Below are 144,179 nucleotides of genomic sequence, written 5' to 3' on the forward strand. Positions count from 1 at the left end.
CATGGTGGAAGAGTGTGGCAGAAGGAAGCAGTTCACATCATTATCAGGAAGCAGAGAGAGAGAGGTCTCCACTTGCCAGATACAAATATATGCCTAAAGCCAAGTCCCAATTCCTGCCTCTGCCAGCCAGCTACACCCTACTACTTCAGTTCCCACTGAGTTGATCCCTACCAGGGGATTAAATCACTGATTGGTTTAAGTCTCTTACATCCCAATCATTTCTCCTCTGAACCTTCTTGCATTGTCTCACACATGAGGTTTTGAAGGACACCTCACATCCAAACCATAACAAAGAATAAAGAAAAAAAACTCTATCAAAGAAACAAACATCCTTCATGAAAATTTAAAATCAAATATGGTGAGTTCTTTGGCAGAGTAGGTACCTATTAGGTGGCAATTTAGGTGAGATAGTCTTTTTTCAGCTACTACTGTCACATAGGATTTAAAATGCAATTAAGTAAAAGTTACTATAGGTTGATTGATGGCTGAAATCTTGCTTGCTTGCAAAATGGGAAAAACTTGAACTCTATATTTATTACACATTCAAAGGGTGAAAATGCTTTTCTGTTTCCTTAATGATTTTTAACTTTAAGGTAGACTCAGTTATTCACAAGGGAGGAAAAAAATCCATAATTTTCAGAACTGACAGAAAATTGTGTAGGGCTTTGTAACATGTGTGCCAAGTACTATGGTGTGGTAATACATCTAAGCAAGCACAATATACTGAGTAATCCTCCTTAGACTAGCATATGTTAATTTTGGTTGAATGAAACTTGATTGGAGGTGGAAAAGAGTAAATGTAGTTCATGAACACAAAAATTGGGGATGCCATAAAAGAACATTTAGGATTGGCAATTTAATGAGCTCCTGATGAAGGTCTAATATTCATACTTTTGTTTTACAAAAGAGATTCAAAGGCTCCTTAAAGTAGCTAGTAATCCTGAAGGAGACTCACAGTCCCTATCCAAAATTCCCTCTCCATTGACCTCCAAAACAAGAGAATCAATAGACTTCTTGATCTTTATATTCAAAGAGTTAAGTCAGGCCAGCTTTCAACATCTAAAGGGTTTATTGCCTCACAATGTTAACAAAGGGTGCAACAGGGGTTTCCTAACAGCTGGGCTGAGCAGGAACATGATGCAGGTGGCATAGGTTGGAAGATGGAGGGTTCATGCTCTGCTATCATTCCACACAAAGCAAAGAGCCCAGCAAAATCACCAAGAAAGAACAGCCTGGTGCATATTTAATCAATACTTGTAAGAAGATTGGGTTGTCTACTGGAAAATATTGGGACATGAGTAGAAAAGTAAGCAAGGCAATACGTCAAAACAAGCAGAACTCAAGTTGACACTATGGAAACTCTGCTGTTTGCTCTCTACTACTCAAGAGGCCAAAATGTCTTCTTACAGTCTTATTCAGGAAAAGAAGTTCCTAAATTCAGTGGTTACTACTCTGTTGGCTGTGGGCTTTTAGGGAGCCAGGAATTTTGCAAGGACCTTTATATAGAGAGAGACTCAAATCTTATATAAGAAGGTATAGGAACACAATTACCTATAGAGAGTATTAGTATTGCTGCTGAGGTATATTTAAAGATATACTACTATTTTTCTACAGTTTTTATTGGTGCATTATAGTTGTATGTACTGATGGGATTTATTGTTACATACTTGTACATTCACACAATATACAATATAACAATATAGTTTGGTCAACCTCTCACCCCAGCACTTCCTGGTACCCTCCCCACCTCCCACCCCACCTCTTTGATGCCTTTTCTGTATTGATTTCCCTGAGATTAGACCCCATCATTCTTTCCCTTTCTTCCTGTCTACCTTCTGCGTATGACAGAAAACACAACCCTTGACTTTCTGGATTTGGTTTATTTTGCTTAACATAATAATCTCCAGTTCTATCTATTTTCCTGAAAATGACATAATTTCATTTTTTTAATGGCTAAATAAATCTCCATAGGCTGGATCCATAGTTTAACTATTGTAAATTGTGCTGCTATAAATATGGTTTTGCATTATAACTATAGTATGATGACTTAATTCTTCAGGATGAATATCAAGGAGTTGTATAACTGGATCATATGGTGGTCCCATACCTCGTCTTTCCAGGAACTTCCATAATGATTTCCATAGTGACTGTACTAATTTGCAGGCCTACTTACAGGGTAAAGTGTTCCTTTTTCTCCATATCCACTCCAACATTTATTATTTGTATTCTTGATGACTGCCATACTACCTGATGTGAGATAAAACCTCAGTGTAGTTTTTTGGTTTTTTTTTTTTGGGGGGGGGAGGGGGTATTTTGTGTGTTTGTGTGTTTTATTTTGTTTGTTTGTTTTGTTTCATTTATTTATTTTGGGGCACTGGGGATTGAACCCAGGAGTCCTTAAGCACTGAGCCACTTCCCCAATCCTTTTCTTTTCTTATTTTGAGATAGGATCTCACTAAGTCACTTAGGGCCTTGCTAAATTACTGAGGTTGTCTTTGAATGTGAAATCTTCCTGCCTTAACCTCCTGAGTTCCTGGGATTACAGGTGTGCACCACCAGGCCTGGTAAATATTAATGCAGTTTTTTCTTTTTTCTTTCTTTCTTTCTTTTTTTCTTTTTTCTTTTTTTTTACACATATAGGATAAAATTTTTCATATCTCTGGTTGTATACAAAGTATATTCACACCATTTGTGTCTTCATACATGTTCTTAGGGTAATAATGTTCATCTCATTCCACCAACTTTTTACCCACTTGCTTCTTCCCTCCCCTTTGCCCTATCTAGAGTTCCTCTAATTTTCCCAGGCTCCCCCTCCCAAACCCACTATGAATTACCCTCCTTATATCAGAGAAAACATTTGGCATTTTGGGGGGGGGGGGATTGGCTAACTTCACTTAGCATTATATTCTCCAACTCCGTCCATTTATCTGCAAATGCCATGATTTTATTCTCTTTTATTGCTGAGTAATATTCCATTATGTATATGTGCCACATTTTTTAATCCATTCATCTTTTGAAGGGCATCTAAGTTGGTTACGCAGTTTAGCTATTGTGAATTGTGCTGCTATAAAAATTGATGTGGCTGTGTCCCTGTAGTATGCTGTTTTTAAGTCCTTTGGGTATAAACTGAGGAGAGGGATAGCTGGGTCAAATGATGGTTTCATCCCCAATTTTCCAAGGAATCTCCATACTGCTTTCTATATTGGCTGCACCACTTTGCAGTCCTAGCAGCAATGTATGAGTGTGCCTTTTCCCCCACATCCTCCCAACACTTACTATTGTTTGTGTTCTTAATAGCTACAATTCTGACTGCAGTGAAATGAAATCTTAGTTTTGATTTGCATTTCTCTAATTGCTAGAGATGTTGAACATTTTTTTCATATATTTGTTGATTAATTGTACATCATCTTCTGTCCTTGGCCCATTTATTGATAAGTTTATTTGTGGTTTTAGTATTTAGCTTTTTTAGTTCTTTATATACCCTAGAGTTCTTTATATCCCCTTGATGTGCAAGTGGTAAAAATTGGCTCCCAAGCTGTAGGCTCACTATTGACTTCAATGATTGTTTCTTTAACTGAGAAGAAGCTTTTTAGTTTGAATCCATCCCATTTATTAATTCTTGATTTTAATTCTTCTGCTATAGGAGAATAAGAAAGTAGGAGCCTGATCTGATATGATGGAAATTTGGCCTACATTTTCTTCTATTAGATGTAGTGTCTCTGGTTTAATTCCCAGATCCTTTATGCACTTTGAGTTGAATTTTGTGCCTGGTAAGTTTTGTGTCTAGGGGTTTAATTTCATTTTGTTGCATATGGATTTCCAGTTTTCCTAGCACCATTTGTTGAAAAGACTATCTTTTCTCCACCATATGTTTTTGTGCCTTTGTCTAATATAACTGTAATTATGTGGATTAGTCTCTGTGTCCTCTATTCTGTATCATTGGTCTATCAGTCTATTTGAGTGCCAATACCATGCTGTTTTTGTTACTATTGCTCTGTAGTGTAGTTTAAGGTCTGGTATAGTTATGTCACCTGCTTTACTCTTCCTGCTAAGGGTTGCTTTAGCTATTCTGGTTCTCTTATTTTTCCAGATGAATTTCATGACTGCTTTTTCTATTTCTATGAGGAATGTCTTTGGGATTTTGATTGGAATTGCATTAAATTCTTATAATGCTTTTGGTAGTATGGTCATTTTGACAATATTGATTCTGCCTCCCCAAGAACAAGGGACATCGTTCTGTCTTCTAAGTTCTTCTTTAATTTCTTTCTTTAGCATTCTGTAGTTTTCATTGTAGAGGTATTTCACCTCTTTTGTTAGGTTGATTCCCAAGTTATTGTTTTTTTTTTTTTTTTGAGGTTATTGTAAATAGGGTGGTTTTCCTCGTTTTCCTTTCAGAGGATTTGTCACAGATACACAGAAATGCCTATGATTTATGAGTGTTGATTTTATATCCTGCTACTTTGCTGAATTCATTTACTAGTACTAGAAGTTTTCTGGTGGAGTTTTTTGGGTCTTCTAGGTATAGAACCATATTATCAGCAAATAGTTTTAATTTGAGTTCTTCTTTTCCTATCTGTATCACTTTAATTTCTTTCATCTGTAAAATTGCTCTGGCCAGTGTTTCAAGAACTATGTTAGATAGAAGTGGTGAAAGAGGGCATCCCACTTAGAATGATGTTGTCCTGGGGCTTAGCATAGATAGCTTTTACAATGTTGAGATATGTTCCAGTTATCCCTAATTTTTCTAGTGTTTCAAACATGAAGGGGTGCTGTATTTTTTGGTGAATGCTTTTCCTGCATCTATTGAGATGGTCATATGGTTCTTATCTTTAAGTCTATTGATGTGATGAATTACATTTATTGATTTCCATATGTTGAACCAACCTTGCATCCCTGGAATGAACCTCACTTGATTGTGGAGTACTATCCTTTTGATATATTTTTGTACAAGATTTGCCAGAATTTTATTGACAATTTTTGCATCTATGTTCATTAGAGATATTGGTCTGAAGTTTTCTTTGATGTGTTTTGGAATCAGAGGGATATTGACCTCATAGAATGAGTTTGGAAGTTTAGAAGCCTCTTTTTCTAATTCCTAAAATAAATTGAGGAGTATTGGTATTAGTTCCTCTTTAAAGGTCTTGCAGAACTCAGCTATATATCCATCTGGTCCTGGGCTTTCCTTGGTTGGTAGGCTTCTGATGGCATCTTCTATTTCATTGCTTGAAATTGGTCCATTTAAATTGTGTATATTATCCTGATCCAATTTGGACAAATCATATGACTCTAGAAATTTGTCAATGGCTTTGATATTTTCTATTTTATTGGAGTACAAGTTTTCAAAAAAATTTATAATTATCTTCTATATTTCTGTAGAGTCTGTTGGGATATTTTTGTTTTTCCATCACATATGTTAGTAATTTGAGTTTTCTCTCTCCTTCTCTTTATTAGCATGGTTAAGGGTATGTCAATTTTATTTGTTTTTTCAAAGAACCACCTTTTTATTTTGTCAATTTTTTTCAAAAATTGTTTCTTTTGTTTCAATTTCATTGATTTCAGTCCTGATTTTAATTATTTCCTGTCTTCTGCTTTTGGTGTTGATTTGTTCTTGTTTTTTTCTAGGGCTTTGAGATGTAAGTATTAATTCATTTATTTGTTGACTTTTTCATACAATGAACTTCCTCTTAGTGTCCCAGAAATTTCGATATGTTCTATCAGTGTTCTCATTCACCTCTAAGAATTTTTTAATCTCCTCCTTGATGTCTTTTGCCACCCATTGTTCATTCAGTAGCATATTATTTAGTCTCCAGATGTTGGAGTAGCTTTCTTTTTTTTTTTAAACCATTGATTTCTAATTTCATTCCATTATGACCTGATAGAAATATAGGGTAGTATCTCTACTTTTTAAAAAAAAATATTTGCTAAGAGTTTCTTTGTGGCATAATATATGGTCTATTTTAGAGAAGGATCCATGTGCTGCTGAGAAGAAAGTGTATTCATTCATTGAAGGATGAAATATTCTAGATATGTCAGTTAAGTCTAAGTTATTGATTGTATTATTGAGTTCTATAGTGTAAGGGTCTGTAAACAAGTCTGGATGGCGCCTGGAAAATGTTAGAGTCTGTAAACAAGTCTGCATGGTGCCTGGCAAAATGCCAGAGGGAGTGGTTTGTGAAGTAACAAAAGTGAGCCATTAAGTGTGGAGATTCCTTATTGGTTGACTGCTGTATCTATTTTATGCTAATTAGATAAGCTGTGTAAAATGTTTAAATACCACTCCTATCCTACAATAAACGGCTTCCATTCCTGCTGTATCAATGTACACAAGTTATTCGTCACCCCCCGGTTATTTTGCCCAGCCAGCCGGGCTGCGGCACTATAGTTTCTTTGTTCAGCTTTTATTTGGAAGATCTATCTAGTGATGAAAGAGGTGTGTTAAAGTCACCCAGAATTATTGTGTTGTGATCTATTTGACTCTTGAACTTGAGAAGAGTTTGTTTGATGAACATAGCTGCTCCACTTTGGGGGGCAAATATATTTATAATTGTTAAGTCTTGTTGGTGAATGGTTCCCTTGAGCAGTATGTAGTGTCCTTCTTTATCCTTTTTGATTGACTTTAGTTTATCTACTTTATTTGATATGAGAATGGAAGCCCCTGCTTGCTTCTGCAGACCATGTGAGTGGTATGATTTTTCCCAACCCTTCACCTTCAGTCTGTGGATGTGTTTTTCTATGAGATATGTCTCTTGGAAGCAACATATTGTTGGGTCTCTCATTGAAGGTTGGCATATTTTATATATGTCAGTTAAGTCTAAGTTATTGATTGTATTATTGAGTTCTATAGTTTCTTTGTTCAGCTTTTATTTGGAAGATCTATCTAGTGGTGAAAGAGGTATGTTAAAGTCACCCAGAATTATTGTGTTGTGGTCTATTTGACTCTTGAACTTGAGAAGAGTTTGTTTGATGAACGTAGACACTCTATTGTTTGGGGCATATAAATTTAATGTTGTTATGTCATGTTGATGAACGGCTCCCTTAAGCAGTATGAAATATCCTTCTTTATCCAGTTTGATTAACTTTGGCTTGAAGTCTCCTCTATTTGGTATCAGGATGGAAACCCCTGCTTGCTTCCACAGGCCATGTGAGTGGTATGATTTTTCTCAACATTTCACCTTCAGTCTGTGGATGTCTTTTCCTATGAGATGGGTCTCTTAGAGGCAGCACATTGTTGGATCTTTTTTATTAATCCAATCTGCCAGTCTATGTCTTTTGATTGGTGAATTTAGGCCATTAACATTCAGGGTTATTATTGAGTCATGATTTATATTCCCAGCCATTTTTGTTCATTTTTATTATTTAACTTGACTTGGTTTCTCCTTTGGTTAGTTTTTCCCTTAGTGTAGTACCTCCCTTTTCTGGTTTTCATTGTTGTTTTTTAATTCCTCTTCGTGGAATATTTTGCCAAGGATGTTTTGTAGTGCAGGCTTTTAAGTTATAAATTCTTTAAACTTTTATTTATCATGAGTGGTTTTTATTTCATTATAAAATCTAAAGCTTAATTTTGCTGGATATAAGATTCTTGGTTGGCATTCATTTTCTTTCAGCACTTAATATATGTTGTTCCAGGATCTTATAGCTTTCAGGGTCTGGGTTGAAAAATCTGCATATAATCTAATTGGTTTCCCCCTAATATAATCTGATTCCTTTTTCTCATGGCTTTTAATATTCTCTCCTTATTCTTCATATTAGGCATTTTCATTATAATGTGTTTTGATGACTTTATACATTTGGCATCCTGTAAGCCTCTTGAATTTGGTTTTCCAATTCATTCTTCATGTTTGGAAAATTTTCTGATAGTATTTCATTGAGTAGATTGTTCATTCCTTTGGTTTGGAACTCCATTCCTTCCTCTATCCCAATAACTCTTAAATTTGATCTTTTTATGCTGTCCCATATTTCTTGAATGTTCTGCTCATGGTTTCTTACCATTTTCACTATGTTGTCTACATTCTTTTCAGGATTATATATTTTGTCTTCATTGTCTGAGGTCCTGCCTTCCAAGTGGCCTAATCTGTTGGTGATGCTTTCAACTGAACTTTAATTTGGTTTATTCTGTTTTTCATTTCAAGGATTTCTGTTCACTTTTTTTAGAATATCTATCTCCCTACTGAAATAATCTTTTGCTTCCTTTATTTGTTTATGTAGCTATTTGTTAAAATGATCTTTTGCTGCCCATATTTGCTCTCTTATATCATGCTTTTATTTGCAGAACATTTTAATCATGTACATCCTGAACGTCTTCTCTGTAATTTCTTCTACTGAGCTGGCCATGGATTCTTTAATAATGTGGTATTTCGCTATGTTTGGGGCACTTTCGCCCCTTGTCTTTTCATATTGCTTGTGTTTCTTCTCTTCTAGACTGTGGATCTGAGGCATTACTGTTTTTACCCTATAGGCTTATAGTGCCCCTGTAGGGATCCATTACCTCTCCTTTTAGGTTAAGGACAGTGTTATCAGATCATAATATAAACAGTATTCACCCTAAAAACAAATGTTTGCTATTAAGATGTTTACAATTTGGTCATAATGTACAGAAATGGTAAATCCAATTATTATCTATAATATACTCAGTAGGTTTGTAAAAGAGTTTAGTTTCTGGTGGTGGACAAAGAAATGGGGGTGAGGGGTAGGATGATATGCTGAAGAGGTAGGAGGTGAGGATATAGAGTTGTTATAGCTTAGGAAGTATGAAAAAGAAATCTAAAGAGGAAGAATAGTAACAGGAAAAGGGAGAGGAAGTAATTTTGGGTACACAAGTAAGTGGGAAGACAGTAGAACACATAAAACAAACACACATATATATTAAGAAAAATAGAAAATGTTAAAATAGTAGAAATTGGTGGGATAAAAGAAAAGAAAAAGAATATACAACATAGGTGTAATATACTATTCAGATGTCCCAGTTCTCAAAGTCCTAATTTATGCAAAGTACTTGGTTTCACATATGTTGGGGATGTGAGGACGGGAGAATAGAGAGGGAGAGAAAAAAAAAAAATCCTGAAGGAAGAAACAGGATTGTTTTGGTTGGAAGCTGTATCTTTCCTGCTTCCCTTCTCATCCAATAGGTGGGGTTGTCTGTTGTTAGCTGGTATTTCCTCTCTCAGGATTATAAAGGTAACCAGGGTGTCACTGTGCCAGGGTAGCAGCCGCTGGGGAGAGGGAGAGTCAGAAACTGGGTACGTGGTCAGCTGGAATTCCAAATTGGGTGTTGCCCCCTGCTGAAGAGGGTGATGAAGGTGATCCAAAATGGAGGCAGGCGCCTACTTTCAGCGGTGGGATTGATAGACCCAACCTGATCTTTTCTTCAAATTGGGAGCCATCTTGCCACAAAGCCATGAAAAGATAATTTCGGCTTTACTATAAATTACTGCAAATTCTGAATCTGCTTGGAATGCCTGCCCGCGCCTTGAACTCACCCATGCCTGGCTCTCTGACCAGATAGCAGCCCTCTCTGAAACTTTAGTGACACCTCATAAATATTGACCTTCCCTGGCCAGACAACGACCCTCTCTGAGGCTCTAATGGTCCTCATAAATTCTGATGTTGGGGCCAGCAAAAAAATGTAAACTACCATTAGTGTGATGCTTGTCAGAGTTCTGTTATCTGTAACCCCCCTTTGTGTACCTTTCTGGGCTATAAAGCTGGGCTGCAGGAAAGCAGCTGCTGCTGTCTTGTTCCCGCCGTTTGGGGAGGGAGAAGCAGCCCGGCCGGTCGAAATAATAAGCTTGCTTTAATTTGATTTTAATTGGAGTCAGTGGTCTTTTCTTGCGTCCTGGTCAAACAGGATGTGGGGTCATGTCAGGGGAGCCGAGTGATGGCATTGGACGATGAGTTCAGAGATGAGCTCTGTGGCTTGCAGCGTGTAGCTATCGACTGATCTCAGAGCCTATGTGAAGTTTCCAGGTGCAAGCAGACTACTGCATATAGGGGAATATCTCTGCTCCTGCAAAGTCTCAAGATGGCGGTGACCAAGGGAGCCCCACATTGTAGATTGGGGTCCACACGGGGGTGGTGGCTGGAGTTCATGGGAAGCTGCCAGTGTTCTGCATGGGAATAGCATCTGTGATTTCTGCTCAGGGTGGGTGACTGAAAGTTCTTCACAGGTGCTGCTGCCAATGGTCCCCCAGTAGCCCTGCACGGGCATGTAGTTGGGAGACGTACTCTGATGCTGAGGCCTGGAGCCCTGGACAGGCACGGAGAAGTCCCAAGTCACGGAGCGACACAGAGCACTGCCTCCCTCTGGCCCGCCATCTTGGATCCTCCTCTTAGTGCAGTTTTGATTTGCACTTTCCTAGTTGCTAATGATGTTGAACATTTTTTTCACATATTTATTGGCCATTTGTACTTCTTCTTTTGAGACGTGTCCGTTTCATTCTTTCATTAACTGGGTTATTTGATTTTTATTGGTGTGAATTTTTTTTGAGTTCTTTATGTATTCTAGATATTTATCTTGTCAGAAGAGTAGCTAGCAAAGGTTTTCCTCATATTTTATAGGTTCTCTGTTTATATTCCTAATTGTTTCCTTTGCTGTGCAGAAGCTTTTCAATTTGATTTTCCACTTAGGAACTCTTGGCATTATTTCCTGAGATCTTAGGATCCTATTTATTTATTTTTTTTTTAAATATTTAAACAATAGTGCTTTATTTTAACAAAAGGTTAGTTTAAATGCATACAAAATTGATGTGTACATTGATCTCAAAATATTTCTATAGATAGAATCATATCTTAGTGAAAGAGCAGTTATCTAGTAGCAAAAGTGGATGTTTAGGTTTGGATAACAAAATAAAATGGGAATCAGAAGTGTGATCCTGTAGGCCTCCTGGCCCATATCCCACCATTAGGTGGCTCCTGACCCTAAGCAGCACTTTTACTCAAACACACACAGGGCTTACACTGCTTGAAAATGCTTTTTCACCAAAGTTATAACTGTCAAAATAACCCAGATAATTGACTGCATGGATCCTTCCAGTGGTCTGGAATGCTTCTTGGTAGACACTTCACATGAGGAAACTCACACAGCACCACTGACTGCTTTTGATGATGCAAAGGACAGAGCAGGCGGGAACACCAGGTGGCCTCCTTCCTGCAGTACACCTTCGTGATCACCATTTTGACCATCTCTATTTATTTTTTTTCTGAACAAAACAAAACAACCCCTCCTACCTAATCCCTATCTCCTATCAAACATTTTCAGCTCCTCCTGTTGAAAATACTGTACCAGCCTTCCCCTTCCATTACCGTCATCTCCTGCCCCACCTCTCTGTAGAAAGCCTGTTGCTATGTTCTGGAGTGCTGACCTTACATTTTCTTCTAAAAGTTGCATAGTTTCTGGTCTAATTCCTAGGGCTTTGACACATTTTGAGTTGATTAAATATATCTTACTATTTTTCAAATGTGTACCAATTTTGTTGAGATTAATTCATAGTTACTGTCTGACATGTCATATTTTCCCAGCTTATACACAATAAAATATGACAAGTGTTGTATGGGAGATTGTGAAAGTCTTTGACATTGAAGAGGCCCTTCCCTGCATAAAAAAAAAAAAAGCTAGGAATTCTTGCCTTTAATAATACAATTATAAATAATACAATATCAACCTATAATAATAAAGAATTTCTGATAACAGCTGAAAGCAAAATTCTTAGCTTTGGCTACCCATTCTAATTCCCTGAAGAGTTTGTTGTTGTTGTTGTTTTAAACCCTCAATGCCCAGCTCACAATCCCAAATACATTACATCAGAATCTAGGAGAGATCTCAGGATCAGTGTATTTAAAGTATATGTTTTCAATTTCAACTTCTGTGAAAACTGAAAAGATGCATGTGGTAAAAATTTCAACACATAAACAAGGATGTAAAATGGAAAAATAAGTCTCTCTTCTGCCTTTCACCCCAAGACAGTTTATCTTTCACAGAATCTACCATTACTAACAACTTTTGGGAAATGGTGCAGAGATATTCTAAGCAAATATAAGCATAAAAGTTATTATATGAATCATTAATAATAATCCTTATCAAATACCTAATAGTTTATACTATACAGGTGTAGTAAATCTGTGAGCCCATGAATCCACATAGAAACAAGCTGCTAACCTGTGTAGGATCAGTGGTTTATAAGTTTTGAATAAATATCCCTTGGTATATGTTCATTAATTTTACCACCTGTTAGCTCTCAATAGTAATAGACAAGCAGCAGTAGATACCAAAGGTTAAAAAAATACCTTGAGAAATAAACTTCGATTTTAGAAAATTCTATCAATTAACTTCATTTTTTTATGCAAATGCTTGCCACTCTCAGAATTTAACTTTGAATCTAGTTTGAAAGTCATTGCCTTAAAAGATTACAAGCATTTCTCTAGTGCAAAAGACACAAATGGATGACTTATTTTGGCCCCATCCCTTTACATGTCTCACCCTAGAAAAAGACACAAAAGTCACAATGCAGGAGTTGTCTAAGATTAATTAGAATTTTCTAAAAAAATCTGAGTCTCTAGCTTTTCATTCCTCTCGCTGTCTTGGCTTTTTCTCTTTCAGTATCCCACTACACTGTTCATCTTCTCTTCAAGAGGGTCATAGGTACATCCCTAAAGCCTAGCAAGGTCGCCTCACCTAAAGGCAAGGTCCACATGAATAGAACAATCGCAGGCAACCATGAAACTGCTTGGGGAGTCAGACGTGAATTTTTGGGATAGACAAAATAGAACTGCAAACTCGCCAAAGAGAACATTGCCCAAGGAATTTTTCAAGGACAGAGGTAGAAATTGAAAGATCTGGGTTCAAATTCGAATTCTGGTATTGTTTGTGTGGCCTTCAGTTGGACCATCTTTGAGGCCTTGAACTGTGGCTTTTGAAATGTGGGTTTCTTGGTGAGGTAGGGTGGTGGGCACACTGTGAGAAAGAAGGCCTGAGTACCTGTCTTAGCCCTCTCCCCTCCTCTCATACAGAACAGTTTTGTTCTTCTGGTTGGGGTTTCTCTATAACATGCTGTGAGAAACAGTTTTTCTTGCTCTAAATTTGGTTCAAATCCAGCTCAAACATTCTAGGATTCAATAATTTCTCAATTTAGAAGATATGAAATTAAAATATTTCAGACCCTTGAAATTTAAAATTCACTTCTTTTTTATCTGGAACTGAATCATTTTCTAGAAATGTCCAATAAAACAGTAATGCTCTCACACGGGCATTCTTAATCCACATGTACACATGTCCATTCATGGTGTTTCATTATTTCCTAGGCAAATCAATAATTCTGTCTTCTACTCAAATTTTGTATAACAGCAAAGCTGATTTAATAGGTATCTGAGTGAGCCACAAAGATTCACCTCTTCTGGTAAAAATTTCCATTGAAAATCAAAATGTGAAAACTATTTTTGCTCTACCCCTCCCCCATCCACTTCACAACAAGTGGAGGAGGAAGCTCCACTTTTCTGATAGCGTCTACTTCACTTCATTTAAAGATAACAAATGAGAGAGACACTATCCTAATAGGAATCAGGGAGCTGAAGGATTAATTATTTTCCCTGAAGTGGTCTCTCCCCACCCTTTAAGAGTGTGGGCTTTCCCTCCCAGGTTCTCTCCCGCATGCCTGATAATGCTGCCTTATGCTACAAAACAGAAGCAGCCATCACCACTACATTTTCAATACTCAGACCCGAGGACCTAAGAAAACTTAGATTCTTGAGTGTAATGAAACAACGCTGCACTAGGATTCAGAACACTGAGTCCTAGTCTTGGTTTCACTATGTCTTCCCCAAGTCTCAGATTTCTCGTCTTAGAAAAGGGAACAGGAACCTTGTTCTATACATCTTAAAGGATCTTCATGAGATAAGATACACAAAGGTCCTTTATTAAAAGTGAAGCACCATATCAAATTAATAAGTTATATGTTGGCCAGTCTGTAACAATCTGCTCAGCATTTAATACAGCCTTTTTCTAGAATTCTGTATGGTCTGCTTTCGGCTGCTAATAACAGAATACCACATACCAGGTAAGTTACAAAGAAAAGAGATTTACTTGGTTTACAGTTCTAGTCCAGAGTCAAGGGCCACATCTGGTGATAGCCTTCTTCTGTCAGAGTCCTGGGGGTTGGGGGGTTGGGGGGGTTCAGGGTATCAAAAAGCAAAAGACTCAAGGAGTATGAGAGACTGGCTTTTTATAGCAAACCCATGCTTGAGATAACACATTAACCCAGTAATTTATCTATCCATCAATTGCATGAATGGATTAACCCAGTGTTTTAGTTAGCATTTCATCATTGTAACAAATGCCTAAGAAAAACAATTTAGAAGAGCAAAGATTTGGCTCATGGTTTCAGAGGTTTCAGTCCATGGTTGGCTGACTCTTTTGCTCTGAGCCTGAGGTAAGGTACATCATGATGCAAGGGCATGACAAGCTGCCTGTCAGCTCAGGAAACAGAGAGAGGGGAAGGGCCTTGGGATAAAACAGAGTCGCCAAGGGCACCCCTGATCTACCTCCTCCCATCATTCCCCACCTACCCATAGTTTCCACCATCTCCCAGTAGTCCATTCCGCTATCGATGGATTCATTCACAAATGAAGTCTGAGCCCTCATAGTCCTTCCAAATGCCCCACTTCTGAAACTTGCTGCATCAGAGACCAAGTCTTCAACACATGAGACTTTGGGGGACATTACAGATACATACCATAACACCCATTCATGAGAGCAGAACACTAATCAACTCTTATAGGTCCCAGTTGGTCCCATTTCTTAATATCTGACAATGGGAATTAAATTTCAACAGGTGTTTTAGAGATGACAAACCATACTCAAACGATAGCAGCTGCCTTTCTATAATACCGAATTGGATTAAGCAAAGAGCCCTGGGTATTCTGGTGTGGAGTGTGACTTCAGTGGCACCTTCAGACCCTGACAGACAGTTATAGGGGTAACTTCAAACTCAAAAGGCAGTTGGTGGTTGTGGTGAGATAGCGGCTCTCTTGTCAGCCTGGTCTTGTGATGTGCCTTTGGAGTCATTCCTGGAAGCTCAGTCTATAGTTTCTCTTTAGTTCTCTAAATGATTCTGTAAAGTATTTAATATTCTGCTGTGAAGTTTGCTAACTGAAATCCAAATGTATTTCTGTTGTTCTTAAGTGTGGGTATCAAGGAGAGATGATCTAAGACAGAGGTGGAAACAGGTCTCAGACTAGTGCTTAGGAAATGTCAAATTAAAAAAAAAAAAAAGTTCTGAGTTGATAGAATACAGTATCTCAGAACAGGCAGGCAGGAGAATTAGACTGAGGCGATTTGTGGACAAATTATGAAGGACCAAGAAGGATTTTGTATGTCATGCTAAGGGCAGTTCTCCCTTATTTGGAAGCTGATTGGGAACAGCATATTTCTATGTGTGTTTCTGAATGATCAGACAAGAGAACCTAGGATAAAGAAAAAGCCCCAAATCTTTGTGGCTTACAATAGCAAAAATTTGTTTCTCATTTGTTTTGCATGTCTGATAACTGTTATCAGTGGCTCAGCTTGAATTGACTTAACTCCACTAATAGGGGAACCCTTTCCTGAACCTATTGCTAATCTTGTGATAGGAAGAGATAGAAAGAGGTGACCAGGCCCTTACCACTTTCACATGGGTGAAAATTCCATTCCAATGGTGACACTCCATTCCCATGTCATGGACCAAAGCAACTCACACAATCAAGACTTATAACATAGGGAAGAGAATAATTCTAGCTCCCAGAGGGAAAGCAGAAAAGCAGGGTTATTCTTGAAGAATAATAATATAATTTGTCACATTCTGGAAGTCTTGTGCAGAATAAATTGGAGAGGTATCACAGTGACAGTGAAGTCTTATTCATCTATCCTATAGGAGTGAGGACTCCCTATGCACCATGCCTTCTGCACCAGGGTTGGAAGAGTTGATAAGACAGACAGGGTCTTGGGCTTCATAGTGTTTGTTAGGCTAATACTTATTATCTGACACATACAATTATAAATATTTTATGTGCATAATCTCACCTAATCCTCATCCTAATATGCTGTGTAGTTTGTAGACTAATAAACTGAGGCTTACAGAGGTAAAATAATTTGATCAAGACCAGAAAGAATGTGACAGACGAGATCTCAACCCAGGCAGCACTGTGACTCCCAATCTCCATGGACTGAATTTTGTGGTAAATCATCACTCAGCTGAAAAAGTCCTCCAGAGCATAAGGAAGACCTCAGTGGTAGTGTTGGCGAACCTGTCAAGAGATGGCTATCAAGGAAACATGCCTGGGCTTGATTATAGAGTAGGTATGAGTCACGGGAAGGAGGCATCCAAGATGAGTTAAGAAACCTGACAAATGAACAGCTACTTTAAATAACCTTTAATATAAATTATTCAGAAGCTTCCTGTTTATGAAAGAAGGTGGTGAGCATGGCTTTGAACGTTTGGGTTGGAGATATCTTCTAGCACGTTTATAAATTTTTGGAAAACTAGTTTTGAAACCAAGAAAGGAAAGTGAGGACTAGAGATAATAGGGAAAAAAATGGGTGTGTAGGTTTTTCAATCATATGGAGTAGAGATTGAACTCCATCTATATATTATCTTGAAATGGTCAGTTAGCCAGTTCTACAGTGCTGCAGCCCAAGGAAAATGTCCAGTTGTACAAATCAGAAAGTCATTTGGTGGATTGTTTCTTGGGGCGACGGTGACAGACAATGCTCGATTTGGAAATCACCCTCTTCTTCTCAAACACCTTTCAATAAAAGGCAGCTGAATTAAACATTCTGCCAAAGTGTGCATTAGAGGAAAATCAACCTCTTTGTGTTTCATAATTGCACAAATCTTTACTATAAGCCCACAAGAGCAGAAAAAAGGAGGGAGGTATAAAGAATTGACACACACATTGTACACAGTGTCAGAATTTGACATGACTTCTCTACATGTGGAATATTAACCCTACTATAAGGAAGTAAATATTTGAGTGCATCAAAATGTGAAATATCGACCAGGGTTAACACCAAAAATAATCAGAAAATACAGAGCTAGATGAGGGCCTGATAGGACCAAAAAAAAAAAAAAATACTCCCTTGAGACCCTGGGATGAAGGCATCCCAGTGCTTGCATTCAGATGAATATGAATTACTAGTAGAAAAGACTGAGGGTTCAGGTTGTTTAAGGTGGAAATGTGTCATGCTGTAGTTCTGTGTCATTTTTTTTGCATTCTGGACCAGAAAACTTGATTTCGTCATTGTTCTCTCTCTTACCTTTGTTCAGGAAAGGATTCCTTTCAGTCAGGAAAATGTAAGATAAGGTAAGCAAATATTGCTCTTGAGGAAGGCTTGAATGTGACAAATATAAATTCCCAAAACTAAAATGTCATGGAAACAGCAGAGCCACATGTAGGATGTTTAGCACAGTGTACCCCAAAGTGTTAATAAATTCTTTATCTTAGAATAAGATTAGATTGCCCTGTGCTTGAAAACCATGCATGTCATTGAGAGAGACAAGTGAATTTGCAACCTCACGATTATTCATAAAGTTTGACCAGAGTGACTCAGGAGAGGATCAGACACCTGCTCTTTGCCCTTGCTGCTGAGGGAAAGACATTAGAGATGACAGGGCTGTTTGGTACCTTGTTACTGGGACAGGATCATTGATCTCTACAAATGCCATTGCACAGTTGAATAAACAAAACCCAGGAAAGGAAAAGTAAGAGAGTTCACCCTGAGAGTGTGTGCCCCCCACCCCATGAGAAGTAGGTCAGTGCACGAGGAGAAATGTCCTTTGGCATGGTAGTTCTTTGGCATGAGCACCATGAGAAGAGCCCTCCTTCTTTTGCTTGTACTGTGAGTATTTTCATGAAAGAGGATGGGGAGGGCTAAATTCCAGAGAAAGTGGAGCTTGTGGATATTGGGAAGGGGTCACTTTGAGTGATCTCTGCTATGACTACAGCTCAGGACCTAGCTGACAAGGACCCTCTCAACAAACACTGCAATTATATTGAATTTTTATATGCCTACTTCTTCTAGTAGCAACTTTAACTTTCAGGCTGTGTTGTGCATCTGTTCTCCCCAGGTGTATAGTCAAGTCGACTTAGAAGTCATATCACGGTGTTTCTCAGTTGTGCTGGGAGGGGTACCAAGAGTATTCTCCATTTCCCTAAGGTGAGTGGAATTTTAATCATACTCTTTGTCTGAGAAGAGCGGTGACCACGAGAATAGCCACCACGTAAGTAGCAGCAACAGGGCCCATGGGGAGGGTTTTGCCTCTTTCTAATTCGTCCAGCAGTAGTGTGGGCCATGGGCAGCCCTGCCTCCTTTGGTGGGGAGAATGTCTATCTCTAATCTAATCTTGCCTCCTGAAGTTCCCTGGGATTAAAAAAAAAAAAAAAAAAAAAAAAGCAACCAATAAGGCTTCCTTAGGCCTCCAACTTCTCCTTTCTGTCTTAGGATGTGAAAGAACTGAAGCTTCAGCTACTCGTCCTCCAAGCTGGCCCATCCATTCCTAAGGAAAGCACGCACTCCCTCCCTAGCAGAGTGGATGACAACCCAATACTCCCAGAAAGGGATGTGCCTGAAAATGCAGCCATGTGAACATTTAAAATGGCACAGTAAAATTGTGGATTCAGAATTTCTTCCTGAAATAATTCTAGATTTTTAGTCTTTTTTTTTTTCACTCTAAGTCAGCACTTTTTCCCCTTCTCCTCTCTTTTTTTTTTTTTAAATTCTCTTTAGTTATACATGACAGTAGAATATATGTGGACACATCATACACACATGGAGGTTGAACATGACGTGGAATTACATTGCTCATGTATTCATATACAAACATAGGGAAGTTATGTCCGATTCATTCTACTGTCTTTCCTATTCCCCTCCCCTTTGTTCCCCATTCCCCTCCCCCTTTCTTCCCCATTCCCCTCCCCCTTTCTTCCCCATTCCCCTCCCCCTTTCTTCCCCTATTCCCCTCCCCGTTTCTTCCCCCATTCCCCCCATCCAATCCAGTGAATCTCCACTTCTCCCTCCTGCACCATCTATTGTGAGTCAGCACCACATATCAGAGAGAATATTTGGCCTTTGGTTTTTGGGGGGATTGTCTTATTTAGCATAATAGTCTCTAGTTCCATTCATTTATCAGAAAATGCCACAATTTCATTCTTCTTTAGGACTGAGTAATATCCCATTGTGTATATGTACTACATTTTCTTTATCCATTCATCTATTGAAGGGAACTTAGGATGGTTCTATAGCTTATCTATTGTGAATTAAGCTCCTATGAACATTGAGGCAACCACCCCAGTATATAATGCTGATTTTATTTTTAATTTTTTTTATTTGTTCTAATTAGTTATACATGACAGTAGAATGCATTTTGACACATTGTACATAAATGAAGCACAACTTCTTCTTCTGGCTGAACATGGTGCAGAGTCGCACCAGCAGTATAATCATACATGTATATAGGGTAATAATGCCCATCTCATTCTACCATCCTTCCCATTCCCACATCCCCTCCCCTCCCCTCACTTCCCTCTGCATAATCCAAAGTCTCTCCATTCTCTCCCTGCCCATTATGGATTAACATCCACTTATCAAAGAAAACATTTGGTCTTCGTTTTTTTCGGATTGGCTTAATTCGCTTAGCTTAATTCCAACTCCATCCATTTACCTGCAAATGCATGGTAAATTATTTAAGGCTAAGTAATATTATTCTTTAAGGATAAGTAATATTCCATTGTGTATCTATATCACATTTTTTTTATCCATTCATCTGTTGAAGGGCACCTAGTTTGGTTCCAGAGTTTAGCTAATGTGAATTGAGCTGCTATAAACATGGATGTGGCTGCTTCACTGTAATAGGCTGATTTTAAGTCTTTCAGATATAAACCATGGAGTGAGATAACTGGGTCAAATGGTAGTTCCATTCCAAATTTTCTGAGGAATCTCCATACTGCTTTCCATAGCGCTTTCCATTGTGGTTGCAACAATTTGCAGTCCTGCCAGCAATGTATGAGTTTACCCCTTTTCCCACATCCTTGCCAAAACTTATTGCTTCTTGCATTCTTGGTAATGCCATTCTGACTGGAGTGAGATGAAATCTGCTTGTAGTTTCGATTTGCATTTCTCTAATTGCTAGAGATCATTAACATTTTTTCATATGTTGGTCTGGGTTTAGGGTACATAGCTTTTATAATGTTGAGGAATGTTCCTACTAGTTTTTTTTTTTTTTAGTGTTTTGAATATGAATGGGTGCTGTATTTTGTCAAATGTTTTTTCTGCATTTATTGAGATAATCATGTGATTCTTGTCTTTAAGTCTACTTGTGTGATGAATTATGTTTATTGATTTCCATATATTGAACCAACCTTGCATCCATGGATGAACTCCACTTGATCATGATGCACTCTTTTTAATATGTTTTGTAGGCAATTTGCTAGTATTTTATTAAGAATTTTTGCATCTATATTCATCAGGGATATTGGTCTGAAGTTTTCTTTTCTCGTGTGTCTTTTGTTCAGTTTTGGTATCAGGGTGATACTACCTTCATAGAAAGGGTTTGGAAGGGTTCCCTCCTTTTCTATTTCATTGTTTTTCCTTTTTCTTGGTTCTAATACTTCACATATAAAATTTAACACAAAGAACCTGGACTGCTTTGTTATACCCTTAAATTGCGGTGCAAACTCCTAAGTGATATCATTTAGACAAGTCACCTAGAACAGACAGAGCACAATTGGAAAAATTCAGTTATCTTCCAGTCAGCAGTAACATGTCTTAGGTTTGATTAAAACCATTAGGCCAAATGTTTGAGGTTTTCTACTTACTTTAGTCAATGTGCTTATGTTTCCCCACAAGTAGTGATGTGCATCCATCTTCATGCTTTTTTACAGGGTTAGATCTAGAAAAGCAAGCTGGGAAGTATAATAGAAGAAATTTTGGTTGGAATTTTAAAAAGCTGGGATTTTATACCATGCACTAGTGCCTTCTTATTGTTTGGCTTTGAACATATAATTTTTAATTTTTTCTAATGTAAAAGTAGTATGATTATGAAGGTATAGATATAATGATGTGAATGAGCTGTGACATTGTAAAGAGCTTGCTAGTGAAATGTACAGATTCTCTTTATCTTGTCTTTCACTTGTCATTACAACTCCTGAGAACACTTCTGATGGCAGCATTTGGATTTCATTTCAACAAAACTTCCACAAAGTCTTGCAAGTAGTTGACCTTTCTTTATATTATTTAGTGCAAACGTAAACATGTGCACAATAAATATTTTTCTGTCAAGTCCTATTTTTCTTTTGATGTTTATCATTATCTCTGGGAGAAAAATGTTTAGATAGTGTCTTAGGCTGGGTTCCCAGGAGGTCAAGCCTAAGGCAAAATATATGTGCTAATATTTATTAGAGTATACAGACCCAAGTAGGCAGGAATAAGGGGAAGGGGGTGAGGCACAAAGTGAAGGGGGTGAGTCACAAAGCTGAGTACCACTTTCTGTGTATAAGTGCATTCTTCTAAGAGACCTGATGAGGACTCAGGTTTGTCTAGGAAGGAAAGGAGAGAGATGTGTCTTCTCTGTTTCTATTTCTCCCTGGCCAAAAATTTGTCTCTCAGGTTTGTGATAGCTCCCCTATACCTCCAGTTGCTTCTACTGAACAGTCTGAGCCTGTCTCAACTCTTCAACAAAGAAACCTGAGGCTAGATTGAATGCTGTCAGATAGCACTCATGTGAATTCAAACAGACCCACAGCAGCTGCTGGGGCCAAACAAGTGCCCTATGGTGCAGAAGGTGAGGCTGCCACAACCTTAAATCGTGCCTTAAATGTATTGTGGTGTTCATTCCAACATCCTTGGTGTCTTCTTTAGCACTTCTTTTATACACCTCTTCTGCACACACACATTACATGTTGCCTGAAAATTCAGTTGAGGAATGTTCCATAGGAGGTGGTCTCTAGTAAAAGTTTAATGACTTTGAAAGAATTTGTCCTGGGCACTTTAACCAGGAGTTCTTTCTTTTATTTATTAGACTTAGAGTCCATATGTTTAGAATAATGACCATCACAACCAAATTCCAAATTAATTCAATGTTTAGACTCTGTTATTTTTCAGTCCAATATACTTTCCTTAAATACTCAAAGGAAAGAAAGAAAAGAAAAGGAAAACAATACAATCAAATATGGATATCTTCCTCTTTTTATTATACCCATACTTATTAGTCAGAATAGGCCAGCTTATGCTGCAGTAACAATCTCAAATTCTCAGTAGCCTAACATAATACAGGTTTCTTTCTTGCTCACACAAAGTCTGTTGTAAGTCCAAACAATTCTCTTAGAGCAACATTCTCTCGTGTGACTCAGTGATCCAAGCTGTGCATCTCAACATGAGTTCAATTCAGGTGCTGTGGTGATTTGTCTAAGCCTTGGCCTGGAAATGGCCCATTTTATCACCTAATAACTAATCTTGTAAACTTGCCTATCTGTGAGGATGATGTAGGGAAGCAACTGCAATGTTTGGAAAATACCCTGTCTCTCCCAGGTTGGCCACTAAGGGCATCAAAGAAAGAACATAGAAAGAAAGAGAACCGCCATGAGCCCACAAGCCTGATCTTTGCTTGCCGAACTCCGCTTCCAATTCCAAAATAGAAAATCCTGGTCCATTTTCTATTACAATTTGGTCCAGCAGGTGGAATTCATTGGAAAGGACACTGGAAGCTTATTTCATTCTCCTGCAGATTCTGCCACCATCACCCGACATCTGAGGCTTTGGTTACAATAACCCCTCCTTGAAGATATAATTTTCAAAAGACTGCGTAACGAAAATATCAGTGTTCCTACAAAATAGTTCAAAGGACTTTAACCACAAGTTCTGGAAACAGAACCAAAAATACATTTTCAAGTCATTTGTTAAATCATCTTGTAACATGGTTATAATTGTAAGCACTTTGATTTGTGTTGTATTTTACATATTGCTCAAATTCAGAGGAGGAAATGATAGCCAGAATTAAACATTCGCCTCGGAGAACAAGTACTTGGCATCAGTCCATTTTCCCAGATTCTGCTTTAGTAAGAACAGGTTCTGTAAACTATAGAAGACCCTTTCCAGGGCCCCTGGTCCTCCTGTGACTGACTGGAGAGAGACAGCGTGTGTGTGTGTGTGTGTGTTGTGTGGGTGCACGAGCTCGCATATCTGCCTTTGAGATGGTAGACAATTGGTATGATACTTTTTCTTACATTTCTCAATTTCTCCAAAAATTATAGTGTTGGTGAAAAGCTGTAATTGGAAAACTCTGGAAAAAAAAAAAGTGGATTGGGGGTAACAACGAGGTGGAGGGAGAAAGTATGCTCATTCATGAAACGGTGCTAGCGAAATTTTTATTTTATTTTTATTTTTTTATGGTTCTAGAGACTGAACCCATGGACTTTCTACCACTGAACTACACCCCCAGCCCTTTTCGTTCTTATATTTCTATTTTAAGACAGGATCTCTCTGGCTAACTTGCCCAGAATGGCCTTGAATTTTGGATCATTGGCCTCTCAAATTCCTAGAATCACAAGCATGTGTCATTAGGCCAGACTGCCAATATTTTAATAGATAATTCCCCACCACCCCCAGTTGAAAGCATTTTTAGATATCTCTCATTCATTCATTCAACAAATATTAAGGACCAGTGTTAAGCTCTGAGAAGTCAATGGACAGTGAAAATAACATCCCCCTTACTCAAACAGATCAGTCAAGTATGGAAGAAAATGAAATACAAACAATCACATAAACAAGTATATAACTTGCCAATCATGGACCTGGGCTTGTTTATCTGCAAAGCTATTTCTTTCTCTTCCCCTGCTCTGCGTATTTGCTCTGCCTTCTGTCTTTCTGGTAGACTTAGTAGACAGAAGGCACTGGCAGGACATTGGAAGATGGAGAAGGAGAGAAGCCAGGGGATCCCACTACCACCACCACAGCCTGGCTGTGATTCTACTTTCCACTTGGCAACTTCCTCCTCCTGATTTCAGCTGCCGATGGGTATTCCTCATCTCTCGAAGACACTCTTCTTTATCCCTCCAGTGATAGCAGTGACTCCCAACAGTTGTTTCCCACATGTCAGCACCTCTGTAACCAATTCTTTTCATAAAAGTTCCCTATGGCACAGATTTTCTTCCTGGGCAATTGCAAAATAATAAAAACAGTGACCAAAAAAAGAGTATGTTGAGCTAAGAGAGAACAATGAGGGCTCTGTCATGGTCTCTATGATCAGAGGAAGCTTCTCTGAGGAAGGGACAATAGTGCTCAGATAGGAAGGGTGAATCAAAGTTAAAAAGGCAAAGAATGTGGTTAAAAGTGTTCCTAGAATAGAGAACACATGGGCAGAGGCCCCAAGTCAAAGAAGCTCAGGTCTATCAAGGGACTGTTACCAGAATGTGGGAAACAAGGGGAGAGCTTGTCATAGAATGAAGCAGCAGAGTGAGAAACAGATTGGGTTGTGCACGCACCATAGACCACAAATGAGACTTCAGTAGCCATCATGAGGATGCTAGGAAGCAATTGAGGAGCATTAAACAGAATAATGATGATAATGCATATATATTTAAAAATGATGATTCTGTCTTATAGTGCAAAGAATGTACTAGAGGTTGGTGAGGATAGATATAGAAAGACTACTCAGGATGCACTGCAATAACCCAGGCCAAGGGAGATGGCAACTTACACAAAGAATAGTGGCATTAGGAATGAAGAATGAATCGATAGGACTTGGTAACTGATTAGTTAAGGAGGGATGATGAAGAGAGGGGTGTCAAGGACAACTTCTGGGGTTTGCCTTTCACAGGTGGGTGGATGGATGATGGTGCCACTCACCAAGACAGGAAACAACAGAGGAGAAATGGGTTGTAGGTGTATGTATGGCAGGGAGAAGGAGATGGATCATAAACTGGATTTTGCCCACAGTGAATTTAAAGTGACTTGAAGGCATCCAAATACATTTATCTCTAGGGGCACTAGATGCATGAGACTGGAGCTGAATTATTCTTCCCAATTCTCTATTCACTTGTAATAGGAGTTTACACCTGCATCCTTTGCCATGTAACTTTTCAGTGCCTCTTAATGATAGGAGAAGTATATTTTCCCACCCCATTGGTCTTGGACTTGACCATGTAACTGGCTTTGGTCGGGAGAACATTAGTAGGCAAGATGCCTGCAGAGACTTTACACCTGCTTTCCTGTTGGGCTTGTGCTTTTGTGACCTTTCATGAGAAGAGCATGTTTAGAGGGCCAGTGCCTGTCCAGGTTAAGCCTCAGGAGGAAAACATGTGGAGCTCACTTGCACACAACCAGAAGCCTGACCTAGCTGTGAACTGCCTTGCCAGTACCTGTGAGCATTGTGAAGTACTGAGCTGTTGAGATATTTTGTAATGCAGCAGAAACCAAGGACTTTAACTAAAAAATATTGGACAAAAGCTGTACATGTATATGATACTACAACCATGGCATAGATGAGACCTCTCAAAGATAATGTTCATTATTGAATTTTGGACATCTACTTCAGATAAGGCTCTTTGACCATCTCTCTGTCATCTGGACCAATTAGTGCATCTTATTTGAATAGCTTTATCCCCCTCTTTTATGGCACTCTAGCCAGTCTTGACAATCAGCTTCCAAACTTGTGTCACTGCCTTTGCACCCAAACTCCTCATTTTTTACCCCTTCTTTTATTTATTTTTTAAAATTTAGTGGTTTTTTTTTTGTTTGTGTTTGTGTGTGTGTGTGTGTGTGTGTGTGTGTGTGTGTAGTGCTGGGGATTGAACCCAGTGCTCCTCATGCATGCCAGGCAAGCACTCTACCACTGAGCCACAACCCCAGCCCTCCTTCTTTTATTTTTATGTACTTATTATTTATTTTGAGAAACAGAGTCCAGCAATGTTGTCCAGGTGAGCCTCAAACTGAGGATCCTCCTGCCTTCGTTCCCCTGTAAGCATAAATAACCAACATGGTTTCGACACCATTATGAAAACCCAAATAACCAGGATGGAAGCAGACCTCAAATGGATCAGCCAGCTTTCCTTTATTTATTTCCTTTATTTATTCTGCAGTGAAGTCAATCAATCAGGCACTCATGGGGCTCATTTTCTGTGTAGGAAAATGGCCCCCGGTTACAGAAGGGGTTTGAAGGTTTTTTTGTTTTGTTTTGTTTTGTTTAATATTTTTTAAGTTGTCAATTGACCTGTATTTTATTTTTATTTATATGCGGTGCTGAGAATTGAACCCAGTGCCTCACACATGCCAGGCAAGAGCTCTACCACTGAGCCACAATCCCAGCCCAGGGGTTTGAGTTTTATAGTTTATAATGAGGGTGATTTAACATTGGAGACTGAAGCAGGACGTGTTGGTTTGGACAGTCGGGAAAGAAGTTGTAAAAAGTCTGAAACTCTTCAGTGGTTTAGGAAAAGAACTGCAACAATAAATGTGGCACATAGTGGATCCCTAAATCAGTAAAAAAAAAAAAAAAAAAAAAGTCTGAAACTCATTGTCACTGGGAAAAGCTCAGAACTTGATGTTCACTGCTTATCTTCTTGTTCTGGGACTCACTGTTGTCCAGAGCTTCACTATTTGCCATTCTCCTTCCAGGACTCATTCATTGGCAGTGGGAAAGGGTAAAAGTCCAGGACCCAGCAGTACCATATCCGCCTCCTCCCTTCAGGACCCACTGTTGTTGGGAAGGGATGAATGTTTGCTTTTGGTGGAGATGAAACAAAGGAAGGGAATGAACCCAGGAAGGGATGAGAGTTTGCTTTTTTCCACGGGGCCCATTGTTACTGGGAAAGAATTTACTGGAAGAAGATTAATGATTGCCTTCCTGTTCCCCCTTCCTCCAGGTCAGACAATTTGGGGGACTGTCATTCCCTTGTCCTGGGGGTTATCATTTTCCATATCCTTCACTTCCAAGTAACCACTGTGTCTGGCTTGCCCCATCTTTTGACTTAAATATCCATTGTGCATTCTGAATTGGTATGTCTTTGGGTGACAAAGGCTTGTGCCTCTTGGTCAGGTCATTTGATTTTTAATGGAATGTTCCATGCCTTAGACTAGAGTAAGACCAAACACCAGGCTGTCTGTCTTTGCCAAAGGAAGTCTCTATCTGCATCACAAAGGTGACTGCCTGCAATCCCTACTGTAGAACATCATTCACCTTTCTCCTTTTGAAAGCTTTTTTTTTTTTTTTGACAGAAGGAAAAGTTGATGAATACTTAAGTTATGTAAGCTGATTCATGATTTCTTCTGCAGTAGAATCAAAAAGAGATTAAAAATAGGTAGAAGAAAGGAGACAAAAGAAAGGACAAGGAGAAGATAACTTTTATCTAAAAGGCTTGTGCTAATGTTTCTCAGACCTTCATTAGGGAAGCCAGTTCTCTCTCCCAGGACTGTCACTCCCAAATTTCTGGGAAATCTACAAATTTTCACTCAAAATCTTAAAGTTACTGGGAATTTACCTACTTATGATAATTGCCCTGTGCACTGTTAATTAATCCACTAATATAATAACATAGGGCACTTTCCCAGAATCCTGTAATATAGGGTGCTTGCCAACATCATCTACCTAGCAAATAATGGAGACCACATCCGCCTAAGGATCTTAAGAGTTACCAGACCACCACAAACTGTCTTGTGATCACCTGACTGTAATATCCCGAAAAGCCTTCTCATACCCACCCCTCACCAATTTCCTTTAAAAGAAGAGCCCTCAAAGCATCTCACTGAGATACTGCACCTTGTCCCCTGAGTGTGTCTCTGTTTTACCAAATTTTGTTTGTACCTCTAGCTAATACATTCCTAAACTCATTTCTGTAATATTTGTCAATAACCCCATTTGTTCTGAGTCAAGAAATCTCCAATAACTCCTTAGGCCTCCCCTGGTGACATCCAATTAAGGAATTCACATGGTTGCTCCAGCTTAGAGACACCTCAAATCTTCTCCTCTTTCTTTCTCTTCCTCTCTCTTCCTCATTTATTTTTTTTCTATCTATCTTTCTCATTCCTTTTTTTGCCCAGGCTTCATTTTTAAATTGAAGCTCTCTTAACTTAGGTTTGAATAAAGGGAACATCTGGGAATATATAGGTAAATTTCTTTTCCCTGTGCTAATTCATTAGGTTATTCACTAACAGAAGTTTATGTTCACTTTCCTTCACCCCTCTGTTCTTTATATTTGAAGAATTCTCTCTCATACTCATTGCATTCCGGGACCTAACTCTATTTCATAAATGATTCCCTTCATCTTTCAGAGAGCTGTTGCATATAAATGTTTTTCCATCTAGGTTTTAAATAACCTACAGGACCAGGGTACAGTTCAGGTGTAGAATGCTTGCCCATTAAGTACCAGGCTCTGAGTTCAATCCCCAACACCAGGAAAAAAATACACACACACACACACACACACACACACACACACACATACATATATACACACACCTGCAATAATCAATATGCAAAGATGTTTGAGCCTTACATGGTAAAAATGGCAAAGATCAGGGGAAGTCCTACACCATTTACATCCTGCTCATTCATTACCAGTCAGTCTCTCTTTGCTGTTTTAAAGGGCAATCAGGCAAGAGTTGGAAGGCCTGGACTGCTACTCCGGCTATTGTCACTCTGGATAGTGCCCTCTTTATCTTTACAATGGAGATGATCTCATGCCAGTTACTGTATGATTCTTTAAATAATTAAACTGAATAAGAAAATCTTTAAGTATGATAAGTATCAGGAGCTAGAGCAGTTGAGAATGTGTATGGGTAACAGAAATAAGCTAATCAACTCACAGTAATTAGAAACTAGGTTTATTTTTCTCATAGAACAAAACTAGACTAAGTATTTAATGGGATTGATTCAGGGGTCAACAGTCTCTTCTTACCCCTTCATCAAGAGAGCAAAAGGTTTCCTAGAATACCTCTTACAAACTTGCACTTACTCCACATGAAGTGGGTCACATGATTACACTCAGCTCCAGGGAGAACACTGAGTATATGAAGGTCAGAAAGTGACAAGAAGGGAGCTAGGAATATTTTAGAAGAATCATTTAGAATTATCTGCCACAGAAAGCTTTGGATTAAAATCCCATGAATCCATATGCCCAGAGGCTTTCCTCTTCCTTAGGCACAGTGCTTTCAGAGACACCACACATCTACTTGCTTAGAGAAAGCAAAAACCAGAAAGAAAAGCCACCTGCACACTGTGATACACCTTGAGGCTGTATCTCCTCCATCTAGGTTGCTGGTCCAAGGAAATCCAGTGAATCTTTGGATTTTATAAATGCTTCTCTTGGGCACTAAGCTGTTTTATGCAGTGACTAATTAAAAAATGAAAACTCCAGAATCATATGAGTGAAGATAGAATTCTGACTGTTCTTCTGCATTGATCCTGGGCCAGTTAATGTTTAAAACCCTGGCATTATTCCCTTGAAAATAATAATAATATTATTATTCATCTCCTTGTATCACAATGAAGATTAAGAGGACATAACAAGACTCAGTCATTTATGAATAAAAAGGTAGACCCTTACCAGACACTGAATTATCGGCACCTCAATCTTGTACTTCCCAGCCTCTAGAACAGTGAAAGGTAAGCATTTGTTCTTAAAGACAACCAGTACATGTTATTTTTGTTATAGAAGCCCAAAGAGACTACAACAATAACAACAAACAATACAACTTTCTTAAATGTGAAGATTTCTTAATTTGACAGTATCTATCCCAAATGGTAGGGTGATAGTAAAAGTTATACTAAATTACAATCTCCTTATATTTTCATCTAAAAGTGAATCATACCATATTATTGGAATTCATCCTAGAATCTCTATAATGCCACTATTTGAATGACATACTCTCCTGTACATTTATTAACATTCGCAAAGAAAACTGCCATTCCTGAGTTTGATGATGTATCCCCATGATAGATGGATAGTTGCTTGTAGTAGTATCTTGCCAAGTTTAATTTGCAAAAACAACATCTTCCTCACCAATTCTTTTCATCTTGTTGGTCAAATTGCCCACTAAATCAAACATGTACCATGGTAGATTTTGTTCATTTCAAAGCAAATTATAGGAGGTATCTAAACTGTGCACCGAGAGAAAGAGTCCAATGTTTCACCAGCAGGACCACAAAATCAGACATCTGCTTTTTGACAAGCTGAGAGATCCAAAGAATTGGGACTTGATGAATCTCAATGCTGTCTGTCATATAGCACAATGTTCATCTATTACTTTATTGTGAAAGAATGACTAATGATAATTCCTACTTGGGGATCATTTGCATATTCAAGCTTAAGTGTTGTATGGAGAAGGAAATGTCAATTTGTTATGAGGGCAAACTCCTTCAGGTTAAAATTCTTCTTCTCTACAAACTATTATATTAGACTTGCTTTTGGAACTCAGGGAGAAACAAAACATAATTCTGGAACCAAGCCCAAATCTGTATTCCTATTTCCAAGAAAAAGTAAAACAATACCTTCTTTTCATATTTTAGACTAAAATTTTTAAAAACCTGTTGTGCAGCTGCCATTGTTCATAGGGGGGAAACGATCAGAATACAATTGGCCTAATCAAGTCTTAATCTGAGAGCTTAAATGGATGATTACACCTAGTGCTACCCACACACGCAACTGCTGACATGAGTCCTTTTGTAATTGCTACTCCTGACATAGATGCCAGGTAGATGGCCCCATAGATTTCAGACTCTGGAGCTCCCAAAGAAACTGGGCCATTGCATCTGGTGGAAACACACGGATCCAAAATCCTGTTTTCTTCCACAAACAAATGAATGTCAAGATATTTGTCTTTCTGTGACCAAGAGCAGCTGTTGTTGCCAAGGTTGTTGCCTTCCAAAAGGGTGGAGTTGGAAGGAACCAAGAGTCAACCAGTCTGATTAGTTAGACAGTTTGATGCCAGGAACATACCAGGAGGTCTTGCTACTGCAGGAATCCTGCACACAATTCCTTCCAACTGAAAGGGAAAAATGATTTGATGCAAGGCTAGAAGCAGCAGCAACTCCACCTGTCCGGCCACAGTCTACGTTCAACCCACTCCCTCGACAGCATGAAGCCAGACCTGCCCTAGTACTAATGGAGTCTTCCTAGAAGCCATGCATGGTATGTGAAGGATAAACAGGAGACATCCATGTGAATACAGAAGAGAAGGTAGTTCTAATAGAAAGGGTTGGGCTCACAGGAGTAAAACACCATTATCACTAACTCCATTGGTTTCTCAGGGCTGCCATAACAAGACACTAGAAACTAGGTGTCTTCAAACAACAGAAATTTATTTTCTCATGGCTCTGGAGACTCAAAGTCTAAAATCAATGTGTCATCAGGGCCTTACTGCCTCTGAAGCTTGTAAGGAAGACTCCTTCCTTGCCTCTTCCATTTTCTGGTGGTTCCTGGCACTCCTTGGCACGTTGGGGCATAATTCTAATTTTTGCCTCATCTTCACACAGCCTTCTTCCCCTTCTCTCTCTCTCTGCTTCTGATAATGTCTTTTTTTCTTCTTTTGTTACCAGTTATTGAACCCAAAGGCACTTAACCACTGAGCCACATCTAAGCCCTTTTTATTTTTTCTTTCAAGACAGGGCCTTGCTAAATTGCTCATAGCCTCAATAAATTGCTGAGGCTGGCAATCCTCCAACCTCAGCCTTTGGAGCCACGGGGATTAAAGAATTGCACCACTGCATCCAGCTCCTGATAACCTTCTTATGAGGGTGTCAATCATTGGATTTGAGATCTACCCTACTCCAGTATGATCTCATCTTAATTTGGTTACAACTACAATGGCCCTCTTTCCAAACAAGGCCACATTCAAAGGAACAGGGATTTAGAACTTCAGTGTATCTTTTTAGGTGACATAATTCAACCCCACCATTGGCATATCAACAATGAATAGGAGAGGGGCTGGGGTTGTGGCTCAGTGGTAAACGCACTTAGCTGGCTTGTGTAAGGTACTGGGCTTGATTCTCAGCACTGCATATAGATAAATTTTAAAAAAAGAAAGGTCTATCAACAAGTTAAAAAAAAAAAAAAAACCCTTTAAAAAAATAAATAGGAGGCATCTAGGTGAAAATAGAAGAGAGGAGATTTTCCTATTCTGTCATGTGCCTGGCCCAGAGACTTAAAACACCATGATACTTTTGCAGAACAAACAGCTGTGCAGAGGGTGGTCTGAGTTCTCTGCCCTCCTCTTCCTACCACCCACAGGATGCCTTATTTCACCTGTGGCAAGACTTACAACACTTAGGATTATTTGTCAATTGCATATGCAGAGAGGTCACTAATGGAAACATAACATACCAGCCTACCTCTAACATTTGCAGGGCTCAGAATAAGAATACAAAAGGAAACCTGCATAGCATGTGTCTAATAATTTCAAAGTTATATTTCATGTTATAAGTAGTTAAATACATTATATTTTGACAAATTTGCCTTCATTATTACAAAATTTTAAAACAAATTGGAAAGCTATAGTTTTGACTTTATTGAAAGTCAGCAAAACATCAAAGACAATCTGCCTAGGTGTTCTGTTGAAGGGCTGGTGATGTTAGGATGAGCAATAAAATAAAGACATACATAACTCATAAATCATCATATATTTATTCCATAGAATTTATTTTTCTTGCCTTGATTTCAGAAAATGTACTAATTATGTTGTTGTTATCAGCTTTTCATATAATTTATGTTTTACTGACAGTATTACCAAACTAGACCAAATTCCTTGAGTGAATATTGTTTTTAGGGAGTTTTCATGAATTTTAATCTTGAGAAACTTTGCTTTGCTGAGGTAAGAGCAACTGGAATTCTTAACAAAATAGTTAAAGTAACACCTAGATTCAAATATAAACCATTAATGTTTTAGATCATATTCAAATATTATAATTCATTTACATATGAAACTCCATCATTAGCCCAGGAAAACATATTTAATTTTATCATGAAAATTGCTGTCACTTCTGGTTTTCAATGTCCTATGGTCATCAATGTAAAGAAGACACAAATTTCTGGCATTTACATGTGTACATGTGTTTACACATACATGCACATATTCATTTAAGTTATTTTATATTACAAAATGTTCCGGGTTGTCATGTGCACTATAGTGGATACAGTACTAATTCATAGATCCTTTCTGGACCACAATTGGAACAAAAAAGGAAATAAGAAAATGGATGCTGGACACTACCATAAAAAGATATTTCAGAGAGGGGCTTCCTCTGAAGATGCCTTGTCTGACTGAAGGAAGTTTTAAAATATATATATATATATATATATTTTTTTTTTTTTTTGTCTTGAAGTCACTGTAAAATCTCATTAGCCAGGGAAGATTAACTCATAGAAGGGAAGACTACAAGGTCTCCATATGTCTCCACTAAACACTTGCTTTTCTAAACACTCCATTTACAGGCTTTTTCTGTACAAGACAACCTGTGTTCCTAGTGCAGTTTTGCCCCTCACCTTCCCTGAACTTGTGTTCAGCTCTTCTAGAGCTAAGGACTTTCCTCCTGGCTACTGTCTATACTTGGGGTCCATTTTCCCCTAAAAGTCACTTGCTACCTTCTGAAATCACCTGTCACCAGCCACCACCCCCCCCCCGCCCCCGGCCATTGCCCTCTCCTCTATGAAGAGCTTCAACCATCTGGACCTTCTTTGAGTTTTATATTTTGTATGGCCCCTACGCACAAGTGCATGTCAAATAAATCTGGATGTTCTTTCTTCTGTGTGTGTGTGTGTATCTGGGCAACAACCCGTGTATTCATGATATCAGAGAAGGAAGACTGGGTAAGTTAATTACTTTGTCTTTTCTCTTATCTAAATTTCCTGTCACCCAAATCCTTCTCCAACTGCAAATTAGTGTCTGACTCCAAAGTTTGCAGGGATTCAACCCACAAATCTTCACAATCACCTATTTCTTTCAAGGATATAAAATATGAAATTTGGTATCTTGGGAATATGACATGAGGGCCCTCTACCATACAAAGCCCAGGGCAGAATTCCATCTTGCCCAGGACGAAGCATACAAACAGTCAAATATCCCCAGACAACACAGTTAGCCCATAGCTAACAGATTATTATCACAGGAGCTTGATAGACAAAAGTAACCATTATAATCATATCCAAAAATTTGGATCCATAAACAGCATATGTATATACACAAAAGTCTACACAGTGGTATGACTATTTTAAAGTCTCTGTTACCTTAATTTAAATCATTTTATGATAACAATGATGGTGATTAAAATGATAAAAGAATAAGAAGAAAGGTAGATGTTATTATTAAATGGAATTTAGACCATTTATATTTGTTTATTATAAAAATGTTGCATCAGACAACTTGTACATACATCTTGGTGTGTACATTGACTATAAAGAGTGAATGAATAGTTTTTTAATTGCTAGGTTAAAAAATATACTTATTTTTTAACAATTTGATAAAAATTGCCAAATTTCCTCCTAATGTTACTGATTCATACACTAAAATCTCATGACTTTCTGTCATGAGAAATTGCTTTATTCAAAGGGATATATTTGGAATACCATAGTTAAACTGCTTTTAACTATATTCAAATGGTGCCCAAAGTTCATATAAATCTGTTTAAGGTCTTCAGCTATCTGTAGATAAATGAGCAATATGTCATTTTTCCATACACAAAGATGCACCTCTCTCTATGCAAATTTTCACTACAACACACTGTAACTTTTTCTTTCTTAAAGGGAACAAAACCCTGACTCAATTGCAAATTCAATTTGAACTTAAGTTCTTTCAGGTTTAGGGATGGTAATGATAAAACTCGCATTGGTCTAATGCTTTTAATTTTCAAACTACTTTCATTTCCTCAATGAAGTCACAGAATTTAATTTTTAGATATAAAAAGAATCTGATAAAGTTTTATTGGATTTGCTGTGTACATAGTTAGATATTGCGCTTCCCAAGGCTGGAACGTGACCTCATGAGCAGGGACTCTTGTGGTTTGCTCATCATAGTCTGCCCATGGCCCTGCACTGGGCTTGGCATTTAGGAGAGAAAAAGAAAATGGAAATAACAGAACCTAGTTTAAGCATTTACTTGGTGGAACAGGAAAACAAAGTGCTAGACAGTTTGAGTTTCTTACTCAAGGATGTGGGATTTATTAATGGTATAATGAGAAGTCTTAGTAGCTAAAAATATAACACTAAATAGGCCACAGATTGGTGTGTTCTGCTGTTTGCACACAGCTTTTGTCACAAGTGGGTACTTCACTCACAACCGGAACTTGCCTTCTGGGTTGATCATCTGGTTCTGAAACCTGAAGTCTTCTCTGAGTATATATTTCACTTGCCACCTGTGTGCTGAGTAAAAAGTTGCTATTTAGTTCAATTATCCCCTCTAACTTGTAAATTAAAGACATCTTTTAAGACAAAGAAAATACCCAGTCTGCCTGGCCATTCAACTGGTTTTCCCTACAGACCCATGAAGGACACCTCATTTTTTTCCTCTTCTCCTTAATCTCAGTGTTTTAATTTTTCTTCATGCATTTCATACAGATTTGAGATTAGTGGGGAATGACCATTTGCATAGACTTGATTCCTAATTTCGCTTAGCTGAGGAGCCTGAAGTTAAGGGAAGCCAGGCAGCAATGTGGAGCAAAGCAGATGGCACCTGTGTTGGAGAGCTTCTCCCTGAAGCCTTGACTCACAGATGGTGCACAGCTGCTGGTGACACTCTGACCAGGTTGGGCCTCCTCAGCAGAGAGAACCCGAACACTTGCCTCTCCTCTCCCTTTTTAAATTGGGACTTCCATTGCCTGCCTGCAAAAAACTCTCTCTGAATACCAGTCTCTCTGTTTAAATAATGCTAGAGTGAGCACGTTCTGGAGCCAGATGTAGCATTAAATAGGCCACACCCTTCTCCACAGGAGGGAGCCCCAATATCTGGGCAGCCTAGCACTGCCTCCAGCCCTGTCTTCCAGAAATCCTGAAGGCTTTCTCATGACACCTCCCAAGTGCTAAAGCAGAGGGCCAGGTACAGTGACAAAGATAATAAGGCTATGGTTCCATTCCCCAAGAGCAACATTTGGGTAGACAAAGATTATGTCCCCAAACAGTAGTACAAACCAATACGTGATCAACATTTAAGAGAGATCATCTAAGCATTTTGAGAAAGAAGTATTAATCCCCAACGTGGCTCAGGAAAAGCAAAAAGGCTAGAAAAAGTACTTTTCAGCCTCCTACCACATGCTTATGTTCTTTCTTGAACAGCCAATGCCAACTGCTCATGCCACCTTTCTAGTGGGAACAGAGCTTTCTACCCACTGCTGACCGCAGAGGGTGTATTAAGAAAGAACAAGGTCTTCCTTGGACTGTGCTCTGTCATAGAAAGGTTCTAGCTCTCTGAATAGTATTAAGTTTAGGAGTAAAGAAAGAAATGTCAGCAGTTCAAGTCAATTCAAATTACTTCTCATCAGCATTTATTGAGTACAAGGAGTATCTTTTCTAAAAGTACACTGCCCTTGACATTTATTTCTTAATGACTTGTTACACAGTCTGTTTGCTGTGGAAGGATTTGAAACATTACCCTGAATATATCTAGTCATTTTATAATTAGAATATATATATATATATATAATATATATAATATATATAATATATATATATAATATATATAATACATATAATGTATATATATAATATATATATATAATATAATATATATATATAATATAATTAGAATATATATATATATATATATATATATATATATATATATATATAGTGTAGAATACAGAGAATATAAACATATGCATTTTTAAATAGGCTGGAATATATTGGGGAAGCAAAGAGGAAGTTTAATAGTCTAAAATATTCTTCTAGCAAATTATTGTTGGGGCTGATTTTTTACGTCAGTTTTCATATTAGGCAAGTATATATCTGATCCCAAAGAAGTTATAAGGAATTCAAGAATACAAAATGGTGATAATTCAAATCAGCTGTGACAGGTATTAAAACAATGGGGGCTGTATATCAAAATAATTAGATCCCTATCTCTTACTTTGTATAAAAGTAAAACAGAAGGTATACATTTAGTATCTAAGGAACAGACCAGATTGACATGTTTGTCCATTGGACACCACACTCAACAGAAGAGCACCTGACAACTGCAGAATGAGATGGAGCATTTACCAACCTACAATGTGGGCTAGATTATAAAACAAGTCTTGACTAACTTCATCTTAAGCAGCTACATGAAGAAGAGAAAGTCAAACCTTACAAACTAGGTAGAAGACAGGAGTTGGAAAAGATCAAATGAAAATCAGTGAAACAAACAATAAGAAAAATTAACAAAACCAGAAAGTCATTCTTGGAAAAGATCAATTAAATTAAGAATCCTTAACGAAATTTGATCAAGATAAGGAGAAATAAAATATAAATTATCAATTTCAGGAATAAAGAGGAGATATTATTACAGAGCTTATTAGCATTAAAAGAATTAAAAAGAAGATGTTATGAAAATCATAACAACATTCATTGAATAACAGGTAAAATCGAGAAATACCTTTAAAATAAAATCTACACACTTTATACTAAAACAATAAATTTGAATAAGCTTATATTTATTATGAAAGGCACATGTACATAGAAACTTTCCCACAAAGAAAATTCAAAGATATAAATGGTTTTGTTCACTGAGACCATTGTTGAGAAAGGTTAAAGAAGTCATAAATGAATGTATAAATATACCATATCCAGAGCTTCAGATGGTCAATATTGTTAAGCTGTCTTTCCTCCTCACATTTTGAACTTATTTGTAGATTTACTGAAATCTCAATCAAAATGTTAACATGATTTATTTAAGTTGAAAATGACAAGCTGATTACAAGAATTATATAGGAATGCAAAAGACAATCTTGAAACAGAATAAAGTTGGAAAACTTTTACAACATTATTTTGAGACTTGCTGTATAGCAACTACAATTTTAAAATCCTGGCATTGACATATAAATAGATACATTGTTTAATAGGACAAAATCAAGACCTGAATTGATCAGTTCACTGATTTTCAAAAAAGATATATTAAGGGAAGGACAGAGATGGGAAGTGACTGCTTAATAGGTCTGGGATTTCCTTTGGGAGTGATGACAATATTGTAAAATAGATTAGAAATGATAGTTGTAGAACATTGTGAACTTATTGAATGCCACTGAATTGTATACTTTAAAGGTTAATTTTACTTTGTATGAATTTTATGCTAAAAAAAGCAACAAAAATAACAAGATTTTCAAGCAATTCAATGGGGTGAAAGTCTTTTCAACAAACTGGCACCAGAACAGCAATATTCACTGGAAATTTAAACAAAAAAATAACCTTGAACTTCACCTCATGCCAGTCACAAAAATCAACACAAAATGAAACAGATATTCAGATTTATAAGTTAGAACTAGAATATCTGAAAGGAAAACAGAAAACAAAACATATTCATGAAAATGGTATAGGCAAAATTTATTTTAGACAGGACACTAATCATTTTAAAGAACAGAAAAATATTTCAAAACATAAAATTTCTTGCTCTTCAAAATTCATCATTAAGGAAATGAGAAGACTAATCATTTACTGGGGTTAAGGGGAAAAACATATATTTGGCAAAGGGTATCTGGAATATACAAAGAAAAATAAATAAATAAAACCATAAATATGTAATAAAATAAATTTTTTAAAATTTAAGGTGGAGAAGACTCTTGAATAACCACTTCACAAAAGAAGACATGTGAACAACAAATAGCACCTTAAAAATGTTCAGTATCATTAGTTAAAAGAAAAATGATATGGCTTCACATAAAACAGAATAACAAATTGAAAAAAAATCTAATAATAGAAAATATTGGCAGAGATATGCCTATAGTTTGAACACTTTTCTGCAGAGAGTAAATGAAAGTACAAAGTTTAGCTCTTTGGCAAACTATAGAGTAAAACTTACACTTATCCTACAGCCCAACAATTCTACTCCAAGACATTTAACCAAGAAAAATGTAAATACCTCAGACTTATACAACAAAAACTTGAACCACAATCTTCATAGCAGCTTCATTCATGATAGTTCTCAAATGACAACAATTTAAATATGCATCAATAATGATGCATCATTAAGGAATAAATTGTTGTATAATCATATAGTGAAATGTAGATGAGAAACAAAAGAATTAAACTACTAATACATGCAAAATATGAATTTCTACCACATTATGCTGAGGGAAAGAAATAAGACATTGATGAATATATACTGGATTTGCTTATTAATAAGAAGCTCATGATCATGTGAAACTCATCCATGGTGATAGAAATAGGAGGAAGGGGACTTGGTTGAGGTAGGGTTACAAAAATGTACATAATAACTAAAGCCTATTAAACTGTACACTTAAGATCTCTGCATTTTAAGCCATAATTCAGTCTAAAATGTGAAAGGAAAAGAAGAACTAACAGAAACAAACTAAAAGAAACTTGTAAACAAATCAAAACAAACAAAAGACAAAAGACACTCAAAAGTCAATGGGATTTAGTCAGCTTTTCTGCTGCTGTGACTACATGATCTGACCAGCACAACTGCAGAGGAAGGAAAGTTTGAGGGCTCATAGTTTCAGAGATCTTAGTCCATAGAAGGCTGGCTCCATTCTTTGAGGCTCCAGGTGAGGCAGAACATCATGGCAGAAGAGTGTGGCAGAGGGAAGCAGCTCACGTCATAGTAATCAGAAAGCAGAGAAAGACGCTCCACTCTCCAGATACAAAATATATACCCCATTGTCATGACCCCCATGAGCCACTTCCTTCAGCCACATCCCACCTGCCTTCAGTTACCACTCAGTTAATCCCATCAGGGGATCAATTCACTGATTGGGTCAAGGCTCTCACAACCTAATCATTTCCCCTCTGAACCCTCTCACACTGTCTCACAAGTGAGCTTTTGGGGGATATCACATCTAAATCATAACAGATACCTATAGGAAAAGACAGATTAACCCCCTTAAAATGCAAAGACACCATAAAATAATGAAAAGGAAAATGGCAGACTAAAAAATAATCAGAGTTGCAACATGTGAAACAAAGCCGTAATATTTTTAATAAAAAAAATCTTCTCAAATCAGTAAGAAAGTTCAAAAAAGTTTTTGCAAAATACTACTAAAATAAAATATTATTTTATTAATCATACTGACTCTACTAATAGGAGCTGAGTAGAGAAACTCTAGTAACAATAAGCATACCAACTTCCCAGATCTGGGCTTCTAAATACTATTCCCCACTAGAAGGAAATGAAACTAGTTGGAGAAATGGCTAATTATAAGGTTGGGGTGGGAAAAGTTAAGGTAAGTTTGAAACATTGTGACATATCAGGGAACAATGAAGTGCTTAAAGAATGTTATCAACATGACAAAAGGACTGAGAAGTCAGCTTAATGAAGCCCTTACTGGCCATAACAGAGCCAGTGGTAAGAGTCAATGGTAAGAAATTATAACTTACCTAACTGAATCAAAAACTGTGTTCATACAGATCTAAACAGATCAAGTTTGATGATGAGTGGGATACAGTATACTTTAAAGCGTCTCTTTATGAAATGCTTATTAATTACAAAAGAATAAGGAATGACATTACAGTGAAAAGGCCCAGTACACACCACCTTATTGAAGCAAAGTGATTATAGTAAGTGATGGGAGAAGTGGGAGTCATGTGCCACCAGATAAGATGCACTGAGAACACAGACCCACTTGTGGAATATTCCTACCAATGCATTCCTGTGTGTAACTGAAATTTAACCATGAGAGGGAAATAATCAGATTTGTCAATATTGAGAAACATTCTACAAAATAATTGGCCAGTTACATTTAAAGTGTCCAGGCCATGAAAGGTAAGGGAAAATAAAGGCAACTAAAGAGATATTACAACTAAATGCAATATCTGATGCTGAACTGGATCCTTTTGCCATAAAGAACACTGAGACAATTGTTTGAAATGTGAATAGGGTCTCTCATATGAGATGGCATGATGGTCAATTGTAGGTGTCAACTTGACAGGACTACAGAATGCTCATAAGTCTTGTTCAACATTATTTCTGGTTGCTATGGTTTGAATATTGTTTGCCCCCACAAAGTTCTATGTATTGAGAGCTCGGTTCCCAGGGTGTTTGTATTAGATAAAAGAACCTTTAAAAGGGATGGCCTAGTAAGAAATTCTAGAAATTGGAGGCATTGCCTCAAAGGCATTCAGCTATTTCTCCTGGATCCTGATTAGTTCTCAAAAGAGCAATGTTTTAAAAGCCTGAGACCGTGGAAGCAACATAGATACCCTTCAACAGATGAATGGATACAGAAACTATAGTATATATATATACACAATAGAATATTACTCAGCACTAAAAGTGAATAAAATTATGGCATTTGCAGATAAATGAAGTTGGAGAACATCATGCTAAGCAAAATAAGCCAATCCCAAAAAGCCAGGGGCTGAATGTTTTCTCTGATAAGTGGATGATAATCCATAACAGGGAGGGGGACATGGGATGGGTGGAGGAACTTTGGATCAGGCAAAGGGTTGGAAAGATGGTGGAATGAGATGGTCATCACCCTAGGTACATGTATGATTGCATGAATGGTGTGACTCTACTTCATGTACAACCAGAGAAGTGAAATAGTCTGTTCCATTTGTATACAATGAATCGAAGAGCTTTCTACTGTCATGTATGGATGATTAGAACTAATAAAATAAATTAATTAATAAAAGCCTGAGACTGTACCCACCTATTCTCATTTCCTGTCTGACCATGGGATCCCTTACCTACATGTATCTGTCTGTTGAGAGCCACAGTCAATGACGCCTAGCATTTTGCCAGAAGGAGTGGTTGAGAGGTGACACCAGCGAGCCACTGGGATGATGATAATTAAGCTAAGCTGTGTATAATTGCTATGACTGGATGATGCTGGATTGGGACAGGCTGTGTATTCAGTTGTATATGGACCCCTGCTGTCCGGCAATAGGTCAGCTCCTGCTGCCTCGGGTGCCCGCTACTTTGGAGTTCCCATTGACAGGCAGGGTTCCAGTTGAGTTGGTGTGGAGCCTGGTGGAGGGTGAGGGAGTTCCCGGGGAGTGCTCATGGAGTGCTGGTGGAGTTCGGGCAATAAAGGAGTTCCTGTTTGAACCTACAAGTGCCTCGTGGCAGCTCGGTTATTTTGTGCCCAGCCAGGCTGCGGCATCTGGCCATTGCCATCTGCCATGATATGACATACCTAAGAATGCCCTCAGTAGAACAGAGCTAATGTGGGCACCATGTCCTTGATTTCCACAACTGTGAGCTAAATAAACCTTTTTTCTTCACACATGGCCTGTCCAGGTATTTTGGTATGGTAATGAAAAACTGGCTAATACATTAGGTGTGTCTTCGAGGATGTTTTTGGAAGACATTAGCATTGGAATTGGTGAACTGGGTAAAGCAGATGGATCCCCAGTGTTGGTGGGCTTCATCCATCTGTTGAGGGCTTGAATGGAATAAAAGTCAGAGACAAGATGAATTCACTTTACATTTGACTGCTTGCTGTGGGACATTGACTTACCCTTGGCACTCTTGGTTCACAAGCTTTCAGACTCAGATTGAAATTCACACCATCAGCTCTCCAGCTCTCAGGTCTTCAAACTACATCACTAGCTTTCCTGGGTCTCCAGCTTGCTGACAGCAGATCATGGATTTTAACCTCCATAATCATGTTAGCCAGTGTCTTATAATACAGCTCTTTTTCTATGCAGATATTATATTGATTTTTTTTCTCTGACTTGACTAATGCAGATGTATTGATGTTGATTACCTGACTTTGATAGTTCTATTGGATAACATCCTTGACAACAGAAATTCACACTGAAGTATTCAGGGTTATGGCGTGTCAGGTTAGTAACTTCCTCTCAAAAAATTTAGGAAAATAAGTTTTTGTTCTGCGCTTGCAGCTTCTCTGTAGGCTTGTGGTTGTTTCAAAAGATATTTTAAAAGACAACTATGTGAAAGAAGTTATGTAAAATACATTCCAAATTATGAAAATAGAAACTATGCATTGTTTAATATTAATTTCTATTGAAATATTCACAAAGAGTTTTAGATAAATAGTAGTTGCATCTGGGGAAGATGGTTGATTAGAGAAATTAGGAAAGATTCCTGTTTGTGCTTCAAAACATTTCTGTATTATTTAACATTTTTATGTAATTATATTCATATATTGCTTGTATAAAATTGAAAGAAGAAATTACCACTACTTTTAGATGATATAACTTTATTCTTAGAAAATAAAAAAAAATCAACTGGAAATATACTACAAGCACTAAAAGAATTCAATAAAGTAACAGAGTAGAAAATTAACATACAGAAATCAATAAATTTCTTAAGTAGCAGAAACAAGTCAAGAAATGTAATATATTATTGGGGGGGAGGCCATTTCTATTTGTAGCAATAAAGATATAATACCTAGGGGGAAAATAACAAAAACTATGTAACTCTTATGTGAAGCAACATTTTAGGACCTAAGAAGACTTAAATTTATAAAAAGGTATTCTTGAGTGGATGATTCAATGTCATAAAGATGTTCATTCTTAATTTAGAAACTAAATGCTATGGTTTAGATGTGGTTTCCCCCAAAGAGCCATTTGCTAAAGGCTTGATCTTCAGTATGGCAATAATGAGGTGATGAAGACTAATAGGTGGGGCCTAGGGGGAGGTGGTGGTCCTGAGCCTCATGCACTTGGTCTCTCTTCATGCAACATACACAGCCTTTTCCTTTTCTACTTCTCTTTCATTTTATTGGCATCAGATATTCCGTCATAGCAACACAAAACAGAATAATACATTAAAAAGAGTTATTCTACCAGGTGCAGCGGTACACGCCTGTAATCTCATCAGCTTAGGAGGCTGAGGCAGGAGGATTGCAAGTTTAAAGCCAGCCTCAGCAAAAGTGAGGTGCTAAGCAACTCAGTGAGACCCTGTTCTCTATATAAAATACAAAATAGGGCTGGGGATGTGGCTCGGTGGTTCAATGTCCCTGAGTACAATTCCTGGTTAAAAAAACAAAACAAAACAAAACAAAACAACTACACTGAGGTTTCATCTCACACATTAGTATGACAGCCATCAAGATCAAATAATAAATGCTGGAACAAATGTGCAGAAAAAGAAACACTTTTATACTGTTGGTGGGATTGTAAATTATAACCATTATGGAGATCAGTATGGAGGTTTTATGAAAGACTAGGCATGGAACCACTGTATGACCCAGCTGTACCACTCCTCAGTATTTATTTTATGTTGAAGAATTAGTTATACTACAGTGATATATGCATGCCCATGGTTAAGCAGCACAATTCAAAATAGCTGTAAAATCTTGTACTTATTAAAATAACAAAAATAAACAAAATTAAAATACAACTGATTAACTGGGAAACTTTTTTATAATTCATTAGAAACAATGTTACTTATTTTCTTACTATACAAAGAATTTCTAGAAAAATGATAATAAGGTCTGCATCTTAGTAAAAAAAGTGATAAGTAGCCTTTTTACAGAAAGCAAAATGCAAATGATCTGTAAGTGAAAAAGCACAAAGCTTTATTCATATTAATAAAAATACAAATTGCAACATACTGAAATATTACTTTACCCTTGTCATATTAGAAAAAATTCCAACAATTGAACAACACATTTTGTTGGTGAAGCTACAAGGAAATGGCATTTTCTTTCTTTTTTTCGGTTTGTGTCTTGTTATACATACAGAGGATGTATTTTGACAGGTTATACATACATGGAGTGTAACCCTTTCCAATTAGGATCCCATTCTTGTGATTGTACATGATGTGGAGTTATACCGGTCGTGTATTCATATATGAGCATAGGAAATTTATTTCCAATTCATCCTACTGTTTTTCTTATTCCCATTCCTCCCTCCCTTCCCTTCATTCCACTTTGTCTAATCCAATAAACTTCTATACTTCCCCTCCCTATCGTCCCTTGTTATGGGTTAGCAAGAGCGTATCAGAGAGAACATTTGGCCGTTGGGTTTTTGGGATTAGCTTACTTGGCTTAGCATGATATTCCCAGTTCCATCTATTTATCAGTAAATGCCATAATTTCATTGTTCTTTATGGCTCATAATATCCCATTGTATATATGTACCACATTTTCTTTATACATTCATCTGTTGAAGGGCACCTAGATTGGTTCCATATCTTGGCTATTGTGAATTGAGCTGCTACAAACATCAATGTGCCCGAGTCACTGTAGTATACTGATTTTTAAGTTTTTGTGGGTATAAGCTATGGAGTTCGATAACTAGGTCAGATGGTGGTTCTGGAAATGGCATTTTGTTGAAAGTTGTGTATGAATTATGAATTTGTTTGGGCCATCAGAGGGCAGTGGGTTGGTTTTTCTGAGAATTCCTGTTGTGAATCCACCAGTTACAGATTGCTTAGATTAAAGCTGACACCATACCATAGACCTACATTCAAATGCATCCCCTGAGGTAGGAGTAACCCCTCTAGCCCCCCAAAAACACATTTTTTCCCCATCTTTATCCTGTTTTCCTTGAGAAGCCTGCCACACTGAAAACTTTTGGTGTATTTCCCCTTAAACAAAGAATTTGGGCCTTTTTCCTTGTTCAATTCTAGTTCCTATCAGGGCTGGAAGACCCACCAGGCCCCAGCTTTTAAAACTATTTTCTGCCTCTTGTTTTTTGTTCCTGATTATTTTCAGACTTTTAATTTTTTTCAGCCAGTTCACACCTCCAAGCAAGAATTAGCTCTCTGGGTACTGGTGACCCAACAGCATTTTCATTCAATGTTGGTAGGAGCACAAACAGCTCCAGCGAAGCAATGCTCAGTAACCATCCACACTGCAAATACACTCTTTGTTTGATTCATCCATTTTCTGAGAATTAATCTGGATCATATATCTGCATACACGTAAATAATGTCAGTGTTATCCACTATAACACAGTTTACAATACAAAAGAATTTTTATGATGGTATCAATAATTATCATAAAAAAATAACCTCAAACTAGGGGGGAAAAACCAACATCTATCATGCTTGGTAAAATCAATCATGTTACAGGGCTCCTGTAGCCCACTATGGGGCAACTTGACTGCACAGCCCATGCTCTTGTGCTTCCGTGTCTAGCACTGGTCCCCTGCAGAGTGGACCTTGAGGGTGCCAGGCCAGACTCCCTGCGCTGCCCTCAGGAGAAGCAGCCGATTTCGGAACAGGAGACACACATTTTCTCTGCGCTGGAAGAGCCCACGGTGTGTAGGGGTCTGGAGGAAGCACCGGAACAGTGGCACAGGCACTGGACAAACTGGGGCCTTTGGATGGACTTCTTGGCTTCAGCCAGGCTGCCCTTGTGGGCGTCCTGGGTCAGGTGGGTGATCCTTGTTTCCCCTTGCCCTGATTTTTCATCCTTCTTTCTGGTTTCTGTTCCTGGGGCCTTGGCCTCAAGGAACCCATCCTGTGGAGCACCTTAGTCTTATGTTTTTGGAAACACTGGTTGTGTCATACCCTCTGAGGATCTGGCTAGCCTGAAGCCATCCCTCACCCAGTCTGGTGGTCACTTCATTCCAGCAGCTGCATCCAGTGGCAGGACTTCCTTAAATTCTTGTACCAGTTTGCAGTGAAAAATCAAGGAACACCTTTGCCCTTACATTTCCCACCCATCCTTGGGGCAACTTCTGTAATCTATCCCTCCACATGTTTTTGTTTCCCATCCTGGGACCTGCATTGTTGGGCTAAGATGCTCCCCACCACTAGCACTTAAAGAGTTTCCAGACTCCATATGAGGCCTGCCCTGCACTAAAGACAAGGGGAGCAGGACACCTTAAAAGACTCAAGTCTAGAAAGACCTGGATGAGATGATAACCTAGGGAAAGCAGGACAAACTATGACTGCCACACATAAAGTGGTGGTTTGAATTAAAAAATAAATGAAATCAAGTTACATTTTTATAATGGATTTCTAGGTGGAGGAGAGTGACAGAAAGTGATTGATATGTCATTGTTTTTAAAAATAAAGGCACATAAACAGTGAATAAGGCATACTCCTTTTTGTGAGAATATGTATATGATTATTTGTTTATATTGGTATAAAGATACTCTGTAAGGAGACAATAGACCATTAAAAGGATCATTAGGTTTGAATGAAGATAGAGACCGGAGACACTTTTCCTTATATAACTAATCTTTATAACACCATGTGGTATTAATCCACAGTAGATTGGCAATATTTGATTCTTTATGACAAGTAAAAATGAATTTCTAATATCAATGTCACTTTACCAATTTTCAATACACGTGAATATGTTGGCAAACATGAGAGAAGCTGGGGTTATTGGGATGTTGTAATCTTATCAATTTAATAAATCAAAATTCAGAAAAATGTCATTTGAGGTGTTGGTAATTTCCTTTTATGCCATTCTGTGAACTCATTAGCTTTATTTTTTTACTTTGGCTAATTGGAACTCAAACATGTATTGCTGTTTAATAGTCATTATGCTTTCTCTCACTTTTTTCTTTTTAAATTCACAATTTAAGAAAATCCTATAGTATTGTGTTGTTTATAAACAGTTTGGTATAAAAATAATTATATCTGGTATAACTAATGATCTTGGCAATCTAGGGTAATGGAAGACCTAAATAATTTAGTAGTGACATGTACCTTAAAAAATTAAAGCAAAGTTCACAGAGTAACATTAGATGTACAAAAAGTCCAGGTATGGTGAGGAAAGCCTATAATTGCCACCACTCAGGAGGCTAAGCAAGAGGATCTCAAGTTCAAGGCCATCCAGGGCAACTTAATGAATCTGTCTCAAAATTTAAAAAATAAAAATAAAGAGGACAGGGATGTAGCTCAGTGGAGCACTTGCCCAGCATGCGTGAGGCCTTGGCTTTGATGGGCAGTCCTGCAAAAACAAAAGAGGAAAAGAGAGATATAGAAGAACACTGAGTATGTTTGTAATCAAATAGTCAAATTGGTGGGCTTCTGAAGATTCTCCCTAGTGGCTGGGGTTAAGGACATAAGACATAAGAGACAAACTATTAAGAAAAATTTGGAGGACCAAGTGAAGAACATGGATTAGACACAAACACAAATGCAGGGTGGACCTCAGACTTGGAGCTGGAGAGACACATGATCTCATCCAAGATTTTTCAAGTTTTTCTGCACCGTATTTTTTCAAAATGACATCTTAAGCAGAATTGGGGTGATGCCTCTTTCAGAAACAGGGGTAAGTCTGGTTCACTACAGCTCTGAGAAATACTTCCCTCTCTCTAGGCACATGATCACTCACTTCTGTCTTAGCTCACAAAATCTCCTTTCCTCAGTAAGTGTGATGCTCTGACTATACCATTTGTTGCCAACCCTGATCAGATCCTAGTGGTCTCTAGGTAGACACTGTGCCCTTGCCTCATGCCTCCAGTTGTTACCTTGTCCAGGTAGACTAGTTCACTTTGGGGTGCCAGTAGAAGGATAAGAACTAGTGAGTGATTTTTTTTACTCTCCCAGGCTTTCTTGAATTATAATGAAATCAAGAAGGAACCAGGAAAAGAAGGGGGAGCAATTAAAAAAACAACAGTTCTGAAGACTAAGTAGAAGTTCACTTTAACTGAAACATTCTGGGAAGAGATTCTCTGCTTCCTACCCGGGGCTGGGATCATGGCTCAGCAGCATATCACTTGTCTAGCACGTGTGAGGCCCTGGGTTTGATCCTCAGCACCACATAAAAATAAAATAAATACAATAAAGATATTGTTTCCAGTTACAACTAAAAGAATATTTTTTAAAAAGGCTCAAAACCCTATGAAGTACAAACTTTGACCAAGATGATAGAAAATCACTAAATTTAAATGTAGATAAGATACAGGGATAAATTTTATTATAATAGGAAGTACAAAAGGAATAAATGTAACCATCATCACTTGAAGGACCTTTCACATAGCTGAAAACAAACATTTTTGAGAGGAAGAGAAGGAACAAACACTTCCTGAATCCTTGAATGGAACTTGCCAGCCAGAAGATGTCTGATGAAGGCAGAGGGTATACAGAACATGAGAAGAACACTAAACTTACAGATCAGCAAGATTCTGCAGTTCACGTTGGCTGACCTGGCTTGTCATTCCCGTGCCTTCTAGCTCAGGAAGTTTGCTCAACATTATTTTTAACAGTTGAGAAAGAAAGCATAAATTTTCTTATTAAAGGGCCAGATTGTTTCAACTATGATAGAAGAGATTTGAGCTGAATTTAAAATAACTAGATCTTCCTTAAACTGATTTGCTCTGGTTCACCTTTTCTTTGTTATCTATGTGTTGAAGTCATTTTTCTCCCAGGAAAGTACCAAGGTACTTGCCCTGAGAAACAAAGACATAGATACCTGCAAAACTTTGAATAAAGATCATTGAAAACTACTTACTGCAGGATGACAACTGTCCTTTAAATGAGAACAGATCCTATTATAAATTGGTCTATTGGGCTGGCTTACTGTTTATGACTGCATGAGAATAAAAACAGTGAAAACCTACTTGATTGTTTGCTTTTAATTTTCAATGTGTAATTAATGACAAGACCTATAGAAGTTTAGAGACTCTTAAAAGCTAGCAACACAAAATTAGTTGAGGAAAGTCTTAGGCATTTGCAGTAAAATGTTACCTTATAAGAATCCACAATTTTAATATTTCACATATGATCACTGCTGCAGAGTGCACCTGTTTGTACCTCAAAAACCATTCAAGCCCAATTTCTGATTTTTAAAATAACAAATGTAACAATCCCCTAGGTGTACCTTTCATTAAAAAGAAGAGAAAAATTAAGGTTAACTGTGTCCTTGGAACAATAACAGAGAGAACACCATAAACTTTTCTTTTGGTATCTTAAGATCCTATGCCCCATATTGCTTGGAGGAAATAGGAAGGCTTGAGAGTTCTCAGACTCATTTCAAAGAGAAAGTTATTAAGCACAAGGACACCCAAAGGCTTTGGCCAACATCTGCTATAGGATGCAGCTGATCCATTATGGTGAATTAAGATTCCATAGCTGGGTAGGAAAAGCAAAGAAGTCAATTTCTGAAAGCAGTCTTATCTGTGGAATGATTCATTCCAGTTTACTGATTAACTGGAAGTCCTCAGCAGCATCAGGGGTGAACTAATGTCCCTCTCAAGAAAACACTGTTCTATCCTGAATTATCTCACTGTCGGGGGCTGTTACAGGGTTTGTGAGGTTTGAAGTTGATACAATTTGAGTAGAACTCTAAGAAGAAAAGAACAAAATTAGTATTTGTTAGAAAACTGGATTACTTTGAGAAATTACAATAAATTTCAAGCTTTTAAAAGCAGACAAAAACAGACATCACAGAATCATTGGAAACAACATAATGTTTTTATTACTTGTCTGACACATATTACCCTTTCCTTCCTACAGTATTTTTTGGCTGCATAACCTTTGAAAACTTTTTCATCTGGATAATTCTGTAATATATTGTCTCTAAAGAGGTAATAGAAACAAAATCCACTCTAAAATTTGGCTGATCAAATTTGGGTTGTAGTACTGATTGTTTTGTAAAAACATTCATTTTCACAACTTGTTACTGGTAATGAGATGAGCTATGTTAGGATGCATAAAACATGACTTCACAAAAAGTTGGATTTCAGTTGACAGTACTTCTACAGGTTTCATGCTCTCCAGTAAAGCAATTTCGACAAATTTCACACAATTTCTATCAAAAAAGAAAAAGTGATCATGCATCAATAATTACATATGATTCATTATTGCATGTATTCTTACAGAACAAATTCCAGTTTGTCTAGGTATTAATGAGAAATTAATTTACCTCCTGATATTTTACATAACTGAGGGTTGAAAGACTATTCCATAAGCTGTTTGACTTCATACATTTCAAACATTACTTCATCATTAGTTATATACTTCAATGTCAGCTGTTTATGGCAATATAAAATCTAGCCCTACATCTTTTTAACATGATTTCAGGAAGTTGTAATGGTGGACAGGATTATTCCAAGAAGCCATGCTATATAATACCAGAACATATAGGAATAACTCTACATGGACATTTCTATCACTCATGTACATAGATTTCATAGAAATATACATTCCAAACTCAGCATCCCTATTTGGAGCCTCAAAATGCTTGTGGTTACTTCAAACACTAGGGAGTGACACAGAAAAATTTGGAGTGTTAAGTGGGAGCAGTCTTAATCAACTGCAGTCAAAATATCTGATTTTGCATATTTTATGGAAACATGTAAATATATATTTGCATTACTAGAATCTCTCACCAAACATCTATGCAATAATGGACTCTGAAGCTGAAGTTTAATTCATTTCATGGTAAATGCACCATCATCTGCTCAGATCTTACTTCTTTGTTTTTGTGAAAATAGGCCTGAGTAACTGTCCCTTCTTCTATTTAAGGATATCACTTACTGTATTGAATACCATCCAGCTGTGCATATTTAGAAATCTCACATAACCCATCTGCCCATGGCCTGTTTCTTGTGTACCCATGCTTTCGCTCTCACTGGGATAATCTCATTATGTTAACTTTTGTTTCTCTAAAGAGTAAATCTTTGAAATAAAAAGTCAGGCAGTAAAACTAAACTTATTTTGTGAAAGAGTGGCCTCCTACATTACTGTTTCTTTCTGATTCTCAGAGGCAAATCCTACAATCCCTCAAATCTTCCCTTTAGAACTTACCTTTCTTTTTCCAAACTCCAAATTTATGATCTGGCTATTTCTTGATTTTTAATTTAATTTCTTCTTTTTCGTCAGCTTTTTTTTTTTGGGGGGGGGGGGTTAGACATAAATCCAAGAAAAGATTAAATATAAGAGTATGAAACCACAACTTTTGGCTATGGTGATGTTCAGTATTTACAATAATGTTAAGGTAGTACTGTTCCCAGCTGAGCTACATGAATGCTCCCATTGCATTTAATCTCTGTTTAACCCTTTTAGTTTGCTGGAGTTAGCAAATGCTTTTACCTATGTATTTGCTTAGTTTTCTTATTAGCAGTCATTAAGTTTCTACAAACTCTCTGCCAGGCTCTCTTAAATATCTGCAAAAACACTGTTTGGAAACTCAGGTTCATAAGAACAGATAAAGTTTATTGAAATGGTAAGTATGTGGGAAAATAGAAAATATTTTTTCATTAATTTTTAATTTTTAAAAAGATACTACCTTCAAATAATAACTGCAACCTGATGTTTTATGTCTTCTAATTTAAGTAGAAATAGAGTATCTGATGAGAAAAGCACAAAGGATGGAGAAGAGATAAATGAAGTTGAAAGTTGTGTATTTTTTATAGTTTATTTGAAATATAATGCAACATTAATTAAAGTGGACCGTAATTTTTTTCTGTTAAGGACATACTGTAGTATTTAGAAAAGCCATTAAAAATCCAAAAGATATATCACATTAAAAAAAGAGGAAAGAATATGAAAAATATTAAAAAAAAAAAAAAAAAGACACTTAAGACCAGGAAAGGAGCAAGGAAAGAATGAAAAACTGAAGGAAAATAGGAAAAAAAATATAAAATAAAAGATACTAGGTGAGAATTTAAACACATCATTAATATATGTAATATATTTACAGTGTATGCACACCAATTAAAAAGTAGAGCTTGTTAGACTGGATACTGGATAAAGAAGTAAGATCCACATATTGTTGTCTATAAATATGCATTATAGATACAAAAACACCAGTAATTTGAAAGTGAATTGGGGTGAGGAGGATGTATACTATGTGACTATAAGATTTAAAGGCTAACATTAACCCAAAGCTCCAACAAAACCCAGAAATGAATCATTACAAATCATATAGACTCAGCCCCACTGTAAGGTATGACCACGATAGAGCATATACTTTTTTGGAAGGAAATATCATTCACTTGAGTTTCTACTTCTTTTTTAATTCATATGTGGTATAAAATAAAACATTACAAGAAAACTTAAGAAGGAAGAAAATGTGACCCACATTCAAGAACAGAAATAGTCAATAACTGTGCGTGGTGTACTGTAGTCCCAGTGGCTCAGGAGGCTGAGGCAGGTGGATTGGGAGTTGAAAGCCAGCCTCAGCAATGTGGCTAGGCACAAAGCAATTCAGTGAGATCCTGTATCTAAATAAAATACAAAATATGGCTGGGGGATGTGGCTCAGTGGTTGAGTGCTCCTGAGTTCAATCCCTGGCACCTCCCCCCTCAAAAAAACCAAAAAACCAGAAATAGTAAATAGAATCAGATTTAGTAATGGACCAGAAATTATAACTAAAATCCTCAAGAATGTAGTGGGAAGATAAAAAATATGCTTAAAAAGAATAAGAAATTTCAATTGAAAATGAAATATTCAATGGAAAATTGGAAAATGAAAACTACAATATATAAGGTAAAATTAGCAGCAAACTGAACTTTATTTAGGAAACAATCCATAAATTTTTATTTATTTATTTGGGGGGTGCTGGAGATAGAACCTAGGGCCTTGTGTATACAAAACAAGCATTCTACCAAGTTATATCACCAGCTCAAGAATCCATGAACTTTTTGAAACAGGTCAACAGATAATAAAAGAGGATAAAAAGAAAAAACAAGACAGAGCATCTGAGATATGTGACATAATACCAAATTACCTAACACATACATAACTGAAGTCACAGAAGGAAAGAAGAGAGCAAATAGGAAAGGAAAAATATTTAAAGAAATAATGTCTAGGAATTTTTTCAAAATTGATGAAAGACATCAACTTATACATCCAAAAATTTTAAAAATCTCCAAGAAGGATTAATTCAGACAAAAACATACCTAGAGACAAATTGCTGAAATGCAAAAATTAAAAAACAAGCTTTTAAAGCAACCAAAGTGCAGGGCGGTGGGTTAGGACATATATTAAACACAGGGGAATAATACAAATCATAAAAAACAACAGTGGCCAAGACACAATGAACAACATGGTTAAAGTGCTGAAAAAAAACCAAAAACATCAATTTAGTATTTTACTTCAGTGAAACAATCATTTGAAAATAAAGGAGAAACAATGACATTTTCAGAGAAAGAATAGCTGAATTTTTCTCCATCATTATTATATTAGAAAAAATGCTAATACAAGTTCTTTAGGCAAACTGGAAATTAAACTACATGGAAATAGAGATCTGAGGGAGAAAAAAACAAAGAACATTAGAAAGCGCAAATACCTGGGTAAATGCAAATAATTTTTTTTTTGGTAAAAAAAATTCTCTATCCATATAAATATATGTAATATTTTAAATGTATTTAAAATAATATTGCTTGTTTAAAATAAAGAAAAATATAAATACTATGGAGTTAGTAGCATGAATAGAAGTAAATCATTTAAAAAAAAGCACATAACGTGGAATGGAATACTACTATGTATGAACATTAGGATATTAGTTGAAGGTAGATGTGATAAAGACAAATAGTTTGTCCATTCAAAAACAGATAAAATTATAACAAAAATTTCAATATGAAAGATAAAACAGGACATTAAAGTAGGATTCACTCATTATTTAGTCTGGAAAAGAAGAGAAGAAAAAGAATGGATCAGATAAATAAAAAGCAGATATCAAGAGGGAAGAATTGAACCCAAGCTTATCAATAATCACATTAATTAGAAATGTGCTATATACCTCAAGTAAAATGTAGATTTTCACAATGGATAAGAAGCAAGATTCAAGTTATATGCTATTTGTAAGAAACACACTTTAAATATAAAGATAGAGGCAGACAGAAAATAAAAGGATGGGAAAAGATACATTTGAAAACAATACAAATCAGATGTGACTACATAAATCATTTGTGTCTTCAAAATGAGTATCATCATGAAGATTTTATGAAGATAAATGGATCAACTTATCAAAACATAACCCTATGTATGCCCTTAATAAAAAAGAGGATTAAAAGAAATAACAGAATTTCAAAATAAAAATAACAGAATTTAATAACAGGATTTTAAAATAAAAAATAAAGGAACAAGCAGACCAAAACATAAATAAAGTTGAAAATTTTAACATTTTCAGCAATTGCTAGAAAGTAGACAACTATGAATAACCATATAGAAGATTTAAACAGGACTATCAATCAGCTCTACTTGTCATTTATGTCAGGAAACAACTGCAAAAAACATGTTCAGATACATGTAGAATTTTCACCAAGACAGACCAGGTTCTGTGCCATAAAGAAAGTATAACTAAATGTTAACTGATTGGAAAGAGACATATATTATGTATATTCTCTGACCACCATGGATTTAAAGAAGAAACAGATAAAAATGTGATACCTAAAAAATCCTCCCAAATATAGAAAGTAAATCCATAGGTCAAATGAAACTACAAGGAATATCAGAAAATATTTCCAACTGGTGATAATGAACATACAACAGACAAAATATTGTGGAATGTAATTAAGATAGTAGTTTGAGAAGACAATGCCTTCACATGTTTATCAGAAATGGAGAAATTTAAAAATTGATGATCTAAGAAGGTAGGAAATGAAAAATATATAAAAACAAGAATAAGCAAAAACAACGAAAAACAACAGAAACATCAGTGAAATAGAAAATGATTCAACAACAGAGGAAATCCACACTTTTTTTTTTTTTTAATAAGCATCTAGCAAGATTTGGCACTGTCAATTAATGACTATTCCTCTAATCTGTCAGAGCAAGATAAGAGAAAGGAGTAGATGTCTTTGTGTTTGTTTTATTTTGCCAACATTGTATCCCAGCATCTGGTACCAAATAAAGACTCAATTTTGCAACTGTAACTAACAAGAAACATCAGTTTATTCTGCTTAAAACCTTTCAGCCCAAGAGGAATGGATCAGATCAAGAGACTGATGTGCTAACTATGCTATGTGCATTTATGAATGAGAAAATAAACCCCACTATTATGTACAATAAGGCACTAATTTTTTTAAAAGTCTCATGCACTAAATTCTCTCTCACACATGAAAATAGCAGCATTTAGTTATTATTCATTTTATAGAAAATATCTTTTTTAAAATAAGAAGAATCTACATTTTCCTAGCATTGCTTTTCACTTCACTTCCAAATGATTAAGAATCTCATCAGTAATGGTGGTCTGCAGGACAGTAAAGTACAAATTGGCAAATCAACTACAAATCAACCAAATGAACTGTAAGATTACCTTCCCAGGCTGGGTAGTGGTTGGTCTAATGTATTGTTCTTGATTTTAATACCTTGACTACTCTGGATAGCTTAAAAAAAAATAGTTTATTGACTATCCCAGAGAACACATTTTTAAAATATTCAATCTTTTCTTATTAGTAATGTAATACATACTTATTTTCTAAAAAGCTCAGAAAACATAATACACAGGAAAAAATGATTCCCAATATGTAATCTGAAGACAAAATCTATTATCAGTTTTTTCCTTATATTTCCCTCAAGCATATTTTTATTAAATATTGGTACATAATAGTATGGTTTTTCCTTTTACTTTATGTACTATTCATTTTTTTCCCTGCCACTATAATTTTGTAAGGTATTTTCCCTCTTGTAGAATCCATATATCTCAAGACCTTTCCAAGCCTTTCCTATTTTATTTTCTGCCTATGGAATACTAGATTGAGAAGAATGGTTTCTGCTAGTGATGTACCTTGTAAATTGTCTTTAGATTTTCCTGTTACAAACTAATGTCAAATTCTAAGTTCTATTTGTTTCTTCTCAGAATTATACATAATGACCTCCTTTTCCACATGTATATTGTTTATTTATTAAAAGTATGTTTAATAGATTAAAATTTCTACAATAATTTTAGATAACAAACATATTATCAAGTTCCCTGTGTTTTGGTTGTTTTATTTTACTTTGAGGTATTGAGAATTGAACCAGGGCCTCCTGCATGCTAGGCAAGCTGTCACTGGGGTACATCTCTAGCCTTTTATATTTTTTAAAATTTCAAACTGTGTCTCCTTAAGTTGCCCAGGCTGGCCTAGATGCTGTCTCAGCCTCCAGAGTAGCTGGGCTTACAAGTGTGTACCACTATGCCCAATTTTGGCCTTGATTTTAATAGGAATACCTCTAGTAGGCCATCATTGATGTTTTTGAGTACTAGTATTAAAGTGGTATCCTTTATGGTATATGAAGAATTTCTTTTCATTTTTGATTTATAAGAACTTCTTGTGAGAAATGGAAGTAGAATTTTATAGAATTCAATTGATCATAACTTTTAATTTATTTTTAATAGAGTAAAACCAATCTTAATATCAAACCATCCTGAGTCCTAGGTTAACCTTAGGTGATTTGTTTTCCTTAGTATTACTGATTTCTAGTTATTAGCATTGTATGTAGGATTCTAACAGTCATATTTATAAAACAGAAATGTCTGAGTCTTTTTGAATATTCTCTTAGTAAATGGGTAAAGAGACTGGGAACTAGTATTTACTAGATTACTGCTATCTGAAGGACATTGTGTTGAGTTTTATACAACTTCATTTATTTTCTGTATTTTTCTTAGATTATGTAATGTATATTAGCTTGATTTAAAGTACTTAAATACTTGTTTCTAAGTATTTGTTTTCTGAACTTTCAATTCACATATCATGGGAATTATCAGTGTCTTAAGAATGTTTAAAATAATTGTAATATAAAAGCCATCTTTAGAGGGCAAATGCTGGGGAGTGATATTGGTCAAATTATGCTGCTATACTGTGTGCATACACAAAAATGTAACAAATCCTATCAACATGTACAACTATAATGCACAAATAAAAAAATGAAAGTCTAAAAAAAAAAGAAAGAAAGAAAGAAAAGAAAAGCCACCTTTCCAGGCCTTTTGTGGAGGTAATTACCTGATAATTGTTTCAATTTCTTCCTTTAGTCAGTTTGGGCAATTTAGAGCTTAAAGGAGTTTTCCTGACTTAGTCCTTTTACTAATATATTAGTTTTCTCATGTGGATCCCTACTTTCATTTAAAAAGATCTCTCAGCTCCATGTGGTGGTGCATACCTCTAGTCCCAGCTACTAGGATCACTTGAGCCCAGAAGTTTTGAGACCAGACTTGGCAACCTAGCAAGACCCCACCCAGCAGAGAGAAAAAAAGAACACTCATGCCCAGGGATGCATGTGTGTGCACACAAATCAACAAAGAAAGCACTGCCTTTCAGCTCTGCTCAATTTGTTACTGGAATCACCCCATCCTCTCCTTGGAAACAGTAGTTTTTTTTTCTTAGAAATAGTAGTTCTCTTCTATGCCTGGCTAGCAAGTTGATGTGCTATACAACAAACACCCTCTAATTTACCATCCAGCAAGCTTTTTGTTGTTGTTGTTGATCAAATTTCATCAAAATAGGTCATATCTAGCTAGTACAATCTAACAAATGAGATCATTGCTGAGTAAGTTTCTTATGCTGTAGGTGCATTCAACCTCTTGAATTTGTTATTCTGCTAAATCTTTACAATGATACCTTTGCCTTCCTTAAGTGTCCATTTTTATTTGTCCTTGAAACACATAGTGTCACTTTGCTGCACATGCAATAGTATTTGTTCTTTTGAGAATATATACATTTTAAATTCTACAAAGGGATAAAGTTTCCTAATTATTTATAAAAATCCTTAAATGTTTATAATGATCAGTTTAAAACATCATTAATGGCAAAGGAAGAATTGTGTATTTTTATTTCCCTACCCCAGCTACTTCTTTTCTTCTTGCCTACTTTCCTTTTTATTTATAACAGGTGGTCATTTTTCTTTTAATTTATATTTATGAACAAATGTTACAATAAATTAGACTTCCTACCAATAGTTTAATACTCAGTGCCATTTCTTTTAACATTCATCTTCCTAAACTTGGATTAATTTTAGCATCCCCTATGTTTTTGGTACCATGTTAATAAACTTGAAAACTACCTCTATATAGTTTGTATGTTAACTTTAAAAATGAATCATTACATAAATGTTTTTGGGTCAATACTTTTTCAGTTCAAATAAAGTATTATGAGAGAAACAGGACTTTTAAATTTTACTAGGTTCAATGAAACTCTATCATGTACAACCACAAGAATGGGATCCTAATTAGAGTAAATTATACTTCATGTATGTATGTCAGAATACACTGTACTGTCATGTATATCTGAAATAAATAAATAAGTAAATTTATTTCACTAGGTTGCTCGAATAATTTATTTTTCCAATTTTAAAATCACATAGTACGTCTATGTTTAGATTTCTGTGTGCTATGAATATTTCCATTTCTAAAATTCATTTTAAAAAGAGAAACGACTTTCCACATTTTATCATTGCTTCTATTCCAGTTCTTTGGAAACATCAGTTATGCAAACACTGGGTCTCGGCTCATTCCCTGTAATGACCTCCAATCTCATCTGGGTCATGTAGGTGCTTTTCTCCACATCCTTTTTTTTTTTAATTATTTATTTTTTACATGATTATAATAATAATAATTATTATTATTTGCATTATAATTCTTAATACACCTTTATACCACAATTTATTATATTTCTGTATATAAGATATATTGACACCAAATTCACATCTTCATGTATTTTGTATAATGATGAGGGTCTTCTTCCACCATCCATGCAATTCCCCTTCTCCCTCCCTTTCCCTCCCACCCCCTCTTCCCTATCTAGAGGTAATCTTCCTCCCATGCTCTTCCTCCCTATCCCATTTTGAGTTACCCCCCTTATATCAGAGAAGACACTCGGCATTTGTTTTTATTTCAAAGCTCCCATGCTCACCTCAAACCTATCAACTTGGAAAACCATGGTACAAAGGTCAAATCTAGCTTGCTGCCTGCTTTTGTAAATGGTTCCAATGGAACACAGACGTATTCATTTGTTTGTATATTGGCTATAGCTGCTTTTAACCTTCCATGGCACACTTAAGTATGAGGGACCAGCAAACTAAAATATTTACTATCTCATCTTTTACAAAATAGGTTTACAGACCTCTCCTCTAAACCTATTATCACCTATTCCTTTTACTCGGTTACAAAGAATATAAAATAAGAGTATAATATAAGCTTAAAGGGAAAAAAAAGAGGTACAAAAATCAGATTCTGTACCTATGTATTTTTCCCTCCTGTGGGCATTCTCCCCATCTGAGATATGTTCCTCTTCTGACTAGGATCTCAGTAATCTCATCTGTATTATATTCCCTGACTCCTAATTCTCACCTTAATACACTGACATTATTCTATTCCCCTATCCCATCAAAGGAAAACAAACCTATTTAAATAAAGAACTCAATTTAAACCCCATCCTGTAGCTACAGTTTCCTATTTGCCTTCTTCACCTAACATCCTATGTTGTGCACTTAGAGCATCCATTTCCTTACTCCAATTCTACTACTTTCCTCATTCTGAAAAATCCTTTCATTTCCTGCTGGAAAAAAATCTCACTTATACTTCAGCAGCATGTGACACTATTAGTCATTTTTTCTCCTGAAACGTTCTATCTCAGGCTTCTGGGAGGGACTTTTTTCTTATAATTCATCCTCTTTTGTAGGATTCTCTTTCTTGTGTTTGTTTCTGTCCAAGCTGCCTTCTCTTCAGTCTACATACAAATTATCATCTACATATTAATGATTCCTAACTTTTATAAGTGATACCATTTGCACATTTCACGTAGCCAAACAGAATGCCCCATAGGAACCTTAAGCTCAGAAATGACATTGCTTTCCAAAACTGAGCACACCCTTGTGACCACTCCATTAGCAAATGGCAATGTCCTCCACCGGGTATCCAAATGCAAAACCTGAGAGTCATTCTTTCCCTTCTACCAAATGCCATTTATTTCAAATCCTTTCAATATTTCCTTTCAGATTTCCTATTGATCCATTGTGATGTTGTCAAACCTTACATAGAACACAGGCATCTTTAACCCCAAGAGGGTTTCTACACTCTTCTTAGCTTCCTAATCTATGTGAAGATTGATAGATTGTTGATAATGACACACCTCCTTTTCCATTTTAAAGTCCTTCAATGCACACAGGTTAAGTCTAACTCCTTCAATATGGCCTATTGAAAACCAAGACTCTAGCTTACTGGTTAACATTAGTTGCCCCATCTCTTGTCACCCTAGGAAATAGCCATATTCATTTTCACATCCATTAATGTTCCTTATGAAACTTGGTCAATCTCTGGGACTTCACATAGTGGGTTAGATGACGCTCCCATAAAGCTGCCTAATTCTCAGTCTCAATTTAGACATCAATTCTTCAGGAAGACTAACTGGGACTTCCACCCCGCACCCCAGGTTAGGCGTTCCTCTTGTATTCCTATCAATACAAATGCTTTCTTCAAGAAAACAGTTCATGAGGACATAGACCATTTCTACTTTATCACCATAAAGAGAGTTCAGCACAGTGTTCAGTACTCTATTTAATGCCTTGATTGAATCTGAACTACTTATCTTTATTTTTACATACCTATTCTTGTCCTTGTGATATGGGAGCATGTTCTCATACTTTTCAAAAATGTCCCCTTTATCCTTTCTGATTATTTCTCATTTAATGCATCTAATTTTACCATTCTTTCAATTGTGTCATTTTATACCTTTGCCTATAATACTTTCATAATGACCCTCAAAATTTTTTACATTCTAAAAACTTTTTGCTTATGGCAGTAAATCTATTTTAGAACAAAGTGAGTATAAGAGCCTTCAGGGCACTGTGTGTATGTGCATGTGCTATAATTGTTACTTATATATTTTGCAATCTTTCTCATGCCTCATACCTATTAAGGTCTAATTTGAATTTGAGGAAAACTGTAAGATTAGATAATACTGAAATTGTTTGGCTGTTATTCACAGACTGACACAAGACTACATTGGAATTCTTGATAAAAAGAACAAAGGGGTGGGGACCGGAAGGTGAGGAAGAAATGGAAATACAATAGGAATGTCAAATTTTTTTTGCTAATGTACAGAAACCTTCCTTGTATCACAAAAAGGCAGCAGTTGACATTTTGTGAAAGTTCTTACTAATTTGTCTTCTATTTAAAAACAGTGATCCAAGCAAATGCCACTTTGGGCCTTCTCTTGGAAACAAAAGCATTTTGAGGTAGTAGGTGGAGGAAAAACACATCCCAGAGTTATAAAGCAAAAAATTAATGAGGCTAGCTGCTGCAGAGAGGAAGATAATATATAGAGTTCACTAGAAAAGTTTTCAATATGATCTACCATTTTTTCTGTTTATTTATTTTTAGATGTTGATGGATCTTTATTTTATTCATTTATTTGTATGTGGTGCTCAGAATCAAACCCAGTGCCCCGCACATGCTAGCAAGTGCTCTACCACTGAGCCCATAACCCCAGCCCCTTGTCCTATTTATTATACTTGCACAGAAAATGTTGCTACTCGACTGGTTCATAATAGTCTGCCCCAAATCTAACTTTTCATAGAAGCAAATAATGAAGTTGTCTGGGATAACTTAAATTAAAAAGGGACAGAAGTGCCAGAGAAAAGGCAATCTTTAAATTTATATTACCATACATGGTATTAGAGTAAGTCATTCAATATGGATGGCATACACATGTTAAAAATAAATATGTGTAATATCTCACAGTTAAAGGGTCTTTAGTAGGTTCCCTAAAATACTAGCTCTGCCAAGCAGAACAGTCAAATACTACACATAATTTGTTTTTATCAAATGCATGGCTCTTTTGCAAAGTAATACACTAAAGAGAGAAGATGGCATTTTTCAAATAAACACAAAATAAGTCAATTAATTCTGAATAAGTAGTAACAACTTTATTTTAACTCAACGTGCTGAAATGCAAAAAATATTTTCAGCAACAAGATACAAGTAGTATCTTATCATTAACATCAACTGATTAAAAATGAGGCTGAAAGTCCAATAAGATTTTATACATTTGAATCTTGAAAGTCAACTTCCCTCAGAACTAATATTTAAATAATTTCAGCAGAAATATTTTCAAAATGGGACTTTTGTATCTTCATTTTTAAAATCTGAATGCAAAATTAACTGGGTTACAGTATACAATGATAAACTCTAATAACAGAAAAAGATTTATAATATAAGAATTCCTTTTCAAACATAAAGTTCACATACTACAAACAGAAGACACTGTGTGATTTCATTCCCAGTGAGAGGAAGTCTTGCATATGGTAGGCACTCAATATTTGTTCAACTGGACCTAAAATTTACATCATTCCATGAACATTTAAATAAAGTAGAGCTCATAATCTGTATAAAAAAGGTTTGCAAAATACTCTTATGTGTGCTGAAAGTGCTGTCTTTATAATCTGAGAACACTAAGACAAACCCATTTACCCACCCACCTCCTTTTACAAGAGTACAGTGAATATTTATTTTATCCAACAAAGAGCATGCATGTCCACGTCAGACTAGTTCACCTCTTTATACATGGCTGTGAGCAAAGCTTGTTGAGTTGAACTTTCACAAAACTTACTGAAGAAAATACCTGTTGTGTTTTAGCAACAAGGTGATCCTAACTTTTTTGATTTTTGGTGGTGCTAGGGATTGAACCCAGGGCCTCATGCTACCAAGCACCATAGCACTGGGCTACACCCCCAGCCCTTGTCTATAATTTTCTAAAGAATTCTGCTTGAATATTAAATTTATGCATAAAATGTTATATGGGTAAATTAATAATTACACTTTTGACAATTTAAGCTCTCAGATCTGGCTTAAAAGTTAATATTGTTCTTAACTTTTCAGACATCTTTGTTAATATTTTAACACTTACAATTGATGTCCTAAAAAGGCACTGTTTTCACATTTCATCATGCAGTACATTGGACATATTTTTGAGAATTAAAAATTTCCTGTCAAATAAATTATCCTCCAAAATAAAGCACACTAAAATGTAAGATTTCAACTAACCTGAATTTTTGACATTTAACTGAGTCCTATTTTCAGAGGTTCACTTTCTGAACATATCTCCACACAAGCCCGAGTACAGATACACAAGCATAAGCGTGCGCGCGCACACACACGCATTCCACATAAATGACCACGTAATTCATGCAAGGTTCTCTATCACTATTTGAAGACAATGACATGAGTATTCAAGGAGGTAAAATTGGCAAGCCATATTATGGCACCTTCATATTTGTGCTCCAAATACCAATACATGTTAAAATTAAAAAATGAAAAAGGCACAAATATAGTGTCTTTAAATCTTAGTCTAAAGAACAGTTATCCAATGGTTCTTTTTTTAATAAGTAATATTTGAAACCACTCAATACTTTATATGGAAAAGTGTCAAAAGGGAAACAGGAGCAGGCTGATAGTTTAAAAGGCAAGACTGCTCTGGACAAAAAAACTGTGCCTATTATGAATAAAATGTATGCAGTCTAGAAATGGGGCAGTGGGTGGGGAAAGGCTTTTAGAGCACTAACATAAGAATACTTTTTTTAAATCATTGCCTTAAGAACCCATACCAAAAACATACATAATAAATAAAAAAATAAATCAACTACCATATGATTCTGTTAGTATAATGGTAGGCATTATATTATTTGAAAAGTGGACATTTCTACAAACATGGATATTTTTACAGCACAGTGTTTGACATTTTTGGTACAAAATGTGCTAACAAACTAAAAAAAAGAAATCCTTATAATAAAATTCTTAGGATTTGCAACAAACACTAGAATAAGGGCAAGCTGAAATGTTCACTATAAGGTATTAGTCACTATGGTAAGAAGTGCAGATTGAAGCAGTAAATTAATTCACAATGTGCTGGGGTGGTGTACATTTGATATAAAGGGATACACCAGAGATATTTTAATATATGACAACATAATTCTATAACTGGAGGGAATTTTTGTTTTCTTCTAAGATCCTGGTAAAAATCTTAAAATTAAAAGTGTGTGTGTGTGTGTGTGTGTGTGTGTGTGTGTGTATTTTTAAAATTGCACATTATAAATTTAACAGGCTCAATCTTATGGTGGAGTTAGGAAAGTGAATTTCTACTTGCCATAATATTCTTAAATAGGATGAAGTCCATTGCTTGTATTCCAAGGAATTCTTCTAATTTTAAATTTAAGTTACCACAACAAAGACTCAATCAAGATATGCAGAAAGAAACTAAGACATGTGAAAAATATGATCTTTTCAAACTGCGGTTTGTTGTGGATAACAAATGCTTATTTGATGGTGTTTGTTCAATGCAATTAGGAATCACTCTTTATATATTAGGATTGCTTCAATCAAAATCTAACAGAGATAGCAAAAATAAAATCTATTTTAAAACCTCAAGCTTCATTTTTTTCCTTTGTCCTGAATTCAAAAACTAAATAAACAAATTACAGAAATTTAATCTTGAGAATAAAATTATATATGCAAACATATAGGTATATGCAATTTTTTTCCAGTGACACACTTTTTCCCTTGTTGTCAAATAAAAATCTTGCCTAAAAAGCACACTGTCACTGCTACAGTAAGTCAGATGATCTGACACTGATCACTCCTGCTTCTTTCTCTAGGACAATACACCAGAACAGACCTCACAACTATCAAACACTGACATTTCTGTGTGTTTAAAGCTAAGATTCATGTATAATAAAGAACTGGCCCATGAAAAGCAGTTTATAAATAGTTTATCCTGTTCACATTATGCAGAATTTCAATGATCCACAATGTTAGTACAGTAACTGAAATACAAAGAAGAAAATAATAAGGGGGAAAAAGCTCAAAGTGTGGCCTGACATAGTCTAAGGGCTCCCTTCTTTACTATGCATCTCCCACAGACAAATCGCTATAAGACAAATATCTGTTAATTTTGTGGAGAGTAGACTGTCCAGGATTCATTTATTTTTCAGTTGCCTTTTCCGAAGTGTGATAAAACAAGGATAAATTCAATAATGACTATCTGAAATCCAAACCAATTTATCTATAGTGGATATCTTTCTTATCTATTAATATCACAAACATCTCAGTTGCCTCCGTCTTACAAATTTCTTTGAAAAATTGAAACAATTAATTATACCTTAATAATCCCCCCAAAGCAAAAAATATATGTACCATTCAGCATACAAAAGTTACACATTAAAAGTGCATATTTATCTTCCTTAATTGGCCCACTCATTAAATTTACATTTGGTCATCCTTACTTTTAACATGTACAGAATTCTTCATATAGGTAGGTCATTATAAATTAAGAAAAAATTACTTCAGCACAACACATACTTTCTGCTTATTGAAATCTTAACCTCAATCAGTTTTCAATCATTGTAAACTTGGATAAACCCACAGTTTCTTGGACAGCTAACATACAGACAAACAAATTTTACTAAAAATCTGGGCCAACTCATTGCATATTTGCCCCCTGAAATGAAAAATAAATTAGAATTGAAGCAGTGTATTGCCATAACTTACCTTGCAGGTAAGCAGGTTCTCCTATATTTATAGAACTTAAACTGGAGACATTACTGATAACCTCCAATAGAAGTGCTTTTAAGGAGAATCTAGTTTTAAACTTTGAGATAGCATAGGACAAACCTTATAAAATTCATTTTCTTTTCCCCAAAATAATGGAAGATCCTTTTAAAACTTAATATCTTCAGTTATCAATATTACTGCATTATGGAGCTAGTGCAATCCTGCATAGCCTTGGTCAAAATGACAAGGCACAATAAAAAAATTAAAGTTATTATATGAACAAGAGAAGTCATTGAAGATAATTTAAGGCCTTGAAGTGAAGTAATCAGTCTAATTTAAAGCTGAAGTATAAACCATAAATTATCCACCTGAAATGCAAGCAGTATGCTTTTTCAGCTTCTGTTCTGTGGACAAGAAAACAGAAACAACTCTTGCTTATGGTTTGTGTATTAGAATCCTTCTGGACCTGGAGGAGTAAAAGTCAATTCCTTTTTTTTCCTACTGTTCATGGAAGATTTCAGGACTGCTTTAGCCGTTTGCGTGGAATGCCAAACTGTGGACACTGTGCAGATGCTAATGCCCGGAAGGCTTCTGCTACTAAGTGAGGGTGAGACTGAATCATGGACTTCCACCCTGATGTTTCCATTATGTCGGTTGCTTGGCTGAAAAAGAAAATAAAGTGACGTTTACTTTTAAAGAATACTTTTCAAAATGCACTTTTGCATTGTCATTTCTTTTTTCAATTGGTGTTTTTTTGTTTGTTTTTTGATTTTGTGGTGCTGGGATTGAACCCAGGGTCTTGTGCATGTGACGAAAGTACTCTATCAACTGAGCTATATCCCAAGCCCTAATTGGTGAATTTTGAAATGTTCAAACTCTCTCTCTTTATCTACTCAAGTTATTTAAGTTTATTAAAATATCATCTTCATCTTACTAGTATTTTCTGTTGCAGATGTAATTATTCTATTTTCTTGGAAGACTGACACCCTAACCCTAACCCTAAAGTATATGCAACATGGTCTCCATAGTCCTATTGTAAACTATGCTATCATTCTGTACCAGCTCTTTGAAGAGCCCCTTCTCTTTTTAATTTGCCTCTTACAGGCAGGTTTTCTTAAGTTCTGATTTTTGCCATCTGCTTTTGTCTTTTAATGTGCATTACCCCATCCACTCTTCACAATTTTAACAATCATATTCAATGACTGCTGTCAATGACAATTATCAATGATAATCACTGTTTTGCTAAACGCTAGGCCTCTCCACAAGGTTTGTTCTCAATTGCTTGCTTGCTTGCTTGCTTATTTATTTATTGATTGATTGATTGATTGATTGATGTTGGGGATTGAATCAAGGGTCTTGTGCATGCTAGGCAAACACTCTAGCCACAACCTAGCCCTCACCTGCTCTTTTTATTTGCATGTGCCTCATATTGCACAAGTTCAGGACTATCACTTATCACCTCTCGCCTCAAACTCCAAATTCTTCCTCCTTCATTTTTACTCAGCTAAAGCTTCCACCAACACCAGTAATTCAAATTAAAAACCAACAGTCTGTCTTTTCTAATTTAAATCATTAAAGTCCTATGTTAAACCATAAAAATGTCTTGAATCCCTGGTTAAGGCCTTCATCATCTCACATTTGGATTATTATAAAAGTCTCCTTATTTGTCTTCTGTCTCGTATTTTGCTCTTCTTTCAATCCAGCCTCCATACTGCTGCCTTAGTAACATGACTCTTATTAACATAAATATGACTATATCATTCTCTCTCTTATTATTCCCTTTTTCTAAGTTTTAAAAAGAGAAAAATGGCTCCTTATTACTAGTCCCGTACTTCCTCTCTGTACCTTTCCACTCCCAAATTTATGTTCTAGCTTCTTATACTCAGGTACTAAATTGCTTATATAATATGATCTCACTGAGCAATCACAGTAAATAACTGCTCAAGTAACAAATTTAGTAACCCTTCCTTTCCTCCTCTTTTCACTCTCTTCAACCAACCAAAAACTATTATAGATTCTCCCTTCAGGGTATTTCTTTTATACTTTCATTTCTCACAAGTCACACTGTCAACTAATCAAGTCTAATTTTACCCTTCATCTTTTTGCTTGAACTACTCTAATAACTTTCCAAATGGCCCACCTGTATTTAAATGTGTTCCTTTACTACCACTATCATTCCAAATTCCCCCAAATCCATTCTCCAATACGCATGCAGAGATTGTTGGAAGTGCAAACCAGATCATGCCCTACTCTAGGTAATAACCTTTTATGTATGCTCATTACTCTTTGGTCTTGGAATAATGTCTGAAAATCCTAATTTTACATGGCTCTTCTGTGTTGCCTCAGCTTTTTTCTCATTACCTACCCTACCTTACACATACGCACAAAATCTATACTGCGCGCGCGCTCTCTCTCTCTCTCTCTCTCTCTCATCACTAAAACTTTGAACATTTTTATTTCCCTTTTTGGGGCTACACTTTTCCTTGTTCTTTTCTTCACCATTCCTATCAATATTTTGGGTCCTTATTTTTATAATTCCTTAAAGATGTTTTTCTGTCACCTAGATGAGATTAGGACCCTTTGGCATATTCTGCTATGGGGTACATTCTTTATCATCACACTTTATTGCAATTACATGTTTAATTATTTAATCTGCCACTAACTCCTTGAAGTCAGGAAAAACATCTTGTCATGTTCACCACTATATTCTCTGTACTAAGCATAGAGAATTGGATATTTATTGAATAATAAAAGAATCTGTCAAACAATCAACTACTTCATGCTTCTATACTTTAGTCCACGCTATACTTTCTGTCTTTAATTAATGTCTACTACTTCTTTCTTAGTTCTGCTAACTCTAGTTCATTTTTTTTAAAACTCAACTCTGGAAAGCCATCCATAAATTTCAATGTCTGTACACATCCTCTTCTATATTACTTACCATATTATAATGAAATGATATATTTGTGTATCTATCTCCAATGGATAAATTTCTAAAGAACAAAGATTTTTCCCTCAAAGGCCTTTTTATCTGTAGCACATAAGCATGGTGCTTGAGACAAAAAATGCTAGGTAAATGTTAAACTAAAATTAGCAGATATCAAAAAACAAATTTTTACTTGTCAAAAATCAAGTTACTAATGTGTCATTATGTCTAAAACCTAATTGTTTATAACCACAGAAAATTTTTAATATACCTGACCTTTTCATTCATTAATTTCATAAAAATCTATTGGAGGTCTGTACATACATGGAGTATTAAATATGCCAATAATTTTGACATCAAAAAAGTTATAAAATGTATTTTATTAACAGAGTAAAACTAAAGTTTGAAAACGTATAAGTAGAAAGGATCAAAGAATTGTCATTTGCTGCTAATACAGACATTCTAAATCCAAAATTCAAAATTATTTTGCCCCCTAGGGACATATATCATGTTGAAAATGAATTATGAACTGAGCAATATACAGGACAACCAATGATTTAAAAATAGTCAACTACTTCTTACTTCCATGAAACAAAATTCAGAAACTAATAGGATTTCAACTAATCAATTTTATATATATCAAAGTAGATGGAAGTATTGGGAAATAATTAAGTGAACAAATTCATTTAAATGTCTAACTCTGTTCTCTTTTTTGCTTTTATATACCATCTCTTGATAATTTAAAAAAATAGAATTTAAGGGTTCATAGGTAAAACTAATCAAAACAAATGCAGAATCTTCAAACTATCAACTACTTTCCCTTTTTGATTTCAAAAATTGCAAAAATATAGAAAAGTTACCTTAAAAACAAGAAAGTTTTTAAGAAGTAGGGTATAATAAGTTCCAAGAGTTCATATTCAAAGATCTATGCTTAGAAGAACATGATAAGCCTTCATCCCCTTATACATTTACCAGGGAAAAGAAAAATCAAATTGCTACCAGTTTGGGAAAATTAGGAAGCTCAACCTAATAGCATATGATTCAAGATACTTGACTGACTAACCTAAGGAATAGTGAGTTTGCACTAAATGTAAAACCTTTCAAAGCAAATATGAAGGATATACTCTTCATTGGACTAAGTGAATATTTCTCACAATTTTTAGCAATGCTTTCTGAAGGGGCAGAGGCTAGATCTCTAGCAGTCCTTAGTAATACTTGGACTCAGTATACACCATGTGGCATATGTGCTTAAGAAATTAGGGCATCCATTTCAGTGTGCATTAGAAGCTGATCTACAAGGGAGCATAGCCTCAGGAATCCACTAAGTGATTAAATAATTTTTAAAAAATAACTAGCAGATTTGCTTCTTATAACTAACATCTGGATTCATACTTAAGGTAGAAGAACAAAAGGCTATGCAAACACTTAATTTCATTATGCAGATCAGAAACTGATGTCATCTTACTTGCTGTTCCAGTTTTTCCCATCTTTACACCCAAGTTGTCGAAGTACACTGCACCTGCATTGAAGATTTAAACACACTTAAAAAAAAGTCCAGTGATAAAATGTTGAAGGTGTCATGCCCAATGAAATACAAGCATACCTCACCTATTAATAAAGTCTATGGCTTGTGCTTTCAACTGTTCTGCACTGTGCAAATCTGCAAGGACAAGGGTATCAGCAACATTTTCTACTGAGAGGTTACTACACAAAGCTTCTTCACACATGACCTTCAGTCGTTCCAGTGCATACTATTCAAAAGAAAAATAATCATTAAACATTTACTTCAGCTACTAGATTTTCAAATACATGATATCTGTAACTTAGAAAATAAAGCAGATTATTATTTGAATTAAAGTTATTTGAAAAGTCATTAAGTCATTGTTTTCATTAAAATGAAGAAAATATGAACAAATGTGTCCATTTAGGAGAAAGACCAGTTTGCTTTAGGCAATTTCAATCTACCTAAATGCAAAATACAGTGTTTTCAAAGTAGGAGTTATGCTACAAGCTGCCTTATTATTCAATATTCCTAATGAGTATATTTTACTTCTCTACTATTTCATACCTAGAGTGTGCCATTCAGTACATTGCATTGTGCCACTAATTAAGCTTACATAATGAATTCATTAAATGTCAAAGAAATCATGTTCGCTACCACTAAAAATTCTTTAAAAAATTATTAGTGGACATGTAATGTAACATTTTACTGCAGCTTTATACTCAGCCATAAAACCATCAACCATTCCTGACAGAGGATATGCCTATCATCCCCCAACGTTTCCCACTATCTCTTTGTAGTCCTTCCCTCTCACTGTACCCCAGGCAATACCTCTTGATATGCTTTCTATCACTATTTCTATTAGACTGCATATTCTGAAGTTTTCAATAAATGAAATCAGACAGCATGTATTTGTTTCTTTCTGGCTCTTACCACTTGGTGCAACTATTTTCAGATTCATGCATGTCAATGGCTATAAATCAGAAGTTCATTCACTTTTATTGCTAAATAGTAATTCAATAGAATACTTTATTGAATTACTATATTTATAATATTTTACCAGAATTTATATATTCAACTGTTGATGAACATTTGGGTTGTTTCCAGTCTTAGCTATTTCAAACACAGCTGGTATGCACGTGAATATACAAGTCTTACATGGACTTATGTTTTCATTTTTCTAGAGTAAAACCCTAAGAGAGACTTACTGGATTATAGGTAGGTTTATATTTAACTTTTGAAGAAAGTGCCAATTTTCCAAAGTGGTTGTATCATTTGATACTTTGATAAGCAGTATTTGAGAATCCTAATTCTTCCATATCCTTGATAATACTTGGTATTTTTAGCCATTACAACACATATGTCAAGGTACACCATGACTTTATTTATATTTTCCTAATGGCATTGGGCATATATAATATACTTCATTATTTTATTTCAATATGGTCTGTTCAAACATTTTGTCCACTTATAGAAATAATGTTTTCTTTATAATTGAATTTGAAGAGTTCTTTACATAGTATGAATACAAAAGTCAGATATATATTGAATGTGATTTTCAGATTGAGAAGCACTGACTTTAAGATCTTCTGATGTATTTGCAGTTCCCTTACCTTCAAGTAATCATCTTTACAACAGAAAATCATCATATTGTAAACTTTATTTTTCCTCCTATGCTGTCATAATAAAAAACAAATCTACAAATATGGAGAATTAAATTGACAATATTCTCTGTTTTAAAAAGAACAAAGGTCATATGCAAAATATTAAGACTACCTGAAAACTGCAATAAAATCTATAAAGTATTGTGTGTTCTTCTAAAGGGAGTAAATATACACTCAAAAGAGTTGTGTTTAAAGTTTAATCTTCCCTGAAAAACAAAAACAAACAAATTAAAAAAACCTGGTTCTTCTTGAATCAAGGTATTATTATCTTATTAATTTTCCAAACAATCTAATTTCCATATTATCCCACTGTATGCTATTTCATAAAACTCTCAAAAACCACCTTGAGTATAAATTAACTCAATACTTCAAGATGTTTGGAATTTTCATTTGATGATAGCTTTCTATATACATCAAGCTTGAGGATATTTTTCAGCTCCTTAAAGCCTAATTACTTACTTTGTCTGCAGCTGCCAACAAGTTGTCAGCCATTTTATCAAGATTTGGTGCTTTCCCTGTGTAAACGAATCTCATCATTTCTTTAAAAACCTCAGGGTCTAAATCATTTATTTCCACTCGATTCTAATATTGAAAACAACACAAAAAAAAGTTAAAGAATACATAAATATAAATGAATCTCTGACAGTAATTTTAAAACTTCAAATCTGTATAAAAGTACTTTATCACTTAAATATACATATACAGATATTTCTAAAACTAAGTAAATCTTCAGTAAGGTAATCAGCCAAACTAATTAGGCAAGTTTAAGAGAAAAGAACATACTGTGTGAGAAGTGGGTGGGAACCATGACCAGTTGGAAAGCCCATACCCTGATAGACCAAGTCATGCACTGCCATGAGGGTATATAAGCTTATACCAGTTTCTCAATAATTAGAAACAAACAAATAAAATCTTAAGCCAAACAAAATACATCTGTGTACAATTTCTGTCCTTTAGTAACTTTTTCCCTGTTGAATTTCTGGGTCCTAATACAATGCCTAAGATCATATAATCAACATTAAGCAAAAGCAGGGACAGCAGGTTTTTGATATAATAAGAGAGCACACTACCTCATAACTTTCCCTGTTGCAAAAATGACATATAATATTATCTACTGGCATTTCCTTGCTTACTTGAGACACTTACATCCAAAGAGGACTAGTTGCTTTTTCATTTATGAATCTTCATATTTCATTTGTCTCCTGACATCAATAAAGTTAAACATCTAACACTAAACAATACCAAACTTTCCTGACCCTTGCTGCCAACAATACTTGACACCACTGTTATTTCCTCACTTAGAAGTGATCAGAATGTTGATCACAGCATCGCCCTAGGTTAACCATGAGAAGAAAGAAAGCCATTATTTCACTGCTGCTTCCAGTTCTGCATAAAGAACAAAGGTGGGCCACATGAATAAACTTAGAAATTGTCTAGTGGAAGTCCTATGTCCTTTTTGTTAAATCAAATAAATATTCTAGTGGTGAACAGAATGCAGATATTTTTGTTGCTAGAAAACAAATTGCCAAATTAACCTGAAAAGTCTAGAAAGGGGTCATATATCCATCTTAACCAGAGACCTTTCTATTATGGACCAGAAAAAGAATCTTTTATTCCTCCCTCATCCCTTGTTGTGCTGGAAAGCAAACCCTGGGCCTTGTGCATGCTTAGCAAGGGTTCTACCATTGAGCTATGTCCCCAGTTCCTGAAAAGTTCTTCATGATAACGACTACCCACATGGGCATCATGATAGCGATTTCCTGGAATACACTGAACAATTCACATTAAGCTACATCTTTTGTTCTATTACAGCAGATATCTCCTCTCCAATCTATTTGTTTCTAAAAATTTCCCTACTTACCATAGTATAGCAATGAGGACATGCACAGTGCACTGTTAATTTTAAAAATATACATTCCCTTATTTTACATGAGTATAAATTAAATATTAAGCCTTTAAGTCATGTTTACCTTTTTGCTTTCTTCCATTTCATGTTCAAACATTGCATTAAAAACTGGGGATCGAGCTGTAAAAAGATTAAGCATCATTACTCAGTGCACAAATTTATTTAAAAAATATACTAACAAAATTTCCAAAAGTAGAAAGTACCTGCAAGCACAGATTTATGAGCTTTAAATTCTTGTCCTCTCACAAAAAAACTGCAATCTGTAAATCTTGTGTTTTCCCAGAGATTACCTAAATCTTCTGCTAATCGACATTCAGGCACCTTCAAAGTATTTGTATTCGTATGTCCTGATATGTTTACTGAATCTTGGACCACACTAACCTAATTAAAAAAGAGACAGCAAGAAAAACACTTTAAGAAATTAGGGTGAATAATGAGTTACTATGTCTATGCTTAAAATATTTATCTTAAAAGTCATTTGGATAATCCAGTGTACTTCTGATCAAAACACTAATACTGTGGAACTGAATTTAAGAATATAAAGGAGAGAGATAATACCGGAAATATTAGAAACAAACTAGAGCTTTGTCAATAGTGACATTTTATGCAAATGAATAGCTTATCAATTAACTGGAAAGCTTATTATAATTACAAAAACTATTTCTCCACATAATAGCCACAGTATGATGTCCAATTCAAAGGAGATGATATTTTGGGGAGGTGGAAGAAGATATTACTTTTTCACATATTTTATACATACAATGAATGTATTATATGTATAAAATATAATATATAATGTTTTACAGTAAAATATATGTAAGAAATATGACTTTTACAGTAAAAGTTACAAACTTATAGTTTATTATATACAAACTGGGAAGTTTTTAACGTGTGGTTCCTATAAGTTTCAAGTATAGCAGAACTGATTTAAATAACTTCAAAAAAACAATTCCAACTATTCAAGTCCATGGAAGTCTTCTATGGAAAATCAACAGCAAGAGCAATACAAACATAATTTAGTTCAATTTACAGACTGTTAAATATATTTACCTATGAAATAACCAGTAAATAAAAGTTGGTATGATTACAACATTGCTCTTATGTAAATTTGAACATAATATATGCTAAATTACCTCCATTAAAGATGACTACATTTGGATCAAAATCCTAAAGCACTATTAACTCAGACTTCCACATCACATTTTTTCTTTTCTTTCTCTCTTCCTGGGAGTTAGATCCAGGGGTGCTTTACCACTGAGTTACATCCCCAGCTCTTTTTATTTTTTATTTTGAAACAGGGTCTCACTAAGTTGTTGAGATGGCTTTGAGCTTGTGATCCTCCCACCTCAGCCTCCTAAGTCTGGGTATTATACTTGTGGGCCACCACACCGAACTGTTTTACAACACTCTTAAGAAAAGGTATTTTATTATGTTACACTGGAAATTTCAACTTATAATTAATAAAGTAAAGAAAATACTACTTCAACTAATAAAGCAAATGTTTCAAAGTAAATGAACCATTATTTTAAATTAAATAAAAGGTCCTATATTAGTTATCTATTGTTTTAAGATGCTATATTTTAGGGTCATTTGTTATGTAGTGATAGCTGTACTCATTTTTTATAAGTTATAATTAAGGACACATATACATAGTACAACCTATGAAGAAAATATAAATTAGAAATGGATAAATTGGATCAGACTACTAATAACATATTAGCATACAAAGCATAACAAAAGTCCAGTGTAAAAAGTCTGAAGTCATGATCCACTCAGATGTGGAAACACATATCTTGCATGGATTAATGAACAATTCTAAAAAAAAAATTAGAAGACTCTTATTTCCCAGAAAATACTTTTACTAACACTTTTTCTCATGACATATTAATCTTTTAGAACCTTATCTATCATAGGAAATCAGCTAATCCGTTCACCTTGTTTTACAGAGATTTCGAAGTCAGATCAAGACAAACTAATGAAGTAGCCTAAATCACATTGCTAGTTTATTTTAGAAAAAAACTAGACCTAAACCTCCAGATTCCTTTTTTATAGCTCTTATGCTAAACAATACTTCTACATATTATTTAAAATTAGTGGTAATGCTTTATAACATAAGTATGATCAAAAGCAATTATTACAATAATCTTATAGATGTTTTTCTAAATATGGAGGTCAAGATATTGTGTATGGAAATAAATCCACTAATAGAAGTTCTCCTATCTCATAGCTTTTAATCATTAACATTCTCTACAATTTTAGTAATTATAATAAGGAAACAAATACTTCATTAATCCTTATCTGATTGCTCTGTTCCACTACATATTATATGCTAATGATATACAAAACCAGAAATGTTGGTGTCAACATTCAAGGTTTAGTGATCAGTGTTTTAGTATACAGACAGTGTTTATTTGTTCTTATCAAGCATTGTTCTTAAAGTTTATAGGCAGAAAGAACTGGATCTATTCAATTACTTGTATAAAGTATGCAGCAGAATCATAAAATGTGATGATATATTTAACTTAGCCAAGTTTCTTAAATGCTATTAATTGCCTATTAATTAAAAATAATACATTTAGCATAAAAATTTGGCAAAAACAGGTAACAGAAAAAAGGATGAAAAAATATGGATATTATTATAAGGCATACATATTAATATTATATTTATATTCTGTATAAAACAACCTATTTCAGAAAGATTTGTATTACTGACATACCTATCTACTTAACTACTACAACAGCAATCACGTATTTGAACTAAGACACATAATTAACATTTCATACTCCTTAGAGTATTCATGGAACTATTTATAGAGCAGAAATTAATGACCTAATTAAAAATTGATATGTATAGATTTCTGATCACTGTTTTCCTGACATCCATAATTTAAAAAATAATAAAAATTTGTTTTCTCTATTACAGATTCAAAACAGGTTATGAACACTCTTACTAATGGAACCTAGATTAAAAATTCAGGAAGAAGGCTGAGACTCTTTTCTGATTTAATTCATTTGATAGTCATTTTTCAAACATGCATCTGGCTCAACCCTGAAATATAATTTAGACTGAATGTGGACATTTGAGGTATCTAATCTCCTGTGTGATTCTCCTGAAACTCTGATTGTTCTCCAGTATGTATTGAATATCAATATCAGTTTTTGAAAATCTGAATTCTTCAAACTAATCCAAAAATAGGATTTTCCAAAGCTGCACAATACTACAATATTGCACTCTAATCAACTACCTACAGCCCACTCTACACTGGTTCCAAAGCAAGAAACCTTTAACAGTCCAACTTTATATTGTTTTCTAGAACAGTGGGTCTCAAGAGTTTTTAACCATCAGGAAACAGAAATAGTGTAGTCAACTTTTCATTTTACCAATAAAATAAAATAAATACCCAACTCCCACCTACAACCACAAGTCTTTTTAAATAGAAAGGCACCTTATATCCTAGGGAAAAAAATAAGATTAAAAAAAAAAAACCCTGATGTGTTCTTAAAAATAAATTAGTTTGTGCTAGGGATGTGGCTCAGTGGTAGAGTATTTGCCTAGCATGTGCAAAAAAGTATTTACTTAGCATGTACAACGACCTGGGTTTGATCCTCAGTACCACAAAAACAAAAAGTCAGCCAATCAACCAACAACAAACAAAAAAATTAGCTTAACTTTATAAAAAGCTGCTTTCATATCTATTTTATCCATATATTTTTCTGTATATTATGGAATTGCATGGGTCCATAGATTCTAAGAGTAGTTAAAATCTTTTAGGTTTCAAAGATTAATCCAACCAGCTCTCTATTTTCCCTTTTTATTCATCAATTCCTGCATTCTGCATCACTTCTGGAGAGAGGATACAGAAATATCCACCTACCTCTGGCCAGTAGAGCCACTATATGGACCTTGCAAGATTAAGCTATGTCTTCAACGTAAAGGTTAGCCCCACCTGCCTTACCTGTCTACAGCACCACTTGCAGGGGAGGGAGAGGAGGCAGTTCTTTAGGTGGGGCAGTGCAATGCTTCCTCCTCTTCTGCAAGCAGTGCTGGAGATGCTGTAGAAGGAAGGGCATCCATGAGAGGGGTAGAAGAAATGATAGAGGGCATGAAGAATGTTATTTTAAAGCACTTTTTTGCCCACCTATGCCAATTATGATGCCCAGAGTATAAATATCTAAATTAGTTTTTTTTTAAAGTGCATATTTCAGAATGTAAAATGGGATCCAATCAATGCCAACTTAAAAAATGCCTGTAACAGTGAGTTCTACTTTTAGGGGGTTACTAGCATGTATTATTAGAAATCTGGATACCAAACATATTTCAAAAAATATATCAAAAGTCATAAACTTAATTTCAGCCTTAATTCTGAATTTCTTGGTTGTCTAGGTTCCAGTATAATACAATTAGGAAAAATCTGAAAATATTATTTCAATTCTCAAAAAAGGATTATTTTCTAAAAAGAGTCATTCACAGAAGACAGAGTATTTGCTTAGCATGTACCAAACTTTTAGTTTAAATTGGATTAAATAACCTAAGGACCTTTAAATTTTAAGATGACATTTAAAAAAATTAACACATTCAAATTTAAGAAAATGCTACAATTCTGGAAGGTTCTACATAAGGGTGCTAAAATTTTTAAATTCTGTAAACCATATTTATTTAGAGTGCTACTTAGAATACCTGCCTATTGGTAGCAAATGTTTTAGTTTATTTTTCCCCTCAAATAATTTAATGATAAACCTTGCTCAAGAGACTGTGGTATGTGCTATATCAACTACAAGATTCATTTGTAACTAATTATGTAGTTCATTTACCTTATTCAAGTGAAAATAAGTCAAACTATATCATGTCTAAAGCCAGATTTCAACTGTGACACATATTTGATTATGATACAACTTGACACACACTTAATTATAATCTTACCAAGAAATTTTGCACATTCATTATAAAGAGGTAAAAACTAGCATATCAATTAAGGAAGTTATTGTCATTCTAAGACACTCAGCTGTTCACATTAATTTATTAACACATTTAATGATAATCCCAGCATCTTGGGAGGATGAGGCAAGAAGATCGCAAGTTCAAGTCTTTGCAACTTAAAGAGACCCTGTCCAAAATAAAAAGTAAAAAATAAAAAGGGCTGGGGATGTAGCTCAGGGGTAGAGAACCCATGGATTCAATCCCTACTTTACATATATATGTACTTTACATATATAGGTATTTTATGTCAAATAGCTTGATTACATCATTTTCAACTGGCTTTCTTATACAAACTATCAATTGCCTTAAATATTTCAATAAACTATACTAGTAACAATATCACCCATGAATTCACTCTGAAGATGAACTTCAGAAATTCATACAGGCAAAACTACTTAATGATAATAATGAGGGAAGCAAATTCTAACCTCACATTAAGACGAATCATAAGTATAAATTACTGACAGCAAAACACTGAAAACTTTCAAACTATGATAAATATGCATGTCCTTTCTTCAAAACAAAGAAAAATTTAATATACATATACATATACAATTCGCAGCTAGTGATATGAAAGAATTTTTTCAGATTGGGGTACCCAAAGTGATTTCTAAGATAATTTAATTCCCATTTTCTGATCAAGCATTTACCAATGAAACCTTATATCAATTACTTAATTTTTAAGTACCCAATATAAATCTAGTTTACATATTTACCACATCACCAAATATAACCATGGAGTTTCTTGTAATATAAAATATACCCACCTCACAAAATAATGTAAGCTTGTCATCTGGTAAAAGACCATTAGCTTCATCAAGCAAAAAATCCCTTCTAATGAATTTTTTAAATCCCCAGTCCTTCCCTTGCACAAATCGATATGCTCTTTGGCTTTCTGGTGGAAAACAGAAATTTAAATAAAATAAGTATCCAAGAGACATTTTTTTAATGATAGCAAAGGTAAATGAAATATACAAACATAGCACTTGGCTAATACATGCATCATAAAAATTCTAGATATGTGTTCATACATTAAGTATTGAGTCTGAGAAAACAGATCACATTGCTACTCAAATTTTGGTCATGATCAGTGAGCTCAATTTCAGACTCCGAATCTCTTAAGAAGAAAAGCAAATAAAATCTCATGGAGATCTTTTTAACAATCTTGAGCCTAAATTAAAATAGAACCAAATATGTTGGAAAAGCATACTATTCATTATCTAATATCAGAACTTTATTAGAAACGTATTTCTCGTTTCTGCTTTTCCCCTTAAAAAGGTATACTCTACATCACTCAAAATCTTTGAAGCTTTCCTGGCATATCCATCCCATTGATTTAAGCTTTACTAAACTACAGAAAAAAACCATAAACTGGTGAAAAAAGATAAAAGTAATATTTACTAAGTCTTTAGACATAACTATCTCATCCCATAAAAAAACTTTAAGTTCAAAAGATGATTTTAGTATAATTTTACGAATAAATATCCAAAATAAATGTTTCAAGTGCCTACAGTACTGTACAACAAGTATGTACTATGAAAAAACAAGATCCTTTATAGAAAGTATTCATCATCTTGTATGGAGAAAAAAAATCAAGGCAGAAAACCAGTAATCTAATAACCAAAATACACCACTATCTTAAATGCAGACATTTGTGAAAATATATGTTCCTTCAACAATAAAAGATACTATTTAAAAGGTGTACATTTTTTTTAGTGAGTTACTTGATTCTATGATTCACTTCAGAAAATATTTAAAATTTAATGTGTCAATTCATGAGATATTTTCCTATTACACATACTACATTTTCTATAATATTCTATTATTATTTTATTATGAAGCTCTAGGTGACAATATGTGGATCCTGGACTGAATTTCATAGTTCCTGATTCTAAGAACTGATTTTCTTTTGGTCAGTATTGAGTTCACTGCTCAAAAAAATTCTAGTGACAAAATACTGGGGCATTCCATCTCTTCTGCATTGTTCTCCAGATTTTATTACCTGGCAAAAAAGAAATGGGAGAAGTATTTCTTGAACACTTTATTATATCTGCCAGGTACTGAACAAGGCACTTTTTCCTAACAGCCAACTATATTTTCAAATGACAAGTTAATGTAATTTCAAGACATGAAGAAGTAAAAATATTAACTGCTCTTTTAGGTCTTATGAAGTATAAGACCTAGCAAAACAACTACGGCTTTGTGCTAAAACTTAAAAATGAACATTAAATGTTTTGGGCTAGGTAGATTTTAGTCAGGGGAGGGGGCCCTACAGAGACTTCTTCACTCGATTTGCAAATCACTTACCCATTGCTTTTGTTTCTTCCCTTTTAGCGTTCAGAAGAGAAAATTTGAATTTTGCTCGAACTTCACTTTTGGGGCAGCTGACTAAAAGCAAATATAAGGACAAGTAGTCTTTACTTTCATCATCTAATCCCTTTGGGTTTACCCTCAGGCACCTAAAATAAAACAATAGGCTCACTTGGAGGAATATTATACTTGAAGCATGCAAAAGAGAGGCAAAACTGAAGTCATCTGTTAACATTACAAATAACACTCCTGGAAATATTCAGTTATTTACATTTCTCCATACCATTAGGAACTTATTACCAATTTAATATAACATCATACTAACAGCCACCCCCTTAAAAGCAACAATAACAAGAAACCATAATGAGCTGATAATCATATCAAAAACAAAAAACAATCCAAACTAAACAAAATCTTACCATTTCATTTTGTCACTTGGGCCAGATGAAAATGTTGAACTTTTTAACACTTCACCCATTTCCTCTCGACAAAAACTGAAGTTATTAATGGTCCACATGTAGGAAAACTTTACTACTTTAACCTAGAGATTCAGAAAGTCACTTTTTATAATGATTCTATGCTTTTAACTTGTCACATGTTAAATATGATTCACTCTTCCATCCCTTCTAATAACTATGCCAGAGTGTTTTATAATAATGTTCTTAAGATACTGTAACATTTATAAAAGACATAAAAAATTTTTTAAGAGCATATACCTGTGTGTAACACCAGCTTTCTGCTATAGGACCAGTGGACATATCTCCAGGCAGAGGTGGGCTGGGTTCCCGAGACATTATCACCTTATTATAGTCTTTTATGATTTATGCAGTAACCCACACAGCTGAGTACTCTACCTACAAAGAAAATAAATTCTTAAAAGTTTGACAGAATCAAGAAGAAAGATACATAAGTAATAATTCAAAATTAGATTTGGAGGACTAAGGATTTCAAATAATTTTAATAATTTTTAAGAATTGAAATCATAAGGCCTTGTAACATATGACACTTAAAATCTATAAACCTTTTATAGATAAGACTATTTTTTCAAGAAAGTTTTCCAAATATATGTGCATTTATATAAATATATACATGTCCATTTTTAATTATATATATATATATATATATATATATATATATATATAAAATTCACAAAACAAGGCCCACATAGCTTAAGAGTTAAGATCACATCATGAAACTTTAATGATATTGATATCTGATTCACCTTTTCCTTGAGCTATTTATGAAAACCAAAGGAGTTACAAAGTTATCATTATAAATAGTTACTCATCTGTCAGATTCCAGTTTTCATGAAGATTTCTACAAAAGTCTACATCTATCTCTGACAAACAGGCTCACTGATAAGACTGTCTCTATCAGAGTGCTTCTCACTGAGATGTACTATAAAGTTTTCTTATAACCTGGTCAGAATATTACTGAAAAGATGAAGTTTTGCAACTTGAAAAGTCTACTAAAGAGCTACATAAATACCATACTTTATAGAAGTAATAGTGTTTCAAGATTACGTTCCTACCAAAGGATTTAAGACTGAAGAACCTGCTTTTAACTTAAGGATAAGTGAAGAAAATAACATGCCGCCAATGAGGGGAAAATATCAGGAAAAGAAAAAAAGGACATCAACCAAAATGCAGAGAAAGTTTTGCTCTCTCTTTATTCTACTGAAAAATATAAGATGAAAAAACCAAGACTGAAAAAACCTGTCTGAAAGACACTCAGAAATAAAAGAGCTAAAGAAAATATAAAAACATGTAAAACTATGAACAAAGCAGCACATTAAAAATCTGTATGTGAAGAAATTCAACATTGGGGAAAAACATCACATCAGTATAAAACCCAGAGAAAATGATAAAACAATAAAAAATATTGAAGACAGAACAAAATCAGATTTACTCAGCAAGTAATTATTCTATCAAAAGCAAATGGAAAAGCAGTAATAAATCCAATATTAAAGAAACATAATCTCAAGCTGAATAAAGAACTTGGTTGGTATGACTGAACTCTTCAATAATCAAACAAAATCAGAAACCACCACTGAAATACATTTTTATGAAATTCAAATGAGAAAAATTACAAATATGTATTCTTTAAAAAGAAAATCAAGATGGCCTCATATTTCCACTAACTGCTAAAAGCCTTAAGAAAAATAAAATAATCACTATAGAATTCTAAGTGGGGAAAAGGCTATAGCACAAGAGTTTTACAATAAATCATGTTTTTGCTCATGTTTTTAAAGGTAAAATTTCATTTCCAGATGTGTAAAATATGTATGCTTCCCTCATAACTGTTGAGTGGAGGAGATAAGTTCACTCGAGTTACTTTTTAGCCAAAGACACATGAATCAAGAGGAAAAACAAAAACCTCTATATAATGGTTCTGAATTTTATAGCACTTCAGTATGTGCAAAAAAAATTCACGTCTTAAAACTGAATTTGCAGGTCAAAACAACTCTTACAAGAGTGTGACAAAATAAGTCAACTGGATAAAATACTAAGTAAAAGTATGAAACCTGGGCAGACGGGGGGAGGGTACTGGGAATTGAATTTAGGGATATGCAACCACTGAGACACATCCCCAGCCCTATTTTGTATTATTTAGTGACAGAATCTCACTGAGTTGCTTAGCACCCTCACTTTAGCTGAGGCTGGCTTTGAACTTGTGATCCTCTTGCCTCAGCCTCCCAAGCTGATGGGAATACAGGCATTTGCCACTGTGCCTGCCTGGCTGAAATAAGTTATTTTTAAGACACAAAATCAGTGGGCCCAGGACTTAGTTTTGAAATACATAAGTGAGGAAAACATATTCATCTGATTCTTATAAACAAGAAAACAGCTGATTCAAAACCTGATTTAAAATTTTTTCAAAGGAAAAAAAATTTGCTTAAGTCATTATAAAATATTCATCTATAGGTATTTTAAAAGTAGCTTTATAATAGAATCTTACATATATATATATATATATATATATATATATATTACAATATAGTCTTCAAGTTCAAGAAACATTTTGGTAAAAAAAATATAATAACTAAATAAATATTAAGCTAGATAAGAAACTAGTAAATATTAAAAGAGGATGGTGCAATTGCTGTGAAATGGCTAAAAAATTTTCAATTAAATAGCACAGAGGCTACTTCAAATAGGGTAACAAGGTTTCCTTGAAGAACCAAAAATAAGAATAGGTAGAAATGCCAAGAGATGTCTGAAACTGAGAAAAAAGAACAGCAAGTACAAATGCCCTGGGGCAGGAAAGGATTTGAGAATACTTCAAGAAAAAGGATTTCACAGAAAAATTTCATTCAGGGGAAAAACAGTGCAATTTAGTCAGGCATAGCAGTGCACACCTGTCATCCCAGAGACTCAGGAGGCTGAGGTAAAAGGATCAAAAGTTCATGGCCAGTCTCAGCTTCTTACAGAGGCCCTAAGTAATTCAGGGAGACCCTGCCTCAAAAAGGGCTAGGGATGTAGCTCAATGGTTAAGCACCCTTAAGTTCAATCCCTAGTATCAAAAGAAAAACAGGAAAAAAACCTGTAATTTACATAGTATTAATTCAGAACAAAGGATTCATGAAAATAAAGGACAGGGAGGAATAAAAGCAGGATAACTAATTAGGAAGTTAAGAGTAGTATTCTGAGGAGATAATGAATGGTATACCAGAAAAGATAGGGAAAGGTTCCCCTCAACTGAAGCAAATATTTTAGATTAACAGATTTTTTAATGAATAAAATTAAAAGAAGGGGAAATCAAAGATAGATCCTAGTTTGAGACCTAAGGAACTGGGAGGATGACAATGTCATATACTAAAATGGAGAGTGTTAAGTATAAGAATACTAGGGACTGACTGGGGGACTGGTTTCAAGAGAGTGTTAGGTACAACATCAAAGAAAACTTCAAGTGGAACAATTTTTAAATTACTTCTTTATAATTAGATTGTTTGTCCCTTCCCTTTTTAATAATGGCTTCTACACTAATACACTCACCCAAATGCATTTACAACTCAAATACTAAAGAGTTCCTATCATGTGATTTGCTTGTAGCACAATACAATGAACAGGGGGATCATAGGATAATCAGCAAGCAGACAGGCAAAAAAACACAAAACAAAACAAAAACGGACAGGGTGATGACATCGGGGATATTCTTAGAAGCACTCACATGTTTACTGCAGCACTATTCACAAGAGGCAAGACAGAATCAACTACAAAAAGCAAACTGAATAAAAAGGTCGCAAAGATGGGGTATGAAGAATGATGGTGAACAAACTACATTTTGGCCACTGTATTATAAAGTATTAGGAACTTTCTTTATTCTTTGGTAATTTTATGGGATGGTTGGTGATAATCTCAATTATAAGGAAATAGATTTAGACAGTTCCAAAAGCTTATTTTAAGCAGTAAGATAATTAAAATGTGGTTCAACACAATTTCTTTGGCAATGCTTTTTCCACAGAATCATGCTGCTCCTCAGATATTATAGGGCTTAAACAGGCCTTACCTATCTGTCCAAGCCTGAATTTTATAAATGAGGATCAAGAAAACAGAAATGGACTTAACAGAAACTGAACGGTTTAGATAAATAATAGTATAAAGAATAAAGAAATGATCTCCCAATGTTCGTTTCAGTGATCATTTCTGGTATTTTTCTCCTATTAATCAATTTGCACATCAACAAAAAAGGGTTGCTTCAATATTCTATTGTATATATAGATGCTCCTTGACTTACAATAGGATTACATCCTGATAAATCCATCAAATATTGAAAATATTATAGACTTTTTGAAAATGCGTGTGATACCACTGAAAATAATATCTAAGCTACTGAACATGATAGCTTAATTACACAGTATACTCTAGAGTAACAGTTATTTACCTGCATGGCTGAATGGAAACAGTGGCTTGCTGCCACAGCCCAACATCATGAGGGTTATCTTATTGTGTTTCGCTATCCCAGGAAAAGATCAAAATTCAAAATGGTTACTACTAAATGTACACAGCATGATTAGTATTGAATGTATATCACTTTCACAATATTATAAAGTTGAAAAATCATAACTTAAAGCATCCTAAGTCAGGGACTACCTATACATGTTTTAGGAATTTTAGGTGTAATATTGCCTGCTTTTATTAAAGAAAATCAATATACAAGATTTTCTATCTTATATGTTAGAATTAATGTTCTGCAAATATACGTCATACACATACAAGCTACCTAATCTTATTAGAAAAAATTCAAATAATTCGAAAATAGAAACATGTCATACATGCACACACCATCAAATTTCCTCTCCTTCCCAGAAGATTTCACTGATTACTATATCAATAAATGAATTCATATTCTTTCTACATATGGTTGAGTCCCTAACTTTCTAGGTAGAAGTTCACAGAGATGTAATAAATATGTACACAGATGGGATAAAAAATGGTGGAGAATTCCAAAACACTATCCCTCTGCAAAAATCAATGAGTAAGCAGGCAAAAAAAAAAAAAAAAAAAATCTCAGAATCAACTTTTTTTGAAACTCTGAAATCTAATAAAAAACTTACGGCCACTGGTATATTCTTAATGAAGAAAGAAGCTACTGAATTTCAGTGAGAAAGCATAATGGCATTTTAACACACCTGCTTACTATAGCCTCTCCCCAGTTCAGTGTTCAGCCACAAAATCATTTCAAAATTTTGGTAGAAGGTGTTGGTACCAGAGAGAACAATATGGACCCTATTCCAAAAGAATTGTGGTTGTGCTTGTACAGTCTGGAATCTCTCTTGAAGGACTAGTTTGGGCTCTGACATCTATTTTATTTTATATCTATAGTGCTGGGAATTGAACCCAGAGTCTTTTACATGCTCAGCAAACACTGTGCCACTGAGGCCTGACTTTGAGATCTGACATTTATCAAAAGGATTTAGAATTAACTACATTACATACAGCCTGCTAGAGCAATAGGAGCTGCCACAAGCAACAGCCAAACAGAAGAGCCTGGGAAGACACTACCCAATAGGAATAAGAGAAAAAGAAACCAAAAAAGGAACAAAAAATATTTAAAGAAATAATGTCTGACTCTAGACAGGGAATAGGGGTGGGAGGGAAATGGAAGGAGAAGGGGAATAGCATGGATGGTAAAAAGAGACCCTCATCATTATACAAAATACATGTATGAAGATGAGAATTTGGGGTCAACATACCTTAAATACATTCAGAGATATGATAAATTGTGGTATAAAGGTGTATTAAGAATTGTAATGCAAAAAAATAATAATAGAGAGCTCATGTATAATGGCATAATTTGGCGTGAACATACTTTATATACAGAGTTATGAAAAATGGTGTTGTGAGTGGATAATTATGATTGTAATGCATTCCACTAATATCATGTAAGAAATTTTTTAAAAAGTTAAAATTAAAAAAAAAGAAATAGAGTCTGAAAATCCTCCAAATTTATTTTAAAAACAACATACATTTTATACATTTATTAAAAAACAACATATAAGCCCTATCTCTCACCATGTACAAAACTCAGCTCAAAGTGGATAAAGGACCTAGAAATTAAACCAGAGACACTGTGTCTATTTGAAGGAAAAGTAGGCCCAAATCTCCATCATGTCGGATTAGGCCCCAACTTCCCTAATAAGACTCCTATAGCACAAGAATTAACATCAAGAATCAATAAATGGGGTGGATTCAAACTAAAAAGCTTCTTCTCGGCAAAAGAACAATCAGTGAAGTGAACAGAGAGCCTACAATTGGAAACACATGCACATCAGATAGAGCACTAATCTCTAGGATATATAAAGAACTCAAAAATCTTAACACCAAAAAAAACAAATAACCCGATCAATAAATGGGCCAACGAACTAAACAGACACTTCTCAGAAGAAGATATATATATAATCAATCAAAAAGATATATGAAAAAATGTTCAACATCTCTATCAATTAGAGAAATGTCAATCAAAACCACTCTAAGATTTCATCTCACTCCAATCAGAATGGCAACTGTTAAGAATACAAGCAGGGGCTGGGGATGTGGCTCAAGCGGTGGTAGGTCGCTCGCCTGGCATGCGTGCGGCCCGGGTTTGATCCTCAGCACCACATACAAACAAAGATGTTGTGTTCGCCGAGAACTAAAAAATAAATGTTAGGAAAAAAAAAAAAAAAAGAATACAAGCAACAATAAGTGCTGATAAGAATGTGGGGGAAAAGGCACACTCATACATTGCTGGTGGGACTGCAAATTAGTGCAGCCAATATGGAAAGCAGTATGGAGATTCCTTGGAAAACTGGGAATGAAACCACCATTTGACCCACTCCTCAGTCTACACCCAAAGGACTTAAAAACAGCACACTATAGGGACACAGCCACAATTCACAATAGCTAAACTGTGGAACCAACCTGGATGCCCTTCAGTAGATGAATGGATAAAGAAAATGTGGTATACATACACAATGGAATATTTTTCAGCACTGAAAGAGAATAAAATCATGGCATTTCAGGTAAATGGATGGAGTTGAAGAATATAATGCTAAGTGAAGTTAGCCAATCCCCAAAACCAAATGCTAAATGTTTTCTCTGATTTAAGGCTGCTAATTCATAAAGTGGTGGGGGGTTGGGGGCATGGGAGGATTAGATGAACTCTAGATAGGCAAAGGGGAAAAGGGGAGGAAGAGGAAGGGATGGGGTATGGGGGTAAGAAAGACGGTGGAATAAGATGGACATCATTACCCTAAGTACATGTATGAAGACATGAATGGTGTGACTCTACTTTGTGTATAACCAGAGATATGGAAAAATTGTGCTCTAGGGGCTGGGGATGTGGCTCAAGCGGTAGCGCGCTCGCCTGGCATGCGTGCAGCTCGGGTTCGATCCTCAGCACCACATACAAACAAAGATGTTGCGTCCGCCGAAAACTGAAAAATAAATATTGAATCTCTCTCTCTCTTAAAAAAAAAAATTGTGCTCTATATGTGTAATATAAATTGTAATGCATTCTGCTGTCATATAACAAATTAAAATTTGAAAAATGAAGAAAAAAACAAATAACAACAACAACAAAACACATACATTTAGGAGGTTAAATGAACTCCAAACAGTATAAATGCAAAGTGATCCAAAACCAGATAGCTAAAGGTAAGGCTGAACAGCTAGAAACACTTGATCTTGAATTTTCAGCCTTCTAAATGGTGAGCTAAATAAGCCTCTTTTCATTATAAAATACCCAGCCTCAGGAGGCAGGCATGATAGTTGTGTGCCTATAGTCTTAGTTACTTGAGAGGCTGAAGCAGGAAGATCAATTGAGTCCATGAGTTTGAGACCAGCCTAGATGACACAAAAGAATTATGTCTCCAAAAAATAAAAGCAAACACAAAAAACTATCTTCAAGCATTTAGTTATTGCATTAGTTACAGCAACAAAACAGAAAACTAACTAACATAGGGGAGGGAGTACATTTCCTACTCTGAAGATCATAATAAAGCAGTAGAGACAGACCCCACTAAGATACTTTCAATATGATGAGGGAGGGATGAACAGACTGACAATGATTTACTTTCACAGCAGGAAGAATGTCCCGAGAAGAGTCACTGAGCTAGATTCCACAAGTTTATAGGATGATTACAGTGAGCTAGATTCCACAAGTTTATAGGATGATTACAAACAAGATAAATTTTAATAGCAAGAGTTCTATGCTGAGACCAGTGTGAATTATTGCTTTTATCAGGAATTCTGTGATCTTAGAGACTAAACTTTCCTTTTGTCTACTCACTCTTCCATAGTTGGTGACATGAAATTATAGACACAAAGACATACACACACAAACACACACACACACACACACACATACAACACAATGTGAATACAGAGGGTACCGGACATAAAGATAGTCTTCTTTAGGATTTTCAACTTCAGTAAGGTGTGAAAGTGATAAGCATTCAATAGAAACTGTGTTTTGAATTTTGATTTTTTTCTAAGCTAGCGATTATAGTAAAATATTTTTTCATGAGGCTGTGCAGTAGCAGTGATCCACAGCTCCCAGTCAGCCACACAATAGTGAGGGTAAACAACCAATATTCTACAGATATTTTAAATGCATTTTTACTTAAATGCTTATTTATTTTTAAACTTTACAATGGGTTTATCTGGACAGAATCCCATTATAACATGATGGACAGCTGTACTGGAGTAAGCATAGTAAGCAAAATTTCACTGGTGACATCTGAGGATAAATAATTTAGATACAGACAGTTAAGGGTAGTAATTACCAAGACAAATAATTAAAATAGACAAAAAGATTATCATGGAGTGCTCTGTTTCCAAATATGACAGAATAGCTAAGAAGAACTAAGTTCTACTGAGAAGTAAAAAAAAAAAAAAAAAAGAAAAAAGAAAACCTGGATAAAAATAAATGTATATATGTTGAAAGAAAAAGTAATTAGGGTTCCAAGTAAGTGGTTCCAAGATTCCAAAAAGGGAACGCTCTGAAGGTGAGCTAACAGATGACAGATACTTTTTTTCTATCAGAAATCATTTGCTGATTCTAGCCATAATACAAGAGTGAGATTTCATGCTTTGCCCAGACTGAGAGTCACTGCCAGTGCAGGAAATTATCAGCAAAGATTCTGCTGGGTTTATGGGGCTGGAGATAAAAACAGGATGCCTGATAGGCTAAGTTCTGGTGAAAAGTACCTTTGAAGATGTCTGACCCTTCTTGAAGCAGGTCTCTCAAGTACAGCAAAGTTTTCAGAAAACTTATATTGCAAAGAAGATAAAGTTCAGGATCTGACACAGAAAGGGACTCAGGTAAGAACATCATGCTTTTAATAGGAAAGCCTGAGAAGCTAAACTATAGTTGAAGGACAAATCAAACGTACACACAAATTTAAATTAGCCTTGATTCACTTTAGTTCCTAACTGAATAAAAGTCAGTTTCCATGTTACATCTAGGATGAATTCTCTATGAAAAAAAAAGGTATCTTTGGAGCCTTTACAATTTTCCTACTAATTGACATTCAGTCAATAACTACCAAGTTGTCAAAAGACAGCTACATATGAATGAACATTAGGAGAAAAAAAAACAGGCAAGTTTTATCGAGAATTAAATTAAAAAATAGAAATTTTTGAACTAAAAAATAATGAAATTAGAAACAATATAATAATAGCAGCCTTAACAGTAAAAGGCAGGGCTAGAAAACTTTTAGAATTAAGTAAAGGAAAATACAGAAAAAGAACCTAAGACACAGTGAGATTCAAACATATAAATAAGTGGAGTCATAGAAGGAAAAGAGATACAATATTTGAAAAGCTGAAGGACTCAGTATAAAATGTCAACTTATCAATATCAACATAAAGGGTAACAACTGAAATTAAGAGTGTTGCTGGCATTAAAAAGAAAAAATGGAAATGGAACAATGAGGAAAAAATTGAGCCCAGTAACAGTCATACACATATGGTCATATGTTGCTTAACAACTGAGATGTGTTCTTAAAAAAAAGTGTTAAAGTCAGGCAATTTTGTCATTGTGCAAATATCACTAGCCTACTATATACCTTAGCTAAATGGTACAGCCTATTGCTTTAGGCTATAATCCTATAGAGCATGTTATAGTACTGAATACTACAGGCAATTATAAGACAATGGCAAGTCCTTCTCTATCTAAACACACACAAAAAGATATGGTAAAAATTCAGTAAAAAGATAAAACACTGCATACTTTATAGGGCACTTATAATGAACAGAGCTTCTAGAACTGGAGGTTAATCTGAGTGAATCACTGAGTGAAAGTGAAGGCCTGGGATATTATTACACACTACTATAGACTATAAATTCTATAAATTGGGCTACAATAGATTTATAAACAAATATAATTCTTTGTTCAATAATAAATTCTAGTTTACTATAATCCTAGTTTCACTTAAGATACTTAACATTTTTTGACTTTGGTAATAACACTCAGCTTAAAACAAAAGTGTACTATTAAAGCTGTTCAAAAGTATTTGCTTTTTTTAATAGTCTTATTCTAAAAGCTTTTTCCATTTAAAATTTTTACCTCATTTTTTACTTTTAAAACTTATTTTGTTTAAAACTAGGATACAGATACACATATTAGCCTAGACCTACATAGAGTAAGAATCATTTGATGTCTGTGCCTTCCACAACTTGTTCCACTACATTTTCAGGGGCGGTAATGCATGGAACTGTCGTCTTCTATTGAAAATGCTTTCTTCTGAATAACTCCTGAAGGACCTGCCTGAGCTTCTTACTGAGGTGGTATCACTATTTTCAGAAATATGTCCATGGAAATATGTCACAGACAAAATACTGAACTAAAAAAGTCAGACTTTGTAAAAGACATATGCACAAAGTTTTAAAACAGGTAAAATTAATTTATGCTATAAAAAGTTAGATATCACAGATATCATATGGCAGAAGTGACAAGACTTTGAAGGATTAAAGGTGGTATCAACATCTGTAGTTCAGAAAACTGAGAATTAACAAAGAGAATTCAATGTAACAGAATAAGAAGTTAGGTGTAGGGCCAACTTTACCGCCTGCCATATTTATCAATGGGAGAGGGAAATTATCAACATATTCTAAGTGGCTATTCAGAAATGCACACACAGAAAAATGATACAATGAGATGAATATTACTGACAACTTCCTATAAACTCAATCATGCAAAGAGCTCTATTAATCCCAGTTGCTGACTGAAAGTGACAAACCTCTAATAGCTAACTTCTCCAAGTATGTTTGCTACTGATTCCGGCAAGCCACCAACAAACTTCTTCACCTAAATTTTTCATCTTCCACAACAAGGGAATTTTTCTCTACATGTGCATTTTTAATATTAACAAAGAAGCACGTTATGAAAATATATTTTGCAATAACTTGCTGCAAGGCCAACCTTTAGAAACTTACCTATTCTTTAAGTAAAGGGTTAAAATTTGCAGCTAACATTTTCTTGAAGAGAGAAAATTTTAAAATAACAAATTTTTGAAAAAACTTTTATGCTAGATTTAAGTTTTTATTTTATCCTCAAAATAACTCTATTAAGAAGGCAATCATTACTGCCAGTGTTATAGAAAAGTAAGCTAAGAGTGTTAAAAAAGAAAAAAAAAACTAAGTAATAAGTCCAAGGTCATAGATCTAAAATGTGGCAGTGATTGCCTGGGTTGAGCCCAAGAATGCGCTAACTTCTTGAAAGACATATCCTTTCTGTCATTAACAAAAACAATGTCTGATTTAAAAAACCCAGAACCATGGTGTTCCATGTTCTCTTCTCAATTCCTATAGGACTAAGGTATACAGGCTTCTATCCATTTTCTAATTTCTTGATACCTGGATCAGATACTGTATCCACAATGGAACTTAAAAACAGTATATGGTTCAAGGCAGTGAAATGAACATTTATTTCCTAGTATACTAAAAAACAATGAAGCCAGATCACGGCTGTAAAGTGAAAAGAGTGATACTGGTACATCAGAAAGTTGAGAAATTCAAGACCAATGAATGGGAAAAAAATCAGACTAATATCCAAGATATTAGATATATCCACAATTATTTCAAGGAAACACAAAGATAAACCAACCTTTTATTAAACACAAAGAGCAGGAAAAGGCCAAGTGGCAATCACCAAGATAATTACTTTAGAAACATTATTTAGGCTACCTGAGACAGCTGGCCTTTCCCAAGCTTGCAGGTTTTGGCTTTTACCTCATGCCAAAGTCCAAGAACCGCCCTCTAAAAGTGAAACATTTGTCTGGATGTTTCTTGTGAGAATGTCAATTCCTCAGAGACAAATAGGATACAAATGGAACTTACTCTGAATAGCATAACAGACATTAGAGATGAGAAGGGGAGAAATGATAACTAATACAAATTAAATATTAAAGCACTTTTCCATGCAAAATAAAGGCCTCCTTACTTTGGCATGTGTGGCAGGGGTCACTAAACTATCCAATAAATCTAGAGGGAAGTCATCATTTTGAGATACTTTCTTACTTATACTGAACATATACATAGCCTTACTAGAGGACTGCTGGGCAAACAGATCTGTACCACTGCAGAGAAACAATGTCAGCCAGATAACATTACTTAACAACATAGTCCTTTATCCTAAAATATAAACAGAAAACTAAGGCCAACACACATTTGGGAAAAATTAATGGCATATAAGAGAAGGCCCAAAATGGTAGTAGTGGGGGGAATAATAAATAATAAAACTTTATAGAAATAGAGACAATTCACAGAACAGAATGATGCACTTACAAATTCTTTCTTATAAAATACACTTGAATAAAAAAAAGGGAAAAAAAGTGATTCAGAAACAAGAATTCTTGATTAAAAACAAAAGGCAAGATAAACTGTGCAAGATAAATAATAAAATGGCTATAGCATGCAATTGAAAGAAAAAAGGTAAAGGTTATCTTTGATGAGACAGAATAAAAACTTAAGGAATACAGGAAATATGAGAAATTAGGAACCAGGAAGTCAGATTCTGATAGTGCAATATTCATCTAACAGATGTTCCTGAAGAGAGTCAAAATATGAACAATAGAGATAAGAGGAAAACTAAGATTATTTCCATGATCTGAAGGAAGACACAAGTTCATAGACAGGCCTTACCAATTGCCAAAAATGATAACTGAAAAAAGACCTATACTTATACAACTCCTGGTAAAAGGTCAGAATTTTTGAAAAAAGGGAAGTTCTAAAATTTCTCTTCTTATCTACAAAGGAAAACATCAGACTCAAGTCTGAATGCTGTTAAGACAAGCATAATTGTTTTTAAGGTCTTCAGGGAAAAAAAATTTAACTTAGAACTCTGTAGTCAAATTTATTCACAAATGAGTGACAAAGAACATTTTCGGGCAATGAATACTTTGTTGTTACTCTATACTGAAAATTACTAAACCCAATGAATTCTCTGAACGTTCACATATAGCACACACTTGAGTTTAAAAAAAAAAAAAGAATATACTCTCAGTAAATCTATACATTAACATTTATTTATACATTAACACATATATTATGCTAGTAGATAGATTTGTAAAGCATTCTAAAATAATTAGATGAAACTTAACAAATAATTTCTAGTATCTCCCAAAATTATGCTGGGTAGCTTTTTAATGTGGATGCCTCATTTTGAAGAGCAGGGCTCTAACTAAATCAAAAAGAAAAGCTCAGAGGAAGAAAAAGAAACTAAAAAAGAAATCAAAAGCATCTACTAGAATTTGTCACCTAGGAAACTTAACTGGTGAAGGCTTCCCCGCCCCACCACAAATTGATCAACTGGTGAAGTTTCCATGTAGATAGGATTACATTTCCTTTGCTGTGGGGTCATTCCACTTTGTTCTACAGTAAGTATTTCTATAATCACATTATATTTCTTGATTCAGTTTTTAGAATTGATTTCAAAGCAAACTAAAAAAGAAATTATAGTACAATATGCAAATACCTTGATGATGTAAAATTAGCAACTAATAACTGGGAGGTTCAGGGGATAAGAAGAATAAGACTATCATTCAGAGATAGGTAACATTTAGAGTTGATTAACATAAAAAAAAAACACCATCAGTAGAAACCAGGAGCAAAACTATGAGCAGATACAATTTAGAGTGGGGAGTGAAACTCAGAGTCAGATGGTGATTAACTCTCTTCACTCTTATGTAATGTGAAAAATGATACAACTTTATTTTTAAAAAAGTATTATAAGCAGGGGAAAAAAAGAGTACATCCATTTAGAAAAACGAAACCAGTTTCTAGTTGCCATAATCAGCTCATAGTAAACTCTCCTTCCATCTCCTCCCCTTTATTTACTGTCTTACATCTGTAATCCTGTAATCCCAGTGATTTAGGATGCTAAGGCAAGAGTATGGCCAAATTCAAGGCTAGCCTCAGCAATTTATCAAGGCAGTAAACTACTTAGTGAAATTCTGTCTGAAAATGAAAAAAGAAAAGGTCTGGGGATGTAGCTCAGTGGTAAACAACCTGGGTTCAATCCCCAGTACCATTAAAAGAAAAAAGCAAGAAATCAGTAAGTCCGGTCCAGTTTTATGGTACATTAATAAAGGTTTATAGACTAAGATTTATTTAATACCATCAAATAATATCGTGACTATGCAGTTAACTTCTTTTAAAAAAAATCAATTACAGGTCATTCCAGACTGACTGCATATCCTATAGCATAATAAATTATAGACATACTAGGTATCTGAGAACCTAGTATTTTTAAAAGTCATCATTAGCAAATAACTATATTTATATCCTGCCAGTTGCTAGAAGGCTAATTGCTTTATTACTTACGTGTTAACATATGTGCAAGGCACAAATCCCTGACCACATAATTTGACCTAGTTCTCAGAGGTCCTCTACATAAAATTTTCTGATAACTTCAAATGTGTTCAAGAGAATAAGCAAAACCATAACTTTTGCTGGTAAAGCTTCAAATCAGTGGGGTGCAGTGGCACACGTCTCTATTCCCAACGGCTCAGGAGGCTGATGCAGGAGGATCATGAGTTCAAAGCCAGTCTCAGAAAAAGTGAGACATTAAGCAACTCAGACCCTGTCTATAAAATACAAAAACAGGGCTGGGGGTATGGCACAGTGGTTGAGTGTCCCTGAGTGCAATCCCCAGCACCCCCCAAAAGCTTCAAATTGCTAAAACTAAATATTGTCACCCATATATACATATCTGTATATATGTATATGTAAATAAGAAGCACAAGTATGATGGAACAGAATAATTCAGATACTCTTAACAAAGTATTACATTCAATTTCACTATTTCCTTTAAGAGCAAATTTACTTCTGCATTGGCATACAAAATTTTGCAAATTTCAGCAATGGTTTAAAGTTCTAAAAAAACAGAAATAAGAAATTCTCTGTCCATTTTTTTTTTCTTTCTGGCTAAACTATAAGTAATACACTACACAAATTTTGATACAATTTTAAGTTTTTAAAGTCAACTTAATTCATTCTCTAATTTGTAAATTATAATAATACTTTATCTAGCTTAAACAGAAATAAGTTATTTCATTTAAAGAGTAATAACCATTTACTCTTTTCTCCTTATGCAGCATCTTAATCCGCCCATCTTTATTTATTCATTTACTTATTACAGTACTGGATTAAACCCAGGATCTCAAACATGCTAGCCAAGTGCTCTACCACTAAACTACATCCCCTGCCCTTTTATAAAATAATTTCATCTTGAGACAGGGTCTCACTAATTGCCCAGGCCAGCCTTGAACTTGTGATCCTTCTGTTTTTCATCTTCCTGGGTAGCTAGGATTACAGGCATATGTCCATTTTAAATATATCCTTTTCTGTAACTTTCCTTGGTAAAAGGATTTAATTCCCTAGGTGCATGCCTCTAATACAGACCAGAATTTACTGTAATTAGTACAATAATCATAAGATTTTCCTTCAATCTTTAGAAGTTTACTTTTAAATGTTATTTTATTTGATCTTCTAAAATGTCCTGTGAAGTGGTGTACTTTACAGATAAAGAAAGTAAACACCAAACAATATGATCTACAGTTACAGAGGTTTTAGACAATTTTTTAAAAATCCCAGCAAATCAGAAATTGAATCCAGAATTTTTAATTGAAAATACTACTTTTCCAATTCTAAACTCTTTCTGATTACTTATTTTCATCTAGATGGCATCTCTATCTATCACTGCCAAGTACAGAACATGGCAGATAGTATGCAGAGACTGACTGGATTTTAAGTTAATCACTGATAATGAATTACATATTTTTTTAAAGTACATAATTTCACTCATTGCCTTCAAAGACAAAGTACCCAAACTAATTTACTCTTATAGAATGATCTAGAGAACATCAGGGCTAAGAGGTTAGTTTCTGATATTAGAAGTAGGTTTAATGATAAGTCTCTGGGCCTTGATTTTCTTAACAATAAAATGGGAATAATAAATGGTAATTATCTACAACGATTAATATACGGAATAGGAATGTACAGAAAATACCTAGTAGTGGCTGGTATGAAGGAAGCATTCCATAAATTAGTTTTATTAATATCAATATGAAACTCAGAGATAAAACTAGTTTACAAAATAGTAATATTATCTCTGGAACTATGAAGGATAGCAGAATTAACCTTGCCTAAATACAGTTTTTGAGATTTTTCCTGCCATTAAAATTTTTTATCATTTGGACTCTCCATCAGATATTACATCTGCCATTACTGCTGCTGTTCTCACACTGCATCTCTCTAACAGCTTCCATTCACTTTCAGTGCAAGTGAAGTGAGGTATAGTTGGGAAAAGACTGATACCCAAAACATCTTGGGAGCTGTGTAACCTTTGAAGGAACTTCCTGGAGTAAGAAAAATAATTTATATTTTGATTGGGCTATTGCTAACACAGTTAAATACCCCTTGAAAACTCATTAAAATATACCTATTAGATAGATATATGTATAAACTTTGAAAAGTTTTTAAAACGTTTTTAAAATAGTTTTACAACTTTATCCTTTTCTGGCCCTCAGCTTTCTCATTTTCAAAAAGGGAATAATTTCCTCACAGAAAGATTACATTTGAGTATTAAAGGACATAAGATCTACGAAGTATTTAGGACAATTCCTGCACAATTAGTTGACAATTCAAGATTCACTAATATTAAATCTAGGCATTTTTCAAACCCACCTGACTACCAAACAGTCATTAAAAGAAAAATTATGTTTTCTTCCTCTCCCCTCTATCACCCTTCCCCAACCTTTTCTGTTCCAGGAAAATTTGGCTAAATATTTAATTAAACCCCAACAGTTCAACCATACAAATTAATGGGTATGTTCAAATTCATGCTTACAAATTTAATTACCTTTCAATACATGTATATACGATGCTTTGATAGTATCCTCTTTTACTCGCTCCTTCCACCTCCCCTTCCCTAGTAATCCCTCTACTACTTTCAGGTGGTCTCTCCCCGCCCCCAGATTACACATATGAAAAAACAGGAGATACTTGTCTTTTTCTGTCTTATTTCACTTAACATGATACTTTCCAATTCCATCTTTTTTATTTTTTTTTAATACTAGGAATGAAAACCTGGTATGCTGTATCACTGAGCTACAGCCCCAACCCTTTTTACTTTGAAATAGGGTCTTACTGAATTACTTATGTTGAGATTGAATTTGCAATCTTCCTGAGTAATCCTTCCAAATCAATGGGATTATAGGCATACACTGCCATATCTAACTACTTCTACTTTCCCGCAAATGACATGATTTAATATTCTTTATGGATGAATAATATTCTACTATGTAGATATATGATATTTTCTTTATTCATTCATTTGTTGAGGGGAACCACGACTGATTCCATTGTATGGTTATTGTATGGACCTTATTTCCTTAGTGTGACATACCCAAGAACCCACACAAATTTTTATAAAATCATGAGTCTTTTGATTTCTTATTTCTTCTCCTGCTTCATTTAAAGATAGTCCTAATCTTTGACCTTAAATTGCTGACATCATCTTTACTCATCTGTCCCAAAACTAACCTGCTGTAATTTGCTCAAAAGTCTAATGCTCCAATGAAAGGAAACTAAACAGTTATCAAATATTCCACTTGTAATAACTGCTGAAAGTTATAAAAGGTATTCATTAATTCTGCAATATCCTGCCAATCTCAAAAAATTAAGAATAGTCCTTCCAACATCTCCACTACTCTTGGAAATCTATCAAGAAATGACTATTCATCCATTTATGTAAACATTAATAGAATTTATTTCCTGTATTAGCCCTCTGAAGACAAATGTTTCATTACAATTATGGTAGTTAACTCCATACTTTGAAAATATAATGGTGTCAAAGTAACAGTTCCTTTCCTAGAGTTCAAATCACTTTAAAATATTTCAACAATACTCCTTGTTCTAGAATTTACATTTTTACATTTGTCTAGCATTTACTGAACAAACACTTATTAAATACCTAAAAAGGTCAGGCACTGGTGAAACAAAGATAAGGTTAGAGACGCAAACACTAAAGAAGATGAAGCGGAACTGCTGAAATAACATCCTTTTCTTACATTTGTGAAGAGTCTAGAAAACGGACCTGGGAGCAGTTACTTTTTCCAGCTCCCTATTTTTCACTTCTACCAAAACTGTTTGCCAACTTGCATGAGCATACTTTCTTATGTTCTTCTCCCTTGCTACCATCTAGACACCTCCCTTCCAATTGGGCTCCCTTGTTGAAGACTTCAGCACTTGTTTCCCTACTTCATCTTCTTCACTATTCCCTTCATTACCTGCAATGATTTCATACTTGCAATCTTGACCTCTTCCCATTATTCTTATTAATCCCTATTATGTCTGTTTCCTTGCTTACCAAACCCAAGCACACAATGCAACATTTCAAATACTCCCTAGCAGGCATTCTTAACATTTCACTGATCTTTTACCACAACCATTCTGTAATCCCTCCATCCCATATTAACCTAATGACCCACATTCTGATGTAGAGGATCTTAAAAAGAAGCAGAACAGCAGCTTTATAAGCATATGCTTTCACTAAACATGTACTTCTGTTTAACACCTGTCCCAAATAAAAATCCTACCAAATAATGAAATAATTAGCTGTAAATTTCTACCTAAAAACACTGTAGCAAGAGCTTTCAGACCACTCTTTCTAATACAGTAATCAGGAATGTACCTATTAAAATTTAAATTAAATAAAAATTTAGTGCCTCAGCTGTATTTGACTCAAATTTTTAAGTATTCAGTAGACACATGTAGCTAGTGGCTATCATACTGGAAAGCAGAGATTATAGAACATTTCCTTCATGGTACAAACCTCTATTCAACAGAGCTAATCAACATATTCTATTGGAAGACTGCTTGGTCACAATTTCAGTTCACATAACCTATAATTTCCCACTGTTCTTGTCTACTGCTATCTTGGTGACTTCAGGAATCCTTCAAGGGAGCAGCAATGAATATGTTCTATGTTCATACATCCAAAGTGGCCAATAAGGGTAGAAGCATCAAATGTCTCTCTTGCCATCACTCAAAGACAGACAGGAGTTAGCTGCCCCTAATTATTAGTTTCCTAATCCACTTCTATTCATGGAGATTCATCCTATATTGTCATTAAAGGAAAGTGTTGGCTACATTGTACCTTGAAAGAGGGAAAGAGACATGTCCTCAGTAAGTACCTTTCATGTTTTACTAGAGTAAATTCTTACCACTGCACATATACCTCACATCTTACTAGATTAGACTATCGTAGAAGGTGTAAGTCAAGTCTACCCAAACCCACTCAGGCTTATCATAATGCAATTATCAATAAAAGCATTTCATTAAAAAATAAATATTAGTACAACTATTGAATCAAGCAGGATGTTGGTGTTAGTCGATATATGAGCGGCTTCAAGGAAAGGGGTGTAAAAGGAGAAATAAGGGGCAGGCCAAGAGAAGAGTCTCAAGACCAGGTAACACGAAAACCAAGCTCAGCTGCAGCCAGAAGGAAATGTTTTATCAGGAAACCTCTCACCACCTCAAACTAGTTCAAACATGTCCCCAGAGCAGGAGTAATAAACTGCAATACATCTGAAGGTAGTAAACCGTGGCAAATTGTAATATCACTAACAATACTGTTTTGAATCCCATTGTTGGCTTTCGAAGGGAATGCTGGGACAGTACATGTGCCCTTGGCCCAGGAGTTATAACACAAGCCTGTCAATCACATCTGCCAATCATGTGACTTAGGGAATGGGTAAGAACAAAACTCAAACAAGACTGGGCAATAAAAGACTGAACCCAAATCCTGAGTTGCTCCTGCTAAGATGACCCACTCTCATATTCTGAGTGTACTTTCACTTCTTGGTTAATATAATCTTGCTCCCAAAATGCACTGCTTCTGTGCCTTATCTGAAATCTTTCCTTGGAGAACACAAAATCGAGTATTTCTAGGACCCTGTAACACTGGGGCAAAAGACAAACTGGCTGCCTCACACTAAAACAGACCTATGAAAACTTTTCTAGATGAAAAAATTTTTCTAGTTTTTCATCTAGAAAAACTTTTGGGAACTCTTAAATTTATAAGAGTTCTGGGAGAAAATTGGGCAAAACAGCAAACCTTAAAGCATAATAGAAATTACACGTTACATATCCACAGACATTAAAATGGCTTAATTCTCCTTAAAGAAAAGCTCCTTAGTTTACCAGAAAGAAAGTGAAAGAGGGAGAGGGAGAGATGAAGGACAAGCAGGGGAAGAAGGAAAAAAGAGGAAGAAGAGGAGGAGAGCACTTTAAGGACATGAATGGCATTGTAGCTCTTCTGATAAGTCAATTAAGAGTCCGGTGACTAGCAAAATTCGGTAACTGTTTATGAATACCTAGAGCAGATATTCATCAAATGGCTGCTCTGTCTTGGAATAGGACTTTGCAGTTGGAAGAAATGAAGTCATATATAAAAATATTAGCAATATAAAGTCACATGAAAATGTTAGAAAACGAGCTTATCTGCAGTCAAGAGTTTCAATAAATGAAATCATATGCCCCAAAAGTACAGAAATGGCATTTCCCTACATATAATTCTAGTAATCTACACTCATCAAGAAATGAGAAGTCTAGCCACAGTCCTAACACTGAAAAGAACACAGAAACGTTTTTTGCATTCCTCGTTTTCAATACATAATATTGAAAAATACATATTAACATTCCCTTTATTGTTTTAAAATTCCACAAATAACAAAAAATAAAATACAAAACAACACACAGCATGCTGTAAGTATATGGTAGATTATTTTCTCAACATTACTTACAATTTCTAAAAACTGAGTTAAGTTTTGCTATGTAGCATTTACCTTCTTTAAAGGATAGCAAAACCTCATAAGATTATGAATGAACATAACCTACAATCTGTGTAGTCACTCAAGTAAGATCAAGTGCATTTAAGCATTCAGTAATTAAATGTTTGGACAATGTGGCAGACTTACTAAATAAAATGAAACAGGCTACAAAACTCTTCACCAGCTTGCAAAATCTTAAAACTTTTTTTTTTTAATGTTGTAGCAAGCTAGGTAAAAATGTACTATTTGTCAAAAAGAAGTAAGCTACACTATAATTTTCATGGCAGTCTTATTTCCCTTAAATAATACTTACTACTTTATATTCTGTATCTTACCAACTGGAAAGGTTGGAATCATCTTACAGGTTTTGTGAAAAACACAGACCTCTATTCCACTTTCACTGTGTGTATACATGGGAAGTGTCCATGGGAAAAAGAATATGGTGTTTATATGTACTACCCCTTTAACACCCACCAGAATAGCTAAAGAATCAGACACAACACCAAGCAAATATGGCAGAGTGTGTGGGACAATTACAACTCTAATCCACTATTTAGAAGATTATAATTTTGATAATCATTAGGGAATATATACTAAAAATGAACAAAAATATATATACAGCCCAACAATTATACTACTAGATACATTCCCTAGAGAAATGTATATCTGTGCACCCAAAGACAGGTACAGAAATATAAAAATATTATATAATGCCCTATTCATTATAGCTCCAAACTGGAACAACCTAGATTATCCATCAAGAGAATGGATAAATTATGACATATATACACAGTCATACAATGGAATACTATAGAGCAAGGAGAATGAATATGCTATTGCTACTCATGACATGGCTGATCACAATGACATATAATCAGGGTAAGAAACCAGAAGAGACTATTCATGCTATATTATGATGTACATGTCTTTGAATGGATATTATATTTCAAAGTTTACGGAAAAAATTAAACATATTTAATAAATAAATAAGCAACCCCAATACCTTGAAGTTTATAATAAAGTCTTGTTCCCATTGCCTATACCTTACCCAGTAAAACTGAACACATTTAAGTCTATTCTCATGCTAATTTAAAACATTTTGGTATTAAAACCAAGAAGACTATATTAAGACAATACAATGCAAAAGTAAAATTTTTTTCATTTTTGAAAAAAATTTTAAAAGAATTTTAATATCAAAGGTCTCCCCTTCCCCCACCAACCTGACCACACTGAGATCTATACCTCCTTTTTTATCTCCGACAGTTTCTCTTCTCTGCCATTTACTTTGCAGAAACAGTTGAGAAGCATACCTACCCTAGTAGCCTAGTTAGGATGATTAAAACAAAGAGGCAGTGTGTGTGGGTGTGTGCATGTATGTGTATGTATTTTACTCAGCACCATGCCTAAGTACTCAATAACTAGAAACTATTTATAAAGCCCAAAGAGTGAATTCATCATTATAAACACAAAAATTGGAATTTAATAATTGGTCAATAAATATCTGTAAAGTAAATTAATGCTATTACCCCTCAATAAAAAGAAAAATACACAATGGGGGAAAAGTAAAAAATAGGAATGGGGAAAAAATCAAGAAGTTCAAAGTAGGGACTTTTTTGGTTACCAAGGAATATGACAAGACTTTAAATCTCAAAGACAAACCAACAAAGTCATGTGCATAGAAAACCATTAAAATAAAAACAGCCTCACTAATACCTTTCTTCACATATACCACAAGACAAAAGTGGTATGTTTTAACTAAAACTAAATGTCTGCAATATTGAAACACTTCAAAATTACTCACGAATGAGTTCCTTATGAAGTTGACAAAAATTTTAAGCCAATCAAGGTTAAGATCACTATCATAGCTCATTAATATTCTGATTAAATCAGTATTATCAGAGATAAAAAGGAAACTAGATCTCATCTGAACCTTTACATAATATTATTTTTTAATTTTTTATTCTAATTTGTTATCTATGACAACAGAATGCATTATAATTCATAATATACATATGGACACTTTTTTTTTTTTGTATCTCTGGTTGTATACAAAGTATACTCAAACCATTCCTGTCTTTATATATGTACTTAGGGAAATGATGTCCATCTCATTCCACCATCTTTTTTACACCTCCCCTTACCCGCCTCCCTTCCTTTGCCCTATCTAGAATTCATCTAATCTTCACATGCTTCCCCTCCCAACCCCACTATGAATCAGCCTCCTTATATCAGAGAAAACATTCACAGTATTATTTTTAATGAAAATAAAAATATAACTTTGATGTCAGAATTGTAAAGGCTACAATCTTACATTAGTTTTAAAAGACAAATCAAGAAAGTATTTTATTGTGTGCACAAAATATGAAAGAACCATTTGATAAAGTCCTTTTTCTCTTCCTTTAAGTAATCATCTACTCGTATACCTTGGGCATGAATATTTTTAATTAACAAAATATACAAAAACTTAACTACATGGGAAGTACTAGTTTAAATATAAGTATAATTCATTTAGTTATCATAACTTTAGGAGTTGGTACAATCATCATTTCAATTTTACAAAGGAGAAAACCATGACTAAATAACCAGCCTAAAGTCAAAAGTCTGTTAAATTGCAGGATGGTTGCATATGCTCTTAACCTCTATGATATGGTGCCTGGAAAGTTCTTGAGCAAAATTTGTCCTGACTTCACTCCACATTGGGAGTTTAGTTGTTCTGAAGATCTAGAGTGACAATCCTAAAATAAGGCAGTATTAATTCTATGTTTCACCAATTCTAAGACATCTATTTTGTCACATTTTAACATTTCTGAAATAGATAGCATCTAACAATTGGAATTCACAGTGTTCTCTATTTAGGTTCATAAAATAATAATGCATCTGGTAATTAACAAGCAATTATAATTCAAGATATTTTATATGTGTTTTTCTGGGCACCAGGGCACATATGTATAATCCCTAGAACTTAGGAGGCTGAGGCAGGAGGATCAAAAATCCAAGGCCAGCCTCAGGAGGCCCTGTGTTTTTTTTTTAAACACTTTTTTTTTGTAGTTGTAGATGGACAGTATGCCTTTATTTGTTTATTTTTATGTGGTGCTGAGGTTCGAACCCAGTGCCTCATGCGTGCTGGGCAAGTGCTCTGCCACTGAGTTACAGTTCCAGCCTGAGACCCTGTCTTAATAAAAAATAAAAAGGAGTCAGGAGCAGTGGCTCATGCCTTTAATCCTACCAACATGGGAAGCCAAGACTGGAGAATCAAGTTTGAGGAGAGTCTCTTCAATTTAGCAAGGCCTTCAGCAACTTAGTGAGACCCTGCCTCAAAATAAAAAATAAAAAGGGCTGTGGATGTGGCTTAGTAGTAAAGTACCCCTGGGTTAAATACCCAGTATGAAAAAAAGGGCTGGGAATATAGGTCAGTGGTAGGGAGCAACTGGGTTCAATTCCTAGTATTGTAAAAATATACATTAAAAAAACAAATAAAAGTAAAAAGGACAAGTCTTTCCTTTTAATTAAATTGATTTATGAGGAAATTTAGTGCAAAGCTATATTTATACTATAGTAAGTTATTCATTTCTCAGGCTCATTTTCAAGTTAACCTGGTTAGGATAAACCAGGATCATGTTCAAATAAACTCTTAAGAAAAAAATACTGATTTCACCATACAAGTTGAGAAGGACATTTTTGTTCGTAAAAGACTTGGGAAGGGGAGGCAAATAAAACAACAATGAAAATAAACCAGACAAGTTAGAACATAAAATGAACAACAATAAAGCATAAACCACAATACTACTTAATTCAAGCCAGTTCTCAAATGCCATTGATAAAAATGCTCAAATTAAAATTTTCATGTTTTAAAAGATGGACTTACTCTATACTTAAGTATCTATGCTCCACTAAAGCTTTTCCAGTAAAATCAGACATATTAAACTTAATAGTGATGTTGAATTTGTGGACTTAAAAGTTTAAACTTATCCTAAGAGATGCCAACCCAAAATTGAATTCAATTTATGAAATGCAATTCATTTAAGTGTTTGTTGTATTTTTACTTTTCTTAGCAATTTCAAAACAAGTTTATATTCACTGTTATTTATTTTTATTTTTTGTCTTGCAGCATGAAAACTATTTACCTTTCAAGGGAATTCGCCCTAAACCAAAAAAAAAAAAAGTTGCATTCAAATGACAGTTGAAAAAATACTTGGAGTACTTTAATATTTACTTTAAAAATCAGTTATTTTTTTAGGCATAAAAAGAGACTATTATATAATGATAAATAAAAAAATAAGATCCTAATATGCATGCATCTAACAACAGAGCATCAAAATATGGGAGGCAAAAATTGATAGAATTGCAAAGAGAAATATATCAATACACAAGGACTCTGCTAACAGAAATGAGCAAATCCAGCAGGAAGAAATTAGTTAGGAAATAAGATGAACTCAACAGCACCATCAATTAACTGGAATATAATGTGTATCTATAGACTACTTTATCCAAAAACAATAGAATAAATGTTTTTCTCAAGCACACATGGAACAATGGCCAAGAGATGACATCCTGGGCCAAAAACACACCTTAAGAAATACCATCTGCTCTCAGCACAACAGTATTAAAACAGAAATTAGTAACAGAAAGGTAGTGAGAGACACATGTACAAATACTTGGAGGTTAAATAACACATTTCTAAATAACACAAGGGTCAAAGAAGAAACTGAGAAATATAAAAATATTTTAAACTAAATGAAAATAAAAACAAAAGCAGAGTTTGAGGGAAATTAGTAATGACAGAGGCATATAGTTGGCTCTCTGCATCCATGGGTTCCACAGATTTGTGGACTTAACCAATCACAAATTGGGGGGAAAAAACTGCATCTACACTGAATATTATAGTATTTTTTCTTATTGTCATTTATCCCTTAAACAATACAGTATACCAACTATTTATATAGGATTTACATTGTGTATGGTGGCACATCACCAATAATCCCAGAAACTCAAAGAGACTAAGGCAGGAGGATTTCAAGTTCAAGGACAGTCCTGGCAATTTAGGGAGACCCTGTCTCAAAACAAAAAATAAAAAGGGCTAGGGATTGTCACTCATTATTAGTTCAGCACCACCAACTTTTAATCCCTAGCATGGAATTAAAAAAAGGATTTACCTCATATCAGGTATTATAAGTAATCTAGAGTTGATGTAGAGTACACAGAAGAATGTGTATAGGTTATCTGAAATTACTATGCTATTTTATATAAGGGACATGAGCATTCACAATTCTGTTATTCACAGTAGATCCTAAGATGAATCCCCCATAGATATCAAGGGACAATGGTTATTAAAAAAGAAAATAATTTAATAAATCATCTAAACTTCCACCTTAGGAAACTAGAAGAGAAGTAAATTAAACATAAAAGTAGAAGAAGAAAAAAATAAAGATTAGAGGAGAAATCACTGAAATTAAAAACAGGAAATCAAAAGAAGAAAAAAAAAATCAATGAAAACAAAAGTTTTGTTTTTTTTTTTAAACAAAAGAATTGATAAGCTTCTAGCCAAGCTAACCAATAAAAAGTGAGAGACACATGCACAAGGCCCTGGGTTAAATCCCCAGTACTACCAAAAAAAAAAAAAAAAAAAGAAAAAGAAAAGAAAAGAAAAAATAAACCACCAAGATGGGTCTAAATCTAAAGAAACTGAATAAATAATGAATAACCTATCAAAACAGAAAACACCAAACTCAGATGGGTTCACTGGTGAATTCCACCAGATTTTTAAAGAAGAAACTTTTATCAATTCCCTACAAACTCTTTTAGAAGATTGAAAGAAAGATAATACTTGCTAATTTACTGTATGACTATTAAAACCAAAGAAAAGTACTACTAAATATCTCTCATGAACAGAGAGAAAATTCCTCAACAAAATATTAGCAAATCAAATCTAAAAATATATTTTAAAAACTTGGGTATCACAACTAAGTGGAATTTATCCTGGGAATACTGGCTAATTCAGTATCTGGAGGTTAATTAATATAATTTATCACCTGATATATCAACACACCAAATAAGGAAAATTTCATGATCATATAATAGATACAGAAAAAATATTTGACAAAATTAAATGCCCCTTCATCTTTAACACTAGGAAATAGGGGAAACTTTCTCAGCTTGATTTAAAAAAAAAAAAAAAGCCAACCAAACAAAAAAACTACAAAATAACTAGTTAACATCATACTTGGTGGTAAGAAATTGAAGCTTTCCCAGTAAATTCAGGAAGAAGGGAAAGATGTCCCCTCTCACCACTGCTTTTTTTTCTACATTGTACAGGGAGGCTTAGCTAATACAAAAATACAAGAAAAAGGATGGGGCAGAGGGGATAAAGATTGGGAAGAAGGAAATAAAACTGTTCACAGATGAATCAGTAAAAACCTACTGGAATTAATTAGTGACTACAGCAATGTTGCTGGACATAAAGTTAATATGCCAAAGTCAATTACCTTCCTAAATACCCAGCAATGAACAAGTAGGATCTGAAATTAAAAATACTGTATCATGTACATTAGCACCCCCAAAATTGAAATATTTATTAGATATATATCTAATTATTTCTGATGAAATTTCTGATGAAATAAATCAAAGAACTATATAAATGGAGATATATTCCATATCAAAGGGCAGAAAGACTTAAAGTGTCAAAATGTCAGTTTTTTCCAACTGATCTACAGATTCAATGAATTCTAGTTGAAATCCCAGCAAGTTATTTTGTGGATACTGACTCTAAAATTTATGTCAGGAGTCAAAAGACCCAAAACAGTCAACACAACACTACAAGAGAACTTAGTTGGAAGACTGATACTATCAACTTTAAGATTTACTATAAATTCACAATAATCAGGACAGTGTGATATTGGTGAAAGAGAATACATATAGATCAATGGAATAGAGCAGTGATCCCAGAAATAGAACAAAGGATCAACTGATCTTTGTCAGAGAAGCAAAGGAAATACAATGTAGCAAATACAGTTGTAAGAGGAAAAAACAAACTTGTATGCTTCTCCTGCTCAACAAAAAACATTTATTTAGGTGACCTCCCAGACACCAATTCAGCAGTAGACAACAGCTCAATGTTTTATAAATAATTCAATTCTGGCACTATCTAAATAGAGCATCAGATCTCATGGGTTAAGGGATCAAATATTATTCAAGAATTTTCAAAAAATTTAAAAATTTTTTAAAAAGGAATTTTCAGAGCTTGATCTTCAGCCTATATCACACACACTTCCCAGAGGTCAAGTGGATGAGGCTGAAAGCTCTAATCATTCAATCTGCTCAGCAATTCTCTGTGACTGGCCCCATCCTTAGGCTATCTAAGGGAGCCCACTCTCAGTAACCTCATTAGCATATATTCAGAAGTTATCAAAGGGGCTCATTATGAGGGGGGAAAAAAAAGATATTCTACCACTCAGGAAATCCCAAGCGTTCTAGGAGCTATATGACAAAACAGGAGACAAAGAAGCTAAATTTCATACTATATCACAATAGTGATCATGTACACTATTGGACCCAAAGAAATAAGTAGAAAGAAGACATAAAGAAACCACAAGGAAATAAGATGATGAACACCACCATATCAGAATCCTGAGATTGACCAGACCACAGAAACCATCCTGACATCACCAAACCGATATTATTCCTATATACTTCCCCATACCCACCCCTCACCAAGTTTCCTTTAAAAGACAACTGGAGAACCCCAAAACCATTTCTCTCACTTTTGAGATGGCCCATATTCTCCCATGAATGTGTATTCCTTGCTTTTCCTCACAGGCATTGAGAATGCCCACATTTTCCCTTGAACATGTATCTACTTTCCTAAATCTGTCTATTCCTCTACCTGATACATGATTAAATTCTTTTCTATCATGTAAACTAATAACCCTCACAAGTCCTCTGTCAAGTTCCCCCTTTCTCTCCTGGAACTCTTGGAGACACCTTTCCCCTCTAACAAAACTACTGAACATTCACATAAGAAAAAAAATCCAGACACACACTTTCTATACCTTTCATAAAAACTAACTCAAAATGGATCATAGATACACCTAACTGTAAAATGCAAAACTATAAAACTCCTACAAGACAACAGAGGAGAAAATCCAAATGAACTTGGATTTGGTGGTAACTTTTTAGAGATAAAACTAAAAGCACAAGACATCAATTAATTGATAAGCTAGTCTTTATATAAAAATTAAAATCTCCTCCTCTGCAAAAGAATGAAGACAAGCCACAGACTGGGAGAAAATACTTACAGTAAAAGACATATCTGATAAAAGACTGCAACTGAAAATATATATATATCACCTTTAATCTCAGCAATAGGAAAACAAATCAAAAATAGAAACTTCCTTAATGCACACTACACCAAAGAAGATATAAATACAGTAAACAAGCACATGAAAAGAAGCTTCACCTCATCTGTCATCAAGGAGATGCAAATTAAAACAATGTGATATACCATATACCTATTATAGTGGCCAAATCCAGAACACTAACACCAATTGCTGATGCAGATGTGGAACAAAAGGAAGTCTCTCATACAATGCTGGTAGGAATGCCAAATGGCACAACTATTTTGGACAACAGTTGAGCAGCTTCTTATAAAACTAAATATATTCTTACTATACCATCCAATCAAAGGAGATAAAAATCTGTCTTCATAAAAAAGATCAGCTAGTTCACAGCAGATTTATTCATAATTGCTAAAACTTTGAAGCAATCAAGATGTTCTGTAATACAATAAACAAACTGTGGTACATCCAGATAATGGAATATTGTTCAGCATTAAAAAGAAATAAACTATCAAGCCATAAAAAAAAATATGGAGAAAACTTGTACTAAGTGAAAGAAGCTACTCTGAAAAGGATATATGTAGTATGACTTCATCTCTATCACATTTGTTAAAAATACAAAACAGTAAAAAACATAAATAGTAATTAGGTATTAAACAGGTGGCAAAGAGGACTTTTAGGTCAGAAAACTACTTTGAATGATACATACCATAATAAATCTGCCCAAATTCATAGAATACATAACACCAAGAGTGAATCCTAATGTAAACTATAGACTGATGATAACAATACATCAATAGATTCATCACTGTAACAAATGTACCACTCTGGTATGTCATTGTTATAATGAGGGATGTAATGTACGTGTGGGCGCAGAGAGTTATTTGAGAAATCTTTGTAGCTTTTACTCAAGTTTGCTATGAATCTAACATAGCTTTTAAAATAATTAAGTCTATTTTTTTTAAAATCAATTACTTGGAGTACAGGGCAAGGAAGGAGAGGTATAAGTGTATTTTATACAAGATAAACACAAATAAATCTGCTTCAGAAAATATACCCAGACCAAATAACAATGGTTCCTTCTTTATTAACAAACCTCAAGTTATATTTTAAAAGCTTGTTAGTACTTTTTTAGTTCACTACAACCTTTCAGATCTGCATTAACTATTAAGAGAATGAAACCTTTGTAATTGTTATACTTAACTATATTTATCTTTTATCTAATATAGAATGAAAACAAACACAATAATCCAAAGAAGGGTAGACATATTTTATAAATGCACTCATATTGCACAGATGTATTTTTCCATTGTACTTTTTTCTTCAGGTGTATGCAGACCAATTCCAATCATAGTTTGAAGTAATGTGATTTTATTTAAGATAAAAAACTGTTTAAATCTGCTAGCCTTTGCCTATGTAAAGTCCAATCTCAGTTATATTACATGATTTAGAATACAATATTAAAAATTGACAACTAGTAAGAACCACAAAGAGCTGGGCAGAGTGGTACATGCCTTGCAATCTCAGCAACTTGGGAGGCTAAGGCAGGAACAACAGGTTCAAGACCAACCTTAAAAACTTAAGTGAAACCCCATCTTAAAACAACAACAAAAATTAAGATTAAATTAAATACAAAGGGCTGACACGTATCTCAGAGTTAAAGTGCCCCTGGATTCAATCCCCAGCAGCAATAAATAAATAAATAAATAAATAAATAACTTGTAAAACAAAATTTTTAAAGTTATAATTTTTTAACATAAAATTTAAGAAAGACTACCTTAGATTAAAATAATATAAAAATGTTTCTAAAATAACAACAAAACATTTCAGTAGCAGGTTTTGATAGTCTACTCTTCTTTTACTTTAAAGCCTATACCTTCCTTCTAGAACTTTCATTTACTGTGCTGTAACAATCTATTATTAACATCATTTTCCCTTCTATCTCACTATTTTCTATGGGAACTTAACTACACCAATTAAGGTTTTCTCACTTACAGTATCCACAATTCCTGTCTGTGCATGCTTTCAGAATAACTGAAATATCATTTCTTTAAGTTCCTCTAGTACTGCACTGCTGTCTCCACCTAAGTTTAAACTGCCTTTCAGAAACACTCTGCCCTAGTGTCATTTTCCTTTGAAAGTCTTCCCCAGTGCCCCTTCTCTGCATCTAAGAGGCTATGCAAATAAACTGATATAACAGCACTGTTTGCAATAGAATAACTAATAGTTAACTGCCTAGACTCTGAGTTCTAATCACATACCTAAAAGTCTAGAATTCAGTGTATGATAGTGAAATCTTTAAAAACGATAGTCTGAATGAATACAATGTGTGGAAAAAAGTTTGAGATACTTATAGAATATCCAGATGGTTATAAACAGAAAACATGGGGCTGAGCTAAGGAAGGAAAATATAGCTCTTGCTATAGATATGATAATTTTATTCTAAATTCAGGATGTAGCTTTGGCAGATTAAAACAAAATTCATCATCAAATGGTTTATGGATAGACTAATGAGAAATACAAAATTTTCTCCATGTTGCTAAATCCAAAGTGTATTCTTGAGTCCAAAATTTATGTGATTTTTCAGCTGCATTCAAAATAGTTGACTGCCCACTCTTGCCCCTTTCAAACAATTTACTGCCATAGCTTCAGTAATGCAAAGGAAAATCTCCTCTAGCCTCTAGCTACTCCTTCTCAATATCCTTTGTTTCATTTCCTTTTTCCTATGTTTAAATGTTGAAGATTCACTGGGTTTAGACCAAAGCTGCCTTATCTTCTGTTTTTTTTTTTTTTTTAACCCTTAGGCAACCTCATTTCCTACTTGAAGGCTTCAATGATAAACTATAGGCTGACTTCCCAAACTTAAAGTCAAAATCTCTTTCCTGAGCTCCAAACTTACATATGCAACTGCTACTAGACATCTCTACTTGTCTGTCTCCCTCTTTTAAACTCCATGAGCTTTACTTCCCCGCTTTCTTGATACTACCATACAACCTCCTCCAATATTTCCTAACTTAGGTTTAAAAAAAAAAAAAAAAACAAACTATCTATGGAAATCAGCCTTCTCCTTTCCCTAGGCTCCTAATCTAATCTTAAGTATCACCAAATTCTATCAATTTTACCTCACAATATTTGTCAAGTCTATGACTGTCATCCTGGACTAAAGATTCCATCATAATCTACCTATTTTCTTTTTTTATGGTGGTGCCACACATGGAACACACAGGTCCTTGTGCATGACAGGCAAGCGCTCTAAGAAACATTCCCAGTCTTCTAGATTACTCTTTAATAGCTGAACTCAATGTTATTCAAAGTGTAGTCTGTGAACTAATACTGGCCCACAAATTTTAGAAACTTTATATAACAATTTGACAGATCAAAACATACATTTTATAGTAGGTCACTATAGGTACAAACTGCAAATTCAAACAAAATTGGTCCTTCACACAGTTAAGTTTGATAAGCACAGGTCTAAATCGGGGTCTCTGCATTTACACTTGCTTCTCTCCAATCTGTGCTCTGCAGAGCAGTCAAGTGATGTTTTTCATGCAAAAATCTGTGTAATTTATTCAGTTATTAAACAGTGGCTTCCTGTTGCCCTTAGGGTTAAGTACAAAATGCTTACCATGGATTTTGGTCATTGTGATCTGCTTTGGCCTCATTTCAGATAAACCACCCTGTGTTAAGGTCCAGTCTCTATTGAACCTTCCAATTCTAGAAAACTGAAATAGCCAGTATCACTTGGGTAACTACCCTTCACCTTTTAGGTTTCAGACTAAAATTATCTCTTCAGAGAAACATTCTCTTAAGGATGAGTGGGCTTTCATTATTTAATTTTCCTTTATAGCAGTTATCATCTAATTATTATTATTTTTTGTTTAGTTTCTTTATTTCCCCACTGACTTTTGTCTCCACGAATTCAGTTGCCCTCTTTTCATTATCATATGTCACCAGAGCCTAGCAAAGTACATGGCACAGATGAATTGTTCAATAATTTTTGCTAACCAAGCAAATCCAACTCAGGAAACAGTGAGTAGATGAAATATAAATGCCTTCAATATCTGGCCATATGTAAGGCTTGAGATAAAACTGGGTAGCAAGTGCTTTAGAAAAGTTATATCTTCTTTATTGATCTTAAAAAAAAAAAACACCTAAAAAGAAAGGAGAAGTCCACTGTACCATTAAAAACAGGATTTTCAAAAAAGTAAAGAATTTTACAAAGCAGACAGGAAAGTGACAAGTCTAAGGGTAACAGACTCTAGAGCCATAATGCCCAGCTGCATTGCTTAATGAACTAAGACTTTGTGGTAGTTAAGTAATCTGTTTTCCAAAGTCCTCATTTGTAAAATGGTGGTATTAACAAAGCCTTCTTTAAAAGTTTACTATGAGTTTAAATGAATATATAAAATTTGACAGTGCCTGGTGCAGTGTTCTGTTAGCAGTTATCATTATCATTAACAGTTCTCACTTAAATTTTTTCTGCTTGTCAATGCCATACTAGAATATAAATTACAAAAAAGCAGAGTTTGTATTATTATTATTCCCTGATAGAGCTGTTTCCCACCAGGGTCCCACAGGAATTATGGACTATGAAAACTCATCTGGGTTACTATTTACTCATTTCTCTAAAAAATGGTATACAACTAGTACATAGCAAAGTAAATAATATAACTTGATTTTTACTGGGACTATGACTAAGAAGGGCCACTCTCTTGTATCCCCAGTGCCTAGCATACAGCAGATGCTCATTAAATACTTTTGGAGAGAATGTATATTTACAAAACCAAAAAACTAATGAAATACAATTCTGCACTAAAGGTCAATTTTATTCTACCACTTCAAAGTTTCTATAAACTTCAAGAGTCTGTTTCTAGGAAAGTCATTTTCTTCAAGCTGTGCTGCCTATACCATTCAAAGCCAAAAACGCAGAATGCAGACACTAGGCAACAAAGGAACAACTATAACAACAATAACAACAACAATAACAAAAAAAAAAACAATGTTGGCAGGAATTATGCAGTAGTACAAGGTAGAAGACAGGTAGAATATGGATACCCAGGAGACAGCAAAGGATATTTTAGGCCAAGAAACAGCCTTAGGAAAGGCAGTCTCACCCAAAGTACAGAGCGCCAAGCAGTACAAAAATGATTTTAGGTTATAAATGGTAAACATGTTTATTTTGATAATTATGTACCCGTTTTATTGTAATTAGGATGCTAAATTGATATTTCAGATTTTACTATTTAGAACACTGAAGTAAATAATACCTACTTAGATTTTAAGTAAATCATATAAAAATGTATTAAGTAAATAATGATGCACAGGAGGAAAGCAAATATGGCAATACAGCATTTTAACAAGTTAATAAAATCTGATAGATACTGAGCTAAATAAAGTATATGAATGTCAAAGAACATAACAGGTTTTGAGAAAAGTACCAGTCTTCTAAATGAAGACAAAGCTTTCTCCTGCAATGATTCAAGATAAAAGACAGATACCCACCAGCTTTGAATATTTCACTTCCAATACTAAAATTGCTATGCATAAAATCTTCATTTTCCCGTATGACAAATCTGCTACATACTTCAACTTCTCACTTATTCTCAAAGTGAAGTTAAAATTTTACAACTTCCAAACAGAGAAACAAAATAGGAAGTGACTTATCTGTAGCCCAACAATTCACTTGAAAACCAAGAGCTAGCCCTCCACTGGGTAATGCAAGCCTATAATCCCAGAGATTTGGGAGGCCAAGGCAGGAGTATCACAAGTTCAAGGCCAGCAATTTAAAAAGACCCAGCCTCAAAACAAAAAAATAAAAAGGGCTGGGGATGTAGATCAGTAGTAAAGTGCCCCTGGGTTCAATTCCCCAGTACAAAATTAAAAACAGAAAAAAAGGAGCTAAAATCTTGCATTTTTCAAATAAAGAGAAATTAATTAATACAGTAATGAAATAATCATAACACCAGAAAGGGTGTCAAATAAGAGTAAGAAAATAGCATTCCGTTCTCACTTTCCTCTCAAAATTAACCTAATAGCCAAATCCGGTCAAGCTAAGAAGTTAATATTTATTAATGAGACATTGTTCTAAGTACTTTATTTGTATTAACATGTGCAATCCTTACTGCCCTATGAGAACCATCCCATTTTACAGTTCAAGAATACTAAAGCCCTGAGAAGTTAAATAATTTGCCCAAAGCCAGAGCTGGAAGGTGGTAGAGTAGAGGTTTAAATCCTGACAATTACACTATAAAATCTGAGCCCTTAACCACCAGGCAACATTTCTCTCAAGAATGATGGGATAATCTGAAATATCCCACCAGTTCCATCATGGTGAAGAGATGTAATTTTCTAAGGTATAATCCTTTTACTCTTCAGTTTCCTATCCAAGAACCAAGATTCCATTATAAGGAAGAAGAGTATTATATTGGGGCAAACTAGGCCCAGGATTATGCATCAGGAGCTTCAAAAGGATGGCAGAGGGCTTAATGATAATGTTCACGGTCTTGGTTTTGGAAGATTAAGCAAAAAGTTAAGATAAGCAGAAGATTAATCTTATTTCTGCTGGGCTCTGTGACTGCTTTGAGGGAGAAAATTCTACTACCCCTTTCCTTTATGTTAGTCAGTGCACAAAAACAGATCCGAGAGGAAGAATTAGGGAAAGGGGTAGCAGCAAGAGAGCAAAGCAGAGTCAAATTTGGTTCTTCAAGACTTGGATCCCTGAACCACACGGTTAGCTTAATGTACCCTAATAAAAGTGAGAATTTATGAGAAGGCAAATGTGTGTTTGGAGATTGAGGACAAGACTACTGGGTAGAGGCATTGAGTGGTCTGGAAAGCTGAGAACGCACTCTAAAAGGAGCTAAGAGAACGATACTTTCAAGGGTCCGTGCCTGGGATGAGGAGGTATGGCGGTGGACGCTGTGGGGCGGCGGGGCCAGTTTCTCCCTCAGGGCAGTACGCAGGACGGGCAAGAAAAGAAGGTATATAGGGGGAGATACACAGGTATGAGAGAAGGGAGATCGGCAAGAGTAAAAGGGGCGAGGTCGTGGAGAAAATTAAGGGGGCTATTGGTAGGCGGAGGCTGGGAAACCAAGCAGGGATGAGGACATCCCCAGAGGAAGTAAGAAACACCGGATGGAGGGCGGTCCGGGGGGCGGAGGATGGGGCTGGAGGCAACCCTCGTGAAGGCCGAAGGCGCGCCGCAGGAGCCGGGCTCCCGTTCCAAGAGGGATGCGGGCGCAGCGAAGGGCCCGGAGGAGGCCGCCCGGCCTGGAGAAGGGAGGGGGAGGAGCGAGCGACCCGGGCCGCGCTGGGACCCCGACGGGGGAGGGGCACCTACCCGGACGTGCGGGGCGACGGCGAGCAGTCCTCGCGGCAGCTGCTCTCCGGCTGAGGCGGCGGCCGAGAGGGCCCCGGGAGCCGAGGTTGTGACGGCGGCGGCGGCGGGGGCGATGGCGGCGAGTCCCTGTGGCGGCCGCCTCTGCCGAGCCGCATCCCTCCGCCCCAGTCCACCCTCCTTCCCTATCTGCCGCTCCTAAACTTCTTCTCCGGGATAAACAAGCCCGCCGCCAGGGGCGGCCGCCTCCGCCGCTCCCGCCCCCGCGCGCCCCCCCACCCCGCCCCGGGCCCGTCCGGGCTCCGGCTTCCGAGTTACGACTCCAGTCCCAGCCCAGCCCGGGAAAGCGCGTGCGCGGCGGCGGCTCGCGAGGCTCTTCCTGCCTCCTTCCTGCGCCCGGCACTTCCGGGCGGCCCGGATCCGCCGCCGGGTCTTGGAAGCCGCCGCCTCTGCCCGGCATTGAGCACAGAGCCGGCCCAGGCAGCCATTGACCAGTGAGGGCGGGCTTCGCTTTGCCGGCACTCTACTTTCTCCAAGTAGGAAAACTTCCTTGCTTAAAAGCCCACTCATAGGCCTCCTAACTTGTCTAATCCGCTGAAGGGAACCTGTGCACGATACCCACGGGGCTGTAGCAGTCTCTAGAAAGCCTATTTACAACTTTTGAGAGCTCCTGTTGCGATCCTAGAACTCCGGGAACCACCTTAACTCAAGACAGCTGTAAGGAGACAGCCACGGAAAATCCAGAACACTGGGTAGACAATTCAAAACTATTCTACAGTTTTCGGCTGGAGGAGATGTGTTGGAAGTCTCGGGCCAAAAGAGAGGGTCTTCGGAGATGGTTGGGACGTGCTGAAGACCTGGAGCAACCCAGGACTGGACGTTGGTACTTAAAGCTAAGCAGATGCCTGAAGAGAAGTAGAAACCGCCTAGTATCTTCAGTCGTTTAGAGTTTTACAGAAAAGGGTGACAATAGAATTTTTTTATTCAGCCCGCCCATGGGGCGAAACACTTTTCTAGCTTCCACGAGTCAACCTCACTAAAGAGGTTTTAGGGACCACAAGTTCCTGTTTTGCTAGTGCTGACATGGAATTCACTCAAGGATTTCAACTCTTTTTACTTTATGCATCAATCAACGAATTACTTACCTAGCTTCCCTAAAAAGGGAAGAGGAACAAAAAATTAAGTACTATATGACGAGCACTGTACAAAGCATATATATGTATCATTCTCTTTAATCCTCTCAATTTCTATATGACTTCATGGTAGAAATTCCTCCCATCTTACAGAAAAAAAAAAACGAGGATTAGAAAGGACAATTCACTCAAGGGTTACTAGAGTTTAAGAACAGGCAGATACCCCCCTCACTTTAATACTTGGCAGTATTATTCATGTAGTTAGGATGCAACATGCTTGGGATAGAAGCATCACCAGACTTTTTCAAAAAGCAATAAGGTCGACTTAACCAGAGTTCAAGGTTGCCTTGGGTTGAGTAGATTCAATGTTAATGCAGACGAAGGAACTCTAAAAGTTAAAACATAAGTGGAAGTGAAATCTGGGGATATAACTGTGGTACAGCGCTTCCTCAGAAAGTGCTTGCCTAGCTTGTGCAAGGCCTTGAGTTCCATCCCCAGCACCACAAAAACAGCAGCAACAACAAAACTAAAAGCATTGGGGAATGTAAGAGGAAATATTAGTGCAAACATTTCACCATCTCTAAACCCCAACAAATACTGTTTGCTATACTTATTGTGAGTCTTATTATTTTAAATATGTGACAGAGGCAGTGGAAGTTATATGTAATTTTTTAAACTATTTAAACCCTGAATAGTATTGTCAACCCCTTTTCCACTAATTAAATATTAAGCAACTAATAAATGTAATATGTTCAAAGAATCAAATTATAAGGCCTTCAGGTAAAGTTACAATTGGGAGTTAAGATATGAATGATACTTGCTGATTCTTTACAAATAACAGTTCAGCTTGGGGATTGATTCAATAAACTTCAGCCACAAGGATGTTAAATTGTCACTTAGGGTGTTTCCATAGTCACTTCCCTAAGCTATCACCTTGCCCTAGTGTTAGTTAACATATGCCATTCCTCCCTTCCTCACAATATTCAGTGACTTTATCCTCTAATAAAGTGATAGTAAGTAGTAATATCAAGAATGAACATGGCTAGTAAATAATAAAACTGTGATTGTTTAGCAAAGTAAAAAATGACTTTAGCTGGTAACCCCAGCAACTCAAGTGGCTGAGGTGGTAGAATGGCAAGTTTCCAGGCCAACTTGAGCAGTTTAGTGAGACCTTGCATCGAAAAATAAAAAGGGTCACATGGCCTGTATTCCCAGTCATCAGGACTCTGAGCCAGGGGGATCGCAAGTTGGAATAACCTCAGCAAATTAATGAGACCCTGTCTCAAAAAAATAAAAAGGGTTGAGAATGTAGCTCAGTGGTAAAGTGCTCCTGAGTTCAATGCTCAGTTCCAAAAAATTAAAATTAAAAGGATTGTGGTGTAGTTCAGTGGCAGAGTGCCCCTGGATTCAGTCCCCAGTGCCAGGAAGGAATGGAGGGAGAGAGGGAAAAGAAAGCAGGCAGATGGCGTTATGACCAATAAACTTGTATTAAATCTTCATTTTATTCAAGTTATATTACCAATCCACAAAGAACTTTATATATTTTTGGTCCTGGGAATTGAACCCAAGAGTGCTTTACCACTGAGCTATATCCCCAGCCCACTCCTTTTTTTGTTTGTTTGTTTTTGAGACAAGTTCTCTCTAAGTTGCTGAGAGTCTCTGTTGCTGAGGCCACCTTTGAACTTGTGATCCTCCTGCCCCAGCCTCCTTTCAGGGATTACAGGAGTGTACCACTGTACCCACTTGAGGTCAGTTTTCTGTAGAAAATCATTAATATTCCTCAGTGTATGTGGCTTATCTGGAATTCCTACTTAGCACATTCCCTGAACTTGCTAAGTATACATGAGCTCTAGACTTTGGAACTCCTTTACCCAAACTGAAAAGCCAATCCATCTTTCCATTTTGGTATTTTAGTGACTGAAGCATCCTTTTTCTCTTTTGTAAATTAAAAGCCTGGCTGGGTGCTGGGTATGAACAATGGAGTCAACACTCCCTGCCATGCCACCTTCAGTTTTGTACTGTCATTTAAGTTAACTTATTAGCAAATACATGATCCTTAGGAATCTTAAGTGATACACTCTTCATACTTGTGCCCCCAGACATTATTGCCTATACCTTTTCCCAAATATGGTCTACCACTTTCCTATGCTAGTCAGCTGGTCTCCACATATTTTTCTAACCATTATCCCCTTTGTCTTATATTTTCATAAAGGAAACCAAACTCAGCCCTTAGTTCTATAAGCTAATACTTATGATCATATCTTTAAAATGACTTTGGCTTTTGGAAATAATGGTAAAGAAAAGGATAACTCATTTGTTAATCTTTTGCATTTATAAATATTAGGCCTTTTACCTGGAAATACCAAAATCTATGTTTAATAATTTGTAATTTGTCATATATGAAATTTTGTTTTCTTTTCTCGTATCTGTTTCTTTCTCCATCTCAGGCTTTTGCCCTTCCTTGTAAATTCCTAGTTTGGGACACTTTTATTACATTATATTAATTTTTAAGGATATAACCAGCTTTAGAACTCAAGCATATATATTGTATATATACACAAGCACATATATTGTACATATTCACAGTCCTTGTGTGGTGATGCCTACAGCAGAAAAAAAAAAAAGTTCCTAAGTTTGATGTACTTTCCACTCAGAAGTTATTAACAAAGAATTCTTAGAGAACTGAGAACCCAGAATTCTGAAAATAGGACCATTTTTTAGATTTTTAAGTTCTTCATTTGCACCCTTTCTTTTATCTCCTCAGCCACATACTGTCAAATGTTTCAGAAAGATCCCTCATTTCAAATTAAACGAACACTCATTCATTTAACATTTGGGTTTTTGAATAATCTGTCAGGTCAGTAGCAGAGATTTGTTTTTATTCTGTTAACATGTGAAGAGTAAAAGGTGAATTGCAGTTGAATAGTTGGCATACTGCTACAGTTTATAGCCATTCAAATATTAATTTTAATCAGGTTTAAAATATTTTGGGGATTCTTGAAATGCTAGTAATCCCAACTTCTGGATCATTAAGTGCCTAATGAATTAGAAATGGTGACATCTAAAATTGGGAATATACCATCTTGGAAAAGTCTTTGGTCATCCTACTTGTAGCTTCTCTATTCACAAGGTAATATCTGAAAGACAATAAAAATGATTTCTACAGGATTTCCCAAGGACCCTAAGCATTCTTCTGGGCATCCCTTGAGGACTCTCATCCTAGGTTACTTACAGTTGCTGGAAGTCTTACTGTGCCAGGATCGAGGTGGTTGCTGCTGCCATGATCCACTCCCTGATGACCTCTCTTCAGCTAATCTTTCTCTCTTCTGGTGCCCTGGCCCTGTTCCTTCTCTGCTTTCAGGTAACCTGAGAAGTTACAGTTGACTCTGTACCCTGGAGATAACTGCAGGGGAAGCCTGGAACTCTCCACTCTGTTCTCCAGCCAGAGGTCACCAGCCTCTGCAGCAGCCCTGAATGGCTCTAAAAGTGTAGCTGTTTAGTCTCCTCCTCCTCTTTTATCTCTGCTCAGTCATCACAATGTCTCCAGGTCAGGGTCTGTGGTCCCCTCCCTGAGAGACACACCCTTCTCCCTATCAGGGCAATACCTGGTTTAGAAGTTTATTTAAACTTCTGCCCTGGACCCGCCCACTGGGTAGTTCTCTATCTTTATCCTTTTTCTTCTCACATTGGGGCCACTTTACCCCATTTACCTCTGAACTCAAGAAACCGGAGCTCCCTATCCTATTTCTCTGGACACAAAAAGTGACCTTGCCTTGATTGGATCTCTGATTGGCTCACCTCCTGATTCCCTCAGACTCAGGCCTGGGCCTCTCAAAGAAGAAGCATATAGAATTAGACCCTGTGCTCAGACCAGCAATTTAGAAGCATAATCCCATTGGTTGAGTTTTTGCTGTGTTCCTGAAATTGCCTTGCAGCTGGACACTAAGTGAATTTTGGAGCCTTGGAAGCTCTGTGCCTTGATTGGCTGATTTTCCACTGATCTACTCTCCTGTAAAGTACTGCTAATTCCTCAATTCCCTTCTGCTGCCTCCCTACTATAGAAATCAATCCCCGCTGACTCCCTTTTCTCAGTTCTGCATTCATACCCGTATACAACAGGTAAGTAGTCATCTGCCTTTAGATGGATTTTTGCTAGTCAAAGACCAGGTTGCCAGATTGGAAACCCTAATACCACCGTTTCCAAAATTAGCAGACTGCACCATCTCTAGAGTTACTATGCCTGTACCTCCCAGCCCTCAGTCAAGCCAACCTTTGCAACTGACCCAGATACTTCCCCCAAGTCTCCCGCCTCTCATCCACAGTTTTGGCCATGATGATATGAGCTTTTGCCTTCTATTCCATGTCTGCCCAGGCTTTTGGCATACTCAACCTTTCTTCCCTGAACTACACCAACTAGAAGAAGCACCAATTCAAGTGTTACATAAGCCCTAGATATTCTCTTAGAGACCTTATCCCACATCCTATCCAATACTGGAAAGTATAGCTCTATCCTTTGTGTAAATTTTAATGTTTTGTTATGAAAAAGGGAATTTATATAGTTTTCCTCTTGAAATACTTATTTATTTTGCAGTTTTCTTTGTGTTTTAGAGCCAAGACATTTTCTCCAGCTCTCAAACAAGGAAATGTGGAAGCTGTTATGGTCCTTGCACACTGTATCTATAGTGAGATACTGAAGCTTAAAAGCATAAAGAAAAAAAAAATTGCTCTGGGAGCGGGGAAAGGAAGTAAGCACTTGTACAGTTCTCTAAGACTCCTGATTGGATCTCTGATTGGATCATCTCCTGTTTCTCTTAGGTCTCTATGACTCAGTTTCAGGCCCCATTATCACCTAAATCGCTGTCTTGCCCATTTTTTTTTTTAATAACCCACAGGCTTCTCTACTCCATCCCCTGCCTCAGTTGCTCACATTTGCAAGTGGTACGCACCCAACACTCCCCATATTCAGATCAAGTGTCCTGCCCAGATTGCAGAGCATCACCAACCCTTGGAGTCTCTTTCTGAGCTCTCCTTCCATCACCCTGTCCCCAGGTGACTATTGCTTTGGACTGTGGCATTTATTTGCTTGACTTTGTAGAGATGAAGATGTTCTTTTCCTATTGCACTCTTCTAGATCTGTTGCTACTTTAAGCTGTCAGTCCCTTTTCCCCAACTCTAAGAGCCAGGTTCATTTCTGCATATTGAATGCTTCAGTTTTGCTCTGCTTGCAAGGACTGACAAGCAGGAGAGAGATCAGAAACCACACTTTTAAATTTCCCTACTTCAGTTTCTGCCCACTTTCCTTGTGCTTTAGTGCCTCTTTTTCTTGGGAGGTCTTTAATGCCTCCCTTTTGTAGAGCATCACTGGTGCACTTCTCTGCAGGCTTTCTAATCATTCCACATGCAGATCCAGAACATATTTAAGAAAACTAAAATGTTCCCTGCAGTTATTCCAGATTATATCTCTTTTAAATATTAACCATTACTTAGTTGAAATAGCCATTAACAGTTTGGCTTTTGCTTTCCAGGATTTAGGCTAACCTTTAAAGAATTTGTGTCCTGCCGTTGTCTGCAATTTTGAGACGAAAGGTGATAAATGTGTGTGTTTTTTTTTTAATTTTTTAAAATTTTCTTTTAGTTGTAGTTGAACACAATGTCTTTATTTATTTTTATGTGGTGCTGAGGATCCCAGTGCCTCACACGTTCGAGGCGGGAGCTCTACAAATAAGCTACAGCCCCAGCCGGGTGATAAATGTTTTTATGTTCATGTTGTCAGGAGCTCAGCAAGTATTTGCTTGTATTTTGACTGTGGCACCTATCTTACGCACCACAGGCATGACAAAATCCCAACTTCCTTTCTGAACACCAATTTGAGCTTTTTTTCATTTTTAAATTGCTCTGTGGCAACCATTTAACCCTAAAAGATCTGGATATTTATGTAAAATGTTACTGTGTTTTATTTGTCACATTCCCTCCCTCTTCTGAGTTTGATGTTTATTTTACTTATTTGTTTGGTCCAAGGTACACTTAAGACATCTTGCCTTGAAGGAGAACTTAGTTAAAATGCTGAATATTTACTTAATGCCTTAAACCAACTCTTGGTGTTCTTCCATTGCCATAACATTCAAAAACATGGGATGACTCTGGGCCTGTTTGCCTTCAGTCTTTTTTTGTCTTCTTCTCTGTTCTTTATCTCAGCTGGCTCCTGCAGGCTATTGCACAGAGCCCTGTGGCAGCTGGCTTCCTGCTGGTCAGGTCAACAGGTCAAGCAAGTGACTGGAGGATGGGAGAAACCAGAATATTCTCCCCTTCTGTTTCTGCCTTTGGCATCATTCTCCGTGTCTCCTACCAAGCTCGATCCTGCTGGACAGGCCTACCATGGAATCAGCATGGGCTCTGGAAATACCTCCTCCTCCCTTCCACCTGTTTGAAACTGAAATAGCTTCCTGTGGTTGCTAATCCCTAGACTCTTCTAAGTTTTTCCATCAACTGTGCAGTAGATTCCTTGTGTAAAATTTTGTAGTTAATGAGTGTGGTTTCTGTTTGTCCATTTGGATGCAGTATATGTATCTGTTTTGTGTTTTCATAACAGTTTTACGCTGCTTATAGGAGGAGTGAACTTTCATAGGAAAGCAGTTGCCTGAAACTTAGGAATTTGTCTGCTCCTCCTGATGGCCAAACCAATCATTGTTTTTTTTCCACAACTTTCTTTCCATACTTGCTTCCCCACCTTCCTTACCCAGCCCATACCTTGTCCTTTGCCACTCTCTCTAGCCTTAGAGCACGGGACATCTTTCTTCTGGAATCACACCTTCATAGGCATACAATGAATTTTTTTTCTTTTTTTTTGGGGGGTGGAGGTACCGGGGATTGAACCCAAGGGTGCTTTACCACTAAACTATATTCCCAGTCCTTTTCATTTTTTGAGACAGGTTCTCACTAAGTTGCTGAGGCCGACCTTGAACTTGTGATCTTCCTGCTTCAGCCTCCTGAGCCACTGGGATTACAGGTTTGCACCACTGCACCCAGTTTATATGGTGCTCTTAACAAGAATATTCCAGCTAAAGGATAACAACGACAACAACAACAAAAAGCACTGGATTTCTCATTCATAATTTGAATTTCTTAGCCTCTTCCTGCACAGTAGTGCCCTTGGACTAGGAAAGGTAATTTCACTATAGTTCTATGAGAAGAATATGAGATAACACATGTGAAAGGAATTTGTAAATTATGAAGTGCTAAGGAATATAAGATGTTATTGTTTTAAAGAGCAAATAAGCCTAATTTATTTATTTTTCTTGAAAAAATGATGTTAAAAGTTAGCATCCAAATCAACTGGATTTTATACAGAAGTTTAATAGCATCTTATAGCCTTATCTAACATATGATCTCCCATCTGTTCTATTGACCTTTTTGAATAACAATTTTTGTTGAGGACCACCCATGTATTTTAGAATGTTTAGTGGCATCTCTACCAAAAGCATCCACCTGTCTAGTTGGTGCAATCAAAATGTCTCTAGACATTGCCAAATGTCCCCTGGGAGAAAGGCAATAAAAGCCCCCTAGGTTGAAAGCTACTGATCTAACAAAACTTACGGAAAAAAAAAAAATGTCATCCTTTTTTTTTTTAACTTGAAATTATTAAAACAATGATTTAAAGGGGTCTGGATTTCCAAAGAAGATTTTAGAAAAAGACTTTAAAAAATGCAATTTAGGTCATGTCTTTGAGATGCATAAATCCTACACTGAAAGTCTGGGTTTTGTCACAGCAGAGGTATTTGTTACTGTTTATGTTGGAGAGATTAATCTTCCTGATAAATATGGTTGGACTGCCTATCCAAGATGGCTCTCTTTTTCGTACAGTTAATATTTTTTGTCTTTTTTTTGTATTAAAGAGCTACACTAATACTTTTTATCTCACTCTTGCATGTTGAAATCTTTTGATGCCCTGTAAAAGACAAAGAAACTCTGAATATTAGTGGGAGCATTTTTCACACATAATATGACTCAGATATTCTGAGTCTGTACTTGTATAGACACCTTGAATAGCTTCAGGAGTTAGAATTTTATGAGCATCACAGCTGGGTCATAATTTGTAGAATCCTTCATATTACAGATGCTAATATAATGCTTTTAGTTACTATTTAATTTCTAGAGAAGTGAAAAATCAAACCAAAACTATTTAAACTCTAGAAATCATTATATTTAAAACATTGATATCAGATTTCCAAACATGTTTCTGCTAGTTTATATCAATAGATTCCTAAATTAGTATCTCATTTCCAACTGTGTTAGTTAGCTTTATTTCTAGCTTAAGAAAATATTGACCAAAGCAAGTTGCAAAACAGGTGAAACAGGTTGTAGCAAATGGGATTCCTTTCCTAAGAAGTCAGAAAAGAGGTTCTGTCCTTGACATGAGTATATTGCTAAGCTTTGTGCACATACATCTCTAAAACCAGTAAAAAGAATACTTATTGCTCCAGAAGAATTATACTCATTCCCATCTCTATGATTTTGCATTCTCCTGATTAATCTTTTGACAGACTATGAACCTCATTTGAAGAACTTATTAATAATAGTATTGCTATAATAATTTCTATATTTTTTAACTTATTTTTGTCAGAAGGTAAATAAAAACAATTATATGATTGAGGTGGGTGATGGGAGTTGAGAATGCAGACTTAATATGAGATTCAGCTGGGCCAGAAGGTCAGGGCACTTTTATTTGCTGTGATACTATTGTGCTTACCTCTTTGGACTAGGTTTACCTCTTCAGTTCCAGGTCATTTCCTCAGCTGATCCCATTTTTTGGTTCCCTATGTAGACATTTGTATCTGTAACCTCTTCTAGAATGGAGCTTGTTCTAGTGTTTCAACCTATAAATGTATGTCCTCCAGTAGAATTCTTTGTTTCAGAAAAAGGAATCCATATGAGATTGTGCTTGCCCCAACTTTTGTTTTAAGATCTGAGAAAGACAAAGCTATTCAAATATACCTAGAAATAATCTGAGTAAAATCCCTCATTCTCATCCTAAGGAAAGAAAAACATCGATCATGGCCATTTCAAAAAAAGCATCGGCCATTTCAAAGTCTCCCTGCTACCTCTGATTAGGATATATGATCAAAATGTAGTAACAGACACTGTATTTACCCTTGCATCAGTAAAAACAGATAGAAGAAAAAAACATGAAACAATAGTTTTCAAGACACTGGCTATCAGGCAATAGAGGACAGTGATTCTTGAAAGACAAGAAACAACAGAGATGAGACTTACTGTTGGCCCACCTTCCTAATGAGTTTTCAGGTCAGGACATATGGTAGAGGAACTGAGGTAGGGCCCAATTTATATTCTGAATAGAAGACACAGTTCAGAATGGAGATCAAGGAAGTAAGATTTCACAGGACAGAGTAACAAAGAGGAGAGGGAACTGCACAGAGAAACAGGGGTGGGGTGGGGATGGAGGGGGGGTTGTAGTATTCAGCAGAGTTTTGATGGGTGCATGACTATACACATACTACGGAAAGAAAGCACTGTCTGGAGGAACTAGAACCTGTGCCTAGAGCACACACAGACCCTGGAATAGTGCTTGTTCTCACTACCAGCCACACTGGAAAAACTCATAATTCATTGGCCCTGGGTAGAGTACTCCAGAAAATCTTGCCTTGGGGAAGGGGATAATTAGCCCTAGCCTGAAAACTACTTCCAACCTGCCGAAACAATCATAAAAGCAAGACCTAAAAGAATCAGACTTTTTGAAACAATTTAACATCATCCATGAACAAAGCTCAAAAGATTTATAAGAATTCTAAAATGTCCAGGACCCAGCAATGTAAAATTCACAAAGTATGCATGCAATAAAATATTACCAAGCATATGCAGAAAGAATAAAATACAACCCAAAATATGGAGAATTACTAATCAAGACATATCCAAATTTGACATAGATGATAAAATAAGCAGAGAATGTCATTGAAGCGATTATTATGACTGTGTCCCATATGTTCAAACAGCTAAGTAGAAATTAAATGTATTTTTAAAAGATTCAAATGAAGTTTCTTGATATGAAAGCAAAAATATCTCAAATATATGCACTGAATGGTATTAACAAAAACATTAGATGTAAGTCGATAGATTAATAAATTTGAAGGTAAATAAAAACTATCCCAAATGAAACACACAGAGAAAAAAAATTAAAAACCCCAAAATTAAAAAAGAACATCAGCAAGTAGCCTAATATATGGGTAATTAGAGTTCCTGAAAAAGAGAGAGAACAGGAGAAAAAAAAAAAACCTTAAGAAATAATAAACAAAAACTTTTCAAGCTGAATAAAACCTATTAACCCAGATCAAAGATGTTTGATGAAATCCAAGAGAAAGGATCATGAAGAAAATTATACCAATGCCTATCAACATCAAACTGCAGTGACAAATAAATCTAAAAGTATAGAGAGTTAAACATGTATGTATAGAGCAACAAAAATAAGAGTTACATCAGATTTTAAAAATTGGCAACATTGTGAGTGACAACACAGGGGAGCAACATTTTTAAGTAATGAAAGGAGAAAAAAAAACAGCCTAGAATTATATGCCCTGCTAAAATATCTTTCAGAAACAAAGTTGAAGTAAAACATATAAAAGCTGAAAGAATTCATTACCTGCCTTATGCATATTATGAGAAAAAATAAAGGCTATTTTTCAGACAAAAGGAAAATGATACCAGATAAAAATATTGGTAGTATGTACACAGAAATAATGATTCCTAGAACTGTTTACTAAAGGGATAAAATACATCAAGCACTTTTTTCTTATCTATTTTAAGAAATAAATATAATAGTAAACACAATTTGCTGTTTAAATAAAACCAATAACTAAATACTATGGGATTTATAACTCTTTCAGTTGTTCTTCTTTATCCATGGTTTTGCCTTTTGCAGTTTTAGTTATCTGTGGTCAACCATGATCTGAAAATATTAAATGGGAAAATTTAAGAAATAAATAACTCACAAGTTTTAAATTGTGTGCTTTTCTTAATAGTATAGTAAAATCTTGACGATTCCCATTCCCCACTGGGGGTGTGAATCATCCTATTTTCCAGCATATCCATGCTGTATATATTCTCTTCCCATTAGTCGCTCAATAGCTATCTTGGTTCTCCTGCCAAAGTATTGCAAGACTTGTGTTCAAATGAGCCATATGTAGTAGCCCAAACTACTAGGTCAGAATGTCTACATAGTTCACCTCATTTTATCTCATCATGTAGGCAGTGCAACATCTTACATCATCACAAGAAGGATGGGAACAGTACAATAACAGTTTGCTACCTTAGAGTGATCATATTCATATAACTTTTATTATATTATATTATATTTGTTCTATTTTATTATTAGTTGCTATTAATCTCTTCTGTGTCAAATTTATAAATTAAACTTTATATTATGGTTTGGAATTTTTTTGTTTTGTTTTGTTTTTTCAGTGTTGAGAATTGAACCCAGAACCTTGAGTATACTGGGCAAATACTCTACTGTTGAGCTACACAACCAGCACATTATGTTATAGTTTGGGTAAAAATCCCCCCCTCCCCCAGTGTCAATATAAGAACTTAGGTTTTTGACCCATATTGAGTAAGGTTTGTAAATGCTATATAGTAGCACCATTTTGATACTAATATAAATAGAATTCTTTTCTTAATTTTATTTTCAGATTATTTATTGCTAGTGCATAAATATGCTGATTTTTCCATATTGATCTTGTGTTCTGCAACCTTGCTAAATTCATTTATCATGGTATTTTGATTTCTGTCTCTTTGTAGTAGCTATTGGAATCAAAGACTACCAACTCCCTATTTTTCTTTATAGGAGTTAATCATGAACTGTTTTTGTCTGGTTTTGATATTGGGATAATGCTGATTTCCTATGAGTCAGTAAATATTCTCTTCAAATTTTTGGGATAGTACTGATATTATCTCTTCTTTAAAGGGCTGTTCACCTGTAAAACCATCTAGGCCTGGATTTTCATTATGAAAAGCCTTTAAAGCCAGATGTGACGGTGCACGCCTTAATCCCAGCAGCTCCGAAGCTAGAGGCAGGAGAATCAAGAGTTCAAAGCCAGCCTCAGCAATTTTGCGAGGTGCTAAGCAACTCAGACTCTGTCTCTAATTAAATACAAAATAGGAATAGGGATGTGGCTCAGTGGTCGAGTACCCCTGAGTTAAATCAGAGACTACCTGAGTCCAGAGTCATTGAGATTACGGAAACACACCACCATGCGATATTATTGTTATGGGGTTTTGTGGGATTGTTTTTTCTCCTTTATTCCTGATGAGTATGACTGCAGATTTTTAGTTATATTAATCTCAAACATTTGGTTTCACTAATGTTTGTTTTCCATTTATCTTGGCTTGATCTGCATTATTTTCTTCCTTTGTTTACTTTGGGCTTAATTTTCTTTGTTAGTTCCTTATGGTGAAGTAAAGTCATTGATTTAAGACTATTTTTTCTCTTCTTTTCTTATTTTATTTTTATTTTGTATTGAGAATTAAACCCGAAGATATTGAGCTACACCCCCAACCTATGAACTTTATATTTTGAGGCAGTGTCTCACTTAGTTACTGAGGCTTGCCTCAATTTGTGATCTTCCTGTCTCAGCTGCTGGGATTAAATACATGCACTACAACTGACTAAAAATTTTGAATTTCTAACATAAGTATGTAATGGTATAAATGTCCCTCTAAAGTACTCTTTTAAAGACATTCCACAGATTTATACTTGTGGCTTAGAATAAAAACTGTAATTGATAGCCTTATACAGATACATTTAAAGAATGCTTTTAAAAAGATTTTTTTAAATTTAAACTATTATTTATCTATATTTCTTTAGCTTTTTTAATTAAAAAATATTTTTAATTGTAGATGAACACAATACCTTTATTTCATTTATTTATTTTTATGTGGAGCTGAGGATCGAACTCAGTGCCTCACATGTGCTAGGCAAGCCCTTTACCACTCAATGACAAACCCAGCCCCTTTAGATTTATTTATTTATTTATTTTTAAATTTTGGGGAGGTGGTACTGGAGATTGAACTTAGGGACACTTGAGTTCCCACAGCCCTATTTTGTGTTTTATTTAGTGTTCAGAGTCTCACTGAGTTGCTTAGTACCTCGATTTTGCTGTGACTGGCTTTGAAATTGAGATCCTTGTGCCTCAGTCTCTGTAGCTGCTGAGATATAAGCATGTGCCACTGTGCCTGGCCTAGATTTACTTTTAAATGATACATAAAAACATTAAAATTATACACATTAATTAGGTATCACATATTGTTTTGATACACACACATACACAGTGTAATGTTTAAATCAGGTTATACCTATCTAGCTCCTTAAACATTCATAATTTTGTTATTGTGAAAATTTTCCAAGTTCTTTTTTCCATTTTTTTTTGACATGTACAGTATTTTATTGTTTATTGTTTTCTAAAGTCCCCTGTTGTTCAGCAGCACACCAGAACCCTTGTTCCTACTTAAATGCAACTTAATACCTATCCATTGACCTTTAACCATCGCTACATCCCCCCCCTACTTCCTTAGCCTCTAATAACCACCATTTTACCCTCAACCTCTATGAGATGGGCTTTCTTTATATTCCATATGCATGGGATCATGTGGTACTTCTCCTTTTAGGATCCCACAAGCCTCTGCCCAGATGTCTCATAAGCTGACATAAGGTCAGACATGGTAGGATTCTCCTGACTCTGGATAGAGTCAGTGAATGGACAAGCCTCAGACTCCATGTCACATTTGTGGACACCAACTCCTTCAACTATTTCACACCCTGAGTCCACAACCCAACAAGACCAGCACAACACTTGGGAAGGACCAAGGCCCACACTTCTGAAGGGGATTTATGGCCCACAACCACTGAAACCTGCCACAGCTGATGCTCTCTGGAGTACAAATCCAATAGAGAGGGGTGGAGTATCTTCCTCTAATTCAAAATATTTTTCAAAGGTAAAAATGATATGCTCTGAAAATTGTAGCAAGATGGTAAAAGCAGGCTCAATGGCTTGAGTCTTTGTATGAAGGACATTTGCCTGAAGAGCCACCTTGACCCACAACAGACTTATAGTAAACAAAAAACCAAGACTTTATATTTTTTTAATTATTAATACTTGCTTTTTTCTTTTAACCAAATTAGAATCTAACCTATACCAACAAAAGTATTTGCAATATATCCTTGAATTAAACTAACCATCTAAAGATACATTGTTATGGTTTATGTCTTTAAAATTTACCTTCCTTTAGGGACAAGGCTATGTATAAATTAATGTTTACATAAATAAGTAAGCATGGACATGTTCTCCAGAAACATTATTACCTACATGTATGAAATTAAAACAATAAATAAACAAACATTATTAAAAAATAAAAATAAAAACAGCTAGGCATGGTGGTATGTTTCCGTAATCTCAGTGACTCTGGAGGCTGAGGTAGGAGGATTGCAAGTCTGAGGCCAACCTCAGCAACTTAGCAAGGCCCTAAGTAACTTAGTGAGATCCTATCTCAAAAAATAAAAAGAGCTGGCGATATAATTCAGCATTAAGTATCAATGGGTTAAATCCCCAGTATTTAAATAAATAAATATAAAATGAATAAATAAAATAATTTTATAGTATAATAATCATGTCCAGTTTATACTAATATGCTTTTAAAACATCATTATCATGTTTGAAAACTTAATTTGTAAATCCTATTTTTTAAAATATCTGCATTTTCCATGAAATATGAAAAAAAAATTATTCTAAAACAAGATAAGAATATACATAGAAACTGGATATGGTGGTATAGCAATTGCATTGTTTTTGTCTCTTTAATTACAATTCTTAACTTGAATTTTATCCTAAACCATGATATATTTACTATTATATGTGGGAATTATATAATTATATACATTAGTTTGATCATCTAAATAATTCTAGCAATGCTTTTCATTATTATTTACTGCTTTAAGAAGAAAAAAGCTATGTGTACAACTGTTCTCACTCTACAAAACTTTTTGTTGTTTAAATTATGGAATTATTATGAAGACATTGTTTAATCATCTGATCTAGCTTGGAAAATTCACAGAATTTAATTATTGAGTTAATGTCTACATGCCTGGCATATCATAATATGGTTTAAATTAGTCACTCTTCCAGAAAAGAAGGAGCATAGTGTGGCAGATCGAGGCCTTACACAATAGACAGGTGTCCGAATTCTCATATCCTTTTATTTTAAGCCATGAAAACTTAGCATAGTATAAAAATTCACTCCATAAAATGAACTCATGGGCAATTATATCTTATTGATTAATTATATCTATATCTTATTGACATAGAAGAAAGGTCAGATAATCTCACCAGCATCTTCTAACACTAAAGTAATTGGCAGACTTAGAATTAGAGTCATATTAAGAATTGACAGTTATAGAAATTACTTGACTCTTTGGGTGGAGACTATTTATCCAGAAATGATGAATCTATCCATCCAAAACCTCTAAATAGTCAGAAGAAATTACCTACTTCTTTTACACAGAAAAAAAATCCCACCTATTGAAAAATCTTTTCATTTTGTTGTTGAAGACTATAACTCTGGGAAATCAAGAAAAGCCATTGAAAAGCCTTTATAAAGAGAGACTTCATATTCTATTAAAAGTGCAATAGAGGGATAGATTTAAGTTTAAGTTTTCCAAGCCACATTGCTATACCTGTGCAATAAGAGGAAAGCAGTTGTACTAAGTTGCTAAAAACAAAGAAACAACAACAACAACAAACCCACACACCAAAAAACCCAACCAAACAAAACTCATTTGGTGCTGGTAAGTCTTGTCTTACCAAAGAAAGTTGCATGATAGCACAGTTAGATTTGGAGAAGTGCTGATTGATAGAATACCTGCCACCTTCACTTTGAGATCAGTTGGGATGGAACAGGGGGAAAAATACCTTCAGTCAGTTCATTAAAAATATGTCTGTTTGAAATGTCTTTTTGATTTGTGGCTTTTCTTGATGACTTCTCCAGAAATCTGCTTTTATTCCTCTACAAGTTTTTTCAAAGGATAATGAAAGGTGCATAAAAAAGACTTTAAGGCTCTACAGAAAAAATATATATGGATTATTTGTGTCCTTGCTTTGATCATTCTTTCCATGACTCTCCAGTAGGCTTCATAAACTGTTATATAGATCAAAAACCTGGCAATCTTGTTGTCACACTGAACAAATATCTGTCTGAGTAAATGTGCAGACGTTTCTATTCATTGGCCTACTAAGGAGCATAGTTCTTGGAAATGTATAGCATAGAACTCCAATAACCCTATTTATTAGAAACTCTGACCTCACTGACAAAAGTTCCTTGGACTCTCAGCATATATACAGCTTTGAAATAGGACTAAAGTGTTACTTCTTTTATGAAGCTCCAGATATGAACCTGTTGTCCATAATGATCTCATTTTCCTTACTTTTGTTATACATTGGTCCTCCCAGCTGGACAAAGCTGACCAGGTGAGGAGGTTAAAGCATTTTTATTAGCACTACCTGTAGATAGTGTAGAATAATTTTGCTGGTTTGTAATTGGCATGACCCTGAAGCTCTTAGAGCATATGAGCCTTTTGCTGCAGGAAGTCTTTTTTCCCCCTCATTTGTTTCCTGACATATGAATCCAGATCATGAATTTGCAGTGTTTTTCTCGCTGGGCTTGATATACTCCCTAAACCACTATTCACTTGGCTCTGATTCTAACTCCCTATCTGGCTTATACCAAGCCTTTTTCTTGCTTTTTTTATGGACCTTTGCTCTTGGCAAGAAGCCTGATGTGAAGAATCATAATCAATAGGTTCATTATGCTGTTCCCTGTCTGACTGATGGAGACCCTTAGTGACTCTGCCTTGAGCTGCCATATCTTTTGATTTCCGGGCACTCAATTTGGCTATTCTCCTAAAAGCTAGTTGTTCAAGTTTTGCTGGTATTCTAATGCCCTGTTCTTCACAGTCTCAGATTTTCCTTTGTTGTTACGAGTAGCAAAGGTACCTACTCTGCCTCATGTCTTGGTCTGCCTATTTTATGATCCTATCATCTTTATTCCTGTATGCGCACAAAATGCACTTGCTTCCATTACTTTAAGACAAATGTACTAAAACATAAAGCATTTTCCATGGTTTGATGTGTTCCCCAAATTTCATCTTTTGAAAAATTAATCTCAAAATCATATGTTGGTGGCATTTAGAGGAAGGACATTTGGGAGATAATTAGAATTAATTAAGGTCATTAGGGAAGGGCCCCCATGAAGAAACAGGTGGCTGTAAGAAGGAGAAGAGACCTGAACTGAGTCACACTGTTTGACCATATGATAATTCGTACTGTGTCATAATGCAACAAAAGGCCCTCACCAGATACCAGACCCTCAACTTTGGACTTCCAAATTATGAGCTAAATAAATGTCTGTTCTTTACAGATTACTCACTCTTTTATATTCAGTTATAGCAACAGAACATAGGCCTCGACTTCATTGTATCTCCAACTTTTGCTAGAATCCTCAGATGTTGATGTGGAAGAAAAGTGTCTTAAAGCCTCTTAGAGTCCTGGAAGCCACTACTCAATTGACATCAGAAAACTGTACTTATTATATATGGTTTGTACATACACTCTGGATTTATGACTTGACTAAAAAAAGGTTCAGATATCTACCTGGGGTCTAAAAGATTTAATTTATTTCTCATAGCTCGTTACTTAATTACATTCGACTTGTTGTTTTTTGGACTCCCAGAATGTCAGAAAGCATTCTTTTCCCTAACAAACCAATTCATACCTGAAGTGCTTTAAATTTAGTTTTTGACTTAGATGAGCAAAAAACCATGATGCTAGTATCAAAATAATGTGATTTTATTGTATAAATTCTGATACCCAAATTATCACTCTGAGACTAGAGCTTCCTTCTCCACAGCACAACTTTGTTAGTATTGAGTTTCTTCTAACCTATTAACATTTTCTTCTATAAACACAGTTTTAATTTTCCTTTGCCTCTAAGAAATTTTTTTTCCTTACTGGCATGTTTTCTGGATCATTCCTTTCTTTTTTCTTTTTAAGCCAACCATCATTTTATTAGGATGTCAGCCCCCTTCCAGCGGGAGTGACAGGGGAAGGGACAGAGACAGCCAAGGGAGGGCAGATGGGAGGCACCTCAGTTCTCCAGCCACAGTGAGGGAGGGAGGTGGGCAGCAATCCCACCCCACATGCCAGACAACAGCTGAGGTGCAGAGCTGCCATGTGGCCAGCAAGGAGCAGCCATGCCTACCCCAAAATGGAAACCCATCCTGGGTCCTGCGTGGATCCTCAGGAGCCCAGCCAGGCAGCACCTGGAGCCCAGACAGATGTGGGGCACAGGAAGCACCTGTAGAATGGACAGCTGGTCCTCAGGCATGGCTTGTCCCCTGAGAGAGTGCCTGCTTCAGTGCCACATAGGCCTCATCCATGTTGTCATTGATGATCACCAGGTTGAACAGGCGCGGTTCCCTGCTGCTGCCCATGTTTGTCCAGTGGCAGCCAGCTGCCTCCTCAGGCTTTCCTTTGATTCTGCATTTCGCTGGCGCAGCTGCAGCCGCTGCTCCAGCACATCCAGTGAAGATAGCTGCATAGAGATGTAGATGGGGCGGAGTCTGTCTGCTTGGTGTTGCACATGCCCTGCAGGTCCACATCTAGCACACAGATGCGATTCATGGCCTGCACACCCGGCATGGCCGCCTTGATTGTCCCATACAGGTTCCCTGAGAACTCATTCAATGAAGTCCCCATCGGCGATGTCACGCTGCATCACCTCCTTAGTCACAAAGTGGAATCTCTGCCATTCTCCTCTCCAGGCCATGGGTTCCTCGTCTTATGGGACACACTGACACCAAAGACACTGCCATGCTGTCAGGGGCTAGCATGAACAGGAGCTGAGCACTTACCCTTAGCCTTGAGCGATGGAGGTGTGGAACTGGCTTCCGGTGGCAGTGCAAGTGGAGAGCAGGTGGACCTCACCTTAGCTCAGCGAGAAATTACAGCTCCAGGAGTGGGCATCACCCAATGGGACTAGCAAGGAGCAGTCATGCCTACCCAATGGTTACACCCCCCTGAAACTTGCCTCATTTGGGTGTCTTCTGCTCAAAAAATAGGGTTGAATTCAGGAGTGCTTTTTCTCTCTTTTTTCTGTCTCTCTCTCTTCCCTTGTAGGATCTAGGCCTGAGGAGCCTTCTCTGGACCCCAAGAAAAAGGCACTTTCTCTGTCTGTGTGATTATTCAGTGCCCACCCAATTCACTTGGAATGACCCTGATTTAGTCGTATATGGGGGCAGATGGTGCCAGAACAGGGACACTCCGGTGTGAATTTCAGAAATTTGGTGGGTTTGGCTTTTTCTCTGGTAGTCAAGCATGTTTAGTTTTTCAGAGTATTATGGCTTGGTTTGTGAAAAGCTAGAGAATTAGAAGAAAGTGACGTTGAACTTGTAACATATGGGGAATTTTTTGTCTTCAGAAAAAGAAAAAAATTTATTTTGCAATTCTGAAGACCATAATTAGTCATAGGGGAAAGAAAAATTAGAGACATGCTCCTGGAGCAACCACTTCAGCAGGGTGCTCTTCCCAGCCCTGGATGGCCCTCTCAGCACCATGGGCCTAGTTCCCCACATGCTGTCCAAGGGACCCAGCCTTCACTGCATGACATCTGCTACTGCCCCACCCTGCCTGTGAAGTCTACCTCACCTGGATCATTTCTTTAAGCCATTCAGAAACTTTTGTTTTAGCCAATATACCAACCCCTGTAAAAGCATTCATTGCTCAGACTTTCCTTACTTTTGCACATTGTAATAAAGAATAAATTCTTCTTCACAACACAAAATTGACAGTAATCTCAGGCAAAGCATCATCATAGTACATGCAAGGCCCTGGAACAGTGTCATTGATGTCCCTGCTTCTTAGGCTTACAATGTACTGTAACAGACAGACTTCTGTGGTTCACCAATAAAGGTTCCCTGCCTTTATGCCAGGAAAATTGTGTTTTGTCTTAGTCACTAGCGACTCTTTTCAGTATTATTTAAAAAACATGTCTGGCTTTTGTTTTCTTCTCAAACTGTTAATCTACACTAATCTGAAACTTGTTAGTAATTTTCACTTTATAAGTATCTGTTATGGTTTAGACATTAGGTGTCTCCAAAAAGCTCATCTGTGAGACAATGCAAGAAAGTTTAGAAATGAAATAATTGGATCATGAGAGACTAAACCCAATCAGTGCATTAATCCCCTGATAGGGATTAACTGAGTAGATAACTGAAAACAGGTAGGGTGTCGCTGGAGGAGGTGGATTATTGAGAACTTTCTTTTTTGAGGTAAGTATGTTTTCCTTGTTGAAGAGATCTTGCTCTCTGCTTCCTGCAACATGTTCCCAGGACTTTCCTCTGCCACACTCTTCTACATGATGTGAGCCCTGGGAAATGGAGCCAGCTTTCTATGAACTGAGACTTCTGAAACCATGAGCTTCCAAATAAATTTTTCCTCCTCTAATTGTACATGGTAGGTCTTTTGGTCTCAGCAATAGCATTAAAAAAAAAAAAAAAAAAAAAAAAAGACTAAAGCAAGTATACAGCTATCGTCCCAGGGATTTTTAGTCATCATCATCCTAGAATTCTTTTTTTATTTCTTAAATTTGAATCCCATATAATTGACCCTAGTCTTCCTCTTTCTTTAATATACTTTCTCTTTGAGAAAATATGTTCTTCATTTGTTGCCTGAGAAAGTTTGTGTGAGAATGAATATATGAATTCAACCATAAATTCAGAATCAATAGACAATATATTCTACAGGATGTATGTATTTTGGGTGTTTTTTTATCTACATTTTTTTTATTTATATATGAGGGCAAAATGCATTACAATTTTTATTACATATATAGAACACAATTTTTCGTATATCTGATTGTATACAAAGTATATTCACACCAATTTATGTCTTCATACATGTACTTTGAATAGTAATGATCATCACATTTCACCATCATTAATTACCCCATGCCCCCACCCTTTCCCTTCAACCCTTCTGTCCTATCTAAAGTTCATCTATTCCTCCCATGCTCCCTCTCCCTATCTCACTATGAATCAGCCTCCTTATTGTAGTATTGGACAACCTAAAACAGGCACGGTCCCTAAGCCACATACTTGTTATTTAAATTAAACAAAAGGGGGAGATGTTAGAGTCTGTAAACAAGTCAAGATGGCACTTGGCATTTTGCTAGAGGGAGTGGTTTGAGAAGTAACGCCAGCGAGCCATTAAGTGTGGAGATTCCTTATTGGTTGACTGCTGTATCTAGTTTATGTTAATTAAGATAAGCTGCGTATTCAGAAATGTATATATACCCCTCCTGTCCTACAATAAACGGCTCCCACTCCTGCTGTATCAATGCTTGTCACCCCCCTGTTAGTTTGCTGCAGCCAGACTGCAGCACTTATATCAAAGAAAACATTCATCATTTGTTTTTTTGGGATTGGTTAACTTCACTTAGCAATCTTCTCTAACTCTATCCATTTACCTGCAAATGCCATGATATTATTCTCTTTTATTACTGAGTAATATTCCATTGTGTATATATGCCATATTTTTTTTATCCATTCATCTATTGAAGGCATGGCATCTAGGTTGGTTCCACAGTTTAGCAATTGTGAATTGTGGTGCTATAAACATTAATGTGGCTTTTGTCCCTATAGTATGCTGTTTTTAAGTTCTTTGGTTATAGACCGAAGAGAGGGACAGCTGGGTCAAATGTTCGTTCCATTCCCAACTTTCCAAGAAATCTCCATACTGCTTTCCATATTGGCTGCACCAATTTGCAATCCCACCAGCAATGTATGAGTGTACCTTTTTCCCCACATCTTCACCAACACATTGTTGTTTGTATGCATAATAGCTGCCATTCTAACTGGAGTGAGATAAAATCTTACAGTGATTTTGATTTGCAATTCTCTAATTACTAGTGATAATGAATATTTTTTTCATGTATGTGTTGATTGATTATACATCATCCTCTGAGAAGTGTCTCTTAAGTTCCTTGGCCCATTTATTGATTGGGTTATTTGCTTTTTTGGTGTTTAGCTTTTTGAGTTCTTTATATACCCTAGTGAATAATGCTCTATCTGATGTGTGAGGTGTAAAGATTTGCTCCCAAGATGTAGGCTCTCTGTTCACCTCACAGATTGTTTCTTTTGCTGAAAAGAAGCTTTTTAGTTTGAGTACATCCCACTTATTGATTCTTGATTTTAATTCTGTGCCACAGGAGTCTTACTAAGGAAGTTGGGGTCTAATCCCATATGTTGGAGATTAGGGTCTACTTTTTCTTCTATTAGACGCAGGGTCTCTGGTTGTATTCCCAAGTCCTTAATCCATTTTGAGTTGAGATTTGTGCATGGTGATAGGGGTTTAATTTCATTTTGTTGCATATGGATTTCCAGTTTTCCCAGCACCATTTGTTGAATAGGCTATCTTTTCTCCAGTGCATGTTTTTTGCACCTTTGTCTAATATAAAATAATTGCAGTTTTGTGGGTTAGTGTCTGTGACCTCTATTCTGTATCATTGGTCTACTAGTCTGTTTTGTTGCCAATATCATGCTGTTTTTGTTACTATTGCTCTGTAGTATAGTTTAAGGTTTGGTATAGTGATGCCACCTGCTTCACTCTTCTTGCTAAAGATTACTTTAGCTATTCTGGGTCTCTTATTTTTCCAGATGAATTTCATGATTGCTTTTTCTATTTCTATGAGGAATGTCATTGGAATTTTCATCAGAATTGCATTAAATCTGTAGAGTATTTTTGGAAGTTTGGTCATTTTGATAATATTATTTCTGCCTATCCAAGAGCAAAATAGAACTTTCTATCTTCTAAGGTCTTCTTTGATTTATTGCTTTAGAGTTCTGTAATTTTCATTATATAGATTTTTCACCTCTTTCATTAAGTTGATTCCCAAGTATCTTTTTTTTTTTTTTTTTTTTTTTTTTTTTGAGGCTATTGAGAATGGGGTAGTTTTTCTCATTTCCCTTTCTGAGGATTTGTTACTGGTATACAGAAATGCCTTTGATTTATGGGTGTTGATTTTATATCCTGCCACTTTGTTGAACTCATTTACTAGTTCTAGGAGTTTTCTAGTGTAACTTTTAGGGTCTTCCAGGTATAGAATCATATTATCAGCAAATAGTGCCAATTTGAGTTCTTCTTTTCCTATGTGTATCCCTTTAATTTCTCTCATCTGTCTAATTTCTCTGGCCAGTGTTTCAAGGACTATGTTAAATAGAAGTGGTGAAAAAGGGCATCCCTGTTTTGTTCCAGTTTTTAGAGGGAATGCCTTCATTTTTTTCTCCATTTAGAATGATGTTGGCCTGGGGCTTAGCATAGATAGCCTTTATGATGTTGAGATATGTTCCTGTTATCCCAAGTTTTTCTAGTGTTTTGAATATAAAGGGGTGCTGCATTTTGTCAAATGCTTTTTCTGCATCTATTGCAATGTCATGTGATTCTTATCTTTAAAGTCTATTGATGTGATGAATTACATTTATTGATTTCCGTATGTTGAAACAACCTTGAATCCCTGGGATGAATCCACTTGATCATGGTACACAATCTTTTTGATATGTTTTTGTATTTGATTTGCCATTATTTTATTGAGAATATTTGCATCTATGTTCATTAGAGATACCTGTCTGAAGTTTTTTTCTTTTCTTTCTTTCTTTTTTTTTTTTTTTTTTTTGATGTGTCTTTGCCTGGTTTTGGAATCAGAGTGATATTGGCCTTGTAGAATGAGTTTGTTGGTGCT

General features: G+C 35.6%; 1 protein-coding gene and 2 pseudogenes across 2 annotated transcripts; 1 reads left to right on the plus strand and 2 right to left on the minus strand.

Annotated features, from left to right (window-relative positions):
• Window positions 1–46,146: 46,146 nt before the first annotated feature.
• Window positions 46,147–46,826, plus strand: LOC143407558 (esterase OVCA2 pseudogene; annotated as a pseudogene).
• Window positions 46,827–62,787: 15,961 nt separating this feature from the next.
• On the minus strand, window positions 62,788–119,491 carry Spopl (speckle type BTB/POZ protein like). Of its 2 annotated transcripts, XM_076866085.2 has the most exons (11): window positions 119,199–119,491; window positions 82,430–82,563; window positions 82,133–82,254; window positions 81,711–81,862; window positions 80,171–80,298; window positions 74,629–74,806; window positions 74,490–74,545; window positions 72,979–73,101; window positions 70,963–71,105; window positions 70,820–70,873; window positions 62,788–67,090 (listed from the first exon to the last, which is right to left on the minus strand). In XM_076866085.2, the coding sequence occupies exons 2-11, from the start codon at window positions 82,505–82,507 to the stop codon at window positions 66,946–66,948; spliced, it is 1,179 nt and encodes a 392-aa protein (XP_076722200.1). In that variant the 5' UTR covers window positions 82,508–82,563; window positions 119,199–119,491; the 3' UTR covers window positions 62,788–66,945. The 2 variants fall into 2 exon arrangements, with proteins under 2 accessions (XP_076722200.1, XP_076722201.1); XM_076866086.2 differs by lacking the exon at window positions 70,820–70,873.
• Window positions 119,492–138,762: 19,271 nt separating this feature from the next.
• Window positions 138,763–140,016, minus strand: LOC143407559 (guanylate kinase pseudogene; annotated as a pseudogene).
• Window positions 140,017–144,179: the final 4,163 nt, after the last annotated feature.

This window comes from Callospermophilus lateralis, chromosome 9 (assembly GCF_048772815.1).
Source record: "Callospermophilus lateralis isolate mCalLat2 chromosome 9, mCalLat2.hap1, whole genome shotgun sequence".
Classification (NCBI taxonomy): Eukaryota; Metazoa; Chordata; class Mammalia; order Rodentia; family Sciuridae; genus Callospermophilus; species Callospermophilus lateralis.

Coding starts and splice junctions, on each gene's coding strand:
- Spopl (XM_076866085.2), bottom strand. CDS start 82,507: ATGTCTCGGGAACCCAGCCCACCTCTGCCTGGAGATATGTCCACTGGT. Junction 73,102..74,489: donor AAATGGAAGAAAGCAAAAAG/GTAAACATGACT, acceptor TTTCAATATTAG/AATCGAGTGGAAATAAATGA. Junction 71,106..72,978: donor TGTTGGCAGCTGCAGACAAA/GTAAGTAATTAG, acceptor TCTTTTGAATAG/TATGCACTGGAACGACTGAA.